The sequence below is a fragment of the Larus michahellis genome, chromosome 6 (assembly GCF_964199755.1).
Source record: "Larus michahellis chromosome 6, bLarMic1.1, whole genome shotgun sequence".
In the NCBI taxonomy this organism is placed as follows: domain Eukaryota; kingdom Metazoa; phylum Chordata; class Aves; order Charadriiformes; family Laridae; genus Larus; species Larus michahellis.
The window spans coordinates 58,419,393-58,563,571 of NC_133901.1; the positions used below are offsets into that span (position 1 = coordinate 58,419,393).

General features: G+C 43.3%; 1 protein-coding gene across 14 annotated transcripts; it reads right to left on the minus strand.

The window, feature by feature from the left end:
• Positions 1-1,388: 1,388 nt before the first annotated feature.
• Positions 1,389-120,067, minus strand: BTRC (beta-transducin repeat containing E3 ubiquitin protein ligase). 14 transcript variants are annotated; one of them, XM_074590110.1, is made up of 17 exons: positions 119,887-120,046; positions 107,204-107,290; positions 103,165-103,233; positions 91,769-91,876; positions 70,833-70,910; positions 58,112-58,201; positions 25,956-26,187; positions 21,059-21,245; positions 16,501-16,597; positions 15,469-15,606; positions 14,874-14,992; positions 12,274-12,523; positions 11,483-11,601; positions 7,182-7,292; positions 6,517-6,595; positions 2,764-2,957; positions 1,389-1,736 (listed from the first exon to the last, which is right to left on the minus strand). In XM_074590110.1, the coding sequence occupies exons 1-16, from the start codon at positions 119,932-119,934 to the stop codon at positions 2,796-2,798; spliced, it is 1,974 nt and encodes a 657-aa protein (XP_074446211.1). In that variant the 5' UTR covers positions 119,935-120,046; the 3' UTR covers positions 1,389-1,736; positions 2,764-2,795. The 14 variants fall into 14 exon arrangements, with proteins under 14 accessions (XP_074446211.1, XP_074446214.1, XP_074446212.1 ...); XM_074590113.1 differs by lacking the exon at positions 107,204-107,290; XM_074590111.1 differs by lacking the exon at positions 103,165-103,233.
• Between the last annotated feature and the right edge of the window lie 24,112 nt (positions 120,068-144,179).

Consider the following 144,179-nt stretch of genomic DNA (forward strand, 5'->3'; position numbering starts at 1 on the left):
TCCCATCTGCCAAGGTCCTAGTTTAGTGGGTTTTAACAAAAGCCTGTTTAAAACCCCTCCAGCCTGGAGACCAAGTGCCCTGATTTCCTACTGTGGGATTGGAGCAACGGCCCACTAAGGCAGTGGGGGGTTATTCAAGACCTAGAGTGGAAGATCTGGGCCCAAACCTGGAACGACCAGGGATCGCTTTACAGTCTTTCCTGATGCAAATGCAGGCCTGCTGCAATTCCTTCCAGCTCCGTAAAAATCACTGTTTTCCCCCAGACGTCTCTGTCTCGTTGAGAGACATGCAGAATTGTTTCTCATGTCCCTCCTCTTCAGGGCTATTTTTATTTTCTAAACAATGGCAATTTGCAAAAGCCTCAGCTAGGAAGCAAAGATCCAGCTCAGCTATCAGCAAAGGGACTAATCAGCCTGTGTCCCTAAACTGCAATGCAGCATGCACGTAGCACACCAAAGGCTCTCCCTCCGAAGGCTTTCTAGCCAGGCCAGACCCAGAAATGCTGCACAACTGGCCTGGAGCCACTGCTAACTGTACTGACTGTACTCATGGCCATACCCATTTTACCCATCTGCCCATCACCAGGGGACTGTGCCCTGGTGGTGCTCACGTGAGCAAAATCTTATTGTCATGGCCAGAGTGTTTGTGTAGTGTCTCCACTCTAGGGTGGCTCCACCTTGAGAGCTCCACAAGGTTTTTATCAGCTCCCTCTTCCAGCACCCAGCTACAGCCTCTCTGAAGGGAGAAGGAATGGAAAGAAAGGAGCAATGTCCAGCTTTCCTCCTCACCCCAGCCCCAAACTTCCTCCAATTTACAGAATGATTCGTAAGCCATGAGCAACACACTGTCTTCAGGGAGAACAGCAGAAGGAAGATGGTACAGACACTCCCTTTGCTACAGAAATACTGCCCTGGGCCAACATTTCAGCTGGGGTGGGGTTGGACGGGATCTCAGCCCCAGTCCATCATGCTTGGGACTTTGGCAGAAGAGAGTTTAACTTTTCATTGACTAGCATTCCCCAGCCAAGCAGATGTTAAGGGAGACTACAATACACATTCAGCTTCCAAAGGGTTAGTAGAGCAGGCAGGAGAGGAAAGAGATAGATTTGGCTCATAATAGTCAAATTTCAAGGGTCCTCTCTCCACAAAAAATAGGTCTGCAGTCAGAACAGCCAAAAGCCGCAGGGATGTGAGGGGTGGGGGGGCAGGCTGGTCTGGCTGTTATAAGCGTTTCTGTTGCTCTTCAGAGCTGAATGCTTTTTCAAAGGCCTAGCAATGGATATTGATTTCAGTCTGAGAGCAGCAGCCTCCTTCCCACCCACTCTGAAGTGACTCTCAGCAGGGTGCACTGTGGCTATAAGTCTTCTGCTTAACAGCAAAGCAACACATTCTGGCAACATCTTAAATATATTCATAGGACATCTGTGACTGGGTTTGGAGGGGAACCAAACAGGGTAAAGGGAAGAGGAGTGAACAGGAAGAGGGGGGACAAGGGAGGAAAGGGATGGGAAGGTTTAAAAATGTTAACTGTTCATGAAAGATAAAAGTAATCTTCTGATATAGCAGCACTTTAGCAGTCAGCCGCGCTGAGTAGACCCTGTCTGAGATCAACCGCATGCCAACTTTGTTCCAGAAACAAGTCTGAGAGCCTCTCTCTTCAGCAAGTATTGGTTACGTGGATAGTTCTTTTGTCCTGGCATTGGCAGATAATTTAAATACTGCAGCTTAAATGAGTCCTGGGAAGAAAAAAAGAGAACAAACCAAACAAACCCCATTCGTACTAAACCTTTTAGTGATTGAGAAGAACATCCTGATTGACCAGAGTGTTTGAGAAAATCAAGATGGCTGATCTGACAGCTCCGGAGCATCACTGTATATTTACCAATCAAACAGGATACAGGATGTCCCCATGATGGAGCATTGTCATGGGAAAAGGTCACTGTGGACACCCACCCTGCAGAAGCCTGTCAGCTTTTCTGCCATTTTTCTCAAGCTACTAACAGTAATGGTGCATGTACCCACCAAAGTGGGCAATCATGCTATCCCACTCCACTCATATACATTAAATCCACTCTACAACAGATCCAAATATACAAAACATTATGTCTTCCCCACACTGTGCTGGCCAAGACAAAAGGGTAAGGTGATGAGCAAACCAGCCAGGGTCTGACATGAACAATTTAACGCCCATGCTGTGCTAGAGAGAATGAGGGCTAGGCCCTATCAGTAAATGATTTTGCACGCTGATGCATCTCGATTTCATTTGCCTGGGCTTGTGCTTCAGTGTCTCCTCCCCTAGCCACACTATTCTCTTGAATCAGCTTGCTGCAGAGTGAGAAGAATGGTCACCACTTCACAGGGAAGGAATAAAGCCGATGCTTCTTGGCAAAACCCTCCTGCCTGGTGACAACTGCCCAGGGTCAGGCCATCTGCATCCCCTTGTTAGGCAGCAGCTGCTCTACTCGCTCTGCAGAAACCCTCTTCCTTCTGGACAGCAGTGATAGCTGATTTAATTATTGATGATGAGGGACAGAGGAGGAGGAGTTCTTCAGAGGAACTCAGAGGCACCCCATGCCACAAATCCTAAAATAAAGTCCCTATTCTAAGGTATCAAAACCATTCCTGTCTTTTTACAGGACACTGTAATTACTGTCAAACCAAGATGAGAAATATTGATAGACCCAGCTAATTATTCACACAGCATGCTCACATTACATCCAGTGCCCCCTTTGAGGCTCTTTTTAATTTTTTTTTATTTTTTACCTGTGCGAGTGTGAGGTACAGTGTAGTGTTATTTATCTTGAGATGTAGGTGTATGTTCTGGACGGGGAACGAGTGGATTCTGCTTGGGCAGCTGGGTCATTCAGAAAATCCCAGATGAGGATGGTGTCATCATGCGAGCTGCTGACGATCTGGAACTCGTCAAACTGAAGTCGAAAGACTCTTCCAGAATGCTCCTAAATGCAAGTGGGAGAGACAGCACGTTACTTCACAAACTTGCTGGCACCTGGGATGGAGCAGGGAAGATGAACTTGGGCTTGGATTCCAGTGTCACATTGTCAGTAAACCCCACATGACGTACTATGCATCACCATCACATCGCGTAAATGAAGCCCGCTGTCAGTGAAAAGGGTTTGCCATATCTCAGTACTTGGCTCGCAGGAAGTTTACATTACAGTCATCCCATTACTCCTTAATCCCAATATTGGACACGCACTCTGCAGAACAAACCTCGCTCCCTCCTCCACACAATTCAGTCTATTGAGGCTGATACCGTCTTCTTTGTTCCATGGTGAAATTCTCTCCCAAAATCACAGCATTTTCAGATGCAGTAGGTTACAAGGGAAAGATGAGAACTTTGCATTCAAGACTTGGCACCATTGCCACCGTTGAAGAGGAACGAGCTTAATACTGGAGGACACTAAGGAGCCTGTTGTAAAGTCCAGTGACACAGTAATAATTCCTCTTAAGCAGTTCTAAAAATATGAACTAGAAAGGGCATTCTTTATAGGCAGTTTGCATTCTGCTTTGAGGCTGAGTGGAAATGGCACGACGATTTGGCAAGAGTTCAGACTGTAATTAACAGGCGGTAATGGCAAGATGCTGGATATCACAGAGCAAATCCACTATGCTTTCCCTTTTGTGTTGCTTATTCTTTTTGGGTGCTTATACTACTGCAAGAGTGAGCAGTGGCCTCCTCCGTCAGAAAGGAACAGAAACCATGCAAGTAGAGTGAGCCCTATCTCTTCTATTAATACATATTTCTCTTTAATGCTCACATGTTGTAAGGGGCCTAGGGACAGGAAAAAGCCCATGCTTTAAAATATTTTAGTACTGAAAATACAGGTTTCTCAAATATTTAGACAAAAGAAAATTGTTAACTACTAAATGAGAAGCCTCTGTCTTACGGCACAGGGCTACAAAAATACAGCTCGGTTTGCAAAGCACAACAGCTGCTTTAAAGTGATACTGTGCATTTTAAAATTAAAATTAACTGAAAACACACACACACAGAAGTCAGATTCTATTTTTCAGATAAATTTTTTAAAAGGCGCAGTAATTGGAACCTTTCTGATCTTCTAACCGTAACTCAAATTTGTCTTAAGAACACCTTATGGGTTTCTCTCTTCCCACCTGTTCCAAAGAGTAATGTTTTTCCAGAGTCTGTGTTGTAGCAGTGAAGTAAGTGAAGGGGCAGAGTAAGTGAATGGGGCACCTCTGGAAGTGTTCAAGGCCAGGCTGGATGGGGCTTTGCGCAACCTGATGTAGTGGGAGGTGTCCCTGCCCATGGCAGGGGTGTTGGAAATAGATGATCTCTAGGGTCCCTTCCAACCCAAACCATTCTGTGATTCTATGAAGTTCTTGCTAAAAAAAAAAATCTCACTATGGCAGTCAGATTCACTGAGGGACTACTCACAGAGACACCAAGAACAGACAGAGAGGTACTTCCAAAGCCTGATTCCAAAACTCCTTTTTTTTTCTCCCAGTCACTGTAGGCTGAGGAAGGTTTCCCTTGAAGTTCCACACAGCACCTGCCCTTTGCTGTTGCAGTGGCAGTAAGCAGACTGCACACCCTAAGTTGAGGCCACAAGGACCTGAACCTTGCAAGGAAAGCTGAACTGCGTGCTGCTTCTGTGCCTGGAAAGCTTCTGTCAAATTCATGTGGCCACTGTTCCAGCTAACGGAAGACAAAACTGGAAGGGACCTGGCATGCAGCGAGCATTTGTTATCTGTGCACTTTCCTCCTACTGTTTGAAAATTGAACACGAGCAGCAGGAGACTCACGATGTTCATTGTGCAGCCAGGTTTAATTTTGGAGGCCGAGGGAAGGAAAAAAAAAAAACCCAAACCACGGGTAAGTGGGTATAAGGACGCCCTGTTGTCATAAACATGAAAAGTCCTAAAAGCACCACAACAGCCTCCTCTGCCCCCCCTCTTCTGGCCCCCTCCATCGCTATCAAACAGGGATTTATGAGTATCCATGTGTTGAGATTCCTACAGTGTTTCCATCCCACCGCTTCTGATTTATAATATAATTAGCTGGGGCACTTTGGCTGTCCACTGCTGGAAAATGCAGAGGAAATCACACCAGTTAAATTAAGCCTACAGGTTACTAGGCACACATTTCTCTCAGGTTGGAGCAGGAACACTGCTAATACCAAGCTGAAGTCTTAGACTCTCAGGATATGTGCTCATGAGCACAGAGTTGTGCCGTAGTTTGCAACTGGGTGGCTGATGACAAAGGTTTTTTTCTGGATTTTAGCCATGAAACTATTTGCAGTTCTATTTGGCTAACAAGAAGGTTTTTCAACATAGTACCTGCAGGCATCCAAGGCTCTCACAGACTCTTACGCTGCAGCTTATGGTCCAAATACGTGATTGGAAAAGAGTTAGCATGGCTTAATGATCGACTGCCTGTCAGCTGAGTCGCAGTAACCCTCACAGCCTGCACCAAATGGGAAGTAAACTACTTCAGCGAAATCTACAGCAACAGCAGCAATTCAGGTGGTCGATGAGCGTGCAGAAGGTCAGCTAGCACAGCTCAGCTGGTGAGAGGTAACCACGCTTTTAGAGAATCAGACAGCCTCAGCATGGGCTTGGTTTAGAGCACAGACTACAGTCAACACGCCGCAGCAGGAAAAGGTCTAACATACACCAACTCCAACACTACTCAAACATTTCTCATCTAAAAAATAAATAAATTTAGTACTTCTTCAATGGCAATTTGGTACTAGACTGAAATCTTCCTTTACCCCCAGGGCAAGTGCTGTCAGAGCAGCAACAGTGCAAGTTCTTTGGGGTGAATGTGATGGAGGAATGCTTCCAGGAACCATCCCACGACCTTGGCTGTACTGCCATTTTTCTCACAACTTTCTCACATTATTATAAGACCAGTGCAGAGCCACTATTAAGCATGACTGTGAATGTTGTTAACGCTCACACAATGACATTTTAACCACGCCATCATCAGACCTGCACTAAATACCAATGGACAGCATGAAAGTAGTAATTGCTGTTTAAGGACAAGGCAATTTTACTGTCTGTTCCAGTCCTTACCTGCTTTTTCCTTAAACACACAAAAGCCAGCTGAAAGCAATCCCGAGGGTGTTTTTGTTCTTGTTCCTCGAATTTGGAATGTACTAATTTTCTTTAAGAAATTTCATGACAACAATTCAGACAACTTATTACTACATCATCAGGTACACACAGGTTAATGTAAACCCACTGGCACATGGATTCCAAGGACAAGTCTTAAAAATTGATTTAGTTATTAACTTCAAATCACAGAACAAAACTGTTAAAAAGTAAGCAAAAACTCCACAGGTTCTAACTTTTAATGCTTTACAGCTTGCAACATTAAGGAAAAAGTTGGACACCCAAGGAAACCAGACCTCTAGAAAGGATTTCTAGATCCTGTAGACTGGGGCTAAGCTGACTTGAGTTTTCATGGCTCAAGATAGCCCCGATCAAGCACACTTTTCTGTCCCCTACACCACCCCTACCGAAAGCTCTTACCACAAGGGTTCGCAAGCAGAGGGTCCCTGCTGGAGCACGAGGGTCTAAAGCAGCCACAAGATCCCATACTTTAATTTTCCTGGTAGTGAAAAAATAGACAAACACCACGGCTCTGTTAAAGCGAAAAGAGTGCTCACAGAAAAAATTAACTGTTAGTACAGCTTAGCTAATACACCAGTTCAAGGAAAATTACAGCAACCCTGCTCTTGAGACCTGGTTCTTGCACTTCCCCTTGGTAAAGCTTACAGAGCTTAATGGGAAAAAAAATGATGTCGACGAAGTAAAACATACAAAAAGCAGGTGGTAATAACTAACAGAAACACGTGGGAGTGCAGACGCCCAGTCTGCAATGGCAAACGGTCCAGAAGACGTAACCACAGATGGGAAAGATTGTTCTTACTAGTGGTTCAGCTAGGAGAGGTTTCAGGTTGAGTCGGTCAGATATTCTTATAAGCTAAAGAACTGGACCACATACATCAAATCACACTGACTTATTTCAAAGGATGAGAAAAAGGTATACATCGTAGCGTGGGCCTGATTTACTGGCCATGCAAAGGTCCTCTTGGTATGACAGACAAGGAGTCTAATATTTATAAGGAAGATACAGCAAAGTGGGATGTGAGACACTGAGACAGACAAGGTATTGTCTGCACTGACAGCCTCACCCATCATATGCTCCACTGACTATCCTCTTGTTATCAAAGCGTATGCATCTCACCAACTCTTCATGGCCTTCCAGTACTCGTAAACATGCCCCACACTCGATATCCCACAGCCTGCAAAAGAGCATAAAGAAGCATTGAGAATTTTTGAACATCTGACCGTTGCAACGAAACATTTGGTTTTTGCTTGCAGTTAATAGAAACTTGGAAATAAAGATTACGATGAAAAGATACAAAACAAACTACATTCACCACTTCTTTTCTCGCTGTTAAGCGGATGCATGCTTTTCAACATGACCCTGGTATGTTACAGTATCACATGGGAAATAAGTCAGAGATCCAAACACTGTAAGACCAGTTGTGTCTAGTTATCTACTGCTCCGGTAACGCAGGATACCTCCCAGTTATCTTCCCAGTGAGCCTCCTAACTTTATTTTACTGAAGTTGATTTTTCATAAAAGTATCCTGCCTTGATTTTAAGACATTAAGAGAGGGAGAAATACCAATCCCCTTGGCAGCTTGTTCCAAAGGGTATGATCGCCTTTACAGAGCATGCGCCCCTTTCTGTACCCCCACACACCTATTTCTGATTTGGAGACGACCATCAGGCAAATTAAGACATCAACACAAGGTACAAGAATTAACAAGCCCTTTTTATTTGACATTTCTCCCACTGAAGGTATGTTTATGCTGTAATCTAGGCACCTTATGCATAAGCTAAAAAGGGCACTCTATGTTTATTATTTTGTAATGCATTTCTTTCTTGCTCTCAAATAATTCCTGTAGCTCTCTGATAACTGTTTCTAATAATACAATGTTTTAAAAAAGTTCTGGCACCAAAAACCGGTACACAGTATCTTATCCCAGTAAGAGACCCAGCAATGCGTTATTCTCTCAACTGTAAATATCCCACAGTTTTGGGCTTTGTGAAGGATTTTTAGCATGGAGAATAAATTAAAATACATAATTTTTTACACTTACACACTACCTTGAAAAATATTTAAGAAACGCTCGAAACAGTTATGAAGTAAGTCTATTTGCTTTCCATACTTTTGTCAGCTCTTTGACATGACTTCCAATCACCATGAATAACGAAGGTTTATTTGCCTGCAAGAACTGAAATTCTTTGACGTGTTCCACCTCTGGCTGAGACAGGCTCTGCTCATACAGGAATCTTTTCACAGCAGTATCTGCTGTGGCTCCCTGACACACAGCTGAAAGAATGCAGCCACGAGTGTTCTTAAATACTCATTCAATTAGCGTTCAGGATGACATGAACTTCCCAGTAGTGAGAAATATGGGCGGTTCGTGGAATTTCTCTGGGTGACACATCTCGAAGCAGCACAGCTGCCGAGGGGTCAGGTCAGTTTTCCTTAAGAGATGGATAAAGAAAGAGATAAATTGTCCCCACACATTTTACTCTTGAGGTCCCCCAGGCAACAGGGCAAACCCAGTGGATGTGTGTCCAAGGTTGGTGGATAATGATTGCAGCTGTCCTACCACGACAAGCTGCTCTCGCTTTGGACAACAGAGGAACAAACAACTCTTCCGTTACTGTAGAACTGGGAAAGGATTCATCTATGCACACATTTGAGGCCAATGAGGAGCACAAGGTGATTGTTCAACCCATGAAGTTGATCTTTCAGGAATCTGTGAAGATCCCAATAGTTTCCACGAGCACCGGCACACCAGTCAAGGTCAGAGCAAGCAACTCCATGGCAAAGGTCAGCCAAAGGCAGTCTGGCTGGTCAGACAGCATAAAGTCTCTCAAGGACTGTAAAGAGGATGGACAGTGCCAGAAATGAACTAGTGCAGAAAGGTCTGAAGAGCAATCTTGTGCCAGGAACTTTCATGCCATGTGTTTCCATTCCTTGCCATCAATCCTAAGACTGCCAGCAGCTCTGGGAGGCTGCATCACACTAATTCAGGTCTGTATTTTCAGGTCCAGTTTCAGGTTTTACCTGAATCTGAATGGGATTAGAAGAGATTCTAGGGCCTTCATGTATAAAAGGGATAACTGCTATGTAAGAGCAGAATCTTGCCAAGGGTATGTCCCAGATTTGACAGCCTTTTCGAATTTCTACTTCTTTAAATAGTCAAAGGACCAAATAGTAAGAGAACTACTCTGAAGGCTTGAGAACGAACTAAAGAAAATCACTATGAAGTGTACGCAGTCACAACCGCTACCACTCTTCATTCCTACAGCTTTGGTAGAACTTCTGGAAGTAAAGGGAGATCTGCAATTATCTCAGTCTTTAATTCACTTGAAGTCCTGGCAGAGCTGGAAGATGTGCAGAAAGCAGGTGAGCCTGAATCCGCATCTCCTAGAGACAACGCTGTCGCCTGAACAGTTCAGTATCAGATGCCCGTGTGTGAACACACTGGAGGTTGAATGCAAATCAACAGCTCATTTAAAAACTAACCCAAGATGATATAGTCTGATTCTATTTTCTTGCTCCAAATTCTGGGTTTTCCCCTCCCCTCTTTTCTATACCATGCTTGCCTGTAGCAATTAAGAACTTCAGCCACAGAGGATAAAATACTGAAGTGATTGGATTAAACTTGATGGACCAGTTTCTACCAGATAGAAATAGGCACAATGATAACGATGCCTATGTAGCTGTGTCCTCTCGCCCTGGTGAAATTTCTGACCTAAAACAAAGCTAAAATAATTTTTATACATGGAGTCTCCCTATAGAAGAAAGATATTGATTACTCAGCTACTTCACATGTCCTTACATTTGCAGTTGCAAAACTAGACATCAGAGTCATCTTTTGGAAAAAAGTTTCCCTGCAGCTGAGGAATGCTGAACTTCAAATTCTGCATCAGGAGGCAGCCTCTACTAAAGGCCAACACACAATGTCTGGCATTTTACAGTGGATTAAAATCAAACATACAAAGCACCATGCCACCCATAAGGATGACTTAGTAACCTGCCCTTTCTTAATCACCCTTCCACTGACTTGTGCCCTCTGCTAATGGCTGGAAGAAAACAATGTGACCAGGTACGTCTTGTGCCTTGCCCACACAGCTGCCAAACTTGACTTCCATTAAGATTCACTGCCAAGATTCCTGAAATTCTAGCACAATTTATCTGTCAACTAGGGATTTTGTCCAATGTAAGCATAAAAGTAACTGTATTCCTCTTTAGCGTTATCACTATCTTGACATTTATTTTTATTAGCATTGCAAGTAGTATTTTAGATCCTTCCCTAACTGCTGTAATATTTAACTATTTCTTACTCTAATTCTGAGACCAAATTTCATAGTACAATTGCAGAGGGTTATTTTTCTCTATTTGAAGTGCAGGAGTTCTCACCATGTGTAAGTGCTGCTCCTCTTACACAATGCCCGTAATACTTTTTGCCCTGATTAGGAGAGAGAGAGTTCCAGCTCTCCTGGTCATGGTCTCAGACAGCCCTATACTAAAACCTGGCACAATGACCTGGTGATGTCAACCAAAGGACCGCCATTTTCCTACGGAATGCAAAGCTGGGAGAGGCAGCATGTTGCAAGCAAAGTTCACAGGCAAACAGTCGCACGAATCATTCTCACTGATACTGACACGCGAAGTGAAGGGTTTCTGCTTACGCTGTCCAGCTTTCATCAGGAGGCAGGCAATTATTTAAAGCAATGACAAAGAGCAAAGGGAGATTACCCTTACTGCTGCTTGCACGACAGAGACATTTCACTATGTCATGAACACTACTATTCAAGCCCGCTCCACACACCCGAGATTAGTGCGACATCCCTCTGCCAGCAGCTGCAGGATGTAGGGAGAAATCCTGGCTCCTGATACAAGGAGTTAAATCTCAGATTGCAACCAGGGCAGCTGGAGGAGTGCAAAAAGCAGCAAACTGAACTTCATGCTCTAAACCAGCTGTTCCAAACTTAACCAGGTGCCAAGTACCACAAGAAGAGCTTGGCGAGAGCCCAGGAGGATTTCTGCAGAGGATTAAATGCCTCTTACTGCAAATCTGACCCCTTTAACTAGACACATAGCCCAATTAAAATATCACAAGAGGACATCATAGAAAGTGGTACTTGCCAGCTCTTTCATACACCAGAATTGTCACAGCAATGCAACTTGTTGATTAGTATGGGACTCCTGAGATATAGAGGATGAAAGACAACACAGTAAAACAGACTTCTAATATCTCTTTCCAGTAGTTCTCAGTGTTCTATACCAAAGAAAGCATATTTCAAGGACGACAAGGGTACAGAGCACTTCAGTTGCCTAACCTCTGCGCATCCCAGGGAATCGGAGACAACGTGCTTGCACAGAACTCTGATAGTCTCTCACCTGATAGTATTATCTGAAGAGCCGCTCACTACTAGCCTGTCTCTGTACTGCAGACATGCAATGCCTCGTTTGTGGCCATTTAAGGTGCGCACAAATTCGCAGGTACTAGTGTTCCATACCTGTGACAGGAAGGGGGGAGGGAACCACACAGAGACAAAATTATTAAGAAGAGACTAATAAAAGCTGGTATCTGTATGATATAAAGGTGCATCCAGAATGCTCTTAATTGAAGATGCTATCATTAAGACTGGGAAAGTTACCCCTTGATGACTTGTGACTACAGTCTGCAACTGTTAGCAGCTTGGGTCACGGTACACAGATTTTTGCCACACCATATGAGCATTAGCTTCCAATATCAGGCTTTAGCACTCTTGGGCTATGATTTAGTCTACACAAGATCTTGATTTTCCTCAGTTTTAATGCTGCAAATTGGGATCATAGCAGTAGCACTTAAGTGACTCCTATCCACTCACCTTCACTTCTGCCCCCATGCTGCCCTCTGACAACTGTTTGAGTGACTGATGCTGAAACTGATCACGGGAGCGGTCAAGTCGAAAAAGAACACATTAAAAAAAAGTCCTTTTTCAACTACATCTGTACCTGGATCTGATTTGCCATAGAGGTCTGTAAATAAGTTGTGCAAGCTCAACAGAGGAGGAACAAGTGGAAATGAGCAGCCGGAAGAACTTCTAAAGGAAGATCTGTGTGATAACTGACAAGAACCATCTTCCCTGTCTGGTCACTGCTCTTGGTTATTAAATAGCCCAGCACTGCAAATAAAAACACCTCACCTTTATAGTTCTGTCACCTGATGCTGATACAATGTACTTGTCATCAAAGTCCACTACGTTGACGGCAGCTCGGTGCCCTACTAGCACCCTCCTCAGGGTGATGTCTGTTGGTGAAGCCATGTCCCACACGGCAATGGAACGGTCTTTGGAACATGTCACCATCATGCCGTTATTGAAGCGTAGGTGCAGTACTGCTTCGCAGTGGTGAATCAGCGTATTCAGCATCTCGCCCGCATTCACGTCCCACACCCTAAAGATTCACATTTCAAACCAGAGAGAAGAGAGTTAGAAAACTGTACAGTGGATTTTCTGCAGAGCAAGAGAGGGATGGGGAGGGGTAATTGACTCTCTAGCAATATTAGAGAATCAACCACCACAAGTTATATCTACATCTATTAAATAGTTCATTAAAAGATGTATTATATAAACCTGTTGGTTATGCATACATCGAGACAGTCCAGCAGCCAAAAACCCTGCAATGCAGTTAACACCATAAAAATAACCCATCCAGGAAAAAAGCGTTCTTTAATTAAGGGCATTTAGTGCTGAGGAAAGGTATGAGATTGATAGCCTTAAAGACTGATGTTTCCTGGTTCTGTCAGCCTACCACACACTCCATTTCCAGTCAATGAGTACTTAATCATGACCTGTGGAGAAGCAACTTCAGTGACGGGTTAAATTTTTGACCCCTCTCACAGGACTATCAACTCAAAGCAGAAGCAGAAGACAAGATAATGCTTTTCAAACAAATATAAGTAATTGTCACAAGTTGCACCAGGAATTGCATTTACCCTGCAGCGCATCCGGTACACAGCCACATCCCAGGAATGTGCTGAATACCCAAATTAAGACAGAGCATTTATGTCAATTTAATGTTAGTGGAACCAACTGCTTCAGCTGAAAGATAATTTAAGATGGAAGTTAGACAAAGGCTTCATACAGAACTTCTAGGACTTGAAATGAAGATTTTAAGGCTTAAAAATGTTTCTTTTGGGCTATTCTGTTGGCAAACTTCTTTTACTCTCCACAAAGAGATTTCTTTTCACACTATCACATTTGTGTCCCAGATACAGTATGTGACAGCAGAAAATGGCTGTATCATCAGGCACATCAGGCGTTGCAGAAGTTAAAATCTTCCTCCGCCAATAAGGTGCGCAGTAAGAAAAGGCACGATGTGAGAAAGACTTCTAATGTCTTATTTTCTAACTTATGGAGGCTGAAGTGCAGCAACTTATAGACTATAAATGAGAAAGACAACTACATTCCAATTACAAAATGCAAAGGAGGAAAATTCACAGACTAAAGACCTGAGCCATTAACATAGGAGCAGTTTGCAGACAGGGTTGCCAAACTGAACCGGAGCTGGAGACCTACTGACTTCTTTGGACAAGTGCATCCCTGAGATCTCAGAAGCATTAAGAGCCCATCTGTACTGTCTATTGGATGAAGCCCCTCTTCCTGAGGAGACCCAAGGATAAAAGTGATGCATCCTATGTGCCTCTGGGGTCTGCACAAACATTTATAGATACAGTGGGAAACAAAGTATTTCTGGGCAAGTAGCCAGTCTGCAATTTGGCCTGCCTGGCCTGATATGGATATGGATAGCGCTTGTTACAGAAATCAGCCTCTCTTCTGCGACCTGTTTAGCACAGTGCAGTTCCCACGCTGTCTCCAGGCAGGTGGTGTTGCCGAAATTCTGGATTCTTAATAATGGTAGGACCCCAAAATCTAGCAGTAATACAAGACTGCATGCAACACACATCAGGAACTAAATTTAATGGTTATTAGCTTAACAGTGGTAGTTTACATGCAAGCACGGTGATAACCATGAGGAGCTTGCAGCCATAGGAACGCATGCTAATAGCTTCAGAAAAGGCCACTGACACAGCCTTTTGTTGCCTGTAACTTCACTGCGCGGGCATTGTTTGTACTCTGACAAGAAGAGAATACATAACAACATGGAGAAGACAGACTTGCTCCTTCACATCCAAGTTCATATTGCAATTCACTAACTGATATGTGCCTGTATTTACACTGCAGGTCTGAGATCCCGTAATATGTCTAGTGGACATCACATCTGCACAACATGCACCACAAGTGCTGACTTGAGGTGTCCAGCCTTTTGCTGGAGATTGGAAGGAAAGCAAGGTTAGAAAGACTGAATGAAAAGAAACATCATGCTGAAATTTAATTAAAAGCCACGGGAGATCGTGTCATACATCTTTTGTTAAAATTAAGTGACACTGGATGACTAAACCTTCAAACTTGCTTTAAAAACTTCAACCGACTTTTAAAAAGTTATTCTGAGAGAATTTAAAACATTATCAGGGAGTATCAAAACATGCAAAACCTTGGTGAAATGCCAGATGGCCTTCCTAAGTCATCTTGACCTTGACTGGCCTTTGCTTAGATTCTCATTTCTCCTTGACAGCCATTTGTACGGACATCTGATAAACAAGGACAGTACACTCCTGAACAAATATGCTGAACTACTTCATGGAACCGAATGAACAGCACACATTTAAGAAAAGATCATTTCAGTAGCTTGCAAGGCTAAAATCTCAGAGGCCAAGAGAAAGCTCCAAATCATATGCACGCACCTGACTGTTGAGTCCGAAGATCCAGTAATGATCACCCGTTCATCGTACTGGAGGCACAGGACAGAACCCGTGTGTCCAGTGAGAATTCGCTTGCATTCCAATGTATTCTTATCCCAGATCTACGATAGCAAACATTCAAAACCAGACAGCTCAGCAAGGTTTTCATCTTTCAGCACCTACTGGTTTGACTGGTCTGTTTTTTACTACAACACATCATCCATAGTGCAGTTAGAACATCTTTAGTGGCATCTGTAGTCTTCTACAGGCTCTTTGGTGCAATACATTAACATCTTTGATATTACTGGCTTTACTATGAACTTCGGTTTTACTCTTCTCCTCAGGGTACAGGGCACAGTAATTACACAGCCTGTAATTACTGATGGACAAAAACCTCTGCTAGCGAAGTCTGTCTGTAAGAAAACAGGGTCTCTCTTGCCAGATAAGAGAGGTATTCATGTTGTGCAGGTGTGAGATGGGAGAAGGAGCAGGCTAGGTTACTAACAAGAGACTGAGTAGGTGTCACTGAAATTAGGACGCTATTATTTATGGCATAGACATTGCATGCCTTCAGTATGCCATTTTTGAGCATTCTCACCTTAATAGTATTGTCTCGTAGGCCACTTACTATCTTCTGATCATCATACTGTAAACAATAAACCCCTTTGCTTGTCTCGCTTCGGCAGTGGATCCTCTGTAAACTGTGCCTTCCACACCGCCAGTTTGACTCTATTGTCTTGACGAGAGATAGGAGACAAAAAAGAAGTAAAAATAAAGCATGGAACTATCTCCCCCCTTTTTTGCTTATTTGAGAAGACAGCAGGTACTTTTCTTCACACTTTTTCCTGCAATCAGGACCAGACAATGACACACCAGCTTTCTAGTAGACTAGAAGACGTAACACACGTAATAAAATCAATTAAATGGACCAAAACCTGGCAAACATATCATGGCTAAACTCGTTTGTGTTATCTGGAATGGTGAGAGAGAAGTGACTTAAAAGCTTTTTTCTATCTCCAACCTTTTAACCCCCTGTGACTCAAGAACTAAACAACTGAAGAGAAAGTCTCAGTTGAGCTCTAGCTAAGTGCTTATACAAATCTGTCGCAACAGTGCCTGAGCACCGCTTTTGCCATTAGGAAGCTACCAGAACATGGCGTTTGCCTCATACTAGATACAAAGCAGCCATGCTCAGTTGCTTCTTGTTTCCCTGGGTCTTAGGATTGCAGTCTTTAGAATGCACTTTCTCCCTGGCTCAGGTCCTGGTATCTCCCCGTAACATTTTAATAGGTCTCATCTGCCCTGAGTGGAGCAAAGTACTGTGGAACAGAGAAAATGGAAGATGGTAAGGTGCTGCTGTGACATCTGACGTGCAAGGCGTTAGACGGCATCTGCAAACATCTCATTCAACAATCCAGCTCATCCTCTCTCTTCTAAAGGAGCAGCGAAGCCTGGAACTTTATTTAACTATCCCAGATCTACAAACTCCAGACAAACACAGACACACCAGATTTAACAAAATATTTCACTCGAACAAAATATTCTCAGAATTTCAGCATGATGAATAAATCAGGGAGATTAAAAAAAACCAAACCATCAAACACCACCACATCTGGAAGCTGTTTCTTACCTCTATGTCCTGTATAATTTTGGGGTAAAGTGCTCTGTAGAAGGAGTTGGGTGGTGCAGTCCCATCAGGAGGTTTATTTTTAAATAGATATTGTCCCCTGGAAGACAAAGAACACTTCCACTGAACACAAATCACGTTTCAGCATTTTGGAGAACGCTCCTCCTGGCATTTTACAAATGGGTAACCACTGTTGAAAAGCACAGATAGATTCATAGTCAAACCTCATTTACTCAGTAACACGGGGTGGTTTCTTGTTTGTTTGCCCTGCAACATGTCAATGTTGCATTTTGACACCGAAATACTCATGAAAAATCTGTGCCTAGTCACTTAGGGAAGGGAAATATATTACCTATCATGGACATGAGCCCATTCAACTCAATAGGAGGTGAGAATTGCTCATGCCCACAACACACATACCCATATCAGAGGTCACCTTTCAAATAAAGTGTACAAAGAAAATGAAAGAAGACAAGGAATCCTCAAACTCACTATGCATTCAAGGTTAGCTTTCATCTGCATTAGCAGGAACAATTTCAGTTTTGGTACATGGACATTTTACTGCTACTACTATATTTTGGTAAGCAACACTTCATCTGTAGTGCCTCCCTCATTTCAACACTGATTCGGAATACTCATATCCCAAGCTAGATTTTTGCTCCAAAAAAAAAATCCGTAAATGGCAATCACTACCTGCTGTGTAAAAAACTTTAATTCCTCATCCTGAAGTTAAGAAGCCACCAAACACGGTGTGGAAGCTAGTAAACCCCACCATGGGCGTACTAACTGCTGTTCTGCCTGGCAACATGCCTCACAAAATGGAGAGAGGCACAAATGCCTCCGAGTGTAATCCTGGCATCAGAGGCACAGAGTTTATATTGGGCCAGCTCTCCACTTCTCCCTCCCTTGCTCCATTATGGCATAATTAATTGTTCAATACTTCCTAGCACATTTCTTTCTTGTCCTTTCCATACAGTATACCTTGAAACTCATTTGAGAGACTGTACATTAGCTGCCCTGATATACTTGAACTAGGGAAATCAGAACAACGTACCAAAATTTTTAGGTTATAAGGCGGTAGCAAACTACAGGACTAAAGAACAAAACAACAAATGCTCAAGAAAGGAATTTTTGATAATTCTTTAAATAAAGTACTTTAAGTGCGACACGAGAGAAAGGTGCTTTCTACTTTGGACAGAGCAATCATCTGAGTCTTCAAATACAATGACCAGCAGCCACTCGTACGGGGACAAACATACGTGAGGAACAGACACACGGATGCAGGCAAACCGCTAACTAGATGGTTGCCTATTTACTGTGATCCAGTCTGCAAGTGCACACAAGAAAATGAAAATTATTGTCCCAGGGAGACAAAAACCGCTTTGGAGATACAAATAATACCTAGGACACATCCTGGAAGACTTGGGGTAGGTAGCCTATGTGCCTGAAAAGCTGTCAGTTGTTTGCAACTTTACCAGCTGACCTAATTCAAGGTCTTGTTGCTACCTATAAGCCCTGCCTTGCTGCATGTAGAGTCAGTTGTTTACAATTCAGCTTCAGGATTGCTTGGAATTTCCACAGCTCCCAGTGGCTGTTGTGCTGTGGCTCTGGGATAAAAGGAACTATTGTTTGCAGGTTTTGATGACTGGCCAATTCAATCAAGTATTCAGATGGACACAAACATGCCCAGATTTTGGGCTTCTGTTTTATATTTCTCTAAATCTGCGTAACCCTTACTGTTGCCCGACAAGCTGTCAGTGAAGGCTACCATGCTGCGGAACTGGGTGTTTCTGCTGTAAACCACGAGCTGCAAATGCTGAAATCAGGCAGCCCATGTGCAAAGCGAGGAGCTGTAAGCAAATAACACCAGTCATCTCTCTCTCATTCTGAACTGTCCAGCTAGTCACCTCCTTGTGCCATGCACAGCGCTGGGCCTGATTATTAAGCTATAAAGCTCTATATGGCAGAGATGAAATTACACGGGATATTTCTTGTCTGCCTCTCTTAACCACCCCACCGTGCCTGGAGTGGTATCTCCTAGAGCTAATCAGAGGGCAATCGGAAAGACCGGGCATAACTTGCTCCTGTTGTATCAAAATGACCTCCAGGACACAGTGTAAACCTGAAGAAGAGGTGCAGTAACAGGGGGTGCCTATCCTTTGAGGCGAGAAGCAGGATTTTGCAACTGGTTTTCAGCAATGTCATGTGTCTGTATGACTAGTGATCAGTGCTAATGTTATTTCCAAAATCTGGAGGGAGCAACTGAAGAACCATCAGCTATGATCTCTGACAAGGTGTAGAGAATGGCTAAAGTTCCACAGAACAGGGAAAAGACAAACGTAGCTCTTGCACTGAAAAAAAAGGGAAGAAGGTAGACCCAAGGGAACGGTGGACCATCCAACTCAACTTTGACAGCTTTGACAGCTTGGCAGTGTTCTAGAGCACACCATCAATCAGATGAGCGCCTAGAAGATGACAAGGTCACAAACAACAGGCAACAATGACCAATCCAGAATACACTATGTTAAACTGACCCAATTTCTTCTCACAGGCTACTCTCGCGACTTAGTTAGAGAAGTACGATCTTGGAAAAGCTTAAGGGTGGACACAGAAATGACTGGAAAGCACAGTTTACTGATGGTGCACTGTCAAACAGTCAACTAGGATCTCGCATGGAGTCTATCCTACATGTGTCATTATTGAGCATTTTCATTAATGACAGAATGGAACAGGGAGTGCATTTATTACCTGGCCAATGATACTAAAGGTAGGAGAAGCTACAAGCACTTTGGACAACATGATTAAACTCGTAATGTTCCTGACAAAATGGAGAAATACCGAGCAATAAATAGAATCTAATTTGATATGGACAAGTGCCAAGTTCACCACTTAGTAACAACACAAGCATGCATGATGAGAAATAATGGCTAAGCAGAACTTCCACAGAAAGAATAACTAGAAGTTTTCTAACAGTATTGTACCGTGGTTTAAAAAAAGCGCATGTTCTATCGGAAAGCATAAAATGGAGCGTCCTCTATATGGCATGCAAAGCAATGCTTCCCACACCACCCAACTCTGATGATGCCTCAGAAGAAGTAAGACACCCAGCTGATTACACCATCCTCCAAGAACGGAGTAGTGTAACCAGGGAGGATCTAAACAAAGAAAACCACGAATGACAAGACGACAAGGAAACACAGGATTATGGTTAGTTAGTGCATCCAATATGTAGGAAACACGATCATCTTCCAACATGCAAAAGATTACTGCAAAAAGGAGAATGAGCAACTGTCCTGTGTGTCTGTGTAGGCTAAACATAACGTGCCGAACTGTACCTAGGAAGACAGACTAGATTTTAGGAATATCTTTCTAACATTAAAGTTAGTGAAACAGTGGAATTGCTTGCCCAGGCATGGCCCGGGGAATCTTCATCAGTGAAGGTTTTTAAGAACGAGTTAGACAAACATCTGGCATGACTTAAGAGAAAACTGGCTCTGCCTTTGGGAAACAGGAGGGACTAAACCTCTCAAGGTTCTCTTTGGAACTTACTGTGACCTCAACAATACAGAGTGAAAACAGAAGCCCTGGAAAGAACAAGGCACTAAAATGGATGCAAAAGTTACCACTGTCATGCTTGTGTTTATTTTACACTTTTTATAAACATCACACTGTTGGAAGCAGATCAACATAGTATTTATTTTTAAAGGACGTTTCATAATCCTTATTTACTATCCTTTACTTCCTGAGACAAACAGTATAACAAAATTAACCTTAAATTGGACTCTTTGTTTGCAACTCTGTATCTTTTTCTTTTTAATAGCAACCAAAATGCCTGAGCTGTCACTTTTATCTTGTTTATGAAATATTCATACCCAGCTTCCTTTCTGCCAACATCCTAGGGACACCCTTGGAAGAGAAAATTATGTATTAAAGGACATACCCCTGAGAGGGAAAGTTCTAATGAAATGTTAACAGAGCAGCTTCAAACTTGAGTGAGACCCACATTGTAGTAAGGCTATTCCAGATGATTATTAACTAATCTATCTGCATTTCTAAAGTCCCCTATTCTCCGTGGTACCTACCCTCAGCTTCCAGTTTGAAAATTAAACAGATATCTAATAGTGAAAATCTGCTGAGGAAAACAAACAGACCTATCAGGAAACAACTAATTCATAGCACATGCTGCCCCACTGCCACCCCTAAAAAAGCTCTTCTGCTCCGAACTGCTGACTAGTTTAGTGTTCCCCTGGGGCATACACAGCTTCTTAATTTGAACTGAATGACAGCTGGGCGTAAAAATCTCAGTCTGTGCATCTCACTTGTCACAGTGGTATAAGAGCGTGATCAGATGAGGAAGGTGAGGAAAAAGCCCCCACGTTGCCTGCATAGACAAATGATACCCTAACTCCCCAGCCTCTGACTTTTGATTTAAGCAACTGTTAGGTTTGGAACCAGCATGATGTTTCGGGGTGCTAAATAACCCTCTTCAAACACGGTTTGGAACACACAGCACCTACTGTCCTGAACGGGGGCAAAAGAGGTGAAGATGCAGTTTCCTCACCATCCTCTCCTCTCTGACAAGCCCCTCCACAGGGAGTCTGTCCTGACCATTCTCTCGATGAGCTTCTTCCACAGCATGCCGTCCGACGTCACCCGGTACCACTCCTTGCACACCAGCTCAGCAGCACACAACGATTTGGCATCCAGGTATGACAGAATGTTCTCAGCAATGTGATCCAATCCCCGAGCTGGGGGAGGAAAAAAAAAGAAAAAAAGGATTATTTGCTGGGGAGACAAGGAGTTTAAAACAACTCCCCTTGATAGCACAAAGATACCCTCTCTTTCCATCTACTCTTCTGCATGCAGAGCTGGACCAAATGCACAGAAGAGCATTTGCGGCGAAGTTCAGGAGTGAACAGCGTTCTCCAACTTCCTTTGGATATAACACAACAAGTCATTAAAAATAATAAAGAATCCAAGAAGTCATTCCAATCTATTTCGATGGGTTTTAGCACTAGGGGGATATTCTATGGATGGCATTTCCAACTCAGCGACGCAGCCCCCAAAATCTCTCTATATTAGGACCATTTCTCATCTCACTGCTACAGCTGTTCTCATGTTCCAACGGCTCAAAAGCTGTTTTTGCTAAAGCAGTAGCTTTTAAACGTAATGAAGAAAAAAATATATATTCCCAATGTGTGCCCTGAAGGGTAGTGGTACCTTTAGACATGGGGGAGGGAAAGATATGCAGATGCACAGGGAAAGTGGAGAGGGAAGGAGAGGCTGTGTAAGAAGAAAGTGAAGCAGGTTTGCTAGTTTCATTTATTTTAGTGGGTGGAGGAAAAATATGCACCCAAATGGTACAATTTGCAAATATTTTTTGGTGTGAATACCAGGACTGGCTTTGTTTCAACATGGCTGGAGTACAACGTAAAGCAATTGTCTGGTTAGCACCGAGCAGCCCCATGTAAAGGCTGCGTAGCTGGGGGCCAGGGAAGGTTATGCTACGTTTCTTAACTGGATGGAGGTATCCAGTAAAAATGTGCTCTTACCCACTCAAATTTAATCACCAGCAAGACTTCAGGAAAATAAGATGCCTTTTAAATGAGATATTGCACAAATACAGGTTCTGTTGGAGGCTGTTTAATTCACAAGTGAGACACACCATCGAGAGATTATCTCACTTCACCGGTCAAATTTCAGAGCCTTTGTGAAAGTTGTAGTTTAGACCCCATCATCCCTCAGGCATAACTTTCAAACCAACCAAAAAGGAAGCGTGGCAGATTGGCATTTCATGCATCTTCCCTCTGGTTCACATTTGGGACAGAGTTAAATATGTCTTTTCTTGCTTTTAAAACAACAGCCTCAAAGACCAGGTCTTGCTTGTGACAGGGTGAAAAAAAAAAAGTAGCAACAGCATTTTTACAGTCACATGTCCATACTTCTGCAAACCCAAACTGGGCGCAGTCAGCTGATTCTGATCAGAGTTCATCAGATACAAAAGGCCCAACCTTTGTTTTTGTTAACCGAAAGATCTCAAAATTATCTCCCAATGCATGAAAACGAGAAAAGTCAGCAGGCCGCCTCTCGCTTCTTTCAGACATCCTAAATTTCTAATACACTTTAGGTGAGACATTCTGCCCAACGTTTTATGCTGCCATTCATACACAGAAAAAGCACCTGAATGATACCATGCACAACCACAGAGTGCAGAAAGAGGCCTGACATTTCTTATCTTTATAGATGCAAAATTAGATGTCAACCTGCAAAATAAAAGCATCAGCAGCCTTTATTATGTATTTAATCTGAAAAGATATACACAGACACTACAAAAAATTCTTTAAAGAAAGAAAAAAAAAGAGCGTTTGTAAATTTAGATTGACTCCACAGCAATGTGTGGGAAGAGAGATACAATGTTTTAGTGAAAGTGAACTAGAATTTGCAGGAATTCCGCAATTTGGTAGGGCAGACATGGACATGGTGTCCCGCTGCTTCCTCACCTTGACACCTGCAGCCCTGAGCTCTCTCCACAGGGTGGAAATAGCATATTTGTTTTCCCAGACTGTGTTGCTTCCAGTGGGCCCAAAGACATTTACAGACCCACCAGAACATTTACAAATGCCTGTATCCCTACTGGTGGCTTTATGTAACCAGCATGACAACAGCGAATTCTTTTATATGGGGAAGAGACTGGTGGCTTTAAGAAGCAGGGCTACGCTGCATAAAGGGGGCACAGCAATCTTCGCCCCCAAGTCTGCCTCTGATCCACCTGCCCTTTCTGGATCATCAGTAGCTGCACTTTAGATCTTGCTGCAACGAGGTGTTATACCTACTTTTACAACTGTAAGCCATCCTCTGCCATTGATTCTACACCCTTCGCAGAGAAGGAATAACTAATGTTTTGGACTCTTCTTCTCACACTTACGATAAGCGGAAGGGCAGAGCTATTTTATCCTGGCTGCAAACTCAATTTTATTATTACGTTTCTTAGGAACAGCACAACTCAGAGACATATGTCTTACAAAGCATCGCTTCTCTAAAAAAAAGAAATCTCTGCTTACAAAAGTTTTTGCTAAATCGATGTGAAACACGATTAGCCCTTCAGTCCTCCATACCAACAAGAATGTTTCAGTTATTTCACACATGAAACCCTTTTAAAAATGACTTTCCCCATAAAAAATGTTAAACAGCTTGGAAATGGTAAGCAGAGCCCTTATTTTTCAGAAACAGAACAAAGTTTGTTAAGTACACAGTTAAGCTGCATTTTTCAAAAAGCCTTAATTCTGTCCAAAGTACTGGGAAAAATATTCTGAGCTAATTTTACTCTACGTTAGTAAAGTGTGCTCATGATCTAAAACTACCTTTAATTCTGGTCATTCTTTGGGACAGTGCTAGGAGGACAGAGATAAGATGCCTCATGATTTTGAAGTAGCTTTATTGTTTATTTACTCGAGGGGGAGAGCAGGAGAGAGGATGAAGGAGTAAAAAGGAAACCAGAATACCGAACACTTGAGAATTTCAGAAAGCTAAAAAATACAAAGAGTTTAGGGTTTTTTTGATTATGTGACTTCATTTGAAATTTTAGGTTCTTTCCTAGGCAGTTTCTTACCTTGCCCTTACCCATTCTGCTCATTAGAAACCTGCCTATACTCAGGACATCCTGCACAGACTACAGAGCCTGCGCCAGTGCAATTCCTTGCCATTAATTTTCTCCCTTAGAGCTATATTCACTAGGACATCAGCACTTTGCAAATATGCAAATTGATGCACATACATTATTTAAGCACACAGTTCCCACAACTATTCAAATACTCAGATACGATTCCTATCTGTTCTGCATTCCAAGAAAGTAAAATTAGCTGCTTCCTGGGTAACTGAAAAAAACACTTAACAAATACGGTATGGCTAGGAAATTCTGAGTGCCTCTGAAAATATTTATATCATTTGTCAAAATTTTCAGAAAAAGGCCTGTAGGATAAAATTAAGCAAGTGCAAATGAGAAGTGTTAGTTTGGTTTGATGGAGATTTGTGGAAAAATTTGTGTATGTAACTATATGTATACTTCCACTTTAAAAGCAGGGAAACCAATGCACTTGCAAAATAACTCTCTGCTTTTCTGAAACAGAACAGCTCCACAAGTTATAATGCTGCTCTAAGTACACGAGATTATTGCCACTGGACTACTAAAAACTAACATAAAGCAGGTACTTAGCATAACTAAGATTTTTTTTTAATGCTACAACAGCCATTTGATTACTGGGCACAATGAGCTTAAAAATCCAGTGAGTCTACGTATTTAACTTCATAGCAAAACTCCTGCAGTGCCTTTATGCTTTGTACAATTCGCAGTTAAACGTGCTTTTTTCCATCTTTAAACCCTAGAACTTAAATTTCATGTTGAGAAATCCCTTCTGAAGAATGATCAAATGACTGGATCGAACAAATTGTCAGGGTTCAGCACTTCTCCAAAGGCATCAACAGAACAAGTGTTTGGCAAGAAACTCCTCCCTTCAACTAGTTATTTAGAGACAACACCTGGCGCATTTCTTGCTCAGGTCCATCTGAAACTAAGGAACTACATCATGGGAATGCTAATCTATTAATTGTCTATCTATTTATCCACAGAGGTATGATCTACCGGTCTGAAAAAAAGACCGAAGAGCCAGGAATTTCTGTCTGGTTCTGAAACTCTATTGCTGTATATATTTGATCTCCCACTGCCTCAGTTTTCCCATCTGTAAGACCGGGCCAACACAAAACTGCACGTACACTACTTTATGTGTGCCTTCTGTGAGATGCACCAAGCGCCACATCTCAGAACAGCTGGGACAATATTCTCAATGGAAAGCACTACAGAGGCGCAAAAAATAGTACATTTCCATCCTTTAATCTTATGTCCTCCATTCCCTATTAGCAATAAACACATAATCAAAGTGATGGCTTCAGGAAGGTATTTTACTAGGAAAGAGAGAAAAAAAATCTAACTAAGAAAAGGGGAAACCTCAGATGAGCAACCAAAAAGAGTAGTAGTTTTAATTTTAAAAATATTCGTTATTCATGCATTGTTCTGGGCATTATGAGTACAACTACCTGCCCTGTGGCTTGCGATGATTGTCCTTACAATACATATATGAGCTTTCATTTACTCCTAACCAAACCATGCTGGTATTAGATAGAATCATAGAATTGCCTAGGTTGGAAGGGACCTTTCAGCTCACCTAGTCTAACCATCAACCTAACTCTGACAAAAAGTTAGTTAGATCATGCCTTGAGAGACAGTAGGAATACACAATAAAATATTACTACATTTCAAACTAGTATAGAGCTTTTCTTTCAAAAGGTATCCTCTGTTTCGCAAACTAACTCTGGAATAGACCTCTCCAGCAGGGTAGGCGAGAGCAGAATAGTTTCCTGAAAGCCAAGATGGAGCAGCAAGCTCCCTCTGCCTGCAGAAATACCTGGCAGTGCAGTGATGAAGTCCCGCTGTAACATGGGTTTGAGGTATGAGTTTATATGTCCGTGCTGGTAGTGACACATCTGGGAGATGAGGTGCTCCACAAACTCCACCTGGTCAGACTCGGACCACTGTTCAAAATACTTGACGCAGAGTTCCTTCTCCTTCTCATAGCTCGCAGACAGCTTTCTTTGCTTGGGCACAATCATACTGGAAGTGCCATTGGCAAGTTTTGTCTGTAAACAGGAAGGAAAGAAAAACTCAAATCATCCATATGGAAAGAAGCTCACGTTTCTATGATTTTTTGTGGGGAAAAAAGCAGAAGGAAAAAGCACTCTGATACATAAAGTCGGCTGAGGCCATGTATCCCATTTGGTGGCGTCACCTGGAGCGCAGCCACCACAAGCCGTAACCCCTGCAGGACAACACACTGGCTCATGCCAGAGCTGCACACAAAGGACTCTGGTTAGGTGGGAAACCATAAGTGGCAACTTAACCCAAACACAATTTTATTTACATCTTGCAGACAGTAAAATGCATTTGGATTCCTACCCTACAGTTACCAGTTACTTCAATGCACCAACAGAAAACTGCATTTGTATTCTGTTTTTTTTTTTTTTCTAAAGAAAGGACTGCTGATAAAATTCATAGGAAATACATTAAATGGATGAGAAAAAAATTGATAGTACTTCTTTTGAGTATAAAATTGTACCTTGAGAGCAAAGGCAGCTAAAACACACCCTGATATTTGGTATGTCCTTTTTTTCACAGAGTAAGAGATTTTCAACTTTCTGAGCACTGTTAGTATCTTGTCAGAAGGACTCAGCTCAAAGAAGAGTTTCAGGGACAAAACAAAACACTGACATTTCAATTTACTACTTGATAGCAAGATATAATTTCTGCTTTCTAAACAATTTAACTGGAAAAATAGTGCACATTTTGCATGGCAAGGATATATTTTGTCCAAGTAAGATTAACTGTTTGCTGGGAAATTATTTTCTTTCCCCGTAGTGGTCAAAGAGTTTGTATTAAATGCTGAAAACGTGATTTTTTCTCTTCCACTGCAATGGTTTAACATCAGACAGCAGACAACAGAAACAAACCGCACATATCAAAATATATAAAACACTGATGTAGGGATGCCACATTTCTTTTCTACGATGATAATTCCACGCATCAACCTCACCAAGAAACCTTATTGACTTTAAGTGAAAAAACTAGTACCTAAATCTCTCTGCAAAGATATCTAATGATCTAAAAGAAATCCACGGATTAACTGATTTTACAGGAAAAGAAAAAACAACAAAAAAGTATTTTTTCAGCAAGTGCCAGAACAGTGAATTATTTAGACACCACAAAATCTGGTTACCAAAACTGTGTTTAGAATGCAGGAATTCCTCATTTCTCAGGAGTAAACAACTCCTGTATTTCAATACACTCCGCAACCCTAAGAGCAATCCAGAGTCTGAAACACCAAAAAGCTTGTAATGTGAAAATTTACTCAAGTTATCACCACTTACATTTAACTTTCTAAAGAAAATCCACCTAAATACTCTTTTCAGCATTTCCAGCAGAGCTGGACAGAGTGCAGAAAAAGACAGTAATTAGCTGTCATTTTTAGCAAGTGGTTTCTCCTATTTCTGAATCATGGTTTGACTTCAGTTTCTTTGAGAAGACAGAACATGGAGATCACACCATCAGTGCTCAATTCTGCAGCCCAGGGTTTTCAACCTTACTTTTAACCCCAGTCCTCCCTGTGAATTTCTGTGTGTGTCCAGTAGGATCGCGCAAGACAAGAGCTATGACTGAGCTACACTATTTCATTCGGTCACCACATGGAGAGCACTGACCGCAGGTGAATCACAGACCCAGTTACTGGGCAGAGGGAAAGAAATACTCTCTCTTGGGCCAACTTTTTATACAGAGAAATCTCTAAAGGGACTGTGCACTTGAAATCCTAGGTGTGAAAGGCTGGAGTTATTCTAGCAAAGTCCACAGTAGGCAACAGCCTGGCAAAAAGTGATTACCAACGGACTGCACTGAACATCGGTCTTAAGGGATTCTGGTCATTCTTCCTGCAGTTAAGCTGCCTGCAAAACAGACCCCCCTGTAAAAATGCTGGGCTAAGACAGCGGAGAGATGCTGTATTCTACAAGCTTGATCTCATTTCATTTCTCATTTTGTTTCCTGTGCTTTTTCTCTACAAAGCATTTTTAAAAAACCTTTACTTCTGCCTTTTAATTTGAGAGATTGTGAAGTCTGACTAATATGCTGAGCTGGAGCGGAGCCGACAGCTGACGTGCAAAGACCACAAAAAGGGCAACTCCTTTCACGGGGTGCCACCGTGTTCCAGCCCTTCCTTGCCTCCTGAGCACCCTTCTCCCAGCAGCCTTCAGCCCCCCAATTACCTCTAAAACACGGGCTGGGGGTATCAAACAGAAGCTGCAACATCTGCAAAACCAAGTAATGGCTTATGTGTGTTCAAACAGATGGCTTAGATGGGACAGAGCAACCCATTTTGCCTGGATCCCAATTGAATACAGGTCTCTTGGGTGGGAATAATGAGTAAATTAAAAAGTTCATTGACCAACACTCGTAACAGCTCTGGAAGGCAAACTCCAGGTTTATATAGTGGGTCTGCTAAGAAAAGCACTATACGTATTCCAGTGTTTATGTCCAGATTAGCAGACAGGGGAACACTGTATTGTTTATATACTTGGGCTGCATTCTGACAATGTCAACTTGAGACCTGGTTTGCACTCTTGCCTGCTCTGGTCTCCCATCAAAAGGAGCGAGGACAAGCCCAGAGGTAGCCATGGTGTGCCCAGCAGGTCCTGTGGTCTATGCAAGCAGGGGACCACGAGGACAGGGCAAGCCGCAAAGACACCAGTTCTGCAGAGTAGAGACAGATGAATTCACAGGGCTTCCAAATCACTCAATCACAATACATGCTCACATGCCTCCCCCAGATTGTCTGTAGGTACAGTTTAGAACAAAATCCCAGAATTTCAATTTGAAGATTCCTAAAAATCCACTGGGGGTTCAGTGAAAAAGGCCTGTTATTAAAAAAAGCCAACAACAAAACAACAACATCAAGCATCCGTATTATTAAAGTGTTGGGGGGGAGGGTGGTTACTATCAGTAAGAGAATCGATTTGGCTTCCTGAGAAACCCTGATGACTCAACCCCTCTGATCAACTGCCTCAAGTTCACTACAAAACATCTCAGAACAATATCGGCAAGTATTTCCTGGAGCACATAATCATCTACAACCTCTTCCCTCGCTCTCCTGGTACAATAACCAGGCCTCACCTGAAAAAGAAAGAATTGTCCCACATGCCATTCATAATGCCAGGGTAAATATCCATCCAAATGCACTGTATATGGTCATGCTTTGTATAAGCTTCACTTCCAAAAGTGGCAAAGAAGAATAAGCGCTGGTGTCCTGGTTTGAGGTAGAAGAGAACCAACTTTCTGTTCACTAATTTTACTTCTTAGCTAGGCCTCTAACTCTCTGAAATTAACAGCATGTTGTGCCGAAAATGGTTCGTTCTCAGAGTGATAAGACCAATGTTTACAGTTTGTGCCAAGGAACAGTAGGCAGAGAGGCTCTTGCTTATACTTATTGCTATAACAACCAAGGTCAGCTAATTTCGTTATTTGACACGTTGGAGGGTCGGAAACAGAAAAGCGTAGAGGGGTCCCACCTGCGGGGAGGAGCAGACAGGACAGGTGACCCAAAATAGACCAAGCGGGGTATTCCATCCCATCTGCCCCATGCTCAGTAAAAAAGCTGAGGGATCAAAGGGTCAGGCTCTTTTTTCTTCAATGGCTGATGTCCGAGGAGGACCCTGTCTGTTCATCTGCCTTTGATCCCAATCCATGTGTTCCTGACTCCAGTTCTGGAATCCAGTTCCCACTTACTGCTGAGTCCGGTCTGGGACTTTCCCAGTACCTGCCGGTGATGTCATCCTGGGAGCTTAATACAGTTTTGTATATACTGTACCTATTTCATTATTTTCCTTTTTATTTTATTATTAATATTTCATTAAAGTAGTTTAGTTTCTTCTAAACTCGTAAATCTCTTTATCTCTCCTCCTCCTCTCTGTGTATGAGAGGTTGGGGAGAGAATCTGTTGCCGGCCATTGGCCAATTTGGCCAAACCCACGACAACTGGTAGTCCAGCACCTGGGAGGAAGCTTGAGTGTACCAGAGCAAACTACTAATTCGGAACAGATAAAGCTTAAAGATAAAGTGTCCTCCTACAAGGGTGTGCCTGAGCTAGTAAGCTGTGCCAGGAAACCCAGGGGATTGAGTGCCTCGGGTTGGTACTAGCTCAGGGATCTACGTACTATGCTCCATTGCAGCCCATAATTACAAGACCATTTCTTCAAATGGCTACATTTAACACAAAGCACATTTGTATGCCCAGTGAAGTAGAAGAGGACTAATATATGAAAAGACTTTAATCTAAATAATGGCTTGCAACTATAGGAAGGTGCAATATTTCAACACAGATAAATAAAGCCCGGATAATTCTACTGCTCTGCATATAAGACTAAGCAGCCATGGTATATCACAGCTGTAACCCACGTATGACAACCAAGGTTACTTTTGTTTTTGTTCAGTACAGGGGACCAAGAGCCTCCTAAAGCACAGAAAGATCAAACACAAGCACACTTCTCTGATTCTAGTATAGGTATAGTGTTTCCCCACCCGTATGAGTGGTCACAACTTTTATATATTTTTTTAAAAAAACCACCACGTCCTTTAACCATTGAAAAGGACTTTGTTAAGGCACTTCCACAGGGTGGATGAATTCAGATTATGGTCAGAAGGCATCTCTTAGAGTCAAAGAAAAACAGAAGCCATCTCCTAGAATATCGAGAATGGCTTAAATGATCCCAGCAAGGTTTGGAACCTTTTGAACCTTCAAGATATCTTCATGTTGGAGCTCTGAAAAGCCTGAGAGCTTAGACCACCAGTGCAAATTTCTCGGAGTTTCTCTCTAGACAAAAGGAAGGGACTTCCCTTTGACATTCCAGTACCCACAGGTCATCGACAGCTTCTCCCCTCCTTCCCAGACTCACTGGGACTATGGGCTCTGCCACACAGAGATGTCTTCTACTGCTTATCTCCGAGCGCAGCATTTCACCTCCAATGGCTCGCACCGCCGGCCATGGTGAAGTCACTGATCTAGACAGAGCCACCTTAACAGGAATTTTGGATGGGTCTTAGTGAAAGGGAGGAAAAAAGAGGACATAATGTTTAATTATAAGAAATGATTGAAATAGGCACAGACATACCCCGGGTGCCTCTGCACTGCAGCAAGCTCTAAACTTGTTATCGTTAATGGTTTAAATTTCACTGTGCTAATCATTTCAGGACACAAGCCTTTCTTGATAATCTAATGAATTATTCCAACATCCTTCAGCAAAAAAAATCCTCCATGACAGCACTAATTACAAGACGTTTTCCCAGTGCTTATGTAAAATATGACAGAGCAGCAGCTTAGGGAATTGCAGAAAACTGCTTCTAATTTCCACTGAGAAACTGACAAACACCTCTCTTTCATCTCTCCCAGCTCTCAAGTAAGATTTAACTTTCTCATTTAGTTAATTACCGAGTGAGGATCATCATTTTCCCGGATCGGAGCGGCACAGAGCCTTTATCGTGTTAACTTGTGAACTTGATCGATGGCTGCTGCTAAAACTTAATAACTTCACCCCCTGGCAAATTGTAAGATAAATATAATAGGAGAAACTCTGACAGTAAAAACCTGCCAGAAATGAGCGCTGTGTTTATGTTTCTTTGCAGGCAGCAAAAAAACAACCGACAGCTTATTACTGGGTGCGTGTTACTTATATTTAAAAGACTCCAGGCAGTTAACTTTCTGCGTACTGTTCAAACTTTACTCACAAGATAAAAGACACCGGGGGAAAAAAAACCAAGCAATGGGATGACAAAGAAAAGAACCATGGAGGTGTAGGTCCAGAGTGCGAGGGGGGGAGACAGGAACTTCACAGTAAGAGCAAAGCCACACTTGCCTCTGTATCCTGAATATTCTTCCAGATTTAAAAATACCCACAACAGTGAAGCCAGACATGAAACTAGATTCAGCAGAGACGCAATGCTCAGGAATTTTGGCGCATGTTAGAAGCTGTGTGGGAAAAGCAGAGGGATTAAAAAGTAACAGTGTGGCAACGAGATGATTCGGGTTGATGCCCGTAAAGCTGCTCTTAGCCAGAGAACCCCAGCACGGCTGGCTTTTCCAAAGCTACTTGTGTGGCCATGAAACTGCTTGCTACTGCCCATGATGAAGCACCACTCGATACCACTCCAATGTAGCAATGGAACAAAAATGGTAAAATGGAGCTGAGAATGTATGCCGGACCTCCATACTAAGGGGCAGAGCTAGTATTTGACAATCCTGTTGAAATAGGGCTGTTTGCGTGGCCTAAAGGCAGTAACAGCATAATTAAGAGGGTACAGGTTCAATTTCTATAGCTGGCTTCTTCCTTTCTAGGCTTGTAATTATCAAATGCTGCAGAACCAATTCCCAGCCTGACAAGGCTAAGCAAAGAGGGAAGAAGTCCTCTGCAGCTTCTTATTGGCAATTTCCTATTAAAGAGCTCCTTTGCGTTGACAACTGAGGGGTGGCGAGGGGGTGTCTCACCATAAAGAGCAGGATCTCATGAGCTATAGCACCTGAAAGACATGAGAAGGGTAGTTGGCTCCTCGTTTTTCTCCTTTGCAGGATGAACCTGCTTTTCCAGTGTTTGACTTGACAGCAAAGCTACAATGCTAGGTCATTAAACAACTCACTCCATTTACTTTTATTTTAAAAGCTCAGTTTAGAATCTACCCATTTCTGTCCGCCTCCATCTCACATAACAGTCTCTGTGAGGTTAACCATGGGTTTAGCACATATATGGACTTACTCGCTCACTACTGAATTAGTTTCCACGCTGCAAAGCTCAGTGAAACATTCTGAAAAACGAACGTAACCCAGAACTAGATGATCATCAATCACATCTGAGCATCAAAAAGAAAGCACCATGAAAGAAACCACAGCATCTTTACTATTTATTTTCGAGAGAAAATTCAAAGTACACGCTCACACTGAAATTAACAGTCCCCTAGATACCCAAGGAACTGGCAATTTTGCCTGTCTGGGGCTTTTAGCTGCTTGTCCGCATCTGGTTTCTAATCACACTGCAGAAAAACTTTGATAAGAAAGGATACATCTAGATGAAAGATCACTGGAATTATGCTGGACACAGCAGCCCAACCTGCTGCGCTTTCTGAAATCCTGGGGGCCCAATAGTTCTCAGAGGTACCATTTAAGTACCTATGATACGGTGTCAGCCTGGAGGGCACCTGGCTAAGGATATTACCTCAGACACAGAAGAAAAGGAGAAGGCTGTTTTGGTTTAGGGACAGAGAAAGCTGCAGACACCAGAGAAGTAACACGCTGAGTCTCTCCAGGGACTGGGGAGGCAGGACGGAGCCACGGGCACTTGCACACCGGCTATACAAAGCACAGCAATAATACCTTGCTGGAGAAGCTGCTCCCCTCCCACACTGCTACACAGTAAACAGCAACCGGGAGAGGAGATTAAAAAACTATTCTTTTAAGCTAATACTTAATGTTTCAGGCAGGCTAATAAAGTTTAATTGTCTGGAATCTCGTAGCTCTTACTGTAAACTTTCCTTTGATATAGGTCTCCCATCTACATTTTAAGTGTTGGCAAAAACCTCCAAAATAAAATTTCTCTGATGCCAGCAACGGATGTGAATTGGGAGTCCCTCTCCTCCTCCTCCCTTATCTGCAAGTTGTCTTTGCAAATAACAAGCACTGATGAGAAATCTGCTTGCATCAGCACAGCACTGGCATATGTTACTTTCCCAAACTACGATCCCTGACCAAATGCGTATCTAGATATACGGGGGGGGAGGGCAGACACCACCACTCTTAAAGAGAGAGATTTCAGAGCACACCTTTTATTAGCTGTAAAGTGATCACACACAAATTTCAAAGCAGATCCTCCAGTAACCACAAATCACTTCCAGTGGAACTCATCAAAGGAAATGCTTTCTTCCTTGGCATGGCTACCAGAACCAGAGTTGAACTGCTGGGACCATTACATGTTATTACTGTTAATGGAGGGAAGGAATATGCACATTATCAACTTGGAGAACCTGTCTACTAAAGTCATCGGGTAATGGCCAGTAGCAGCAAAGGGCTCATTTATGGTAGGGAAAGGCATAAGCTATGCTCCAAGCGGCAGTTTCATAGTTTTCTGGAACAGTTGCTTCTGTTTTTAAAACACACAAGCATGATATACTGCCTGAGTGAAGTTACTCTTTATGGGTGTTATTGTTGATTTTCTTTTTGCCCTGAGTATTCCCTTAACTCCAAGAGAAAAGCAGCCAGGAACAGGTAGGTGGACCCCAGTGACTCAGAACATGGCTGAACAATGAAGACTATACCACTGGGAGCAACACACAAGTAGAGGGGGAGAATAACCCAAAAGACCTGTTATCTGCACTCAATAACACCACTGAGATTTTCAAAATGCCATGGTTCTGTCTATGTAAAGCTTTTATCATCACAAACCACAAGCCCTCCAAGGCAGCTTACCTAGTATTGTTTTCCATGACTTTTCTCATTGGAGAGGCATTTTTCTACCAACAACAAAGAGGGCACAAGCGCATCAAACTACCTGGCCAAGGCAAAGTGAGTGATTCCAAACGGAAGTCATGAATATACATGCTAGATATCATGTACCATTTCCCAGCTACAGGAGCACTACATATTTCCAGGTGTGCCGGAGAGATGCAATGAACAAAAAAGCAGCAGCGTTCCGAAGAACCTCAAGATTCACACATGCGCATTGCTCCCACTGCAAACGTACTTCTTAGATCTGCTGGCAGAGTTGGCTACATGAGCACTCACTCCCTAACCTACTTCAGTCAAAATAAGCTTGTTAGCAAAGACCTGCTATTTAAACTGTCTAAGCTAAAACACCTCATCTTAACTGAAAGCAGGTTTGCAGTTTTGCTGACAGATCCTGGAGGGCAGCAACCTGCAGCAGCCAGACGAAGGCTTAGTGGTATTCTTTTCTACCAGCACAGCTAGATCTGGAAGAGGACATCTCATCAGCTCACACTGACTGACACCAATACTACTGCTGTTAGCGGCCATCACAGAGGCAGCTGTAAGAGGAAAACTCCATTAAATACTCTTGCACAGCGTCACGTCAAAGCTGGTCTTGACAGATTTGCTTTGTAGCCTCCCATAACCCCTACAAGAGAATCCCATAACTCTCACCCTCTAATCTTCTTGAGATGAGCTGTTCCGCTAACCTTGCAGTCAAATGTTACCTTGCTGGCAAACTGAGGTGATTCCCACCAAGGACCATCAAGTTTGCCAGGGAAACTGTATGTGTTTGGCCGGAGAAGACTGGGGGCTATCTACTAGTCTTCCATTACCTCAAGGGAAGTCACAGAGGAAAGTGAGATAGTCTTTTCAGAAGTACATAACAATAAGAAGAGAGGCAACAGGCACAAACTGTAGCAAGCAAAACTCTGGACATTAAGAGGGAGATTTTCAAAACAAGTAGACAAGGTCCCAAGCAAAATGAGCTGACTGTGAAGGTAATCCTGCACAGAATAGGCAGTTGGACTTCCAGTCCAACTCCAAAGGTCCATCCTAACTTAAAGTTTTCTATGAATTTGTATCTTAAGTTGTGTTGGTCCATTCTTTCATTGGTACCTGGCAAGAGATTCACGATCTGAGGAACAGACTCCAAAAATACAAGCTAAGGACATTCTCTAATGAATTTTCTATCATCAGAATTTGTGTCAGGGTGGGTTAGGCCAGACATCATTGATATGCGAAAGTACACATATCAACAACAAAAGAAAGGCAAGAAATAGTACCTTCTGCAACAACAGGCAACCAGCTCTGACCATAACAGTGCTTCAGGAAGGCACGTTCAGCTTCACAGCTGACCAGACCTTCTCCCTGCCAGCTGACACTCAAATCGCACAGCCCAGAAGCACAGACCACAGACTATCGCACTAGGGATTCCTCCTTGACTCACTGCTCAGCTGCCAATAATATTTAAGAAAAACCCCTCAAACTAAAGGAGGGAGGGAGCCTTCCAGTATTCCACTCCCTATGGTAGACTCAATCAAAGTGGAATTGTTTGAATAGATCATATAAGCAATATGAAAACCCCAGTAAATTGTGGCAGAACAGGACTGCTAGCCTCACTTGGTCCTTCAACATACTGTATTTTCCACATAATGTTCTTTCACTCAAAGGCATGATTCCACTATTCCTCTTAATGGGATTAATAAGCAGTGAAAATAGTTATCAACCTACCTGCATTCCCTTTCTAGAAATACAGGCTAAGTTTTTGGGTTTTTTTCTTCTTTTCATCCCACTTCTGAGAGTTACTTTTCTGTCATATCAAGAACATAATCAGTGCGGAGCATATCTTGTGAGAAACTTCTTCCATCCTCATGCAATGATGCATCTCATTGTAAATTTAACTAACAACCACCAACCCTTTCTTTAACTTCTATTATAATAACTGGCTAAACATCTAAAAACCAACTACATGCTTTTCCTTCCAACAGTTTTAAATATATTCTCTTTTAAATATCATTAGGTCTTCCACTGTGAGAACTGTCTTCCTTTGTGAAAGGAATACTGTACCTTTCACTTGTTTCCTGTATTTTCGGTCGGCTTGCAACAGCCTGTGTTAAGTCTAGTATTAGTATACTCAAAAACACACTATTTGCATCTTCTCATCTAGGAAAAGCAATTTGGGATCATGCCTGGAAAAAACATATGCAACCTTCTGATACAAAATAAAACTAAACATCAAGAGAATTCACCGCTTCCTACCACAGACCAAACTAGGCAGATGCACCACTCACAGCCTGTTCCTTTGATGGAGGGGTTAGAGCTCCCTCTAGCACTCTCCAAACAGAAGAGCCAGAGATGCTACGCTGTGACTATCTGGTCTCACCCAAAGCAGTCTGCATAGGTTCGTTTGTAATTTTTATTTGATTTACTTTTTGCTGTCACGTGAATAATTATGAATACATCCACTAGTTTATCTGAAATTCAAGAGAAACAAGCGTCTGGAGAAATTCCTTCTATAACCTATTACAAATACTCGGATTGCTATAATTAACTGATCTCTATTTTAAAATGTAATTTAGGACCAGCTGAAGGATTATCATGTCAGCTGTGTGTAGAGTGTGAAATGTAGCAAGAAATTAAATGGAAAAAGTTGTTGAAAATTTTCAATTTTCACAGCATAAAAAAGTCTGGCTAACTCACCCTCCCTTGCAGCTGACAAACATCCCAATGCAGCTGACAGGTCGCCTGCAGCTGTGAATTACATGTTTCTATTTCAGCATTAAATATTGAGTAACGCCGCTTAAGTAAAACTCAAAAGGTGTAACCCTGCTGAGTTATGCACAATGCTGAAAGACAGAGAAACATCTCATGACAGAAAGAGTGTCAGCCCTTTTTAATCATAGGTTATTACTTATTAATTCTTGATAAACTAAAAGCTGGCAGTACAATGTAAAAATGGGAAAGGAAAGTGGGCGCCAAGTCTTTTGAGTTTTACTCCTAACCCTCCCACAGCTTTCTGGTGCTGCCACAGGCAAGTCACTCCATTTCACGAGTCTTATTGGTTTAATGGGTGTATCCTAACACACTTCGCTCAGAGGTAAAGCACAACTTAACGCTCGGAATGTCTTTGGAGGCCTCTGCACGAAAGGTGCTCAGTAAGGGCAATGTCACCACACTCTACACAAGTGCAAACTTCCCCTCACGTGCCAGTAAAAAAATTTGTCACTTAAAACCTAAAAACACCAGACCTGTTAGAAAGGGCATGGCCTCAACTTCACCAATTAGAAAAAATGCAGCTGTGCTAATTGTTTCAGCATCCTTCCAAAGCAGGATCTAAAGACGAGTGCTTTAAGAAAAAAATTTACCTTGAGTTTTCTCAAACTGAGCCACCGCATCTGGATACCACTCCTAAAATCAATACAAACGTGGAAACAACTCACACCCCCTTGAAGGTAAGCACCCCAGGGAGGGTGTGCTTTAGTTAAGTTCCTTCATTCATCACCGCAATTTCAGTATGTAACCACCAGGGGACTTTGAACATTGCTTGGGTTTAGAAGTTTGCAATTTTAATATTAGTATGTGACAGAGCTGAAGAAATACAATAGGATGTGTTAGGCTAGCCATGGCTACGTTTTCGCTTCCCTGATAAGTCCAGTAAGAAAGACTAGAAGTAACCAGACCCGAGGAGATGACAGAAGCACCTGACCAAAACTTCCCAGCATCGCCTGCCGGTGTCCCTCAGGCCCGGCCGACAGCTGTCCTTGCCATTCTGGGCCCGAACTCTGTACACAGTCCTGCTGCTGCACCCAAATCCCGACACACAGACCTTCCCTCCCGCGGTACAGATGGCACCCAAGGCCGTGTCTTTTATCCCCTTAAGAGGACTTGGAGAAAAGCGCTGGCAACAACTTCTCTCTCCCCACACCTCTCGCATGTGGCAGGAGAGGATTACAGTCCGATATCTGACCTGTCCAGCGGGAGGGAAAGGACATCTGAAGCGAAAGCAAGACCTCTGCAGTTGCAGATCTGTTAGTGATGCTGGCAGCCCTCAGCTGCGTGCCTCTCCGGGCTGAGGCTGCAAGTGCACCTCTCCTCCCCCATATCTCCACATAGCTGGGACTTGGATCCAAATCGGAGACAGGTAAAAAAGAGGTTGCGCCGACCGAGCTGCAGTAAGACGTGGCATCAGCAGCACTTCCCCACATACGCAAGCCCAAGTACTGAAACTTTCGAGATCTCTGATCACTTCTGTATATTAGAAGCAATATATCTCCCATCTTCATTTAGGAAGCAGTTTGCAGCCGTTGTTTTTGTGCCTTTGTTACTTCCAGACTGCGTAACTTAATGAGGTCCTTGGTGCTATCTTAGGAGAGAAAGGGAGGGAGCAGCTAGTGCCAGATGAAGCCTTTCTCATGCAAACACATCACGTACTCCAAGTGCTAGCTTCATTTCTGGGTGCAGTGGGAGACTCTGAATTGTAAGGTAGATGTTCTGTGCATGTACACCTTGGGAGAAGCAGGTACCATGCAGTGGTGGTTAACTGGGACTAAAGAACTCAATAATGACCCCGCTCTGAGCAAGGTTGGACCTCCTGAGGCATCTTTCAACCTAAGCGACTCTGTGTTAGGAACACATAGTCAAAGCTCATCTACGTTTCCCAGGCTTTTGAAGAGAAAAGCAATTCAGATTTTCACTGAAGCCAAGTTATAGTTGTCTGATGTCGATGTATTTCATTTATCATAAGCAAAATCTGAAATTATTTTTAAAAGATGCTGTATAGAGAATTATTTTTTTAAAGGCTTTCCAACTCTGGGCTTCACAAGCCTTTGCTATTGTATCATTCATTCTTTGTAGCAACCAAATACCAAATTCTTAAAGACTTCTGCTCTCTGGCTTTTTAAGAGCATGCAGTATTCAAGGGACCTATCTGGATATACAGTCTCTTGACTTTCAATTCCATCCCTCCAACTATTTAAAATTTTTCAAAAACTGTTGGTTTTGTTATGACACATATGTTCTCTAAGAACTGCAGCTGATTCTCTCCACACGTTATTAAATTCTAAACTTATCTTCACTTATGACCTGAACCAACTGCAATGCCTAATCATTGGCAGTCTTCTAAATCAAATCTCAAAATACTCCCATTACAACCCACCTCAGACCTGTCCGGGATTACAAATTATGATCCAGAACAGGGCTGACAGATCTAAATTAACATGGCAGCAGAACAACTCTGTAGTTCACACAATTTTGTAAAATCCAGTGACTTGAAAGAAAACAACACAAGCACATAATTGGCATTAATTAAGCAACATTTTTATTACCTACAATCAAAGGCTTATAAGGAAGGTTTACTTGTCAGAAAGAGGGCTTTCTTTGCTGAGAAATTGCAAGTCTTACTTAATTAACAATCTAATTTTTTTTGTAGTGTAGTTGTTAACTTAAGTATTTTTCACTTTTATTTTCTTCTAAATGAATGATAGTCTAAGCCCAAAAGCTATTGTTTAAATTGACAGAAGTGGGGTCAGAAAAAACAACACTGAAGTATTTTAATTATCATGTATTTTAACTAAGTTCTCAGTTTGTGGTCACTGTTACAAGGGTTTCATTTTTTGTTGAGAAGCAACAGGAGGATCTCAGACTTTATGGATATGAGAAGACAGTTAAAACTGACAGTGCACACAATTCGGACAGACCTATCATATTTCACAAATTCAGGGCACCATGAAGGCAAGTTTGCCTGTTGGACACAGGACCCAAACAGCCAGGCTACACACAGCAACCTTTTCATCTCCAAATTTCAAACTACTCTATGAGCTGAGTAGGTAAGCACTGCTTGCCTGTCAAGATTCACTATTACAGTAAAATAAGTAATTGCAGCTACTTTGAATACTATTTTCAGGTCTGTGAGAGCAACCACCTGGTTGCTCATTTTTAATTTTCCTCGACAATAAGGTCCAGCAGTGTATACAGTGAGTATTGCTGCCTGTCTCCACGCTGCAGCCTCAACTAAGCCGTCAGTCACACACACCGAGGGACTGCCTGCCTTGCTGAAGTTATCTTGGATATGAGCTTCCACAAGCAGACTAATTCAAATCTATTTTTGTAAATTACAGAGTGTGTTAAATATACATGAAGGAAAATATGGAGCAGTTTCTTTCACTGCACAACATGAGTTATTTCCCATTCTAGGTTCCCTCCGAGAAAACTCTATATTTTAAAATCAGCCAATTAGTGGCAGTGACTACTGGTAAAACTTAATCCAGTCAAGCAGTAGTATTCGCTGAGTACTGCAAAGGGCAGAACAACGTTCCGAGAGAATGAAAGGACCAGGATACCTGACAATAACAAGGAGGAGCATGCAGTCATTTGCCCAAGCTTCCTTTTCCTTTCAGAAGAAATGCAGGTTGTGTCACTGCCTTAATACGACAGTTAAACCATAAGCTTCGCATCAGGCAGAATAATTAGATCTTCGCATGCACCTAAGACTGTGTGTTAATAGCTGCAGTACAGATTAGGGCGGTCATTTGACAATTTCTGTGTAAAAGAGAGCTGTAAGAGAGAGCAATCAGAAAAGTAAACATAAATAAATTCGTCCTAGAAAACAAACTCCTCAAACATCTTCCCCATTTCTCTTCCCTCATTTCTTAAATTAAGCCACTCCCCAAGGACCATTCAATTTATCCTAATAAAACAAAGTGGATATGACTAGTCTCTCAAAACATAGGGGGATAAACACCAAAAATGAAAAAAAGAACTATTAAAAGAAAAGGAAGAAACAAGCCAAGGAACCAGTGGTACAGTCTCTCCATGAATAAGCTAGCTTGGAAACTCATAGAGGACCTCCAGTCGTTGGAACAATCGGGTTCTGGAATCATCTTCCCATGGAAACAGAATGGAAAAAAGACCTCAGACCAACATTTAACTGGTTGCAAGATGAAACTCAGTTAAGTTCACTAAAAGGACAAAGTAGTATCTGCAAGAGCAAGAGGCTGGAACCAGTGACCTGCGAGGTCCCAGGAGGTACAATGATACATACAAGGCAATGTCCTGTTCTGCAAGAAGACATTCATCACCTCATAGCTCATAGTATACCTGTGAGGGCACAGATGCAAACCTGTTGACTGGTAACTGAGCAAACTGACTTTCAGTGACTAGAGAACATCGATGGAACTTTGTATATCTTTTCAATATACAAAGGTAGGGCTTCAATCTTCTATCATGGATGGCAGAAGACTGCTTCACACAGAAAGAGAGATATCAATTTTCAGTCTGGCATGTGCCCAATGAGCTTGAGCATATCTGATTTATGAAGTATACAACCTACACCTTTCTACTAGGTGTTGAACTGCTGAATTACACATGACACACAGGAACGCTATTTATTCTGGTATGGGTTTATCCATCTGTCTCAGCTCCAGGAGACTCACAGGTAACTTCAGACTGACCTGAGGCTATATTCACTGTGTCTGTAGTTGGTTCAACAGGATACCGCTCATGGTCTCCAATGCATTTATAACAAATGCATTACACGGGAACAGAGATATAATATCTCTTTTCATACCTTCATTGCCTCCAGGTAAACTCTCATAGGATCTAGGGCAAACCTTTAAGCTGTTCATTCATGTGATGTTTGGATGTTAGATGAAGATCAGATTTGGTTGTTAGCAATGCAAGTGACCTTAAAAGTCCCTGGTATGGAGGCACTTTTGCTGGAGGAGTTACCTTCAAGTCACTTACCACTGACTGGGAAGATTAGGCTGTAACCTGCTGTGCAGTCAGCTGTTGTGACTATGATCTCTACTGTCTCCAGGGACAATTGTCTATTGTCTCCAAAATTAGAAGAAAAGACACATGGCTGATGTTAACATCGTTGCCGTCTTCTACCTTTGACCAGTTATCTGGGTGTAGGTTGCAATGGGTATCTGCCAGTCTTGGTTCCGCCAAGAACAAAAACTCAAGACAGGTACCATCTGGAGCCCCGTATGACTCCAAATCGATTCTTACCACCAGCAAGATCAAAACGTTCCTGCCAGTTGATGGTGATCTACTTCCGAGAGACAGAATGATGAAGGTAAGTGTCTGACCTCCAGACAGACTATTTGTCTTGAGCCACTTGAGTCCTCGCATAAGATGAAGAGTTCTTTAGTTGAGTATCAGGAAAATTTAAAGGTAAATATGTCTCCACCTGAGGACAGGATTTGAAGCCTGTTGATCTGGTCTTTCATATTAGAAGGGATTCTACATGTCAGCACTTGATCCAAAGAACTTACTACGGCGACAAATGGTCAGAAATGAAGGTAAAGAAAATTACATATTCGGAAGTAAACTGAGGGTAAGACACCAAGTTCTCCAATGAGAATTGGTTTATTCTATTAAACACTGTTGTAGGAGATGAGACTGCAGACTCAACAGCGCTGCTCCTATTTCCCAATTGGTAACTTCTCTATGCAACCTATAAATTCACATTTCACCCCGCCTTCCTGGGAACTACAAGATATATTTTAGGCACTAGTACTTTAATACATGTATTGATTTCATTAGTACAGCTAAGGTTTTATAATCTCTCTAAAGAAAAATTACATTCTGAAATAGTTTATAAATAACTGTTTAGCTATTAAAACCTTAATAAGTAAACTTACAAAATGATTTGTCTTTAAATAAATGTTCTCCTTGTGTTTTTGTATTATTCACAGAAAGTTTAATGTACTTACATTTTATAGATCAGATACCACACTGCATTACTTGAGAAACAAAGCTACCATGCATCACATGTTGTCTCATACTGTGTATATGAAAAGGGGACAAATAAAATCACGTAAAAACTTTGAATCTTCCAAACTTTAAAGTATTTCACCTATAAAAAGATACTACAGTAATTTTTAAGCGAGGAAGGATTTCTGGGGAATAGTAATATTGATTACACAGCTGGAAAAACCATACAAAACCTCTAGCTATATGGGACTTTTTCAAACACAAAAGAAGTCTTCTAAGTTAAACTGAGTCTCAAAATTGTGACCCAGTTTAACACAGTTTGGTTTGTTTGGTTGTTTTTTTTTAAAAAGAGAGAAATTTTAAGGAAAATCTTGCTGGAATTCTGTCAACAGCTAGCAGACAGTTTGGTAGCCCTCATAAAGCAAAGAAAGAAATGGATAATTGGAATAAGTAAAATATAGATAGTTTACCTAGAGGTAGGAAAATTCTAAGACATAATACAAACAGGCTTGGTTTTGGCTTCACCAGCCGCATTCAGTAAGGTTTTTGGTGTGCTGGACAAAGCATATATATTCTAGGAAGGGCACAGTTATAGGATCCATGGAGTCCACCATTCTGCTTGGGGCCATTACAGGGAAAACGCTTTGGGAACTTCTGTTACTTAAACACAGTCTGGTGTGTGCTGGGTTTTGCCTGAGCGTTTCTTTCTAGCAACGTGTTTTTTGAGGTTGTGGGAGCTCTTTGAAAGCTACAGGGCAGACTGAGAGAGAGGGAGGCGTTCTGGGAAAATTTCTTCCTGTATAGACTCTAGTTACTTAATGATTTTCTTTATTAGATCCAAACTAGGCTGGCTTGTCCACACGACTCGCCCTGCAGCAGTATGCCCTGTTGCAGTTTGTGCAGGGATTGTGGGTAGCTTACTCAAAGCTGCCTCTCTACAGAGGAGTCCTGGCTGGGTGAGGTTCTCTTTAGATCGCAGAAGCCGATATGGCTGTATCCTCCTCAGAGCACATACAACACTGTCTAAGAACCTGGCTGGACATCAAAGCCTTTGTGGCAGCCTCAGGTCATCACTAGCTTTACAGAAGTAGGTATGTCGCTCTATGGGGTTCCCTTTTATGTCGGTCCTGATGTTCAGAAAGTTCCATTCATACAAGGAGTATTTTAGAGAGAGTTTGATGAAGAGGTGACAGCTATTGAACTTGTGATGAAGATCGGTGGGAGTCCAGAAAGCAAGCGCATACCTCTGTGAATGGAAAGAAGAACTTGCAGTTGAAGCAGAAGACTAGACTGTCAGTAGAGCTAGAGGACAACTTTTACTCCTGGTTCTCCTCAGGTTTTGGTCTGAGCCTGGCTAAGATGCTCCTTTTCTCCTGAGATACCCTGCAGCTCATTTGCAGGGTGTTGTGGAGTTACGTTATCGTTCCCTAAGCCAACTGAGCCTCAGGGAGAAGACACTAGGTAGTAACACCATGCACACAGCTCTCATCCTGAAAGATGGTCGAGAAAAAATTCAGGGTGATCAGGCAAAAAAGGTGAAGCAAAACACCCCAGAGAATGAATTCTCCCCCAGCTTGCTGGGGAGTGAACATCCCCCAGTCTCAAAGCAGTTCTCAAACTCAAGAGGCCAGAACAGGGACAGCTGCATGTGGGGGCGGGAAGAGAGAGGCAGGAAAACTGCACTGCAAAAACGCAAAATATAGAAAATTGAATGTGAAAAATACGTGAAACATTTTAAATTAACAGAAAATAGGATCCAACAAACAACCAAGAACTTCCAACACTGATAAAACTACCCAGTTGCAAAACCCAACCAGGAGCTAGAACAAAATTATTTTATTAGGTTAAAACCAATTAAGATTAGCTGTATGTTCATTTTAACATGTATGTAAACATTAACAATCCTTAGGCTGCCTATTAATTCGCATGTGGCATATTTACACTATTTATGATATTATGCCCCATGCTGGGACATCCCATTACAGAGTCACGGTAGTGGCTCCATACTTATGGTGAATTCTGCAACTCGTCGCCTCTTTCCTGTTATTCTCTTGCAGAAAGATTACTTTGGGGCAAGAATTTACCATTTGGTTTCAGCCCACAAGGGAATCTCTTTGGGAACTGACAAACTGATTTAAGCAGCTGTGGAATAATTTACTGGGTTTTGTGTTTTATTAAAGGAGAACAAAAGGCTTTGAGAGCTTTTGGTGTTCTATGCAACAACAAGAATGTTTGGCTTAGAAAGCGCCTACTTTTTCTCAGACTTTCCCCTTGCCTCCCATAAGGATCATATTTGATTGCAAATTTGACTGCAACCATTGGTAAGTGCATCTTTCCCAAGATAACATGTCGAATGCAGCCTTTTAAAAACACAGACAGACCTGGGGAGAGAGAAGATGCCAGAGGAACGCAGCCCAAATCAACATTACATGTATATAAACAAAAATAATGCTTAAGTACAAAACATGCTTCAACTGATACCACGTTTCCAGATCCCCAAATGCCTAATAAGGAAATGTTAAGCAACATTATCCCATTTTACAGATAGAAGAACTGAGACGGAAAAGCAGAATATGACAAAGACAAAAGATGTGACAAAATCTGGAGCCATAATTCCTAATCAAATATTCCTCCTGTGAGGCCTCAGTGCTTACTATAAATAAACTATTTCCTCCCAACATTTCAGTTGTAAAAGTAACTTTCGAACTTTTCCACACAAAAGGGATGCTGTGAGTCCAGCCCTGGCCCCGAGAAACACTGGAAGGATTAATTAAGGTTTGCGAAGCACTCAAACTACAGGGGAAACCCCCAGGAGGAAGTCTGGGTTTCCATATTCTGACCAAGCCTTGAAAGGCACGCAATAAATACAGCCCGGGGCAGAGAGCAAACAACACGAATAAAATAAAATATTGAACAGCTGTTCGTTAAGTGAATACTGTTCATCCCACACACCAAACTTTATTTCTGCCTCAGGCTGCAGGGAGTGGGGGGGAATCATTCTGAGGCCCCAATAAAATTTTACTTCAAAGGTTTAAATAGTAGCTAAATTACAAAAAACCGAACTGTTTCTTACAAGGGAAAATACTAGACAACCTTAGCAGGCAGAACTGCAAATCTTATTAATGATTATATGAGAAATACAACTGGTTTAGACGGTACAAAAGGTCTGTGACTGATCAGCTTAACTTTTTTTGCAGAGATGTGATGTCTTACAAGCTATAAAACTGTGTGGGTATCACAACTATTCACTTTTAAAAGAGGGGGAGGGAAGAGGATACATCACTGTTACAAAGAAAGGTCAAAATCCACAGTAAGCAAAGATGGTGAGATCTGCCAAGAACAAGAAACCCAAAAAACCCTGACCTTGCCCGCACAAGCCTCGCTTTTTAGCTCACCTATTTACCGCCACCCACCCAAAAGTAAGCAATGCAAAGGTGATGGCGGGGGGGTGGGGGTGGGAGCTCACAGCGAAGCCACAGGAACAGCCTGTACAGTTTGCTGGGTGCAGGGCGCTGATTTTTGGCTCCTCTCGCAAACTGGTAAGATTTTACTTGCTTGTCGGTATCAGAAAGCAGGGTACCTAGCAGTAAAGCGAGCCTGCGTCCCAATTAGAGAAATGAAAGTAAAGCAGCGCGGGCACCGTGCGCAGAATGACGGAGCCTCGCTCTTCAACTGTTACAACTTCTTTGGAAATTAATGGGGAAGGAGAAAAGTAATGCCCGAAAAACACAATGCAGAGAGCAAGGAAGGAAGAACAGGAACCATGTTAATTAGAAGTAGCTGGACTCCCCTGCACTGCAAACATTAATGCTATTTCATAATATTTCTTATTTTCCTTCCCAGAAATAACACCCTAATATCACTCTTTTTCCCACACTATGTTTTTCCCATTACAAAAATACCAATTTTCCCAAGACTGGTATTCAGATCTATCAGTCATTAATTCCTGTGTCTATTTTTAGAACATACTTGAGAAAACCGCGATTTTATCAAACCTCTAGGAAAAAAAAAATAAAAATCAAGTCAACCTTTTTAGCAATTACAGCAGCCAAATCTTTCAAATTATAATTTCCTGTTGATAAGTGACTAAACTGAAAAATGTCGGTGCAAAAAAACCCAACCTATCGACAAAAAAAAAAATCAACAAAAAGGAGCATTAGGAAATCAACGCAGTATTTGATCTCCCCTCTTTTTTTGCTGCTGAAAGCCACATGGCATGCATAGTATTTTTAACCGAGGAGTCTCATTTCAAATATATGCCGAGGAATCTTATTTCAAACATACACTAAATAAGGAGGGGAGTAATAAAACAGGCAGTCCCTTACTCTAATTTTATCCGTCTCCCTCCTCTTCTTTCCTTGATGCAGTGAAACTTTAAATCCAACACCAAACCCTGTCCGTCTCTCTCTCTCTCTTTTTTTTTTTTTGTAAACAGTGATCAACATTTTCCTAAATGACCCCCGAAAGGACCTACTTCGAAACTACTCATTAGTAACAGCCACGTTTGCAATATTAACCTGGATGCGGCTGTTTATTAAGATCTTTTAAAGGGTTTAGAATGAAGACACACTGCCGGTGTACAGGGAGCACAGAAGGGGTAATTTAAAACCCATGTTTTTCCTCCCCCTCGCTGAAAACATGCCCAGCATTGTGCAGCTGTGCTGCCAGCTTCATCACTCCCTCCATCTCCACTCTTGCTAATTAAAAGGTTGATCACAGAACAATGCTCTTCTCATTAATTTCGGCTTTCTGATTGGGCAGGATTCCCGCTCGCTCCGCCTGATCTTTTCCACACTGCTGAAGTTAATGTGACAGGAGCCCGAAGATGGATTACCCGCTGCCATATTGCCCATCACCTCCAATCAGCAGCTATCTGGGTAAACTGATTGTTCTAATTTGCTCTCATTATTTTTACAATATCAGGAGAAAATAACGCACACCGCTCACTGTCAAAGCCGTGAAAATCAGCCATTAGTTAAATCCAGACACTGAGTGGCTTTATTAGAAGCGCTGCAGTTTATTGATGCAGCATCAGTAAACTAAGATAATACCTGCCCTCTTTAAACACACTTTTTGGGGCATATTTATGTTGAAAGAAAATATTTATTAGGATACTTTTGGCCACGCTCGCCGTCTCAGCCTGTTATCTTGATACGCTGGCAGACAACGAAGATTAAGAACAATAGAGGCTTGACTTCCACATAAAGAAGGGCAAAATATGCAGCATTATCCTCACGGCAGCCTGCCTGCGCATCTCTGCTTCTATTTTACAGTTTAAATAAAAATCATCTCAGAACTAATGGCAGGTGAATATGTAAATACACCCCAAAATCGCACAAAATACAGTACTACCGTAAAGGCAAACACCGTACAGACATAATTGTGTGAGCTGTATGTGCAAGGTCAAGCATTTAGTTTTGGGTTTATTTATTTTTTTTTTGCTAAGTAAAGAAGCCTGCATAGCCCAGCATCAAAACACGGGGACTGAGAGCAGGAGCTCCAAAGGATACGGGAAACTGTTTTGTACGGCTGGGAACTATTTTTTCCCCCTACGAAAAGGCATTGTGCTGCTACAACTTGGGAATGAGTCAGAACAGAAATGTCACTCCACGCTGAAGCCTCACAGAATCCCATAGCTAAGAAATGAATAAAGTATTGCTAGCGGTATGAAGTCGGGCATTTTTACACCGCAGCTGTGGTAAGAACGACACTGAAAATCCTAGACAGTTTCTATGCTGTATATAAAGGGACCGACGCTGTTTTGCCTGCTGCCTATCTGCATCTTAGCAAAGGGAAATGCTAAATAGAGGGATTAACAGAAATATGATATCTTAAATCTTGCTAAACATAAACCTCAAACTGGTGTCTACGATGCTGTAACTTGCAATGTGCTCTAAGACTGACAGGCAGAGCGCAGCAGACTGATTTTACTTTTAAATAATATCTAAATTAGATTAGTTCTTTGTGTAGATCTGCATGAACCAGGGGGGACATTCATCATTGTGCCAAAAAAGTTAAATTCACTGGGGTACGCTCAAAGTGAATGGTTCTAGACCTACGTTTTATCTCTCAGACACATCATCAAGATGCTGTGCCAATACGCATGAAGCCAGCTAGGAGCTGCAAGAAAGACAACGGGAGAGTAACTGGATACCAGAAAAGGTTTATTTTTCCCTTTGTAGATTATGAATTGCTTGGGACAGGATCCGTGGCTTCTCTATCTTGTAAGCACAGAGCATCCCTTTCAACACTTGAGCTTCTTTTTTAATATTTAATGGCTTAAATACAAGGAAGGGTATCCTCCTCCCTCCCCCTCCAAAACAGATGTAATTCTAGTTCCCCCTCCTCCCCCTGCTGTAATTTAAAATGCCACGATTTTCGTTACTGCTTTTTAGTATTTTTAAATCCTCATCAGCTAGAGCCTTGTGTTTGGGGCTTGATTTTTCCCTCCCTCCTAGAAAAGCCTCCTCCCAGCTTTGTTTGCTATCTCTTTTGACCCTTGCTAATGGTTTTCTCTTGGAGGGGCGTGCCATGCTTTTCTCCTTAAAATTCCTGCACTGAAAGACTGCACCACACCACACTCCACAAAACGTGCTGATGGCACAAATTACAAGCCCCCAGCCGAACACTCCAGCCCCCACCATTCGGGCAGATTTATGTGGGCTCTTGCCGACGTTATTACAAGTCAGAGTTTATTGGGAAATTGTTACATTATGCGGAGTGTCTAACAAATTGCTTATGCTGCTATAATTGGATTACAACAGCCGCTTGCTCCCACCGGTAAGATTAGGCAAGTAGGACTCCTGCCGATCTCTGAGCGTTAGCAGTAATTTTATTTGCCTTGCCTCTCTCTTTCCTAACAACATGCCTCTTTCCCTGCCAGCTGTCTGCTGAAAAGGCACAGGCTTGTTCCTTGGCCCTAACAATGCAATTACAGCCCTGCAGATCGCACTGTTTGTGCATTAAGTACAGAGCCAAAACGAGGCGAATTGATCGTTTGACTTTTGGAGGAGCCGTGTGATCCCTGCGTGCGGGAGATCCGCCACGCACCAGCGCCCGCCGCCGCAGCGCCCGCCCCGCCACCGACTTGCTCCACGCCGTTTCCCCTCCCCTGCCCACTCCCCCCCGAACGGCAAAGACGGCGGAGCCTACCCCCAATGGTAACCCCCATCCGTCTACGAAAAAATGGGCTCCTTTTTAGCAGCTCTCTTGCTAGGCTAAACTCCGAACTCGCTCTGCCTTCTGAAACGTGATGCTTGCCCACGCCAATGGCTTCCCTGCAGCGGGCTCCACTATGAAACGATTATTCCAGCGTTTCACGCAAGCTTTAGCGCAAGAATTGAATGTATTTTTCACACAACTTTGTCAATTCTTGCATTTGAAGAACACCGAAAACATATCTAATTAATGTCACGTTAATGGCATCTGTATTCTCCACCATCTGAGGGTGCTGCCACTGCAGGTGACTACTTAAGAAGCGATGCTTCTCTTCGTGTTTGCCACCATTTACCACTAAAGCCACCAATGATTTGGATTCCAAACTGTTTCACATTTCCAGCACAAAAGATCCCAAAGTACTTTATAAGTGCAGGTCCAGTTCGCTTCATAACTCTCATCCTGGTGAACACTCCTGACAGGCTCAACGTGACGGGACTTGAATGAAGACCTCAGGCTGTAATTCTTTATGCAGAGTATCAATCACCAAACCAGCAAACACTTGGGGTGCAACTACAGCATGTGACACTACACACAACACAGGTGCAGGGGAATTTGATTAAGGATGCCAGGTCAAGTTCGAAATTTTAAAAGACTCTTCTATTACACGTTCACTGCCTGTATACTGAGAGGATCTCAGGATGATTCAATTTAGAAGGGACCTCGGGAGTTCTCCAGGCCAACCTTCTGCTCAAAGCAGGGTGCGTTACACGGTCAGACCATGTAGTTCAGGGCTTCATCTAGTGTGGCCTTGAAAACCTCCAAGGATGGAGGCTGCAGAGCCTCCACATGCAACCTGTTCCAGTTGACTGTCATCACCATGAAAGTTTTTCCTTAAAACCAGTCAAACCTGAGAAGGAGTTTCTAAGATCTGTGTGGGAGCCCTTCCAGTATTTACTGATCTCAACTTCACGGGTAACACAACTTGCTCTCTCAAGATTCCAAACCCAGGGCTCCAAAAAGTAGAAACATCTCCATCGAGTTGACCAAACTTTGGAAATGATTCTTCATATCCAGATTTTGCATAACACCTGACTGACCATCCTTACTGTAGAGCTTTGAGAACTGATCTCCCAAATACACTTAGAGACCCTCAGCTATAAAGCAATTTATGAGTTAACTATTATATTACTATTTCTTCAAAGTCTCTTTGCATTTAAAAAAAACACCAAGTGTAATTCTTTCTTAATTTGTGGCTTCACTGACATGCAAAGTAATTTTGGGTGGTAAGAGAAGCAGAAATGACAACCACTCCACAGTGTTTGCGTAACTGAAGACTAAAGAAGCCTGTTTACATGTAGTTTAACACTCAAAAGAAACTCTGAACAGCTGAAATGCCTTATAAATAGCTCAGACCCAGAGGAAGTGCAAACGTCTGCATTGTGAATTGTAGATCTTAATTACAGACAATGGCTGGTACAGCAAGTAGCACAGAAAAAAAAAAAGTGAAACAGTTGCACTGTTCATGGTTGGCAATAATTCTTCAGGAAAATATTTACTATCAATCAGTTATGAGAAAAGGGACTCTGCGCTCATAAAACAGCACGTTGCTTCTCATACCAGGACCATTTTGCTTCAGCATAATCTGAATTTAAACAGCTTGTTTCCTGCGGATATAATTTTGGAAATAAATAAAACAAGTCTATCAAAATCTGGAGAATGTGTATGGTGGGGTGGGGGGAGCAGGAATATCACATTTCTTTGTCAGTCATTTGCGAAGAGGTTATTAGACCGAGGGGAAGCTAAAGCATAAAGACTATCTTGACCTAAATAAAAAATAAAAAATGAGAAATCACAATTAAGATAAAAGTAGACATATGACTAAGAAAGGAAGATCATCATTAGGTGCAAGCTTTTAGATAAAACTCCAATGCTGTTTTCTACTTGTGCTATCTAAATACTGATAATTCACAGTTTCAAAGCACCTTTTGAACATTAAGTAATCCCAGCAATGTCCCTGCAATACCCACCATTCACACAACCCTCTTTTTACAGAGAGAATACCTACAACAGAAGGCTAAAAGGACATGCTTAAATCTCTATTAGCCAGTGGCTGAGGCAGCATTTATCCAGTCTGCAATGGCCTCAAAAACTGTCGTCCCAGAGAAAGGTATATCCAAGCCACAAAAAGGGACACGGCTACCGAGGGGTTTGGAGCTGGAAGCATGTCCACTGACAGCCCCTCTGCATCATCACACAGAAGCTTAATACTAAAAATTAAGGTATGGAGGAACATACTTTCTCATTAAAACAGCGGAATGAGTATCAGAAACCGAATGTAGCTAGTCAAATAATATTTGTTGATGATTAACTTGCTCTTATTTCAATCTCAAGGACTGGAAAGGCTTCAAAAACACTGGAAAACTACACATTATCTGAAGATATACCGACCCAGTGGTGTATCACAGCAGAACTCTGAGTTGGTTGTGCTGTTCATGCAAAGTAAATGCAGGGACACTCTCAGGAAAGAGGAGCCATCAATCTGTGACATAAAGGGACTTGAGAGTACAAGAGGGACGCTCTTCAGATCAATTTGTCCTACTGCCAACTGGAACATTCAGCCTGGAACCCTAAATGTTTGTTTATTAAAGAGTACTCGTGGCTTCTCCTTTGAATTCATATAAAAATTCTGAGCTCAATGTTACTGTTGTGCAGACTATTTTTATTCTAAAAATTCAGAAGTAGCGATGCAGAAAGAACTGACAAAGGAAGGGAGATTTCAATTACCAGCTACTTCCACCATTCCTTGCTTTAGCTGAATCATCCTTGATTGTAAAATGTGTAGCTATAGCTAAATAACAATATGCATCTTTGAAAGAAAATTTCACATAGCATACTTGAAGTGCCAAGCCCTGTTCTGTGTTGCCAGAACTGAGCCGAACACAGCTCTGTCCCCCTGTCCGCTACAAACAGCTTGCCAAGCGGGCAGAACATCACTGCATGCTTAAGCTGGACTTTTCATTCACGGGTCAAAAAAAGCATCACACAGTTAAATTTTCACATCTCTGCAAGGAGAGTATTATTCAGTTCCCTTAATGAAGATGAATAAGAAAAGCCATCACGTCTGCAGACAACAAAATGACGGCGTTAAAGGGTATAAACCCTTTCTAGATTCCTAGTTCAAAACTGCAATCATTGCAGCATGCACTTTTAAAAGTGTGATGAACAGCAATCAAACATTCCCTAGAAGACAAAACATGCTTAAAAAAGACCCTGAGAAGTCCCTTGGTTTGGCGGTACCATAAAAAGCAGGACCAATTATCACATGTAGGTAGCAAAGAGTAGCCTGAAAACAGAAGTCTAATTTTTCAAGGGTGCTGTGCTTGACAGTATTTTCCTTCCTCCAATTTCACTTATCCCAGATAAAGAAAGAGGCAGAGAACCCCTCCCAGCTGCTGCTGCTGAGTTCAGAACTAAGAAGAAACCCAGGGATGCTGTATGCCGTTTAGAAGGTGTCTCTGTGCTGTCTCTGGCAGGTATGCCATAGGGTGCCTATCTCTGGTACATGTAGGAAAGAATTCAGCGTGCAAAATGAAACTGAGAACGCTTCTTTATGTAGCAGACACAGACGAACTAGAACTGACTGCAGGAGTTAATAAACAGTAAAGACCTATCTAATGAATACAGGAAATGGGTACTGACTGTAAACTCTGCGAGATCAGCTGTGCACCAGTCTCTTGCTGGGAAAGAAAAAGGCACTTTGAATCAGAGGGATATTTCCATGATCCAGGGAAGTGCAAAATCTAACGGACTCCAAGTGAACAGCTAAACTCAAACCTAATGCAGCCCACATGATGAAAGGGTGAAAAGGTAAGACCTCTGTTTGAAAACAGGAATATATATAATCCATCCAAGCAAAGGCTCAGCCAAGGTGACTGGAGACACATCAGAGCATCCCCTACTGCACAGCAAGTAGAAAGTATGAAGGTCACCACAGAAAGTAAACGGTCCCGGATGCAGAACAGAAGAGAAACTTGTTTGCACACCCAGGAGCATCACAAGAATCCTAGTGACATACCAGATGCCAGGGGATTTTTAACTGTGCCCCTCTCTAATTGAGGATGAAGCACACACCAACACCATTATCTGGCCTGAAGATACTGGCTTACAAAATATGGAACAAACAATAGGAACAGATGCTCATTTGGCCAGATTTCAATAAGCCTCATTAAAACCAAACACCCTGTCCTGGGAGCTCAGGTTCATGCTACATTTCTACCTTATTTAAGCACCTAGCACCAATTCCTGACAAAGCTGTCCACTTGTGGTCGCACACCAGTAGAATCGTAAAAAGAAATCCTCTCACAGACATTTTTTGGTTTCTACAAACAAGAGGATTTTATGTGTGTATGTTTATAAAAACATAATTAGGGATTGCATTTCCTTTTTAAAGACATCAGGTTAAATATACATCAGACCTGTTGATCACTCAAATGCAATTGGCCAAAGGATGCCAAAAGGTTAATGGAGAAACTCCTGAGGATGGAAGAGAAGCAATGTTACAGATCACGCAGGTGACATCTGTGCATCACGATATATAATTTTTAATTCAAGATCCCGTCTCCCTAGTCAAAACATTAAATTCTTGAAACAATTTCTACTGCTCCTTATTTGCTTCTACCCAAATATACCCAAGTCCTATCAATGGAGTTTCAGAGGGCAAATACCAGAAAAGCACTACTAAGAACAAAATACAAAGATTCATCAGAATGTGATATTATAGTTTTGTTTTTAAATGCCTGAATAAAACTAGATAACCCATAGGTTTGCAAAAGCCACGGAGCACCTGGCTGCACAGTGAACATAACATTGTATTCAAGACCAGGCAGACAAGGTTTCCTAACTAACACACACTTCCATGAGTGGTGAAAAAGACAGTAGCCCTATCCTACCCTCCATACTTGAAAATGCATATATGTTTATTATAAACCTCTTTTCCCTCCATTTTAGAAAGAATGCCAGTTGCTAGGTTGGTAAGTTACACCTGACTGTCCTGTATGGAAGCATTCCTTCACAAGAAAGCTTGATGGATGGACAGTGCTTCAGTCTGAAAAAAGGTATCTCAATATTGATGTGTGTGGCCTCAAGGGAAGCTGCATGTCATTCTTTGAACAAACTTTTGAAACATCAAGCACATGATCAGCAAATGGCATTAATACAGTCTTAAAAGAGCACAATTTTCTTTTTTGCAAGTAGGTGCAGAATCAGAAATTCCAGTTTTGGAAAAAACATCGCCCCTTGCTGACTGACTGACACTTCTGACAAGCTTGTGACAATGCTGACTGTGGCCCCCAGTTAGGGCTAATACCGCACTGCAGAATCAGAAAAAATAAATCATGATTTCCAAAGTAATCCTTTTTTGTCCTTCAACGCCAGTTTAAAAAAAATTGAAACCCCTTTTCCAAAAGTGCTACAGATAAAGAAACCCACAGTTATACTTTCCAGTCTTCACCCTCCTAACAAAACATTTTAAAGTCCAAGGCTGTATCCTGCATCAATCATGGAGGATAAAACTTGCCATGTGCATAAAGCTAGGTGAAGGCCTCTGAACTCCTTAAATCCCATTTAAGCCCTTCACCTAGGGAATATTTAACAGTTGTGCCATTTGCCTATGCCATCACTGAGCCATCCGAATTTAGCTAACTGGATTTATAAATGCTTCAACACTTCTGGAATTTGAAAGACAAGCTTTCTTAGAACCTATTTCATTTTGGTTTGTAGCTGGAAAGGCAAAGGAACGGAGTACAATAGCCAGGCGAGCTAGTAAAGGAGGAATTATATCCCTAGAAAAGTCCTTATGTTTTTGTATACGTGTATGTGTGTGTGTGTATGCATGTATATACGGTTTTTTTCATATATATATGTGTGATGGCAGATTGTCTTATAGCATATATACATATATATTGTCCTATGGCATACAGAGACTCAATACTTTAAAATACGTGCTTTTTCATCTGAGGGTGATGGTTCAAATTCATCCTCAATAACATGAAACAAGTCTTGCTGTTCCTGCCTTGAGCCCTACCCACACCTCTTACCAGGATCCCACTGAAACACAGTTTTAGGAGAGTTTATTATTCGGGGCATTAGGATGTTAAAGTTATGTCATTGCAGTTAAAAGAGGCATCACATAAATTAGCTTTATGCGTTTATTAGTTCCTGCACATCCTTGCTCCTTAGTAAGATGACCAGGTCAGACAAAATGCTATAAAGCAAGATGGGGCTGAATGGCTTTACTCCAGCTAGCTTGCTGTGAGCTGCTTCATGGCATCAGAATGATGCGGTACGCCAATATGATTCAGTAAGAGTTGTTCTGGTGCTTTTCTCAAAGGGTTTCACCTACTTTGTATTGTAAAGTGCCTTAGTGTGCGATACCAGTTGTCGTAAGCTAACAACGGAGGTGTTGGTATTAAATATTAGCACTTTGTACCAAGATCGGTAGCTTCCCTCAGAAGTGCTTCTCCACTGGAAGGTAACCTGGCATGCCGAGCAGAGTTTACGAGTGCTAAGCTACCTGCGAGCACCATGACAAACTTTTACGATGGCCAGTTCCCTGGCAGGAAACAAAAGTAATGGGACATCCAAATTTCAACAGCAAAATCCTAGAAAAGATTTAGTCAGGAAATTATCTTTAAAGGTCAATACAAAAATGGGCCCCAAAGGGACAAGGCACCTTTAACAACCATTCAAAATATGGGGAAAAAAAGGACTTCGAGAAGATCAAGGAATAAATAACCGAAAGAGAAAACAGGCTTTTGAGTGGCCAGGTTTGTGGTGACAGAGGAGCAACAAAATGCCAGCTGGTTTCGGTAACAGATGGCTGCGTGCACTGATCTGTCCTGCATGCCCATTCTGAACTTCCTCTCAGTGGAAATACGAAGCTCGCACAAGGCTAAACGCATCCTTCGCGCAGCCTTTCTCTACATGCTGCATCACAGTTCAAATGTTTTCCATTCACAAGCAGCCCTACGTGTATGTCATTTTACTCTAGTTACGCTGAATTTTAAGAAAAGAGGGTGGCTAATGGCACCTCATCTTTTCCGATCGCATTTACTACAATTCTCAAGGATTTACTTTTCTCTGATGGGCTAATATATCCATTTTCTCACCATATCTCCCCTCCTCCCTTTCCCTTAAATACATCCTTCACTGTATTTTAATTGAAAGGTCCTTGTTTTTGCACCTTCCCTCTGGTAGCTAAGAAAGGGAACCATGATACAAAGAGCTCTCATGCAGTATTTTTAGCATATATCTAGACATTTATCATTTGAAGTGGCCACAGCTAATTACATGGCAGGTATAGGTCATCCCACTGGAAAAGCCTATTACTTGTATAACAGAATGAACCCTTCAATCCTAGATAGCTCAGGACTCAAGTAAATTCATTTCCAACATGGAAAAACCGCAAGTCTGAAAACTACACTGAAGGACAGAAAAACCTGCCCAAAATACTGGCTTTCTGTTTAAATATTTTTTTCTAACTGCAATTTTTAACAAGAACTTTTTTTTGATTAACAATGAACAATCTGCTAAAAAACCCTCAAAACCAAAGCCGTTCTCTTACTTACTTTGGCCACACAATTTTCAGTCTTCATAGCAGTGCTTCCTAGACATACTGTTTCCTGGTTTAAGCACAGTCTGGCACAGCTGTTGTAGGTCTGCAGAAAGATTAAAATGGTTATGAATAGAAGAACACGATTTTCTTCCAGGCACCACATTTTTGGCACAGGGACTCACAACAACTCTACTACATTTCCTTTTTCCTAAAGTGTAAACGTTTCGAACCAAAATAAACTAGTTTACAGCAAAAGCCTATGTTGAGGGCATGCATGTCCTCTGAGAAGCTACGTACAATTTTATAGTTCTGAGATACAAAGGGAAAAAAAGAAGATTTTTCTCCTCTTTTCCTTTTCCTTTGAAAAAGGAAAAACAAAATCTCATCTCGGTTGTTTGGTCTTTCACAAAACGCTGCGTAACTGACCAACTAAAGCAAGGTGATTTCTCCATATTAGTTATCACAGTGTATGTCAAATGTTAATAAACATCCCCTCTCTTAATCAGGTAAAAATACATGGGGACAGTATGAAGGTTATAATCAAAAGGGAGCAAATGCAGACCACATCTCACTTGTTGCATTAAATCTTCCTAATTTCGGAAAGCTTTTTCTTTTAAAGTAGAATGTCCTTTTTCTTTAACTCATATGCTGTCCTGCCCAGGGGACCCTCAGCGGGGGCCGCAGACTTTGGAGTCTTTGCAGAACACATTATTCACACTCTCTCCCTTTTTTAAGGGCAGCATATGAACAGTACTTACGAAGCGTGTTTAAAATTATACTTTGGTTGATTTGGCTGTTTAAACTAAGATGCCTGAAGAACTCAGGAGTTTCTTAATGGAGGCTCCCCCCCCTACTTTCAACACCTTTTTAATTACTACTTGATTAAGCTCACATTTTCTAGTAGTAGAAAGAGTATAGTCGCACCTAACAGCTCCAGTATTGGATTAAAACCCCAGTGCCTGTCGCCATTTACAGAAAACTGCTCCCAAGCAAAAGTGGCAGCCCAAAAGCAAGCACAAACTTGCTTTGTTGCAAGAGAAGTAAGTGGACCGCAGAGAAGATGTTGCTACCTCAAATAGTTGTGTGGGGAAAACCCAAGAAGCATGTTGAAAGAGAATGAAATTAAACTTGCTACTAAGACATTTCCAAGAGCACTAAGTAAAACATACTAACATTCATGATATTTTTAAGATTGCCTTAAGGGGAGGACGCACAAAGATTCGTAGTGAACTGCCCGTCAGTTCTCTCCCTGTAATATTTGCTGGCAATCTCTGAAGATCCTTCTTTCAGGGCTTGTTATAGATTTCTATTTGCTTGATTTGAAACTAATTCAACCCCAAACCTGCCAATAGGTTACAAAACCTGCGGGCACCGCTGGCAAGCTACAGGCTCCTAAACCTCTCCCCCTGTTCCAGAGCTTCATCATCACAGCCAGATGCCCTCAGCGCCAGGCACCAGCAAATCATCTCCCCTTTTTGCCCCCCTGCCACAGGCCTGACCCTGCAAAAGATGCAGCCAGTAGTAACACACAAACCAGCAGAGGAACATATTGCAAAGGACGTCCGAGGCGAAAATGCAGAGATTAAAAAGGAGTCATGCTGAGCGATAGGAGATACACCCACAAAGCCAGTGCTCCTGACAGTCTCCAGCTCAGGAGGATAGTAAGCATCAACCGATGGAAACTGAGTGTTCACAATCAGTTTATAACATTATTCAGCTAAGCTCTTATGTTCCTTATTAAACGCTCCTTATTGCCCACCACGGGAAATCAGTATACTGGCTCAGGTGGATCTGTACTGGCTCAGCACAGTACAGACACTCTTGGAGAAATTCAGGGAATCACAGTCCTTTCCACCTTACTTCTTTACAAGACCCCCTTTAAAGTTCACCATGAAACAGAAACAAAAAGGAGCACAGAAGCCCCATCCTCTCCATTGCTTCAGCAGTTCACGTTTTCTTTCTCATTGAGCTCTCTAACCAGAAAACAATCAGTGACAGACAGGAATGCAGAATATCCTGGCTCCAGCAGATCTCCTTACAAGTCGTAACATCGATATCTGCTGCGACTAGCAGCCAGCTAGCAACTTCTGACTCTGGATCCAGAAGGAGAAATTGAAAAATTCAAACACACAAATCCTTTCAAAGTGCCGTGCAATGAACAGAGTGCATCTTTCAACAGGGGAGGTTCAGATTCAAACTGGGATTAGGCCATGAGCAAACAGAAGTCTGATGGACTCAACTTAGCCTCTTGCAAATATTTGCCAACATCATAAACCCATCACTCTGGTATGCACAGAACTTTCCGCTCAGAAGAAAGATCAGAATGGCATAAACTATTATAAATTGTGGCTTAGATGTAAGCGGCCCAACTGGTGGACAGAAAGTTGACACCATCTGCTTTGCACTGATGTTCAGACAATACCACGCAAACTTAATTTTATAAGCATCATGTTAGTTAAATTCAACCAGATTCTCAAGGTGAAAAAGCATGAAGAGTTGATAAGATTCTTTGTTCAGTATGTACATTTGTGTAATTTAACCCATTTATCATAAATCTGTGATTTCTTTCATTTGCAATTTAATTCCTAGAATTGCAGTAGCAGTATTTCTGCACAACTTATCTGCTACATACGGTAAATTTTATGAGGAGCCCTGACTCACGGAAAGCTACTACTAACTTGACTTTGAAGATGAAAAGCTCAGCCACAAAAACATTTACTAAAAGCAACTAAGGAAGCCTGCGGCTCCATGAACTGAACCATGAACTGAACTCGGATCTTGTCAGGCTTTTTTCTCCCAAGACAGGTATGCGCAAACCTTGGTAGCAAGCCAGCTTTTTAAAAGCCGTGCTTACAACAGGCTTCCTCTCACATTTACAAGTGGGAAAGAGCAGACAATCCAAATACACAATATGAAACACTAAATGCTAAATCTCAAAATCCTAGAACTTTCTGAGAAGGAAGCATGCTCACTATGTCACTGTTCAAAAGTTGTGTGCATGTCAATTATTCGAATCTACTGCTTAATTTTTATTATTTTCATACACACATTACATCTCAGTGTGAACAGCATCAATAACTTGTTCATCAAATCCCACAATACCAGGACTAGTGACACTTGATGGAACTGCTATAGTATAAATTTAAAGCAGATAAAATGAAACACTTCTTCACTGAGAAGGCAGTGAACTTCTGGAGCTTGCTGCCCCAGGACACTGTGGAGAAAAACAACATCAGCAAGAGGAAAAAGGGGTTAAACAAACTCATGGAGAGCAGGTCCATAGAGAACTCGGCTGAGATATCCCCTGGACATCCCTAGCGCAACAGCAGGAGATGCTGCAGGAGCAGGAGGGGAACGGAGCACAGAGAGCGTGGCCAGACCCATTTGCTCTCATTCAACAGCATCTTCCACTGACAGTGCTGGAGTCGGCACTGGATGAGCAGACTCTGGGTCTGACCGACCTGGACATTCCCGTGCTATTAATACCTCTCTGCCCTTTGACAACTTGCCAACCATACTTAAATTCCTCCTTCTCAAGCTTTTCAGCCACACAAAGGAGACAAGAACATACTTTTACTGTGAGAATCAACTTTTACACATTAATTCTATTACGTTAAGATCTATGTAAGTGCCAAATTACCAGACGACCATGTAGTCCTTCAGCAGCTCTTTGTTTCTCAATAGAAGTAGTGGGGATTAAAGAAAACTGAAAGGAGTGTGTATAATAGGTTCAAACCATCAGGATGTAGATTTAAGATTAAAACATAGTCATCTTCAGTTCAACATCCATTACTATGTTTGCAAAGTGACAAAGTTCTTCTGTTCTTATTTTCACATTCTCACAGAAGAATGCATTATTAGCCTTGTGGGATGAATAAAAAGGGTAAAGAAGATTCATGTGCATGTTCTACAATATGTTTTAAAAGGTTTCAAGCAAAAAGGCAGATGTAAGCCTAGTTCTCCCTTAAAGTCCAGGGGAAAAAAAAAGAGGTAATGTCACTATACTTAATAGGTCTCAATGGAAACGTATTGATGATGTTGCAAAGAAGCTGCACCTGGCTTGCGAAGTCAAGTCACAAGAAGCTGGGAGAACGTATTGTGAAGGTAGCACTATACAGCTGCCCTCTTCTGAAGTTCCTCTGTAGGCAGCAGTTACTGGCTATTGTGAGACATATGGTTACTGCTGGACATGGATTTTATCTGATATTGTTATATTTGTGTTCGTACGCTAAGAGTTACTAGTGAAAAGACCTAACTGAAAGCAGACTGACTGTCATATCATCAAGTAATAACGCAGAGCCCTACACTTTAGGTGAAACATTTGATGGTGTCTCTCTCATGCTACACCGCAACATCAGAGAACCTCCTTTCATTCATTCCAATGCCTGTGGGAACACTGATTAACCTAGAAGAGAACCAAGAAAATCAAAACCAGAACCAAGCCTCAGAAAAGCAAACTTCGCACGCTCACCTTTAAAGCTCGATCCTTTTACAAATTTCATCTAATTTGCACCAAAACTGTTCAAGTTCCTCCTCACCTTTCATCAAGGTAAGAGGTTTCTTCGCCAAGGAAAAGCAGACTGAAATGGTAGCCTGGTTCAACGCCACAGGCAGATAGCTTTGCGTTGGAGTGCTTTAATATGTTTTTATATTGCATATAAAGCATGCAAACATAAACCAGTTTGTTGAAAACTACCTTCTTTGTGGAAGCTGGCTGTAATTCTGAACAAGTTTTCAATTTTCGCACTGCTGCTAGGGTAAAACATTTTAAAGAGTTTAATTTTTACAGTGGCTTCAATGACACGAGATTATCTAACAAAGTAATGGTTAATCAATAGAGGGTTTAGTTGTCAGGTGAAACATATAACACAGTAAAAGGGATTGATTGCAAGGCTCCTCCTTATTTACTGGGAGGTATATATTTAAAATGACACAAACTTGTTACCAAGCTGCATTCCTGTAACCTTGCAAAAGCTGTTTGAGAACAGTGTTAAGCAGCCCTATAGCAAAACAAGCTCTAATGAAAAAAAAAAAAAAAGAAAACCCAAACAAAAAAACCACTACAAATATATGGCAGCACCAAATCATGTCAGAAGCAGGGGAACCACAAAGCTGTATTCACTCTCAGCCAAAGGCTTAAAATGCCACAGAGACGCTAGACTATGGTTCACTAAAGATAGAGCTGTATCTGATCTCATTCCGTAAGTATCTTTGGTTACATTTTTCTTTTTAAAGAAAGTGCGATGCTGCTCTTTGACATAAACACATAAACATTTCCACTCTTGCCGGTGCAGCTCCGGACAAACACTGAATGCCAACCTGAAGCCTCGAACCCCAGGCAGAACTAACTCCAAGTGTGTGTGTTTGTGTGTGTGCGCAGCCTTTCCGCCAACTGAAATCCATTTCTTTGGCCATTTATTCCGAGAATCCCCAGTCCCTGAACAAAACTCCACTTTTTAATAGAAGCTGCAACCCAGGAGTTCAATAAGATTTCCCCCCCCAATAGTTAATAATTACATGATTTATCAGAGAAAGATAACACTAATAAAAACACAGCAAAAAGACAAAACCCATACCCTCCCTTCAAGTCATTTTCAAGGATAAGGTTATTAAACTGTTCTTTTTGAACAAGGGCTTTTGTAGCTAAGCACAAATTGCCAAACGGTTAGAAAAAAGTTATTAGGCTCAGAAGAATTCAGCAGAAGTGGGAAGTTATATAAACAAATCACTCCAGCAGATTTGGAAAGATCGCTTTCATCTTACTTAGAGTCTTAGGAGACTTGCATTAATTACCCTTTAAAGGTCTTTCACATGGACTATTTAAAATAAATGCAATTTATTTATTTATTTCAAATGAGGTGCTTCTTCTGAAAGAATTAAGTAATCTCAACAAATTTAAAAACGTTTTTATAAACAGGTAATTAAAAAGAAGACTAGAATTAAGTCAAGCTGTAAAACATTACCCAGGATTCGCCGCGATTATATCCTTAAGATGAAATTTTTGTTATCCCCAGCCCAGCCTTGGGAAGGCTAGTCTCCATGGAAAGTCGTAAGACAAAATAAAGACTAGCCAAACAAAAAACTAGATCATTTACAGGATTTTCCCTAAAGCACAGTTTGTCATATTGCAATTACACCTTGCCGACTGCGAAAGCCAGAGTCCTTAATATTGCCACTAGAGGGAAGACGTGTCTCAACACATGGCAATGGTAGTTGGGGAGTGGGTTTTCTTGAGCAATTACCATAACAAAGCTCCCTTGGCTGTGTGTACCTTCTAATTACTCAGTACAATTAAAATGACTTACCTAAAACAAACAGCAAAAAAAAGAGGCCCCTAAAACAAAAAACCCCAAGACAATACAAACAAAAAGCCTTACTCCAATCTGCCTATTATCTGAAATTACATTAAAGCTGAAGATCTTTTTTCCTCATCCATCAAATGCACAGGGGAGGAAACAAAAAAAGGAGTATGCCACAATGCCCAAACACCACGGGGTTGTTCAGCGACGTAAAAGCATTAAAACAAACAAAAACAAAGAGCAAGGAGAACTAGATCTCTTGTTAAAGAAAAGGCGGGGGGGGGTGGGGGGAGAGAGAGAAAAAGGAAATGTCGTGGTATTTAGCCATCTGGTAGCTGCTTGAAAACAAATTGTCCTCAAAAGAGCAGAAATACAGTATGTCTTCTCTCAGTTCACTGGCTTATGAATCAAGACTTTCCCCCCCCCCCTTTTTTTTTAAATACAGGCATTGTAACGTTATACTTCTGTGCTGCTGCTTTCACTTCCCTCTTGTCCCACAGTGCAAAGATAACCATGGTCATCCCAATCAGATCTGGTTATTCCAACTTGGATGCATTATTCGCAGTCTTTCGGGATACATCTTGTTGGGCCCATTGTTCAAAATCCCTCAGGATATTTTTTTTTTTTTTCCCTGACAGCTACTTGCTGATTTTTACACCCTTAAATCTTTCATTTTATAAGGCACGTCATTAAGGGAAGATGGCAGCCAAGTGATTTTTCTTTCCATTGACAATTCGTGACATTTTTCCAGCAGCGTGCAAGGTGTTGAAAACCTGGCAGCTGTTACCTCCCGGGATGAAGATCCTTTTTTATCCTCCCTTGACAGTTTAACTCAATGGGTCAGCACCTTTAAAGACTGCAAAGTACCACTGAAGTGGATGGAGGCTTGAATTACTGCTCCCTCCCTAATCAATGTAAACCCTCACTGCAGGTGAAACTCTTCATCTATAGAGGTGCATGGGGGAGGAAAATGTAATGCCCTGAGCCAGATGGTTTTCATCTTGTTTTTTAAAGAAGAAAGGAACAAGCTAACAAGGGGACAGCTACTTTGTTAGCTTCTTGGCCTCTCTCATGGCTTTGGATCCCCAGGGTTCCAGCCACACAAGAGAAAGAATACAGAAAAACATAAACACTTAAAGAAATATAACTAGGGGGCTGGCAACACGCTGCTTTCAAAGAGTTGAGAGCCCTGTTCAGCGCTTTATTTATCACTGCCCACGTTCTTCGGATGGTAAGTGGACATGGACACAAAGGGCAGGGGGGAGCAGACAACACTTGCAATTTACTCAATTACAGAGGAATGCAGAAATGTGGCCGGGTGACAGATTCCTATTAGCACTAATGCTGAAAGAGCCCAGTGGCCTTTCCGCCACAAGGCAGCGTTCCCATTGTAACTTAGACTCCGGCACAACCCGCCTCGGCTAGTTTTTTTAACACGCACTAAGTGTCACAGAGGAATGGAAATGACTTTTTTGTTGTTGTGGTTTGAGAATAAAGAAAAAAAAAATTAAACAGGAAGAATAATCTTAAAAGTAAGACTAAGGATGTACTTCTGGCAATTTCAGGAGGCTTTTCAGCCAGCAACTCCTTACTAGCAAGCGTTAATAGCGTAAAAGAAGAGCTAACCAGGATAACTTTATAGACCAGGTATGTCCTGCCTTGACCAGCTCTCCAACAGAAGCCAAATTTGAACTGCAGCATCTTCCCTGGAGGGAGGAAGGAAAAGAGGGAGGGAGCTGAAGGACCCTCACCCCTCCTCACCATGTAACCTTCCCCACCAGGCGAAAAGAGGGCTTCAACTTTGCATGGCAGAAATACTTTTGCGGAGGAGAAATACGCCTGGAGAGGAGCCCTAAGCAGCGGGACGAGGCTACCACCTGCAAGTAAACAGTTGACGGTTGCTACTTTTTGTCTTTCCTTTCCTCCACCTTCTTTAACCACTTTCTGCTTCTTATGGTTTGCTTGTGTATTGGCTTTAAACTCTTAAGATCAGACTGTGCCTATTTTAACCTTGCAATAGCACCAACATCATGTTTTAGGTGCTACATGCAATTTAACAAAATGATCTCAAATCCGTAAGAATGAACTGAGGTAATATTCTGTGCCAAAATGTTGAGAGGGAAAATTCTTGAAAATGCTAAAGGGCCTGTTTGAATGGGGTAACAGAAAGGGATTTTTTTCCCCCGGACTTCCATCTGGAAGCTTACAGAAAGACAGCAGAGTCCGACGTGAGGTTTGCAGGAGGCACAGTGCGGCAGCCTCGCTGCTGCCAGCATTTCCCCACAAGGCACCTTCACCCACAGCCAAACCACAGCAGCAAAAGGCACTTCATTATCGCTGCACCGAAGAGAAGGGAGGGAAGGGTTTTAAACAACCTGCATTGTGCCCGTCTTCTTTAAAAACCAGTGGGGTAATCAAGTTCAGGGCAGCCCCGGACAGCTGCCCTGTGACCTATTCATGTTGACCCCCACTATTCATCACTTTCCTTCGGACTATAAGGGCAAGCTCCCGGGGAGTGACCACCACAATAGACAGATACGAGCCAACAATAATACGGTTCCTGCAAAAAAACCAGATGGCACTGCAATAAATTTACAAATCTGCATTCATGGCTCTGTTAAAAACACCCAGAAGCTAAAAGGCTGGAGGGGCCCCCAGAGAGCTTCCCCTTCCCCGTTTCTAAAGGCCGGCTCTCTCCCCAAGTCTATTGAGCTCATGTTCTTCATAAATGAAGAATGGAGACATAGCCCTTAAAATAACAAATGCCTGACCTAATCAATCTAGTGTTTGGGTCTAACGCTAAATGATAGGCACTGAAAACTAATTATGTTTTTTGGCAAGGAAGTTGAATTAAAATGGAAACACACAGGTTAAAAAGGCACTGAAGCATTTGCGAGTCCCTTTGAAAGGGCAGCGCACACACACACACACACACGCTCACACGCAGGGCTTGAAACAGGAACCTGATTCAATAACTCATGCATTTATTTTTAAAATGAATCAGATTAGTCCCATGTGTGACCTGCCGGTCCATCTGTATGAGCTGGACTTAATGGGCACTCTTCTCACGCTTACTTCAGTTTGAAGTATGAGAGAGATAAATTTAGTTTAATTTTCAACAGATCAAGCTATCCATTTTCCAAATGGACCATCTGGATCAGCCTATTAAAATTAATTTATAACTTTGCAGTGTGAAAATTCGTTTGTTAGCTTAAATAAAGTTGCCAAAAACTTTTGCCACTTGTCATTGTTTTTTCTAGTCTGTTTTCATACTCCGATTTTCAGTTTACCCCTTCAAAATTTAATTTTGTCAGATCAAGCACTCAACAAGAACTGAACGTTTGCATCCTTCAAAATCTGTCACAGCTTAGATCCTTTCACTGCTCCAGCTAACAGTGTCAAGTTCATTGCCTTTTTGTTTCCTTTCCCAGTGCTAATCTCCACATCCCTTCTGCATTGCTGCCCCTTGTGCACCTAAGAGTGGCCGTGCCTCCCACCTCCAGCACACCAAGGACACAGCTCCACTTGTTGAGACATCTGAGGCAACCTTTTCCAGGCACCATTTTAATCAACAGAAGAATTTATTTCTCCTTGTAAGAAGTCCATAGCACTAAGCAATGGGGGTCTTCAGCCCTGCTTACAACTTCAGATGCTTAAGCACCCATTACACTGTCTTATTACCTCCACCTTCTAGCATGCCTATTCCACAAACCCACCTGAGAAAACGTACACGGCTACAGCTTCATACCAACACCACAAACAAGGCACGAAAAGGTAATGCATCTTTACTTAAACTTGTCAGCAGCTGAACAAATCAAGACATCATACTGCACTTGAAGTGGTCTGATGCATCTCATTAATTTTCTAAAACTAAGCAAAAAGTACTAAATATGTGGACACCGTCACTGGAAAGACCATTTAAGTAAACAGGCTTCTCTTCTATCCACATACGTACATCCAATTCCTCTGTGCATGTAGGTCCATGTTCTCCAATAATGAAATTTTAACAGCGGTGTCTTAAGGGAGGGACAGAAAATATGAAACTCTACACCCAATATTTACGAAGTTAGCATCTTTCCACTATGATGGAAAGCACTTTTTGTGAATTACTGCTTTCACAGCATTTGCAGCTCAGATCTTTGGTTTTACAAAATATGGATAGATGTAAGACAGGGTAGCCACTCTGCCTACCTTCCGGTAGGAGATGCAGATCTTTCCGATAAGTATTGCTTTACTCATTGATTATCAGTACACAGGCACATGGTTGCATATGTGTCTGATTTCTGCGCCTGGAGTTGGAAGACTCTTCTGCTTCTTGTCCATCACTAATAGAGAAGAGGAGCAATCTGAGCTTCCAAAATGCTCAGAGGGCTTTATTTATGCCTACATAAAGAAGGAAAATTCCTTCTACAGCAGGCACAAAATCATGGTCAACCACCTCCTATGATCTAGACAAGAAGGCACTTGCTTTAAGACTAAGACTACATCTTGAACTTGTCCACGAACACTGCTCTTAACACAAAAGACCCCAGATAGCAATCGGAACACCCAAGGGGTTTGACCTGCATCTGTCACTGTAAAGACTGGGCACAAAGATGGAGACCAATGCAACATCTCAACAGTATCCTGAAACACAGCTAACCACCTTTGACATAAACAACATCCATGTGAATTACTTCCAATATGAAATATTTGGACAGCACAAATGGTTTTTTAGGTGTATTCTTGATATCTAGGCACCTTGGTTACGATGAATTATGGGCCTGTAGGAAAGACAGCTTTCCCTGGACACTAAGAATACTTCTGCAGATTGAAATATAACAGAAGGGAAACCCAACTCAAGAAACTGTACCTTCTTATCTGCATAATACTGTCTGTGAATACTTGCCTCCTCCTCAATCAACAATCATGAGGAAGGACTCAGTGAGATAAGAAGGCACGCAAAACAGGTAACTCAAGCTCTTTTTGACTTAACACCTCTTACTATGAACATTTTCTTGGAGAAGAGACATACACCTTTTCTTGTTGAACCTGAAGGCTTGCCATCACTAAGATAACTCTAAAATGAAAAAAAACAGTTTTCTGTTATGCTGGCGACACTGTTGGCTATCCTGGGGATTGAGAGTAGGGACCTAGAAGCTTTGCCCTCTTCCTCTTGTTCTCATTGGTTGTTGCTGAATGCCGGAAACGTTTTAATTTTGGTGTAACATATTTAATCAATTCTACAAGGTAATCTTTCTCAGCAATATCTGGGACCTCACTCATTAATCCCAGCATATTGCCTCTTGTCTAAAAGACTTACATGGACTACATCTATTAGTTGGACCTGTCTTAGCCACACATAGTTCTTCACGTGACACCTAGTCCCACAAAAATCAAACACACCTATCACAATACATTATTTAAAAACTAACCAAACACCACCACCCCCCAAAACCCAACAACTCTGAGCACAAGTACACTACATCAAAAAGATGTTTCTTCCTTTACTATGGTTCTGACCCACAATTTCTCTTGCAAATAGCAGCAACGGGGCAGTGTATTACCACCCTATTCCTCTCCTGAGACTCCTGCTCCTGTAGCTGAGATGCAGAAGGAAATGTGCCAATTCCTCAGCTGTTGCAATGTAGGGCCTGGGGTATTCACTTAAGTCACGTTCATCAACGGTTTTACTCTGATATACCAGGCAGCAAAGTTGCGCAGCTGAGGCACAGACATATTTTTGCTTCTGCTGCTTGAAGGTTGCAGTGGGGAGAAAGACCAAGGTGTTATGTGAAAAAGGATTTGAAATCACTTCATGCAACTTAAATACCCCAGAAATCACAACTCAGACCCTCATTGTTGGCCATGGGGATTAAAAAAAGCTACTACTTTCAATTGGTAAGAAATTTGCTTTACTATATATAAAAGACAAAGAGATTACGTCTTATCAGACCACCCTTTTTCCTTTCTACCCATTAGTAATTTATATGAGTGTAGAAGAAACAAGAACAGGTCATTTTTCAGGTTATGAACCTGGACATCACCTCCAAGAAAATTTACCTTCAAGGGCAATGAAAAGCTTAATTGTTGTAGAACACTTTGAGATCCTTGATCTGAAGCAAGGCAAAATATACTACAAATAAGACCGGAACAATTACAGAAGAAAGGGCCGAAGAGGTCTTGATGAACACCAAACAGAGAAAGGTAAAACTAGACAGTCACAACTGACTGCACCACACAGGCGGAGAGATTTCTTTAGAAAGAGTCATCAAACTCTCCAGAAAGCTAAATATATGTGTCTGATTTTCCTGGATACAGTGTGACTTGCTCAGACTTCAAAGGAGAAAAGAAAGGATTTCCATGAGCACAAGTCAGACTCCAGCTTCCAGAAGCATTTAAGGATTCAAATAGCTAGAAAGTTTTATTGCATTTTTAAAGAGACTGATCACATACCTGTCTAAGTGAATTCTTCTCAGGAATGATCTTCCTAGGGGGCTCATCATTATTACAGTCTTCTCTCTCAGAGGAATTCTGTGAAAGAAAGTAAGCTTTAATTCAGTTCTTAGCCCTAATATCACTCTGCGAGGAGAAAAGAAACAGAATATTTCTACTACACAGGCTGTAGTATTTCACGCATACATATACCGGAGGCTAACTTGTACTTTTAAGCCAAACAGCTTGTTATGGCAGAGAAAGAATTTCTCCTCCTCAACACAACAACGCACCACTGTGCATGTATCTACTGAAGAAGCCTGTACTTTGAGGATTTATTCCAAAACTACCAATAATGGCCACTTTGAAAAGCCGAAATGGTGGTTGGATCAGCATGGCAACACCAGTGCTCCTGAACACCCCAGAATAACTACCTAAAACAGTGGAACCTGTTGGAAACAAAAGTTTGTTAAGGGGTGCAACTGTTGTTCTCCGTGCCCCTGTGCTTTTAATCTGCCTAACAATTATTAATTGCACTGAGCCTGCTTGGCTGCCAGAAATCACAGAGAAATTATGATAGAGATAAATTCTGGTGAAAGAGGTTGTCAGGAGAACCCTTCAAAAAAAAAATATTAATAATTGTGTAGGTAGCATATGATATCATGGCTGTGTTTTTCACTCCTGCCCCCTGACGCTACGTACACATACGTTTTCTAGAAAGGCTGATGCTCCAAAACTTAAGCTGCCACCTCCAAAAAAGAGCATCAATAAGACAAGAGATGGTGGACAGGAAGAAATACAAGGGCTTTTCCAGCATGAGTAAGAAAGACCACCAGGAGACTTTTGTCCTGTTAACCTCATGATTAAAACCAATTATTACCTGCTTTAAGGTAAAGACAGGCTATAGTTTATTTCAGGGCATGCACAGTCTGTACCAAACGTTTGGTTAAAAACTGCTGGGTACGTGGGGGAATCCTGTCCTCGCTGCCAAAGTCAGCTACTCTGGAAGACAGTGTTCCTTCGCACGGGTTCAGCCACTGTGTTGACAGAGTAATGACAGCCAGCTTTGGGGGAATCCCACACACACATCTAAAATCAGTTTGATCACCACAGTACTCATAGCCTTAGGCCACATTCCCACACATTCCGTAGTGAGCAACTAAACAGGTTTTAGAGAGATACAGAAAAAAAGCTTAGGGAGAGCTCTGCCAGGAAAAGAGCGGTTTTCCAGTGACTTGCAGACAAGCTCAGGAGTGTGTATATTAAGGCAGAAGTTTGCATTCTGCACCTCTCCCGCCTCGTCCCCCAAATAACCTGTCCTTCACTGAGCACGGCTCTGCCCGGCTTCTCGCAGAGCCAGCTTCCAGCCTGACACCTCAGGAGACAGAAGTGGCATCTGTTGGCAGAGGAGGAGCTGGACCCTGCGAACAGCCAGCGTGGCAAAGCAGGGCTAGCAGAGAGCAAGCGGGCTGCGGGAAGCCATCAGAAGAGAAGTGTGCTCTTGTGCCCGCTGCAGCGCTGCGTGACCGGACACCGTCAGGTCTGCTGGGCTGGTGAAGGGGAAGAAAAGGTACAGCCAGGAGGTAGGGCAAGGGTAGGGAGCTGTTTGCTGAGAAATGGCAGATTAGGAAAAAGGGAGAAAAACAAACAAACAAAAAACCCCCTCAAACCCCAACCAAAAGACCCCACTTGGGATGTCATAAAATGGCTGGGAGGATTCTGTGTAAATCAAGGCTTGCAGGCCAACTAGTGATTTTTGAGGGTTTTTTTTTTTAAACAAGATACAGAACCCACAAGGTGCCATGACATCTGGGATGCTGTAACCAGGGTTTTATAATGGAAATCAATCCTAAACAGGCCTGATAAATCGCTGTAAGAGGCCAGCTTTTAAAAGTTTTCATATGAGGACTCAGCCAGGACCAAGTTATTACATTAAACCCAGCTTAGGAAGGACCGTGATCGTAAAAACATACGAGCTAGAATCACATATCTCCAAAAAGGAAGGTCAGGCATTAAAGCTGCTCTCTTCTGCTCATGAAATACAGTTTAGTAAGTGGTTAACTCAAGTAAGGATTTTAATTTTTGTGCTTTGGAGAAAAAGAGCAAGTGCTAGAGGCGAATTTGAGGTGAGTTACTATACATTACCAAGAAATGCCTTTTGTTGGAGGAAAGGTGAGGCTGTTGTTTACTATTTCTGGCTGCTTTGTCAACAGTCACCCCCTTCCCCACAATAAGTGCCAAAACGATTTCTCCTTCCAAATAGTCTTTCTACGACAATGAAATCTTGCATCCTTCTCACATTTTAAAGCCATTAAGGATCCTCCCTCAAAAAACATCAAAAAAGGAGGAAAATCAGAGCTGCTGGTGAACTGTCAGCCCTTATTTTGCAATCCCCAGTTACCGCAAAGCATCAACTTTTCTACTTTTTCTTTAAGCTGAGCATCTAATTTTAAGAGCAAGCAGAGGACCGTTTTGCATTCATTATCTTTATAGGTGGCAAGGCTAAGAGGTTGGCTGAACAAAGACCAGACAAAGACTGCCAAGTGCATATGGTGGTTCACAGCTTGGCGTCTCACCATTCTACAGCACCAACACAGCAGCTCCAATAGCAGACTATTAAAGAGGAGCGCTGCTCATGCACTTTTGTCGGCAAGTAAGTTACGCTTGGTGAAGACAGAATGACTGGAAAGCATTACACTTAAGAAAAAGCACAGATGTTTATAACTCCCGCTCATTTCTCAGGAATAGGAAACCCATCAATCCAGGTGCAGGTACAAGACCCTGCATATTTCAGGACTAACTGTAGCTGCATGGAAGTGAATTTCACTTGATAGGCCAACACTCAGCCATGGCCATGGGAAGAGCATAACGTAATCGACTGAAACGGTACATCTATATATTTCTCCTTGCTGAACAAGGTGGGAGGAGGGATAAACACGTGCGAGGTCAGAATAAGGTTTGCTTCAGCAGGACTTCAGCGATGCTCTCAGCCGCAAGAGAGGCAGACAAAGGGAGGAACCGCTCCGAGCACCCTCTCGTGGTTACTGAAACGCATGTCTCGGGCACAGACCTGGAAAGAAGCATTTGGTATCCAGACAGCAAGTTGGGTGTACTCACTGGGAATATTAAAGACCTGCAGCGACTGTACTTGATACGTAGCAGAGGAACGATGGAATTTGTTAGGCTGAAAGAAGTGAAGGAAACCAGTGCATGCAGAAAGCTGAAAAGCCATACAAAATCCCTTCCATCAGGGAAAAATTTCAAATCCTGCAGGCAAGTCTTCCTTCATAGAGTAAAGCCAGACTTGCCAAAAGCGTTTGCACCTCCGTGCAGGGGTCTTTCCTTTTGAACAAGTACAAGCAAGATAAGATAAGAAGGGCTGAAGTCTCCAAAGCACAAATTGATCAATCTTGTTGAGATAAATACTGCCTCCCACCCCCATAGACAGGTAAAATAATTTTTATATTTGCCCAAGGTCACACAATGACAGTGGAAGCGTTGGGAGGAGAAGCTGGAAAACACAAAGCTCACAGTTCTTGTAACCTTCACAATTTCTCTCTAGCAGGAGGTTCCTGTAAAGGAGCTCTGCCCTCCATAGCTCATTTTTCCTAAAATGGATGCGGTCTGTAATGAGACTCTTTTAAATCTGATTTGCATTTAAAACTTCAGCCTGTAATTAACAGAATATAACTCCATGGCAGGTTGTCTTAAAGACCACTACGAAATTATTACTATTTAACTCTCCCCATGAAGCCTCCTCCACCACTAAACACAACATGCTAAAATGCATACAAAATCCCTAGACTGAAGCGTTTGACGGGAGACGACACGCAGTATTTTGTGTACACAGCCCAGCAAAACACTGCTGGGAACGAGATATAATACACAGAGAAATGCACTCCCAGGGACTACCAATTGGGCAGAGCTACCTTTAGTACCGCCTTACTCGTCGTGGTGGAAATCAAACCCCTGCCAAGTGGGGGAGGCTTTCTTTGGTGCTGTTCGGCCCTGCACTAATTATAAAACAGCACAGACGCAGCCTTTTTCCGAGTGTGGGGAGGTGGGGGATGAGTGTGTGTCTATGCGAAGAGCACAACTATTTTTTATGCTTTCAAATTCTTAATCCTGTTTGGAGCTGTCAGTGGGGGTTAATGGAAGCCTTGGATAGGAGAATTCCAATCTGGTTGGCAGATGGATAGGTTGGTTATAGCTGCATAACTATGTCTTGCCTGCAGGCACAATTCAGAACACTGTTAAAGCAATATAAAGTCTCTGTCAAGCTGAACCATTTGGATCAGTAGCAAGGAGAAATAATAATAAAAAAAGGAGTTCATTTCTGGGCCTTGCGCATTTATGCTAGTATGCAGAAACTGATTAATTGTCATCGTGTGCTGGTCTGCTATACCTCGGATTTCTACTTCTGGAGTAGATTTTGCATGCTAATATAATCATTCTCCCTCTTGAGACATTAGCAAATAATCAAATGAAAAACAGGATCATAATTTACTGAGATTCGGGCAATTCTCTATGCAAATTTGACTTGTTATTGCTGCTGCCTCGTTAATCTGAATGCCTTTGACAAACTCCTTTGATTTATGAACTCATGACAACTCCAATGTGTATATATTTTGCTAGATTGACATTATCATTAAGAGTGGGTGGACTGAGCTCACATGAATGGCTGATTTTATTCGCTGGTGTCTGCTGCTCAACAGCTGAGCATCTCCTTCTCACAAAGCCCCTGAGCGCCAGGCTCTTCCCATCTACCCATCCATTCATCATCTCGATGTTAATTGGCCCAGGCTTTAAGCAAATTTTCAACACGATTTAAAGGCACGATGACACTGATTACTGACCCTCTGCCATACGGTGCCTATTGATTAACCTGACAGAGATGATGAGCTTGAGGGAAACTAGGTGTATGCGGACCTTGGGGGCGGGGGGGGGGGGGGGGGGGCGGAATAAAAAAATATTGTTTATGCAGGCAAAACACTTGTCATTATCCCAAAGGCCAGAATTTGTGCTGCTCTGGCCCTTAAAACACACTATTGCTTTAAACACCTGCATCCAATACAGAAAATGCTTGCTTGCTGTGGAAAAATGATTACAAATTTGATGTCATGTGCAGTCTGTATTTTAATCGAGTTCCCTGATAAATAGACCCCCTCAAGCCAATCAAGTCTCGCTCTAGCCATTGCGTGCGTACACATCAGCTCGAACAGAAGCCGGGGCAGGGTGTGTTTTTAGTGGTATCAGCAGATCCAACCGCATGTAGGAAATCTACTTGGGTATTTCAGGTCTCTAAGCAAATAATACAGTGGGAACACAGTGTCCAAACAGTTACAGTAGAGTAAATGTTTCAAGGGCAAACTGGAAGCCAGACATAGCTGTCTTGGTATTTCTGTTGCCACATTAAAATAGATGCTATAGCACACACCAGTGAAGCACCACATTTCCCCTTTTCCAGTGCAAACTGTTGATACGACCTGACCCTCAAGCTCCTGGGTGCATCGGGTGAACACGGCATTTTATCAGAGCTTGAAAATAACTGACAACCTCTTGAAGTGTCCCCACACTGCACTTGGTCCTCCTCACCAAGGACAGAGGGGTACTGTCTCAGCCAACAGGGAGCCACTGAATAAAGTAGGTACATCAGCATTCTGCCTGCAGACTGGCGCTATGGGAAAGGAAAAGGCAGCAGAAGGTCTGTCTAACCCCCGCCCAGCCCCAGGTTAAGTCTGTCAGTCAAAGCACACTGTTCTTCTTTCCCAATTCAGGCCAGCAGCCTGCCAGCAATCCTGATGTTTCTCTTGTTTAGGAGCGGGGGGAGATCTGGGAGGGAGAGGGGTGCTGCCCCAAGATGCTACGAAGTTAGTTGCCTTCTAGTTTGCATCGATTTCTTGCAGAAAACAGGACAAGGAATCATTGGGTAAAGATATGTAGAAATTAGCTGCAATTACCTGATGCCCATGTCAGCCAGAGTGGACTGAAAGGGGGAGGGGGATGGAGGGAGGACAGAACGAGAGAGAGAGAGATGTGTGGAAATAAGTGCCAGTCTAAGACTGGAGGCACACATAAGCCTTACGTTCCCTTTCCAATAACCTTTGTAAGTGATAGATGAGTCCAAGCCCATTGTTATCGTTAAGGGACTGTCAGCATCCTGATTTTATAAATGCTGTCTGTCAGTTTATAAATATCTCAGCCATTTCAAACAGTGCTAGGATGAATCCTGGCATAGCCAATGTCAGCCTGAAAGCAGTATTACCGTTAAAAAAAATATGAGTCTAACATCCACTAAAAACATTTAAGGATAGCATCTCCTTTTTTCTCCTATTGCAAAGCTCGAAATGTCCAAATTCATGCTTATTTGGCTAGTCACTACAATATATAAAAGCAGTCCTTAACATCAGTAATGTTCTTTGAGAAAAACAAGTATGAAAGCTGCAAGTTTGAGGGCAATTCTCTGCCTGTTCAGTAGATAAAACAAAAATGACAGCTGTAACACACAGGGAGATCCACAGCAATGAAAATGCAGAGATAAGCATCAGACCCCATTCCTCTTTGGCATTTGCTGCTCTGAACATTCACCGAGATTAGATCCTTTTAGAGAACACCATAAATTGCAATGTGTAGGCACAAGGGGGTGACTTCAGCCCGGAATGAAGGCACAGACAAGTTTCCCAGCTCTTACAAGTTTAAAGTTAAACGGTACTTTTGCAAGGGGTTTATGGCGAAGCGTGAGAGTGACGGAAGGAGAGGGCAGAGAAACTGCAACCTGCCCTGCAGCAACTGATACTGGAAAAGAAAAGGGAATAAGTTAAACTTGCCTTCCAGTTCTCTGTCTGCTTTGCAGACTGGTATGCACATGTGTATCCTGATTATATGTCTATTATCCTGTTAGCTGCACAGAATCCTGGGGTTTTTTCCTCCAATATGTTTATGAACTCCCCGTGATAGGGACTTCTCCATCCTCACCCCAACCGTTTGTCTGGTGTCTAAAGAAATAAAGTTCAGATTCGTGCCCAAGCAGCTCGGGTACCTACTGTAAGCTAGATTCCTAAAACTGAAGCTCTGACAGCAGTGAAAAGTCCAACAGTGCCCCTCCAACCAGACAATTCACATGCATGTTCACAGAAGTCCCAGTTTGGTCTGCATCTAGGTTAACGCCACCGCCGATAACAAAAGTTGCAACAACCTTTTTTGCAGTTGAAAACCAGGACAAGGTTCTGGTTTTTTACATCTCTAGAATGGATCCTTCGCATTTTATCTCATTTTTCATTCAAATCAATAATTAGAAAAACACACATTTTCAAAGCAATGAGACTTAATAATGGAACTTCATGACATAAGGAAGAGTTTCTTATCAAGTTATTTAACTTGTTAACTATTGGTTGGTTATAAAGGATAAGTTAAGGCTGTGGGGAGTCTTAGCATTACTAGAAGAACAGTAAATTCAGTTTAATGTTAAAATACCAAAAGCCAGCACAAATACCAAAGATGTGATGAACAGACACATTTTGAAGAGCATGAATCTAGTTGTAGTTAAAAAATAAACAGAAACCCAGGTGCTGAGAACAAGCCATTTAGGGAAATTTTAAAAAGCTAGCTTCACTTCCTACACATTTCTCAAATGAGAGTGAGAGAGACAGAGGAAGAGAGAGAGAGAGAGAGAAAAAAAAAATATGGCTAATGAGAACAGTCTTTCCACGTTCCCCGGGAAGCAGCCCTGCTTAACATTTCTGTTCTGTGAATTTAAGAGAGTCAGCAGTGGTAAATTTGTTTTTAATATTCAAGCTTTCAAGCCTTGCAAGCTAGTTGGCCAATGGCCCTTTCTATTCCAATGTTTGTTGGTGCCTTATTTATACAAGCATTACATCCGGAGAGCCTTTGAATATAATTTCACGTGGATTAAGGGAAGAACATTTGCTTCTGCTAATCAGGACATCTGGTTATTTTTGTAACTCACAGACATCTGCATTAGGCAGTTCGACTTCCCCATTCCTCATAACAAGGTTAGAGCTTAAGAAGCCTCAAGGACCTCTAGTTGGATTTTATTATTTGCATTTTTTCACAGCCAGGTCTGTTTCAGAATTTCTTTTCCTAAATAGCACAAATCGATCAGCACCTTCCCAGGTATACATATGCTGTTGTAGCTAGCACTTTCTATGCGTGATTTTATAGCGTACATCTTGTACTCCAAGATTTTATAGTAGTTCAAAGCTACCTACATCTTTTTAAGGAACAGAAAGCACATATTCCCAAAAAGCATGGATAAAAACATCCAATTAACCTTATGATACACACAATATGGGTACACTTCCAAACATCCAACCAGGCCACTTACATAATACTAGTGTCAGGACTTGTTCTGACTCTTGTTATCACCGTGCTTTGGTTTGTCTCTTACAAGCGGCTTATCCTGCATATCTGCTCCCTACACCGAACAGAATAGTATTCTTTCCTTTCTATTCTTCAGGACAACCTTAAAGATTTCTCCAATCTTTTAAATTCATGCTCAAATTCTTCTTTACAGAGTTTCAGCTGAGGTTCAATTTCTCTGCCGTACTGCCAAATTGTGCCCCACATACTTCAGGAAGAAGGATTCCACGTGCAACAGAAGCCCTTTAGAGAAGACCTGAAACAATCAAGGCTTGGCTCTCACTACTTTGTTGCTTTCATTTTGCTACATTCCTTTCACCAACAAATTCATTTTCAGTCATCCCAGGGTTTTAAAGTACTAAACTTTGAAATTATACACTCTCACTCTCGGGTTGCAGGATTCTTCCCTCCCCCACTTCAGAGCTTTTATCAGTGCTTTTGTATGCTGGAACATGGTGTTTTCTTCATTTTCCCCGGCTATGTGGTAAGGGGCAGGGATGGGGGAAAAGCACAAAGTCGGCTTTTACAGGCTCTGAACATAAGCCAACATCCAAAAAAGATGTCAAAAACATATTTCTAGTACTAACAAGACTTAGCAAGAGCCAACAGATCCAGGGAGAGTTTTTAAAAACTTTTTATTTATTAAAATTCTCTAGATACAGATTAACTTTCTTTGTACAATATTTATTACGGTTTCATCTGCATAGGAGCTGCAAGTGCTCTGCAAAATGGGTTGTAAAATTGGCTAGTTTTGCTCTAGATTTCAAGTGTTTCTTGAAGCATTATTTTCTACCTTTTTATAACTACTTCCCTCAAAGGACCAATGCTGTTTCACTGGTCTCACTATAAAACCCCTTCCCCTCCCATCCCTGGTCATCGCCTACGCTTATTATTTTGATTATTTTTTTTTTCCCAAAAACTTCTCATTCTGAGCTTTCCTGTCGAGCAGACAAAAAGACCTCCACTTCTCATCACACTCCTTCCTTAGGGCTTTCTCACTCCCAAACATCTAATTCAACCACACTGTCCTCATCTCACTGTGCTGTTTTATGCTTTTCTTATTGTTTTTTCCTTCTATTTTTCATTGCAGGGAAGGGGAACAGGAGATACGAAACAAAGGTATGAAGCAGAAGTTAAGTTGTCTGCCCAAAGTCAAAATGACAGCATAGGGCAACAAATCCCAAATTCTGTGTCACACACTGCGTTAACTGCTTAGGGCACAGTTCCTCCCCAAAATAGTGGATGAAAGCAGCTCGCTCACTTAAAAGAAATGGCTACCCGGTGATCTCACTGCAGCGTTAGACTGACGTGAACTCACAGCATACTGTCTGCACCCATATCTTTCTTTACACCTTAGACAACGTGAACCAGGTGACCCCGCAGCCAAAGTGACTTGGTTTTCAATCTAGAAAGTACAGGTTCAAAGTACCTACAGAGTCACCAAGGAGCAGTTCAGGTGACATAGCTCTACCTCCACAACATGCCTCACAGCAGTAATTTGCCCATACAGGCAGGCCTTGGAGCTTTTTCCACCTTCCAAAGCTACGTTCATGATAGGAACCATCATCCACCACTGGACTATGCGGCAAATTTAGTTAATTTCCAATATGTGGTGTGTTTACTTCCACACGGTGCTGTTGAAAAATCTCATTGCTGATATAAAAACAAAACAGTGCGAGTCTAAACATGTCCCAACCTTCCATCACATCAAGCAAAAAAAAAATACTACATTCTTCTAATAAAAGAATGGAAAATTACAGATCAGGCACCGCACCTTATAACATTTGGCTAGCAAGCATCGTGGCCTTTTAACAGCTACCGCCCAAGAAACAAAACCCCTGAGTTCTCCTGATTTGGCTATACCAAATTTGAATGTGGTAACACAACAGCCCCTCCTATAACATTTCAATTTAAAAGCTCACTTTTAGGTTCTGCTATTACAAAATAATTCCAGCTCCGAAACAACATTTACTTGAACCAGAGCAGTATTATTGCAAATCTCATTCTGTTGGGTAAGGAAGAAGAGTTGGACCTGCTCTGGAGACCATCAAACGGGGTGGGTAGTCAAGCAATCAAAGAAGGAAAAATAAAGGTGTATATAGTATCTCGCTTTCAGATACCTTGGGGCTAGCAAACATTTTGTTCCTACAGGAAATTATACAGCTCTAGATCGCTGCCTATTGAGATGCACTATTCGCTGCTTTTTGCTACAACATGAATGGCTTATTAAACCTACAACATATCTGTTTTAGTTAACTTCTTGGTGGAGAGGGGCCAGGAAAACAAAATGTACTTAAATGCTGATTTTTTTTTTTCCAGGCTGAATGCCTTTCATCCAATAAGACATTCAAAGCAGTGACCCAGCAAATGGATTGAAAAAGCAATCTTCCGTCTCAGTGCCACATTATCATTCCTATTCAGTATTCTCGGTGAGATATCTCAATCAGCTGGATGTGTGTGTAAGTGACAGCGCAGCCCATTGCTGGGTTAATTAAACATTTGACTTTAACACCCTCCCCGTCATTAAGCAAATAAAAACAGATAATTCAAACTGCACTTCATCCATGGGGTACACAACATACATGTCAAAATTAAGAGAGTCCAAGGCCCTCAGGGAGTTCTGCTCGGGGAGGTAATCAGTTTAAATCTTATCTGGTTTATCAATTATTCTATTGATTAAAGCAGGGTGATTATACAAAACTCCCTCTTGCCACATGGGATACATGTCAGCAGAGCAGGACAACACAGGGAGGCTCAAAAACGATTTAAAGAAAATACAGACAGATGAATAACAGTCTATTAGTACATGCCAGCAATCCATAGATGGAAACCCCAATTCTTCCTTTTAAGCAAGTGAATTAAAGTCCTTCCAAATTAGAGTGCCAATGTTGTTACCTCATCTGCTTTAAAATCAGATCTATACGTTGAAAGGGCAACATTTCTTCGTTTTAAGCAGATGATTTCTTGCCCGGTATTTAAAACATGATTTATCAATACTGGTCTTGGAACACAACAAAGACACCAAACACAAGAAATCCCAGACTTTTTAAAAAGGCATTATACTTATTTATCAATGACTCTCAAAAAGTGGACGAAAAGAGTATTCTCAGTACTTGGACTCTCCCACATGACATAGCCATAAGTAGAACATTGTATTTTAACGATTAAAGTGTGACAGCTCATCTCGGACATAAAAAAGGTTGTGTTTTGGAGTTTTGGAGATGTTTTTTGTTTTGCAGCCCTATAAAGCGAGACATCGGCAGCTGCAGGAGCTGCCACAGCCACATTCTCCTGATTTTCACAAGCCCTCACACAAAATCCCACTGCAGCAATCCTTACTCCAACTTCTCTCTTGCATACAGCCACAGTACACAAAGCAATTCCAGTTACTTCTCAGTTTTTGTTTACAGGTGAAGAAAGGTCCAAAGGACCTCTGTCTCTTCCAAGGTCTGTTTGTGTCCGGAGTTTGTGAGCACAGTCCCACCTCCACTATCTTCCCAGTAATGTTTTGTTTCAAGTTTTACTGTCATATTCTAAACTGGATCCTAAACTGGCCTGTACAATACCTTGCCTTACACATACAAACGACAGACCTTTTAAAAAAAAATGAAACACTGCGGTCTAGGAAAAAAGAACGATTGAAATTTATTTATAAAAGTTCCCTCAAAGCAAATAATTAGCAGCAGAAGAAAGATCAGCCTTAAACCAGGTTCTTCCCCCCACCCCGTAACATCTCCTACAATCTGCAGGAGTAGACCAGTAGCACAAACTATTTATCAGTCATCTCATCGCATCTCAATTTTTAACCAGGACAGAGGGTACGAACCACAGTGCTCAACACGACGATGAGCCGGAGCCCCCCCAGTGCCCCACTGGCCAGTGCCGCTGGACTTACAGTCACAGAAATGTTAAGAAACAAGGAGAGCTAAAAAGCAGGCCTGAGGTATGTTCTTGCCCTTCACCTTCAGGAAGGGATTATATATATGCCACTCCATATTGGCACTGCATGTGCATCCAACCATACTTCAGCCTCTTCCTCCTAGATCTCTTTCCTTCTTTGGAATCAAACTAGAAACCTGCATTAGCATGCTGTATTTTACTCTCACCACTAGAAATACTGAGGGTGCTATTTGTAATTGTATTCTTTTAAGAGGTTTGTTCTCTGCAGCTGTTTTCTGCTTGCAGTGTATTTTGTGTAATCAGCACATCATCATAAATACATTGGCTGTTCCCCCGAGGGAAGCTGTCACTGTTTAATTTACAGAACAACCTGGCCAATGTGAATTCTAACACTACAGCACTATGGCAAGAAGTTACCACACTTGGAAAAACAGGTTTCTATGAATTTTTATATCAAGAGCTGGTCCCAGGACAATTTAGGTTCTAGAAATAGATTGTTTTTAAAAGCACTTTATACACTGGATGGAACAGATTCTTTCCCACTTACAGCTTCTTAAGGCAGCACCAATCCCAGACAATTTTAAAGGTGCCGACCCCAATCCCCCCCAAAATGACCATCTTCATTTCTGACTTTTAGCAAAAGAAGGCACTGTATGTAGAGGTCTTATGCTACATATTTCTTTTATATATATATATATATAAAAGATATATATATATATATTTTAAATGAAGAACAACCCAAAACATCAATGTGTTAGTTGTCTTCATTTCAACAAGGGAGAGTACTCCGTTGCAAGGTCAAATGTTATTACCTACATCAAATGGTTGCTGCACAGTTTATTACTCTGAAGATGCGATAGAAGAACAAGGCATATTCCTGAAAGAGTGAAAACGTATGCAGCTTTACTGGCTGAATGAAGAGTCGCTTCCTTTGTTTGCTGGATATATGGTCGTATTCTAAGAGAATAAATCATACGGATTTTTGCAGAAAGTTGGCAAAAGGTGGATGGTTGATCTTGCTATATACAGACAAAATTTAGAAAATTCCATAATGGTACAAAATCATAACGGCAATCATTTAAGAACTAAAAATGAACCCCAAATAAACATTTGGGCATGAACAATGAGTTACTTGGATATTTCATTAGCAATGGGTACTAGAAGCAGTCTAGCTGACTACTTGGAAAGGGAGCCAAGGAGGCAGACAACCTGATTTTGGTTTTTTTATACAGATATAGGTGTGTGTACATATATATTAAAAATAAAAATGCTTAAGAGAAACAACTACAAATATAAACAAATTTAATGGATAAATTTGTTTGGGAATTCTCCTCCAAAAGCAACACAAAACTATTTCATACATTAAAAAAAAAATATCTGCTTTCCATTTTGGGGGGCAGCAGTTTGTTAAACAAATTTCAGTGAAACTGAAAATTCCCAAGTTCCGTGTATAGCAGCACTTCGGTAATTCTCGGCGGTAATTAGAAGCCCTGTTTAACATCACCAGACACAGGGCAAGTATACAAACATAATAAAAAAGAATCATGCACATCACAGTGTATTGTTTATGTATTTTGACAAGCATAGTTTAATTTTACTTAGTTTGCAAGGCATTCTAGTAAATTATTTTCATCTATTTGAAGAGTAACAAAATCTAAGGAACAATCATTGAAGCAAAATAAATACCATCTTATCTTCAATATAATTTATCAGAATGATCTACCAAAGCTGAGTGGAAATGGCTGAAATTTTATGGAAAACTGAGTCATCTTGTCATCTATAGATGAAAGAATACAGGAAAGAGAATATGTGACCATTTTTATGCACCATATAAGTAGTAGCCAACAGAAAGCAGAAGAAATAAAAAGAACCTCACCCGACACAGTGTAGCAAAGTATCTCTTCAAGCCATGAATTTTAAGATTTAGCAACTCCATTTCTACACTAAGTGTTTGGGTTTGTCCCCCTGAAATTTGCACATGGCCACATAAATACTTGATTTCAAAGAAGAACTATTTCATTTTGTTCTCCCTATACATGCGTGCCTTTAAAGTTATTCAGAACTACTTCTGCATGTTCTATTTCCCAAGAGCCACTGATTTCTGACTAACACTGGCTTAATTGCCAGATGATGAAGTACTTCACAACTTCTCCAAATTTATGGTAAAAAACCATATTTTACATTTTTAAATTAAAATTATTAGTCCGTGGGCTATTAGCTCTTTGCCAGTTCCAAAGGAATAGGTAAAGTTGATCTTGTGCAACTGGCTCCCTCCAAAGCGCTGCCAGCGGACCCGGCAAATTCTGAAGGATAACGGAGCCCAGCCGTTTTGCAGGGGAACACGCTGGTGCGAAACGCTCGGAAACGTTTCCAATCGCTGCGAGGGGACTGCAGCAGGGTAACACTCACTGCCTCCTTTCCACATATAAAGCGAGAAAGATTAAGATCAGACCTTGGGAGAGCATGGAATAGTCACTAAAATATTATGTAAAAAAAAAATTAAAAAAATAAAATTATTAACAACCCCCCCCCCCCAACACATTAAGTGACATGAAAAAGCCGGTTTGTTACAGCTGTGGCAAGGCCCGGACCCCCCGGAGCCCCCCCCCGCCCCTGCAGTACCGGCGGGGGCCGTGAGAGCGCAGCACAGCCCGCGGGATGGCCGGGCCCCCCCCGCCGCCCCCCGCACACATGCGCGCTGCCGCCTGCGCGCACACCCACCGCCTGATTCTAATTCAATTAGTGCAGCCGGCAACTCCAGAAAAGAGTAATTCAATTAGTGCATTGTGGAGCTCTACAATACCTCCAAGCAGATGTTCGCAATCCTGAGGAACCGCAGCTAGCTTTAAAAATACCTGTACGCCGTCAGTGTGGCGCTGGCATATGCCATTTGTCACCACGGCTTTATACACCTTTCTGACTTCTAACAGGGGAGAAAAGAACAACTCGGATGAGGTTTTGTTTCATTTTTTAAACTCCTCAGCCAAACTAATGCCGGTGTGCTAAAGACCCTGCCCTCTCCATCCCGGGAAGAGCACATTTCATAGTAACGAGATCATTAACACAGAAGGTGAAGGAGGGGAGGCTTTTTAGCTACAACGCAGTTTAAATTAATTGTCATGCTGGGCATACTGGGGTGCTATTTCTCAGTGACAGGTACTGTCACACTTCTTGATGCTCAGACTGACAAACTACTAAAAGCATGTGCAACTTTTGACAATCAATACACGTGGAGAATAAATGCCGATTTCTAATTACTAAGTTGCAATGTACTGCCAAAAAACCCCAAACCGTCTCCACTGACCCGCGGAGCGGGATTTCTTTGCCATCTGAAAGGAGAGAAGCGTCTCTTGTCGTTGCTGCTGTCTGAGAGCTGAGATCTTGCAGCACAACCCAGGGGCGTCACAGTTTGGTGGCCTTCCCAGCATAGGTTACGCCACCAGCCAGACAAGGCCATTAGATTTAAAAGGGGATAAACCCTAAATATGTTTAACAAAGCTGTTCTGCAGTCACCGGGCTTTGACTTTATTTATGAAAAAACCCCAGTTAGGATAACCCTCTTGGTCCTCCTACAGTGGAGCTCCCAAAAGTCCGAACCGCAGATGGGGGCTGGAGTCAAGGGCAAAAAATCATTCAATTAATTTGGCTTCCTTTCTGCTCCTTCTCATATCCCCTCTCACGTCTTTATAATTGCTCCTGCCGGGTGGTAAGACGAGGAGGAACAGGAGAAACTGCTGCCGACCACCTCCAACAAGAAACTTTGCTTAAAAAACCAGGTGTCACATTGTGGCAGTTCAATATTTCATAGCCAATACAAGGAATGTGCAACAACACTGCAACTTTAAATCTTTGCCTCCCCGCGTCAGTCTCTCTCCTCTCATTGTAATGCCAAAGGGAACAGCAATCAGAGTGGAGATGTTCAACGTGATAGAGGTCAGGACACCGGTGGATCAACGTACCAGAAACACGACCTTGTTTATTTTTTTCCCCAGTATTATTGTTTACAGGGTGCTTTGCTCATGTACCTTGTGGTTCTTAGCTAAAAGATGAAATTACAGCCCAGGATGAAGCGCCCAGGCACACATCCAATTTGTGTTTCCATCTCAGAAAACAAAAAGCTTCTGAGGCCCTCGGGCTGCCATTCAAACTTGGAGAGGCTGACATTTTTAACAGCGTGAACCAGAGACTGGCAGAGGGAATGATCTAATGCATTTCTGACTTGTCAATCAAAGATCTCACCTCTGCTGTCTTGTAAACAGTTGGGGGCCACCTAACTACATTCATAACCAGGGGAGAGCCTGCCGCCAGCCGGGGGGGGTGCTGGAGCCACATGCTCTGGCTATTAGTCACCAAAACGATGGTTCCGTTCTCCAGGCTCACCGCAAACAGCCCGCCGGCAGATTTCACGGGGCCGCTGGGAGAGGGCAAGGGGGGAATACAAAGCAGGCTCGGTCCAGGGCAGCCACGTCTCCAAGCTGATGGACTCTATTGACTGGCCACCCCATCTCTCCCCCAGTTAGAGCCAGAACCACGCACAGCAGCAAACGTTCACTCCAAAGCAAAACAATTTCCTTCAAATGCTTTTCTCACAAATGCGTTGCTGAGCACGCACAGCTTGCCCACTCCGACTTCAGCTTTAGCCTCCTGTACAACCATAAATAATGTACTACTACTCACATTTGCACCATATTTCTCAGCAATAAAATGTCAACTTTTAAGACAGAAATGCATGAATAGGCTGAAGGAAATTTAAAGAGACAACTGTTTCTAACAATTTACTGATAAGGCTTCTTTAACAAATATTCCACTTCCTAACAAGAAAATATAAACATTAAAAAAAAACAGATGTAAGAATCAATTGAGAAATGAGTTTGTGTCTTCTGTGTGGGCGTAACAGACTTCCATCACTGCAGACCATTTACTTCTTTCACACTCTCACCTTTCTCCAGAGCGATCTCAGCCCGCAGAAAGGGGCGGTTGTACATCACATTCATGGTGCATCTCTGCCAGCGCGCTCCCGTTTGCTCCCATTTGCATTGCACAGTTTGGCCGTGCTCTCCTCAACCAGGACAGAGCTTTCTGCCAAGACCAAGGAAAACACACCTCGCTTCTGGCAAAACCAAGCAGAAGGTAGTTCCCTTCATCTGACAAGCCCTGATGTGCGGTTCTTTATGTTCAAGACCTCCACTTCAGGTAAAGCAAAATGTGAATTTCTGGGATTCCAGAGAAACGCTTCAAGATGCTGCGACCCCTGCCACAAAAGTTAATCATCCTCTTTGACTACTAGAGCCTGTTACAGAAATAGTTTCAGATCTGGCAAACTAAAGCTGAGAAGACAACTCTTCGCTTTTTCACTGGTGCCCACAGACAATGAAGTAAAAGCATGACTCTTGTCAGAAAACGTTTACATTCTAAACTGGAGCTGGTATTTGTGAGGGGTGTCGATTAGGTAAAAAGGAAGAGCTGAGCTCTGTGATCGCCCTGATACACAACCTTTGGCAGGACTTTTAAACTGCTCCCTAAGTCTCCTCATTTATACAGTAGCTTACAGAAACAAATTCAAGGAAATACTATCCTATTCTGCAAACCCGGAAGGATTAATACAATCGTTTCCTTGGCATATTTGGCGGCTGTAATTGTAAATCAGAATTTTCAGAGAACTGCGACTATTAAAAGCGACATAAACTGAGCCTTGTGAGACGCATGGAAAATATTTTAAGAGGGAAAGTAATTATCTTCAAATGAAAAATGTCATGAAAAGAGACACCTGTTGGCACATCTGGAAACTTCCAAAGCATGGATTTCTAGGAAAAAGAATATGCTCTGCATAACTTTGTTTTTTTATTATTATTAAGAGAATTTACATGCAACGTAGTTTTCAGTTGCTTTGCAGAATAACAGTACAGCGTCTTGGATGACAAATTTTACTGAAAATGGAAGGGCTGGCCTTTTTCTCTTGTTAAAATATCATTTTTGACTCCCTCCCACAGTGCCTTATAGGAGTTCATGTTCCAGTTTGCTGCCATCTTCCACCATGATCTCTATAAAATTCAGTTACACAACAGACTGTCAGCTGCAAAGCCCTTTGAGATAAAAGATGTTAAGAAGAACTGTTTCTAGCTCCTTATTCTCCCATTCCCGGGTTTAGCCTTAAAACCTTTCCCACTGTGGGAGGAATGCCAAACAGAGCTGAGGAACCAGAAGATCCTGTTTTCACACAAGTGTCTCCGATAACTTCATTTTTCTTCTTTGTGTGTTTTTATTATCTGACATATTACCAGAATCCTCTCAAAATCGACTATCTGCCAATGTTTCCCATGAGAAGTCAGCAGGGCTTTAACGGAGCTGTTCAAAAAGAGCCTCTTTCCACATTTCTGTCTGAGCATCTGAAGGTAAGCATGTAAATAACTAGACAAATTCAGCAGTGACTAAGTAGCCTTCCAGATGGCATCTTCTCTTTTGCCACAAGCAAAGAACATTGATATGCTTCTCCAGTTACTTCAAGCTTGCTACGGAAAAAAGAAAATAACTTAATATGAGAAAATTTGCTGGGCTACAAGAAAGTCTTTAATGCTTTCCTGAAGATTTGATACCAAAAAAAAGCATTAAAGAACAATGAAATACTGCAACATCACAGCTTCAAGCGGGCTACAAACCGTTCCCATGTAGACTTCTGCACTGGAAAATGCAGAAGCCATGCCTCAGAGAGGGGAGTTTTCTTCAAACCATGCAAGTTAATGGGGATCAAAGCCCATTGAAAAAAAAAAAAAACCAGACTGAAATACGGATGACTCATTGCTGCAGAAGCTGCTGATGGCAATTTAGTTTCTCTCTTAATTGGCACTAAACATGTTCAACACAGGAGTCGGAGTGCTGTGAAGAGTACCAGTGTACCATTTCAGATGGCAAGTGGGGCAGACTTCCCCAGTTCCCACAGCCACTAAATACACATGGAAACATCTCCCAGAATCTGCAGGAACGCAAATGTCAAAGTCCTACTACTCTCCCAAGAAGGCAGTACGCAGTGAATCGTTGTGCAGCTGACTCATTTGACCCCAAATATCAACACGCTGCATTAGCAGAGAAGTTATTATTCACATCTATCATTAGCAAGAACATCTTGAGCTAAAAGAGGCTAATTTCCCTTCCCCTTTGTAATATATGCTTATTCAGTGTAATCAAAAATAATCCAAGTAGAAAGGAGGCCCAATTTGAGTTTATAAATCGCTTTCCATATACTGCTAAGGTTCTCTAAAACCTGAGCTTAAAGAGATCTGAGATTTATTCAACAGCAGAAAGCCCAAAAATGAGGCCCATCCGATTTAGTCAAATTATGCAAATCAGGACTAGAAGTAGGAGTCTGAATTCTGCCTGTTGTCTCCAGAGTCCTCTTAGACTAATAAAAAGTCGTCTTCCCCCTCCCCCACGGAAAGCTCTGCTAAAAGCTTGCTTCAGCAAAGGAGGCCTGGCAGGACACCTTCCAGAGTCCATCAGTGCTACTGCTGGGTCAGCAAAAAGAGCTGCAGCAAAATGATGCAAGACGCTTAAGCCTCCCCTGAGCCTGCAAGGATTATTTCCACAGTGCTCTCCTGGCCCTGGGAGCAAGAAGACAAATTCCAAATAATTTTTGCATGCTGCGTGCTTTAGAGGCAGGTAATGAGCTTTCACCAAAATGATTGAAAATTTCAGAAAGATTCTAGCTTATTCATTATGTCTGGTTTTGCAAGATGCTGGTGAATAAAACTCTCTGCCATAGATTAGGTCCACAGCAGCGTAATCCAGCAGCATAAACCTTGAAGTAACCATTCCTGATACCACAAACTCCAATGAATATGCAATCTACAGAGATATTCCTGAGGTGCCTCAGTCACTGCAGTTCACAGAGAACATCTCAGAGTATCCAACATGAACGTAACATCTCTGCAGTCCAGCCTCTGCTGCTCTCCTGGTTATAGCCACGTCATCGTAAAATGCTTGCAATGATCTCGAGAGCCCTGTCTAGGTTTCTAGATGCTCAGCCAATAGCTGCCTCACTCTCTACCCACAGGCATTGTAGAGATTCACTGGTCACCCAGAGCTTCTGAACAAACCTGTCTGGCAGAAAGCTGCCTTGAATCTAAGACATTCAGAGACCAAAGAAAAAACAGGTTTCCTTTATTTGACTTTTGATTGACAGCTTACTTGTACAATAATTTTCTGTAGTCAAGATGTCCAGACTACTGCTAACAAACCTGAAGTAAACAAATGCTGGCATCAATTATCACTATGGCAATGAACCCACCCCCTCAGTCCTCTAAGTGGCATACAGAAAATTTAGATAGGAGGGGAATTACTGCATGAATAGCCAGATTGGAGACTGTGTGATGGATACTGCTTGCCAAATATAATTAAGTGATATATTTTTAACACAATCGAAAGCCAATGGAAAAGATGATGGTACCAAGCCAATTTAGACAAAATAATTATACTACATCGAGGTAATGGAAATGCCCCCAGTACTGAGCTGCCCTGAATCTACACAGGATGGGTTTAAATACCAGAGGAGATGTGAATGACATAGGAGAGGCATACAGTATGAGGCAGAATAAATGGAGGGAAAGCAAGCAAGGAAGTAAAGAAGGAGATGCACACGTACACAGATGGAGAGAAAAGGAGGAGGGGGGAGAGACAGAAAGTACCTGGAAAGCTGGGAGTGCGCCAGTCCCTGGGTTATACAGGCATCGCAGCGAGGGCATGCTGTCCGCCAGGCTGGAGCAGCCCAGCCACAGAGATCTGGGCATAGAGCACTGCAGAGAAAGGACAACTATGAGATGGGACTGTATGAGACAGGATGGCACAGATTACAGGAACTTTCAAGGCTTAGCCAAATGGCATCAACACAACTGCACCTCTCCTTAAAGACTGAGACATCTTTCAGAGAACACAAACTGCTGATGTGTCTATTCCCTGGGAGAAGCTTTACAGATGTCATAGTAGCAAGAAAAAGGCACTACGGATCAAGAAAGTAACTTTTTCAACAATTTTCTACACCAATGTGTGAGTCTTTTTCCAGTTACAAAAAGTTTCTTTCCAATTAATCAGACCTCTTCTCCATGCACAGCCACACTCCAACCACAACACAAAGCAAGCAATTTTGCAAGGGAAGCAGAAAAGGAAATGAGAACTTCAAGTGTAACAGTGGCAGGGAAAGAAAAGGTTTTGTATGTTTGTTTTTTGTCTGTAAAGGGGATAAAAGGAAAAACTTGCAATCCAAGGTGAATAGGAACTTGGTGACACTTTAAAGGAGTTTCATGTTTCTGCTTGCCTTGTTATTCGTTAAATACAATCCAATTATTATAATAAATTGATTCTGTTCCTCCAAACACAAATACAAAAAAAGGAGCCAAAGCAGCCAATGAAGGAAAATACTAGCCATTTTGATAGTTAAAGCCATTACCCCCTGAAATATAAGAGTTGCTTGTTCATTTTACACCACTACTATTAAATTTAGGGATGCATTATGATAGCAATTGCTTTTACCAGCCACGGAGTTTTTGATGCCATAAGCACTGCTGCATTTGTCTAATTACTGGCAAGGCAGGAAAAACCAACTATATTTCAAATTGGCAGACAGCTATGAAAACCATAGGATGTGAAAGACATTAGAGATTTCAAACCCTCATAACTCTTCTTTTTTTTGCAATTCTTCCCCCCCATCCTTCTTTTTGTAAAGGGGGGATGGGAGGAAATCTGAGTGGAAAGGGCAGCTGGAATGGGTATGAAATGACAGCTGCCTTTTGAGTCACCGTTTCTTGCCACTCTTAAGAGGGCTGGAAAGCCTCGCACAGTCTTGCTCTAAATTAGTATGTAGGAGCAACGTAACCCATCCTTGAATGAGCAGAAAGGTGATCACCAACATCCATAATCTGGTACTGTGCAGACAGCCACAGAGAGATTAACCCTGTCTATCACCACGTTCTTTGCTGTACTTTGTTGCCATTTACACTGCAGTTCCAGAAATAGTATTAAAAGACTGCTGAAGAACATAACCTCTACAAATGGGATTACTAGAAGTTTATGATACCTTAAAACAAATTCCTCCCCTCATTTCCATTTAAAAAAAAAAAAAAACCTCTTCTCTTTACAAAGATACTGAAACTCGAGAACTTGAGTACTTTTTAATATTACACATCACATGAATTTGTGGATAATGCCCCTCTTGAAGACCAAAAAAATTACAGCCATGGTCTTATAACAAGCAACAAAAATCTGAGCCATACTTCCTTGTCTGCCACCCTAACCTCCCAGAAACTCCCACATACAAAAACCTTCCAAATGCCAGCAATCCTTCCTTTGTAATGTAATATGTATCACTCCAGCTATTAAAAGCTGTTGTGACAATCAGCCTTAAAATATATATATATGAAATAGACATCTATGTTTCAGCATTTCCATGATTAAATAATACATTTATTTAACTCAAAGTTCTTGATCACTGTTCAAGAATGTAACAGTAATAAGGGAGACTGACTACAACATGGTATCTCTGATGATGCAGAGCAAATTCACTAGGTCATTATCAGCTGATTACCGTTACCTATCCTAGGATTCATAACAGAAGACAAAATAAATATGAGGTGATTATGTTATTATTTTTGTTTTGCAGACTTATCAAAGTCTTGCCCCAGCCATTTATTCCCCCTTCTCGGGCTTTCCCATCCCTCGTGCTGACTCAAGTTTTCACGCTGCAATAATGAAGAACTGATTGCCATTAAAATTAGACTGACAAGAGAAAAGAGGTTACTTTAAATATTTGTACTGACCAAAGCATGGAAAGACACAGAGGCAGGAAAAATGACAACCAGTCTGTCAGTGGAAAGGCAAGCTTAAATTGCATCAAAATTTACGTGAGATTATGGCTCAAGTGAAAGTCACTACAAGCTGTAGGTACAGCCCCCATTGTGCCAGGGCACTTGCAAGGTAATGAAATGTCTTCCTCTAAAGTTGCCGTGATAACAAAGGAAAGCATTGGAAGGCTATTCTGCAGAACTCCCTGCACCTACAGAGGGTACTGTTACTCACCCATGCACTCTCACTGCTTAGTATTATTCCAGAGTTAGGAAGCATGCAGTAAAAAATTACCAACACCTTACATGACTTCTGAATCTGCTCTAGTATATAACAAAATTTATATTACCAATAACAGTTCTGTTACCTATTTTAAAAAAAAAAAATAAGTGTGAAGTTGTACACAGTGTGGGAGAAAATGTCATTCCTGTACTTGCCTTTTACCTATTGAAGGAAGCAGAGACGCTAAATTACTGTTGGTGACTGAAAGAGGCTTATTCACAAGCATGAACAAAAGGCCCCAGGTGCTTCAATAGAAACAGCTTGTGTGTAAATCAGATGAGTGACCCAACAGAACAACTTCATTTACAGCCTGATCTCTGAAAAATCTCAACAGCCTCGATCCCCCTCCACTGAGCAAGCCACGCGTCAAACACTCACTTTTGTACTGTCAGCTCCACAAACAAGGGACTGGCCTCAGTGTTCGCTGCTTGAAAGCTGACTGACAAAATCCTCTCCTGAACTCAAGTCAATCTACATCGATTCTTCAAAACAAAGATACAGAGGCACAGCGTTTGGACTACAGCCAAATGGGAACGCTGATATTGCTTGCTAAGTACTGGGCCAGGATGCGGCAGCCTCTCTACCTTCCTGACTCCCAATTGCATTAATCGTTTCGATGTCTGCACAACTTTCGGACCCAGAGACGCAAAGCTTTTCATTTATAAAAGCTAAATATCTTTAATACACACTGAGTGGCATAAGACAGGGAATTATTTGACAATAAACACAATTTCTTTTTCCAACTGATTTTTAAGTCCCATTCCCTGAACTCCGAGATACATTCTCCCACTAAGGAAATACAAGGAATACAGTTTCAAACAAGACCAGCATCCTCCTCCTGACAGAGGCTGGTACCAGCTGCTCCACTGGTGATTAAAAAGGGCTTGTCTTATTTTGAATTAAAATAGGCTAGAAGCATTCACAGTCACTGCTGAGCTGAGTGGGCAGTAACCGTGAGCTGAAGGGAAGCCGTATTTTAACCTATTCAATTATTATTGTAACTATACCGCAAGAACATTTTTGACTACATCAGATGTTCTGCCTCTAATAGCCTACCCTCTCTTCCAATTATTTGATGTCCTAAAGACAAATCTCAATACACACTCAATGGCTAAATTTTTGCCAGTGTTAAAAATTGGTTATTTACTTTATCTGCTATTGCATTACAAGATTATACATTACCATTTCAGACTTTTTTTTTTTTTATCAAATTTGTTCTCTTCTAGTCCTTCAGCAAATACAATATACTAGGGGTAACTAACGCAGTTTTAGTAAATTGTGTTACAGGTCAGAAATATATCACCTTGTCCTGTAAAACTAACTGGCTCTACATGGAGAAAAAAAAAAACAGAACTTCTTGGACTACTACAATTTACAACTATAGTGCACAGGTGTGAAAACACAAGCTCACCACACTGAACTCACTGTAAAACAAGAAAAACAAGAAAAAATAACCAAACAACAGTTTAAGGATATTTTCTTTATAAACACTTTGGAGAAATTAGTTAGACAGTAGTACAGAATTACTATCTTTAACTGTGGTGCATTTTAACGTAATAAAGTGTAATAACCTATTATCCCTGCCTGAAGCCTGCACTCAATCTTATGATAATATGCGTGCCTAAAATGCCTTTGATTTACAGGTAACCTAACATATTTTTGCCCATCTTCACAAGTTAGTGGCAAAGCCAAAAAAGGAAACTCAATTTTTTCCAAAGGCCGTTTTTTGGTCAACTGTACAATACTCATTTTAGCTGCTAACCGCATCTATTTCAACCCTTTCCTAGTTCTGAATTATTTCCCTTCTAGTACAGCGTCCAGTGCTTTATGCAGTTGAACTCTAAAGATAAACCAGTAACAATTTCCCCTTCTCTTGGGAAGTGGGAATTAAGATCCTGTTCACCCAATATTTTCATTATGGAGCATAAATAGAATACGACACGTGTCAACAAGATCTGAAGAGATAAAAACTGAGAGAAAGGGGCCTTTTTCTGGTTGGTCCCGCTGATCATAAGCCAAGGAACTGGATAAGGCTGTACAAAGAAAAACAGAAACAGAAGTTGTAACTATTAAAAAAACATGGACAAGAGGGGGAAAAGAAGTGCTAGAAATTCTACCACCCAAACGGGAACAGATAAAACATAAGGGATGCTCTGAAGGGTATTAAAACTATACACACCAGACTTGAGCTTGATATGAGGAGACAGATCTTTTCCGACCTCTTTTTTTCCTCACTTAAGAAAGCGAGTATGGGATGGCTGGCAAGTACAATCCTCCCTGAAAGTCTCTTTGGCAGTACTGTTCCCTGCATGCTCTCTAAAAACTAATTCTCAGGAAATGTGCCTTCAGAATTTTGGTCCTTTACAACGCTTTATCAAACACATGCTCAGATGTTACTAGGATTCCTAATACCCACAATTATTTTTATAATATAATACAAGAAATGTGAGAAGAAACCCCAATGCTTTTCAATCCCACTTATACTTTTTTTTGGCCCTATATTTAACTAAGCCAATGCCAAAAATATAAACACACATCACTTTCGCATTGTGTGGAGCCTGCACTATTCCGTCACCACAGAATGCAATACGTTGTATGAAACATATCAGATAAGGCAGCTGCTATTTACATTACAAATGCTGGTCTCATGAAACTTAATAACAATTCCAGAAATTTACTTCTGCCTAAAAAGTGATTTTGGTTCCTTTCTTTGATCCACTTTTCATCCTTTCAACCTCCCGCATATACATAAAAATGAAAACGTGTCTCCTATTTTTCCCTCTACTGTCCAGAGAGGTGTTCTGTTTGATTAAATATACATGATACAGGTATAAAAAAAGAAAATAAATTCCCAGTGCACCTTGTGTACTCTCACAATTAAAAAACCTGTCATACATATTTCATTTTTTAGCTTGGGTAGCACTTGATCATATAGGCTTCTTGCCTGAGAAAAAAGTTTATGATACAACTTAAAAAAAAAACTGCAAAAAACGGAATGAGAATATTCTTTTTTTTTTTTTTTAGTAGTATTTTTGTGGGGCTTTGTTTTTTTTTCTTTTCTTCCCCCCCATCCCAACAGTGGATACACAAGGCATACTATATACATAATTACATGAGAGAGCCACCCAGCTTTCAAAGGAGTCATTCTAGTGAATTGTGTAAATAATATGCCTTTAGAAACCCTAACATATGAATACAGATTTACCAGTTATGGAGCAGTTATATACCTGAGAGACAAGAATACCCATTTTAAAAAAAAAAAGAAATCCTGCCTAATTATGAACTTACCAAAGAGACTAGCATGGCTCAGAGCAAATTAATACTTTTATAACTTTCTCCAAAAGTTTTTTGGCTGTTTTCATTTGAAAATAAGAAAAATGTTAAAAACTGTAAGTCTTAATTAAGCCAAAAACAATGGCCAAAACCCATACAGTTAGAGTTTACACGTCCTTACAACCCAGACCACTGTTCCCTGCACTTAAAGCAAGATAATTCTGACTTTCCTTGTCACTGGCAGTTTTTCTTGAAAGTCTTTCCATGGTAAGAAGATAGATTTAAAAAATAAAGAGGCAATACGGTACTCCTCAGAGTGTGACCATGGGAAGGATCTCCCAGGGTTCAACGAGCCCACAAACTGTCAGGTTGTCCCCCTGGCATATATTGCACCAGAATCATGAAGGGCAACACGCAGCTGCCATCATAACCAATGCTTCTCTCAGCATTTATTGCGCTCATTTTTGTCACATTTCCACAAGCATATTTGGGGACGATTAAAAGTGGTTTGTGTTCCTGTTTTACTATAACAAAAGTAATTGAGCTATCGTATTAAAGACCCGCAGAGCATTTTCACAAACTGCAAATCAAGCAACCCAATACCACTTATGGAAAGCTGAGAATATGTTCCTGGGACAACCGTAGGATCTATCTTCAAAACAATTACATCTCGCAAATCAGAGGCTGAAACATGCTACCAGGGTTCAATTATAACACCCTTCCTAGATTCCAAACATAGGAAATACCGTACCTCATACCGTGGTACAGATCACTGACTTCAGCACAGCAGTTTTCCCCTTCACCCTATGGCTCAGGGGGTTACCGCATTCTGCAAGTTTTGCTGTGCACACACAGCTCAAACCGCTGTAAACAATTCCTTTTCCTTCAGCCTCCAACTTTTCATGTAATTGCTCAGTAAGTTTTCCTTACTGTACACGATATGCAAACGCTAATCTTCTGGTAACTCCCTAGCTTACAGTAACCTTTTACAAGACATTCCAGTTCACTAGGTACTCTTAAACAAAGATAAGGGACATAGAAAAGAGTTTACATATTCAGATTATCCAAATAATTTCTTACCTGAGTGGGATCCAGGAGGATCAAATCACAGCTCTTAGGTAAATGTTTGTGAAGTTTATTTTCCCCAAGAGCGGTTACCGAAGGGATTCCAGATCAACAGAAGTTACACGCCCCAGAAAGGGGCCAACTTCCCATCTATAGGGGAAGATCCTCATTTGCCAAGTGCTTGAGGGAACTTGTGCAGATCGTATCTGAACTAGACAATACTGATGTTTTCATAAGTTATATCTCTTTAATCCATGAAGCTGATAAGTCTAAACCAGTGTACCCGCAGAGCTTTAAATTCAGATGCCATACCCTTCTTTAAGGGGTATAACATGCAGAGACTTGTGTGCGCTTCTTTAAACACACACCAAAGATGGTGGTGTTAAAAGCAAGCCCTACCCAAACTTACTAAAAGCAATCTCACCAAAGTCTAAAGCACAAAACTATCTGAAGGCTTAAAATGGAGATCTTACAAGACCAAGAGCATTAGGCTCTTTTGTAAGTGACAAAACGTAGTTAAAATCTTACTATGCCGTAAGAGAGAAATCTAATTTTTTGACATAGGCATCCTGCATGAATTTGGGCAGAGTAACATGGCATCTCAGTTCTGCATCCACACAGCAAGGACAACAGAACTACCCTGCCTGAGAGAGGTGCCAGAGACCGAGGGTGTCCTTAATTATGAAGTTCTGATATATAAACCCCAAAAACTGAAACAACAGCAAGCCAAGAAGAGAACAGTGAATCATCACCTTTATAATAAAAAGCAGGAAGAGCAATATACCAACTGTCTAACCATATTGAACCTGAACAACCACGAGGCTTTAAGAAAACACCCAACCCTACCAGAAATGGGTTGAAACCTCTTCAGCTTGGGACACTTCTATGACTTCAGTCAGTCTAGATTTCCATCACACAAACTACAGAGAACAAACCTACATTGGTGGAAAGATAAAATGGAGGCTTCACTAGATTTTCCCTCATTTCTAGTTTCATTTAATTCCATAAAATCTCTCAGGATTATTGTTATGTTATGCACCTACCACACAGAAGTGTTTCAAGGATAACTGATATGTCTGCATAGCACTTTGCATTCTTAAAGTACTATATAACTGCCAAGTATTAATAACAAACCGCAGAAAGAAAGCTTATTTCTACTTTCCACCCAAGGAATTAGTATCTGAATTGTAAAAAGCATATGAATCCACTGAAAATAGAATATATGTTTTAAAATTTAAGGAGGATATGCTAAATGACAAAATTACAAAACCAAAATATTTCCAGAATCATTGCATCTTTCTCCTAGGAAAGTGCAATTCTAGTGGAAGAATCCTGTTTTCACTACAATCCTGGTTTTTACACTCTCTTTTCCAGCTGACTTGACTGAAGTGCAGACCATTAATATCTGAAGTGCCTTGTTTTGATTATACTGGCCTTTGCTGGTACCAATCTAGTTAAGGTAGCACCAGGAATTTCCAGCATAAAACATATTTACAGGTTTATAACTTGGCTCTAAAAATTCTACTCCAAAAGACAGTGGGAGGCAGAAAGGCTCAGATGAGTGCATTATATTATGTATCCTATGTGATGCATACTCGCTCACAATAGTATGCGAAGGGGAGGGATTAACTTTAACGCTGAATTACCCTGTTTCACAAGCCGCCTAAAATGATACTTTTAACTTCCCTGTTTCTGTAATCAAAATAATGTTTTGTAAGTGTTTCAGCTAATTAAGAGCTTAATTTGCCCAATTACACAGCTTGGCTTAAATCATAGAAGATGATCAATATAATATAGGAATTGGAATGTCATGTCTATTGATCATATTTATACACAAACATTCTCCCCCCTTCCTCCCCTCAGAAGTCAATCGCAGCTTGTCTTCAAAGGGTCAACCCCCAGGTGATGGGATGCTGCGGACTGCCAGCAGCACAACGCTGCCACTCAAAGAAAAGGCTTAAATGAAGATCAAGGCTGAATAAATTAACTGTAGGCGTTTGCCTTTTTGTGAAAGAGAAACTCCCAGGAAAGAGCTAGAGTACAGACAGCTTTGCAGGTTACTTCAAATGCTATTCTTAAAGCAACATGTATTTCTGGCCTTTGGTATTGTATTTCCCTTAGCCCACATAGGAACACAATACAGCTCTCCACTGCCGCACAGCAACATTAAATATAAAAACCTGCCATTAAAGGCCAGAGGGTAATGGCATCAGTGTGGGCGACCCATGCTCAGGTAGTGTTCAACTATTATCTCCAGTTTAAGTAGGCTGAAAATACGCAAATCCAGCCAGCACTGTTTTTAGATAAAATTGTCAGTTTTATGGATATTTATAGTATGTGTCCAGTCTTGCAGAACTCCATCTTCCTCCACCTCATCTGTAATATAAACTGCTTTTAGCCCACATTAATACAATGTGTTACTGGGATACTTTTCACATTTTGTATAAGTCAGGCAGCAGATCAATACCCAGCTATGCTGAGGCGGGGGAAAAAAAAAAAATCATTACGTTAGGATCCTGTTAAAAACACAGACACCAGGAGGATGAACCTGATGCACAGGCACTATTCCATCTGGATGCACATGTAGATTACTACTTATAAATACATCAGAAGTGGCTTTCTTTCCAATATATGGCTTTAAAGAATCCTACAGATAGGACCTTTGGTATATATCCTACATCAAATCAGTCTTGCCTCAAAAAAATTTAACTTCTCTGGCTCTCATGAGAGCTCTTTCTTTTGATCAAAAGTTTCCACCCTCTGTATCAACTCCCTTACCCATATACTTCCTGTGGTGAAATCACAGCACTGAAATTGAAACAGCAAAGCTATTTCCATGACAGCATCTGCTGGTGACACAAGCTCAGGTTTATAACTTTTCCTTGGATCAAGGAGGAGTAAGAGGATTTAAGATAAAGACTTTAGCAGCAATAACAGTAAACTAAAAATCAAAAGGAAAGCAGCCACACAGAAAAATATTTTTTAAAAAGTGTAAGTTCTTCTATTATTTGAGATTGCCTAACGTGAAAGTCTCCTTGGAAAATTCACTGAGCATTTGGGGTTCCCCCCTCCAGTATTTTTCATAGACAAAAAAGCATATACCCCACCTGCATCAGAGCACTGGCAACATAACATAGCAAGAACAGATGCAGGTCTGGTTGCCTCAGAAGTAAAACAGACCAGCCAGACAATCCTCTTCCTATTGTTCTCCCAACCCCACCACATAAGAAATAGAAACTGATACCATGCCCCATAGGTCAACAAACTTGAGCTCTATGAGACGATAATTGCAGAGTTGAGATTCCTCTGAGACACCTTGCCTCCAGCTCAGCAAAGTTTAAATCAAGAAAACATCAGCTTCAATGTCCCAGAGCTGACCTTCACTAGTGTGGACTTGAAGAGAGAGAGGAAAAAATGGTCTCGGGGAGAAGCTCCAAAGCACACTTCACCTTTGCAACGCATCACTCATCCAAAGAAATGGTTTGCAAATATAATTCAGGACTCGATGTCCATCATCTTAGAGGTGTTCAAGCTCTTCTCAGTTTCACAGAAGTCAATGGAAGCTGACAGCAGTAAGCAACTTGCACAAACAAGTTACTACTTACTACTTGTAAGATACTGAGAGAAGACTGGAGAGAATCAAAGCCATCATGTTAGTACCTGCAATGAAACTCGTGTGTTTTAAGGGGTTTTGCTGCTGTAGTTTTTAATTCTCTCCCACTCTGCTCAAGTGACTTGGCTCTTTGTTTCTGTTGGGCTCACGGTACCATAGATCCCTTCACCACCATGTTTCATCATTTCACAACTCCAGTTGCCACGACAACAGGATGCAGCTTATCTGTGCTGTTTCCATATTTCCAGTTTTTGTTGCCATAACAACACAATCATTCTGGCTTTCTACAAAAACAGCAACTTTAAGCCATGTATTCTCAAGGATGCAGGATTCATTGTACGTGTATCTTCATGAGAGAAGAGATTTGTACAGGCAATTTGTAAATTAAGCTATTTTTTCTGAAGGGAGATTTTTCACTCACAAAAGTGAAAAGCTGACAGCAATTGCCAGAGGCAGACTGCTGAGACATCTAAAGCCTGGCCTTTAATAATAGCCAGAGTAATATAGCACTAGGCCACTTCCGAGTGGGGACTCCCCACAGTGTCAGACTGTGTCAAACTGCACAATTGTTATGTGATGTGAGTAAGTGTCCATACTTGTTTCACCCAGGCAGATCTGAATTAGACGCTAGATGCAATTCTCCAGAGTTTTAACCCAGTGGCCTCCCCATTATTACCAGCACCACCGCCATGCAGCTTTGTGTTTGAAGGCCCATTTTAATTCTGTAATTCAAGCTGTTGTTGCAGATTTCTTTTCAGACACTGACCCTTTTCGCTTTCAGGTGACTGCATTTTGAACTTTTATTTACAGGAAGTGCACATTCATAAGACTGGTGAGAAAATGTTATACAAACACAGCATGCATAAACACAAAACAGTGATGGCTATGAGGGGTATCAGCTAACATGGCACTGTAACTTCATTACACCCTCATTTATGTACTTCACTAATGAGACAAGCACAGGTGTCCAACACGGTCCCTCACATGAGATGAATAACAATAATACAGTCCAACCTGCTTTAGCCATGCTTGGTATCCAGAAGATATAAGTTGGAATCCATCTTTTGGCATGTGTATTCGGGGCTAGGAGAGAATAGACATAAAGAGAGACCTCCTTTTACACTGGGACCTAGCTAACCTAAGTCTAAATTCTGGAGCATTTTAAACAATGCAGACTTTTTTTTTTTTTAAGCCACATATGAAGGTTTAGTCCCCAGGTTAGTTCTTGTTTACTCCTCTGATATCAGCTGCTTTAAGAACACTCTTCTAATAAAGCCAACACAATTTTTATGGTCTCCATCATTTTATATTTCAACTCAGTATACATAGGTATTTCTTTAAGATTTCCACACAAATGCAGTTGGATAAGCATAGCCTCTGTGGTGGGTGCAGTAGCAGAGACTAATGGTCATTATTGCTTTTGCCACTACATAAAGCTAAATGGTGTCAAAACAGCAGCAGTCAAGCTATGAGAGTGTTTTTACAGTCACCATCCTCAACATGGTCAGACCAGACATTGGACAACATGAAAACCCCTGAAGAGGTGCAGCCTTAATACCAAGGTAACAGGAAGCTTTGCTCACACACAGCCTTAAATTATGCCTCAAACTGATAGACAAATAGAATCTCCTCCCCATTTATTGTTTTCATGCTTTATCGGGTCGAGGAAAAGGCAAGATACTCAATTGCTCTGGAAGCACAAAACATATATAAGCTAGAAAAAAGTATGGAACAAAAAAATGAAACAATGCCTGCCATGACATTCATTTGCAGTTCAACGATATTCTCACAATCAAATGGATTCAACTGTTGTCCCCCCCCCTCCAAAAACATACGAAAAAGAGATGCTTAGAAATTAAAATTACATCTAAGGAACAGAATGAGACAGGACATCCACAGACACTGCTTCCAGAGATCTTTCTTACTCCTGGAAACTACTTCACAATCCCTTTCTTAATTCACTGTACCACCAAACCAGCACATGCGTGCCCCTATCACTCCTGGAAGGCTGGAAAAACCTTTCTCATTTTCAGAATGGCTCTATTCAAGGTGAGTTTACCCCCATTTGTTCTTGTGTCAGCACAATATTTAGTTTGTACAAACTGTGTCCACCTTGGTACTTGTAACACTAAAAAAGACAATTGGTTGGAGAGGAAAAACGTGTCACCACTGAATGACGAACCTTCACAGCTATGGTGGGGCAGTAGTCCAGCCTTGGAATTTGAAACTAAAACGAGTCCTAGAACAGACTAAAATCTTGCCTCTAAAGAAAAGTACACATGCAAGATTTCACAATATACTTTGAACATTATCTCTCCAGTTCAAATTGAAATCCTCCTAAATCTTTCAAAGCAGTAGCAAGATTATGCCCTGGTGTCCTAGACAGTAATCTCAGTTAAACATGAATTATAATAACCACCATTGTGCTGATAAATTAAAGTCAAGTATATCTGGTTACTGCATTCACCTGCTGAGTTTGGACTTGCAATGCTTAACACATTAACAAACTATGTTTTTAGGGGACTCCTCACACAGCTAGAAGCATCATGCTCCAAGACCTAATCCTTACTTCAGCATTAACCTCACGGGTGGTTGGTCTCTCTACTACTGTAAAACGAGGACAATACTCATTTAACCCACCTCACAGGTTTGCTGAGAGGAACTGCTGACGTTTCTACATGCCTTGAAAATGGAAGAAACTATATGAAGTCCTACGTATCGAGCAAGAACGCTATAGAAACCCACGTTTTACTTCTGGCTCAAGTGTTTGGGCTGCTTTTTCAAAGTATCCCAGCTCAGTATACTTCTCAAGAAAAAAAGAGCCTTCATAAACAAGCAGAAATAACGAACTTTTGAAATCAGCATCGGGAGTAAAGAGACGTGAATATCAGTCTCTGATCTGCCCAGGTTCACACAACAAATCTGTGAAAAATGACTTCATTTCTTTCTGTTTCTGTCACTTAACCTACAAATTAAAGGATCACAGTGAAGCTTTCTCTTAGGACCAGCAGGCTGCTTAACATTTGTAATGCCCATCAGTCCAGAGTAGTTTGAGTAATTGATTTAAGGCACTGATTTAAACCATTTAATTTGAAGACCCTGGTCCTGCAAATACATAAGGATATTACTAGATCTATTGCCATCAACAGGATTACTCTCATGCAAAAGTCTCTCCAGTATCAAAGATAACACTGTATTTCTACTTAGACAACTCTTAGCAGCACAAGTTCTTTGTGACTTCAAAATAAAGTTCCTCGAGTATTAGCAATAAAAGTAATCAGGACTTCCAGCAGATTAGCAACTACTGTAAATTTGATTTATTTTTCAATGCTGACAAGTTAAATATACAAATAGTAGAAACGAAGACCCATCACCCATCCCTCAGCACCATACTTGCAAAATCCCCTCAGCGAAGTATGTCTCCTCTACATTTGATAAGCTTACTCTCATCTAAGAGGTAAATACACTATACAGAAGAGATGCAAATTTTATCAGTACAAGGTATGTCATTACCCTCATACTGCTGCTCATACCATTAAAGTGGGATATTTGCACAAGCGAGCCCTCATTCATATCAAATTCAAGCACTGATAGAAAAGCGTAACTTAATTAAAATCTCTGTAGCTCTCGTTTACCAGCATTTAATGCACACAGACCCACCACTGTCTGAACTTTTACAACCAACCTCCTAAATTTTAAATTTCCGTGGTTCTCTGAGGCATATAGTAAGTGACCCCCAGGAATGTTTCCTTCAGCAAAGACAAGCAATTAAATAAGTACATCTGGTTAAAACTTTTCAAATTTCAGTGTCTGAATGACAACAGACATGCAACTGCAAAATTAATGAAGAACTCCTCATACATGCTTGGTAACTTAAAAAAAAAAAAAAAATAAAAAATTGCCCCTCTTCCCCCAGCCTTTAAAAGATTTGGGACACAGACAACTGCCTTGTTTGAAAGCTGTATTATTTTATCAATCATTACTAAAATATTCCACGATTATGATCCATTCAAGGCAATTCCATCAGCAATACAATTAATTGCCCAGCAAGATCTACTCATTTTTGTATTTTCATGAGCACACACCGTTTATGCTCATCGTTCAATATCATTCGTAAGTGCAGTATTTATTTTCTCTTAGCATCTGCTCCAGCATTTTCTGTGACTAGAAGTCAGACTGGTAATTTTCCTCTCTCTTCCAACAGCCACCTCAAAAAGTAACTCTGAAAGCACTCTGTCTGTTAACTTCTATCACGCTATTTTGTGAATATTTCACATTTTTATCTAGGTGAGTGATTAACTTGTAATACAACCCTAACAACTTCCTTTTCCAAGACATCCACGTTTATTATTGAAGACTTGCTTTAAAAATGAGCCTTCCATCACTGCAGATGGCTAATAACCATCAGCGACTTATTCACAGTTCTGAAATGCAATTTTACCCGGTATGAAATGCCTACTTTCTTTTTAGTCTTTTGGTGGCCACAGAACTTATATATTACCCATATATTAAATTATATCATTATATATATCGTAACTGTCTATAAACCCATGAGCCAGAATAGCTTACTTTGCTCATCTCTTTTTCTGCAACCCGACTTTTTTCCTTTAGTAATCTACTCTTCCGATTTTTAATCCATTTGATTTCTGCAGTCCCTAGCAAGGCCTAGAACAACAGAATGATTTCTGAGAACAAGTCAGTAATTTAAAATTCAGTGGTACCCCTCTTCCCTTCCCTACAAAGGCTGATTTTTAGAGGACGTTTAATTACAGGCCTGAGTTCCTATTTTCTAAGCCTAAACACAACCCCTGAAGGCTTACAATATTTGAGTCACAGCTGGAGCTGTGGTTACTATACAGTTTAAATATCAGCCTCTTTACTGTGCAATTTGTTTTGAAAATCAAATCAGATGCCGTGTCATAAACAAGTGCTAATTAAGTACTGAGCGGAAATTGGGCTTTTTTGTGCAAGAAGGGTTCTTAAATATCTGCATCTTCACTTCCATAAGAAAGGATAAATATGTCAAGAGTGATAATTATAAAAGGAAACCTACTATGGTACTTGCAAGGCAGTACTGCTGCTTCTCCATTTCATCTGCTTCCATGTAAGAAGGAAGGGGGGGCAGGGGGAAAGTTGAGACCTGTATGAAATATATATACACTAAGGATCTTATGAATCTGATCATATAACCCATAATGCTTCCTTTTCCCTCAGAGAGGGCATTCACTCTGGGTTTCCATCACATACGATTTAAACACGCAAGCTAAACCCATCTCTCTCTGTCACTGCAAGGCAACAGTGAAGCTACTTACATTTTCATTCCTTTTAAGTTATGATCTACACACAGTATTTATTTGACGATAACATTGCATTCATTAGATATAACAACTTGTTTGATAAATATCAAGTAAAGAACAGGAATAATGCATTTTAATAAGCTGAAGGTTGCCTCTGAGTAACAATATTCATGACTCCATTAACTAACAGGCTCTCGGCTACAAAGGCAGAATTAGATCTGTCAGTCACTGACCCGGGAGGGCTTGGCCAGTTGCACTGAAGACTGTCCAGTTGAGATGACTTCCACAGCAAAGGAAAATATCCCCTGTGGCCTAGAACTTGTCAATGAGTTTGTATGCATTACAGCAATAAACTGAATTCCCACTACAAAATATACAAATTCATGGTCCCCAACAGATACCTTACTCCCCTGTCAAAAGCAGTACTCAAAATAAAGCACAGTCAGATCTGTGGACTCCAATTCAACAAAACCAAAGACAAGATTTCAAAATCTTTCATTATTATCAAGAGAGAAAACCATGAGGGCTCCGATTTCAAGACCATAATCTGACAATATTTAAGCGTGCTCTTTGTAAAATTTGGTAGAAGGAATGAAAGAGCGCTGAGTTGGTTGACCGTCCGATTTCAAGAGTTTGATCCAAACTCCTTCAGAAGGACATGTCACTCTTGAACAGTAGGCTCTGACTCTGCCTGCAAACTTAACGAATTCACCACACGCGATGAACATGGCTACATTAGTGAATTTGTTTGGATTATGTTGACCAGGATCTGCTCCAAAACAACTCCTACTGGAGAACGTTTATTGATACTCCTTGACAGATAAAAAGGCACAATTTTTTATACACTGCAAGAGCAGCAGCTACCAGGAAAACTACTTTTGTAACATGAAACACCTGGATACCTTCTTAAGGGCTCAGAAGAATACTAAGCTGCAGTATTCAAGACCAAACGGAGACCTGTGACAGCACCCCATTAATCTCTGGACAAAGTAACAGCAAGCTCTGTGAACATGCCTACTATAGCAGTGCAAAGAGATCCTCTTCGTGCCCATAAGTAAAAACATGCTCGATTTCACAACCACTTGACATTTTAAGTCGGAAATTCAAGTCCTATATTCAGCCTCCTTCAAGACTGCAAGATCTGCGGTGAAGAAAAGAGAAGCTATATTTCACATGCTACTGTCTGAACTTGTGCCATGTAAGTATCCAACATGAACAGCAGCATCCCCAGTGCAAGCATTATGTATAAAACAGAAAGCTGGAAGCTTGTCTAGAGATCAATAAAACGAAGCTGATGCCTTTTAAGTATCTTGTCTTGTCCAGAGAAGAGTCAGAAACCACACCTGGATTCTCATTTTTCACTGAGACTCAGAGCATCAAGAAATAGAAAATTCTGTACTTGACAAAAAAAAAATGACAGCCAAGGTGAACAAAATTAACAAGTCTGGAAAACTACGATCTCCATAATCAGTAAAATCAGAAAAAGTGCTAACTTTCACCTTCCTCATCTCCTGCTGGGTTTTAGGTAGCATACGAAAAAGCATGCTGAAGAGATGGGCTAGAGGTCTGTGGCAAGTATCCTGGAAGGAAATCTGCAGTTCACACATTAAGCAGAAAAATTTGCTAGAGGAATATTGGGGTTTTTTTCCTAAAGAAATGGACATGCTTTCAAGAGCAGACTCCTGCACTCAACCATCACGTTTTCTGTTTAGCTAGCGAGCTCTCGTCTTCTGAGCAGACTCCAGCACTCAAGCCAAGCATTCTCCTGGTCAATAAAACAACCAAAAAACTTCCTATTTGCAGAATGGCCATTCTATCCCAATTCATTTTCCTCCCAAAGCGCTGTGCTACAATTACAATGTGCGACCTACTCACCCATCATAAGTAACTTGGAATTCGTAACTAATTGCCCTAAGTACTTACTGAGATATATTAAATTTCCTTTACTGATCTAAATACCCTGTTCTGATTTCAGCTCTATGACAGTTCCCAACTCCGTGAGACTGGCACAAGATGCAAATGCTCCTTTGCTTGGCTTAACCAGAGGAGACTCCTCCTTACAACAAGAGGTTCCAAAGAAGCCTGCTGTCTTGGAGGACTATGATGCAAGAATGAAGCCATGGCAACAGAAGCAGCTGAAGATACCCAAGGGGCAGCCTGTGGCAGCATCTAAGAAGACTAACCAGAATGAGCCTAGAATGTTGCAGAACTGACCGGCCAACCGTCAAAACCCAAAAGAGCCCAAAACACCAACAAACAGTATGTCCTGGCTCCCAAGAAAGGCAAACTACTGAGATTGAGCACTAATAGCTATTGCCAAAACGAAGCAGTCACCATATGAGGCCTAAGTAAATCTACTCCCAATTTAGAACAAATTAGAATTAGTGCTAGACTAACCCAATCTTCTTCTTTAAGAAGATCACTGAAGTCCAGACAAATTAGAAGTAGTTAAGCATTTGATAGATGACTTGTAGGAAGTTACTAGTTAAAATGGAGAGGATTAGGATTAATACCAGAGTTATAAGGAGGATAAGAAACTAAAAAGGGTAGAGGATCACAGGTTATTTTGAAAAAGGAACCATCAAGCTGTACAGATATTGATCCTTGTTGAAATCCACTATTAATCTTGAAAGTAATGTTAAAATATTCTCACTAATGGCTAAAACCCCCAAGAATTACTAATGTGCTAATGAAATTGTCTGAAGACAAAGAGACATCATAAATACATAGAACACAGCATCGTGAAGACCTGGGTAACAGAACCAACAACAGATGTAATTAAATTAAAAAGTAACATTATTTCCATTATAAAGTAGGGACTCAGTAACTGAGAAGAGGCAAAGAGGTCCTGGGATATGTCACTCATTAGCTAAGGATGGTTCATTAATAAGATGCAGCCATGAAGATGGCAAATACTACTACAGGATATCGTACCAAGTGAAAAATTCCCAGAAGAGAAAAAATAGTATTACTGCTTTTGTGCAAGGAAAAAATAAAACTTTTCCTGGAACATTCTGTATAGCTCTGGTCACTCATGTTCCAGGTAGATTAATCAAATTCTGCAGCTATTTAAAAAGGTCTGCTAAGGTGGTCAAGGGTTATAGGAAATGTCTTATGACAGAAAGAAGAAAAAAAAAAACAAACAAACAAAAAAAAAAACAACCCAAAAACTTGTTTAGCCTGACCAGATCCAGCTCAGAGGAGAATATGATTGCTCTCCACAAATATATGCAGATGAACACAAGGGAGCAAGAAGAGCTGTTTAAGCTCAAGGACAACATTGGCAGAAGAACAAATGAGAATGAATTAGCCATGAATGAAGTTAAGCTAGAAAATAAGAATGAGGATTCTAGCTTTCAAAGTAGTCAAATTTGGCATAGCAAAGAAAATTCTACTCACGTAAGAACTGCTTTGAGTAGCTTGCAAAAGGGACTAGACAGTAGTCTAGGGACTGCCAATAGCAGACTTGAACCCATGCTCCACAAAACCTGTTCCAATCCCATATGGAGATGTTTCCTCTCACTGATGGGCTCTGACTGTTTTGCCTCTGCATAAAGTCTTATTTTAAGATCAGTGACATAAAGACATATAGGAACATCTTCTTGTCAGTAAAAAAAAAAACAACTTTCAGGACATTTATGCTTGTTTATAAACAACAGCTGTGACAAAGTACAAGAGCAAAACACTTCACTGGAGTCATCCCAGTCAAAAGGAGAAAAAAAAAAAGGAAAAAAAAAAAAGTTACAAAAAGAAATTTAACAAGGAATGTATATTTTTGGTTTTTTTAAACCTATTAGCAACAGAAAACACCTTGTGTTATATTTAAAGAGGGTGTTAACACTGTCAACATCTGTTGAGATGCTTCCAGGACCCATCTTCTAAAACAAGATCGATCCATCATTTCTTGAGACTACACCCACTTCTCACTGTTCTAATTTGCAGGAGATGAATGATAGCTGGCTGCATTTCTCAATCCCGTTGAGAGTTTTGGCATTTAAGAATGAAGGGCACTGAGCAGACCCAATGAACTACCCCCCTGGAGAATCGCCAGCATCTTCCTAACAGACAGAATTAGGCCAACTATCCATAAACTAAAAGCAACTCCCACATAAACACTGCGCCATTCTGCAACGCTCTCACAATAAATAACAAATGATGTGTGTAGAGGGAGAGTGACTACATTGTATGATGGACTTTCATGCTAGACTGTTCTTCTCTGAAACAACTAGAGACTGTTTTGGTTGCTATACGGGCAAGCCTGGAAATGTTAAAGTTTTCTTTTCCAGGCAGAATGCAGTCTTGCTCTGCTTCATTTCCAAGCAAAGACAGCCATCATCTTTCTCCCAAGTATTTAATCCATCCTCCTGTATTTGAAAAACAAAACAAAACTCACAATCTGTAAGAATAACGTATGTCCTTAGCTGTAAATATCAAGAGAGAGGACTCCTACAAACAAACAGAGAGACTCCACATGTAGGCATGAAGCCAGCTGATGGGAAAACCACACCAGAGTTCTACACTGGCTGGTATGTCCCAAACTCTCTTTCTACAACCTTCTTCAGACCTGTTTTGCTCCAGGTGCTTCTGAAGAAGATCGGCCATCTAGACTACACTTAAGTTAGAAGTACGCTTATTACAGTTTTGCTAACATACCACTGCATTTAAGAACAACTTCTTCATTCCTTCACAGCACGTCCCTGCAACTTTTCCCTTCTTACCATGGGATGAGGGAAATTAAACCGGCACTAAGGCACTTTGCCTCTGCTAGTCCAAACTGGTTACTCCAGTGGATTCTGCCAAGAGCTTGCACAGCTCCTGCTCACAGACTGTAAACACTTCTGTCCTTCCCTCAAGAAGACTGGAAAGACCCCTTGCCGAGCTTTCCCATTCTTCCTCATTCTCTCCTTCCTGCTGCTCTCATCAAGATGAATGCACAGACCCTGTTTCAACAGTGAGGGGAGGAAACATTAAATCAGTTGTTTCTCAATTCTTAGTTACAGAGGAGCACTAGAAGCAGCTAGAGAATGCAAAATTTTGATCAATCCTTTGTTTCCGAGCAAAAATCACTGTGGAAAAGTGAAACAGTTTAACACTGAAAGTCTTCGTTGCCGTTTCTCAAACTTCTGCCATCACAGCTAAAAAAAATCTGGCTGTGCACACAGAGCTACAAGCAGGCCGAGCACCCGTTGGTAAATGGAACCACAGAACTTGCAGATGAAAGAGCAAAAATGAATTTTAATGCAGTTTTTAGAAATACTTGTCATTGTTTCAGCATTGCCATTTAGTGAATGGGACCGATTTCTCTCTCAGTAGGGGATGATATTTTAATGATGTAACAATGTACTTCCCAGAAGAAAGACAAGCCTCATGAGGCAGATTAAAACTAAGAATATTCAGATCCCATTAAAAACAGACAGTTGCAAGCCATTTTTAAAATTAATTTTGTTTAATGATAAAATGTGTTATCTTAACAGGTGGCTAGCCAATTGTAAAATTAACCAAAACATGGTCAGAAGCACAAGGCTAGCTATTAGAAGAACTGGTTTCTATTTATTCTGTCTTCAATTATCAGTGTACCGTATGACCCTACACAAATTCCTCCAGTCCATGACCCCGGGCAAATTTCTGAGCTTCAGCTTTCTCTTTCTGCAAAGCAGGGGTAATATTTGTCCAACACCAGAGTTCCTCAAGACCTCAGATAAAGAGACATTGGAAAGTACTGTTGTTTATTAAGCAGGGCATATTTAATGCAACTCCCAGGATGTTTACTTTCAACAGTTTCTGCAGAATCAAGAAGTTTTTCTCAGCACTAATCAGCATCCTGTCAAAGAAATAGCTTTATGTTTGATTGCTTATTAATTGTATTTTGAACACTTGCTATTTAGCTGCAGCCACTGGACTCTGCTATGCTACAACTCATTTTCAGTTTCCACAGCTAAACACACACCGTATTCAGTCCTTCTGTGCAAAATGACTTAATAGATAAATAATACATCTTGATGAGCAACTCCCAAATTGTAGGAAGGAGGAAATGAGGAAGACTCAAGGAAATATGATGGAATATTAGAAACACTAGCTAAATTTGCCACTGAGAATGGCTAAATATTACATAAATCTCGCCAGGTTAGAGATGACACAAAGAAAGCAGACAAGGAAGTGAGAAAACATCCTATTCCATCTACATTGTTGAATTTAGCATGAAATTTTTATACAACAAAATCAAGTTGCTCGACTTACTGGTTTCGCTGGTCTTACATGTGATCTGATCATTTATACCCTAAATACCAACGCAGTGATCACTGAGAAAATTAATATAATGAGAAATGCATCTATACAGATGAAAAAAGTCAGTGGAATCCCTTCACTCAATTCTTAATAAAAATTCATCATTTACAAGTATAAATGACTCTCCTTGTAATAGAAAATAACTACTTTTCCTTAACAAGTTTTATGATACAAACAAACTACCATCACAGTAAAATCCAAAGAAAACAAAACAGCAGATGAACACATTCACTCAACATGTGCACCCAGTCAACATTCGTACGTCAGGAAATACTTTCCGATCCCCACTTTAAATGGTTTTAGAGTCTGAAGTGAATTTTAAATGAGACCAGATCATGAAGTTTTCTCTGCCATTTAACTTCTAGTCTCAAGTCATTCTTTCCCCTAATTCAGTAGCTGCTGAAACATTGAAAATAAACAAAACAATGTCATTTTATATTTTCATCTCATTTACGGCCCAGAGATCAGAGCGTTGTTGGCCACTGGAAATGCTCCAAAGATCACCATTTCATTTTTTCTTCATTAGGCACCTCTTAAAGAGGCGATATCCAAACACTGCACGTTCCTACCTCACCTCTAGAGATAAGACAAAGCTACAGAATAATTTTATTCTCTTCCTCTGAAATCTCCATTTCTTCTTTCCATATCAAACCACTACAGAATATTGAGAATGTCAAGGCCCCTGTGCCTGTCTTGTATCTTCCAAGGATTATTTAGGAAACCTTTTGCCTAACCAAAATTTGTGGTTAGAACAGTCTGCTTTATCTTACTAATGAGAATGATAATTTAGTACCATATACTCATGAGGAATTATAGCTCTGCTGACTGGCAAATAATTTGCCAAGGCAGATTAGTTTAGCTGCATAAAATAAATATCCACCTGCACATACTAGCACTAATCAGGGCGTGAAATTAAACTTTTTATTCAGTGGGAAATAACTGCTGCAAGGCGGCGATTTAGTCTGGGAAGCAAATATTAAGGTCAGCCTATTCTCTCTGATGTTTATAGTATATATTACAGTGCGGAGAGCACGGTGCAACAAATTCTGCTTTTTAAGTCTATGAAACTAAATACTTCAGTGATGCGATAGCAAATTTGCCATTTGCTTTTCTAATTGCATACATTTAATGGAGCAAAGTGGCTGAAATGAAACATTACCAGAGAAGTGAGGGTGAAGTTACTGAAGTACCAAAGGCCTGCACCAAGCACAGAAAAAACTACAACACAAAGTTTGGGGCAGAAGAAAATAAATCAACATTTTCTTTACAATATACTAGTCCCAACAAATCCTCAAACTAAGAGGATGTTATTTCAGTTCTGTTGGAAAAAATTACTAAGCATGTTTAATATTGAAGCAGGATTTGCAACTCTGCATTTAGGGGGCAACTCTCTGCTATCACAGCTGTTTTACAAAAAAATATTGCTTTCAGGCCACTCTTGCTTTGGATACCCAGGGCTCTCTACCACAACGACCACAATTCAAATATGTTATTAAAAAGACTATAAGGTTCTCAAAACAGAGTTTTATAATAATAACTAACCAGTCCTAGGTCTTAAAAATCCCAGTCCTACTGACACCATAAATCATACAGGTTCAGTGCAAACAGAACCTCTTTTAAAGCACCAGCTTTTGTCCATCTATTCCATATATATACACACACACACACACAAATAGAAGAAAAAAAGAAAAAAAGAAAAGAGATTCCAAGTCTATTACCCTTCTGGTCTCCTATTACACTGACTATGCCTGCTAGTTATGCAGAAGCTCTTACAACCACGAGAAAAATTAAAGAACTTCAGGTGTTTCTCTCATACAGAAAAAAAGAGAAAAAGCCAGAAACAACAACAACAACCAAAAAACCCACAGACGCATCTTAAAAGACAACCAAAAAGGCTTTGGTTGTCCTGTGAAATTGGAAGGCCATCAGGACCTCCTAGAACCATGTCAGTCAGAAATAAAACAAAAATGGTAATTTGGGGGTGAAACTGAAAAAAGGCGCTCATGAAGAATGCTAGCATCAACATCTTCCTATTTACAAGCCAGGAAATTAAATGAAGTACTGCAAATTGATTCATTCAGAAAAACTGAGAAAGTGAAACTTCATTAAATATCAAGCTATTGCCTCCCAAACTGGTCAGGTACAGCTCCAAGAACTGCTAATTAAACACAACTGAAGTTGTCACTAGTCCATTCAAGAAAACAGATGTTGCTTCATAGAGCTTTGATATTTTTCTTAAATACCTTTCAAAATGAGGAACAAAAAATATGAACTCTTATTGAAAGGGCTTTATTGTATTTTTATAGCATATTACATACCTTGTAACAATCATTCTGTTAAGTGTGAATGTCAGTTTTATTTTCTGTCCCTTTTTTCCTGGCTATTTACAAGCTTTGTAAGAATCGTTCCTTAATTAAGTCTAAACATAGTTTTATATAAATGGATTCCTGGAATTAAAAACGTTCAGACTTAAGAAATGATTGTTACAGAGACTGTAACAGGCCGTAAAAAAGAATGCCACTTTAAACAAAGATTTCTCATTTTAATTAAAAAGATAATCATCAGAACATTCGTACACTTAACAGAACCATTTGAAGCTACTTTGAAAAAATATCTACTATTCTATGCAGGCATATGTAGTTTACTTTATATGACATTTAATCAAAGTCTCAGTTGAGCCTATCGCACTCATACTTTAAATACTGTATCTACAGTTTTAAACACTTTATTCAAATATGAAAGTTACTTATTGAGCACCTCATTTCTAGTACTTTTGTAAATGATTATGACAACAGAAATCCCACATTCTTGAAGGCATAAAACCAGAGCTCTGTCAGGCAAGGGGTTTTTGGGAGGGGGGTTTGTATGTTGGTTGTTTGGGGTTTTTTTAAGCCAATGGGTTCACATCCACCTCTCCTTCTAGCTTGTGCATCAGTCTCTTACACACCATACTTTATGAAGAGTGTAGTTTTACCTGTAGTATTGTAGAGACATGAAAGGGGGCTGAGGTGAACTGAGACACATTCCACTCTGGTTAAAATCCTTGGTGTCGCTGCAGAACACTGGACTATATAATTTACAAGATCATATTTTAAATCTATGAACTGTCTTTCATTCAAAAAAAGCTCTGGAAGATGACATGTAGAATACATGATAGAAAACACTCATTCACCAGCCAGAAGAGTCTTTCCTGGCCAGCAGTTGCTTAGTATTACATAATGCTAATACACAGCAATTGAGTATCAGAAATAATTTAGGCCTTCTTAAAATACAGAGGTAAACTGAGTAGGCAAACGAAGTTAAATAAATTACTTAATCCTTAAAGTATTAGAGTATACGTATCATAGCTGACCACGGATAACTAGGAAACTGGTAGCAGAGATTAGCCAAATGTAACGCTGCTTCATTGGCAAGTAATCAAGCCCATACCAGGCAGTATGAAGGCAGCCTTCTCTTACTCCCATCGAAAAGCTGCATAGACATGAGCACACAGAAAAAAAAAAACAAACACAGATACTTTAAAGGAAGATAATTTCATTTATAGCATTAGCCTTGGATGAAGTCTCCCCGTGACATTTTTCTATTGAGTTAGACACAAAAGTGAAAAACAAATCGCCAGGTCCGCCTTTCCGACACCTTGTGACTCAAGAGAGCTGCGCAAAGTCAATGCCAAAAATTAGATACTGATGTTTTTACTTGGAAAAACTATTATTTTCTAGAGAAGCACAAAACCACTACCACCTACAGGGCCGCTTTTCAGCGTGAAATGAAACCTACCACAAATCCATATCAAAAACAAAAGTACTAAAAGCAGGAGAGATAACAGGTCTCATGAATTTCAGTATTCACCTACAATGGCACTTGGGAAACTCTCAGGGAAAACCGATAATTAAGAGCAAAGCCCACCTCAACCCAAACTGAGAGCCCACCTAACAAGGAAGGTGTATGTGAAGCATATCACACACTTGGATGAACAAGATAAATACACTGTGAATGATTCAGCATTAGTTGAGAGGATGCACGAGCTGATCTACTACCTCTATGTAGATAATTGTACCAACGCCATTACTGCAGTACCTAAGCGCTTTCTGGGTGCTAGAAGGCAGAAACAAGACACTTCCTAGGAGGGCCATGCTGCTCCTTGCAACTGATACCTCACGTATCAAAACAAACTACCTCTGCCACACCTCCACGAACACCAAAAGACCCCACCAAGCCTGACAAAAACTTTACTTCATCAGCAAAATTAAAGTAAGAGTCATGTTCTAGATGGGCGTGCGCTAAAGCAAAAGCCTGAGATGCGTCAAACAAAAGCTTTTCTCGCTCGCAACCTGCAAGCAAAAATACCCTAAAAAGTTCAGAGGGGACAGAGGGAAGCCACATCTTTCACTGCACTTTTTACAAGCATTTTGCATACAAGAGGCATTTTAATAAAACATTGAGGAACTCGGTTTAGCTTTTAGTTCTCAGCGCAGCCTGATCCTGATAATTCCTCCCTTTATCTGGTGCTCTTAACAGAGGCATCTCCTGTAAGAGCAGCTCTCTCTCACGCTCAGGTCTCTAAGTGTCAGGGAGCTTTATTGTTCGAGTGGCACACAGCCAGCTGCAAGAAGGACAGGGATTCCCCCCAGTCCCAGGCTCAACCTTATTGAAGATCTCAAACGCCTGGACTAAGCCCTTGGATGGGAATCTTAGCAGAGGGGGTGAAAAAAAGCAGCATAAAAGAAGTCAGTGTAGTATGTTCACAATGCTGTTTGGCAGGAGACAAAAATGTCTCGGCAGAAACTTTTCAGGATATGAAACTCACTATCTAGAGGCAGGTTGTAATTAGCAAGCTTGGCCAAACACAAGTGCAACAGGAACTGGGACACTCCTTCGGCCAATCACACACCAAAGAGGGTAGTTTATTATTACTAATTGCTACCTTGCCTTTTTAGGTATCCATAGCATTTTCCCACTTCACTGAGCTGAGACTATAAATCTGACAAACTTGGAGACCACTAGCAAAGGGGTCAAAAAGTCTCAAGAGAAACAAGTTCTACAAGATTCAAAAACAGAAGCCAAATGAGTGTTTTGAAGCTCAATTAAAAATTAAAATTTGCAACTAGCGTTTCCTCAATTTCATTTTGGGCATATGTTCTGACAGCTTAATAGAATTGCTTCTTCTTGATGAGCTTAGATTTAATTCTGTACCACTGGAAGCACTAATCCAAAACAAACTTTTAGCAAACATTGCCAGCCATTTAAATTATATCCTTAGGGAAAGAACAGTTTGGGGCACCCGAAATTTACATTCAATTCAGTTGGCACCAGTTTGTTTTCATTTCTAAATCTTATGTTTCTGGCCAAAACACTTAGAAATACCAACAAACGAAGACAGAGAGAATGAAACTACAGTTTAAGTGCATCGTGCCTCACATCTAAGTAAACTAGCCACATTTGAAGAGCATCTTGGATGCAAGAACCCCCCCGAGGCTGTTTTCCACACCAAAGGCCAACTCGCAAACCTAAACAATGCAAGTGCTCTTCACATTCACTATCGGTGATATGCTGCTGCTGCAGCAGCAGGTGAAAGATTTAAGCCTCAGTATTTACAGCTCTCATGGCAGAATGGAAGGAAAAAATAAAATAAGACTGCAGAGAGATGGTGCGCAGTACAGAAGGGTAGTCTAAGGTGGATAAACAGGGAGAAAAACCCAAGAATTATGCGCGCCAGCCCTCCCGCTGCCTCTGGGCCCCTCTGCCAGCTCCTGCCACACTCGAGCTGAACTTCTCCCACTCCCAGGTGGCACCTGCAGCCCCCTACCCCCCCTCTAGCACAATTATACTTTTCCATGGATTCTGGGGTCTTACGCACTTCCCAGAGCTCTCCCCCCCCCGCCCAGGCAGTCCCCTCCCCGCACCCCACGGCGCCTCTGGGCCCCATCACCGCCCACCCCTAGGCCGAGCCCCCCCCGGCCCACCATACCCGAGAGGCCCAGCCACCCCCACGGTCCCCTTCCCCATTGCCCCCAGCCCCATTTCGCCCCCAGCCCCATTTCGCCCCCTTCCCCAGCCCCTCCTCATCCCTCGCCCCTCCCCCCGGCTGCCCCTACACACACACAGACAGACACACACACAGACACGCGCGCCCACCGCCGCCGCGGCCCCTCACCATGAACTTGAGGGCCTTCTCCTGCAGCACGGCCTCGGCCGGGTCCATAGTCCTGCGCCGAGGCCAGGGCCGGGGCCGGGGCCGCCCCTCCTCTCAGTGCCAGGCCGCAGCCAGCGCAGACAGGAACCTGCGCTGCCCCGCGTCGCCCCCCCCCCCCCCCGCCACCGCTCCACCTCGCCCCGCTGCCCGCAGAGCGCATGCGCCGCCCGCAGGCCCACGGGAAATGGAGTCCCCGGCCGCCCCGCCGGTAAGGGTGCGAGCGGCGAGACGGAACTACAGGGCCCGAAAGGCCTTGCGGCCGGGGGCACGCCGGGAGCCGGCTGGCGCATGCGCCGTCCGCGGGAGAGGGGGCTGACGGGAGCTGTAGTACGGTGGGGCCGTGGCGGTGCGACTTGCGGGCAGGGGCTGGGGAGGGAGGCAGGCGGGGGGAAGCCTCTCTCCACAGGGACCATGTGGGCCGATTCCAGCCCTAGACCTCCCCCTGGGGAGGGGGAAGGCTGGCAACCTAAGCCGTAGCCCTGCGCTGTCTGCCGTTAGCAGCTCGTGCGTGGCTAATGGCGGGGCGCAGGGGTGGCTGGCAGCAGGGCCCCCTCTCCCGCGGCCCGGGGCGCCCGCGACAGCTCGGCTGCTCCCTCGTTTTACTTGTGCGCTGCCGGTTTTCAAGTCAAATGTTGCTGGTACGCTGTCTAAAATTAACTCCATGCGCTTGGCCGTACCCCTGCATGCGCAGAACAAGTACCAAAAATACCATCTGGTGACTTCCGTAGGGAGAGAAAGCCACTCCGAAGGGGCCATTGCTGCTCCTCGGCAGGGGATGTGGCACGGGGAAACCTGTGTCACTGGAATGCGTCAAGCTGACTTGCATTATTCTTAAGGGATGCTTGTTCAAATCGGTCCCGTAAAGAAGGCTCCTCACATAAACAGCCTCCCGTGGTGCTTCGGTGCCCTTACGCTCAGCTTTTTTTTCCTAATAATGATGCTAAATCAATTTTCCCTGAAAATCTGGCCAAGTTCTCCTTGTTGTACCAAGCAGCAAACAACAACGACAAAAAAGAATTGATCAGCATCCCTTTAATAGCAGCTGTACATAAACTGGAAGGTATTTGCCATATCCCCCTCTTTAATCTTCTCTGTTGCACACCAAACAAGACCAGCTCCCTCTTTCGCAGCCATCGCTTCTAATCCACTTGGTTTTGTTAATTTTGTCTAATCTCTCTCCAATTTTCCTACATTTTTTTACAGTGTGCGCAAAAGCTGAAGCCACCTCGCATAGAGCAGCAGAGAGGAATTACCTGCTGTGTCTTCAGTACTAATTATAAGAGCCTGCTAAGTTTTCCTTTCTCCATAGCAAACATGACACTGATTCTTACGCAGTTTGTCATCCAGTAAAATGTTCAGTTTCTTTTCCTTGCTGCATTTATATGTTTGACTCAGCATCTTAAGCGAGTTACCCTGAATTTCTTCCTCTTTAGATGCAAAGGAGCCAGCCACAAACATCAGCACTTGCTTGCTGACATGAGGCTTAACTTAAACCCATTCTTTTTGTTCCTGTGTTTGACCTATAAAGTGAAGCTTCAAGTCTCAGGTATGAAACCAGCGTCTTCTGTGCTGGTTCCCTCATTTTCTCTAAACACCTCATCTCCCCCAGATTTTTAAACGAGATAATCAGAGAGAAAACGATGTAGAGCATATGCCCATTACTGGATTCCTTGCAGGGACATATGACCTGGGTGGCGCCTCCTGACCCACTGCCAGGAGTGTGTCCTCCAGCCAATGACCCAGCAGAGGTGACGGGGAATGTCAGCCCATGCAGGGTGTGATGCTGGGTTGAGCAACACTCCCAGAGCGGTGGCTTGAGAGAAGGGGGCAGGGATAACCCTATGTCCTCCCTCTACAATCCCGAGGCATAGAAATCTTCCAAAGAAAGCTTTCAGGTCACCAGGACATGGGTTGCTATTCTTGGACTGGCCCAGCCACGCTCTTGGTCATCACACTTTAAGCCCAGACTCTTAGCAGTGAAACGCCTGAAATGCTTGGCTGTTATGGGGCTGGGCATTTTCCAGACTGCTGACAGCACTGAAAACGCTTACCACAATTATATAAATAACAGTAATTATAATAAGGGAGTCCTCTAATTACAAAGGGACAGCTCCTGTAACAGTACTGCAGGCAACCAGGGGCCGCCGGCGCTTGGGGCACGGCTCTCCTGCGTCTCCTCCCTCCAGGCATCCTGCAGTTGGCTGGGATGTAAATGGATCCTCTTCACAGCAGCGTGACGGGCTCAAGGCTTTGATTGCACAGTTTATTTGTCAATAATATCTGATGCTGGCCTAATTGTAGGAAAATTGAAAAGTGTAATGCTTCAGCACTAGACACCAGTGTCCCAAAGCCCTCTAGGCCGATTGATCTGTCTGGACTGTAACTTATAGGGGATTAATGTCTCTGGGTCATAAAAAGCATGAACAAAGTGGAGCCACAACTGATGAGTGTTTAGGTGCTGGACTTAACCTTGGTGGAAGAAGAGAGTGGCTCAGTTATTCTGCTATTCTGCCATTGGGACCGCACGATGCAGGACAACTGCAGAGGGACAGGGCAAGAGTCTCCACCACAGCACAGAGAGACTGAGGAGAGGCAGCACTCGACCTGGCAGCTCTGGGCACGGAGGTAACACCTCACCACATGAACTTCGTCTGGATTCCTGTGGCTGCAGCCCAGTCTTGTGGCCTCTTCCCACTGTGAGACACTCGCTGCAGCTGGACAGACGGCTCTGTGCCCACCAGCTTGCTGTGTCTGCTACAGCCCAGAGCAGGAGAACGGTCAGCACACCGAGCTGTGACACCCAACAGATCCCTGCTGCAGCCCTGTGTGATCAGGGTGTCACATCACACAGCAGGAGGAGAGGCATCGGAGAGGTCTGCGGTGCGTAAGGCAGAGGGAAGCACACTTCAGGTTCAGCAGATTTACAGCCAATTAAATAATGATTTGTTTGGATGCCAGGAACCAAGAACCAGACATGTGTGGTCACTGCTGTCTCTGACACAGTAGAGCTGCCCTGACCATCTCCTCTTACTTTCCCCTTGAAACAGCAACCATATACCCCCCCTCCCTGCCCTCCGCAGCCTCGCTGCAGAGCATGTTGCACGAAGCAAGCCATACAGCGCACAGGGAGCTCACCATCCTTCCAGATGAAGGATGCTACCTAACGGTAAAGATATTACTGTGATTATTTTTGCAATAGCATATTGCTCTGTGCATTCTGGACTCTGCGGACCACATCCACGCCTGGTGTAACGCCATGTTAATTTGCTGTGGCAATCATTAATTGGGTAAGGAACAGCTGGTGCTTTGCTTTAAGTGAAGCTGATTGGGTCAGTAAGTAACTGTTTGGTTAAGCGATCTACAGCAGGTAGAGCCCTACCTCTCCCTGTGCTCCAGGGGGGTTTCACTTCTTGTCCCAGTGACCCTTGGAGGAAGCAGCAAGATTTGGCCATGAAACATTAGGGAGCTTTAATCAGTGCGATTCCTTTGGGCATTATTGCCTGAATTTTAATATTTTGAATAATAAAGGATGATTTTAAATTAAATTTGTGGGCTCGCCATCTGTGTGTGCTTGGCCTTGTTTTCCTCTGCTTTGGCAGTCCCTTGACTTCATTCTTTCCAAGTTGCAGCAAAAAGGAAGGGAAGAGAAAACAAGGGGAGAGCACCGGTAGAGGAACCTTTTGTTCTTCCCTTTGTCCTGCAAGATCTTGGCAGCAGCAGCAGCAGCGTTTATTGCAGATGTGCTTCACAGTGCTGAGCACACAGACAACGATTTGATAGCAGGAGAGCTTGTGAGGGGGAGACGGGGACCCCTGCACCCAGAAGTGTCCCAGTGGTTCGGCTCAGCCTCTGCACCCCAGCTCGTCCGTGACAGCGGTGTTCTTCGCACAAAGCGCTGGTACCTCAGCTGAAGGGGCTTGGTGTGCAGTGGCCTGGGGGATCTGGGAGCAGGATGGCTCCCTGCAGCCTGTGGGCGGAGGGGCTTTTTTAGGACAAAGGGACATTGCCACTCAGTCATACAAGAGCAAAAGAAGAGAGTCTATGACCATGTAGTATGAATTATGTTCGCTATATGGCTGGAGCAGGACAGTACCCATTACCTGGTACTAAGGAGATGTGCAAGGCTGCACACGTGGAGGGGATGAGCAGAGAGAAAGAGTCTTGTCTGCAGAGAAACCAGACAATCAGGCTGTGGATTGACATTGTAGGTTGAGCTGAATTTATCCCTTGTGCTGCTGAAAAGGGGAGCTGCATCCCCTCTCCTGTCTCTGCCAGCCACATGCTCCCTCCTCTCACCTTGTGCCAGCTCTGACGCTTGTTTGCTAGCACGGTGAACTGTTTCAATTCACTATAGTGGCAGAAAAATTATAATCAGGAAATACAAACTAAACACTTCTGTGTGGACGAGTCAAACTGGCTTTTCTTGTGATCAGACGAATGTCAGAGCTACTGGGAGGGTGGGTGGAAATTGCACTCCAGGGCAGGGGAGGGTAGGATGAGACTGGTCCATCTCAGCAACGTGAAGGTACTAATTCAGCAGATACCAGGTTAAAAACCTCTTGTCTTCACACTGTCAGGGTCTCTTGACCCTCCTGGGGGTTGAGAGCCCTCTCCCTGCATGGGCAGCATCATGGCTGCCACTGGAGGCTGTGGATGGCCAAGGCAGAGAGTAGGGGGATGACTCGGGAAGGCCACATCCTGGGAGTTTGGGATCCTCAACGGGGAATCCTGAGCTCATTTCCCAATTTCTCATCTTACCACTGGGGCTGCATGGTGCTGGTCCACCCCTGGGTTCCCTTGGTCTCTGGGAAGCAGGAGATGCTGAAGTCCTGTTCCCAGTCCTCTACGTAGACTCTGTAGAGAGTCTGGCTCTCTACAGAGAAATCTGGCTTGATCCAGCTTGAAAATCTGGCTTAAAAGAAATACGGGTGAAAGTGATGTTCTTGAGCAGGGGCTATAGCCCTTGTCAGCAGCCTTCCCAGTTTCCCCCACAACATTGCCAGAGGCCCCAGCGTTGAGCACTGGGCTGCCCTGCGGGGCTGTGCACATACAGAAACACACACCCCCACACGCAGCCAGCCGGGTCCCCCCAGCACAGATCTGGAAGCGCTTCTTCACCCTCAAAAGCAGCTCCTTCGCTCGCTGAGGCCTGGCGAGGTCCCCACACCCGCCACGCTTCTGGGAAGTGTCTTCTGGTGTTTGCAGTACCTTCCGTCAGCCTGTCCTTGAGACGGCAGCGATGATGAATTCATTGGTCCTTCGGCAAACGCAAGAGCCCCGGAGGAGCATCGCCAGGGGCTCAGCGTTGCTGCCTGGAGGGTGGCAAAGGGGGAAGAAAGATTTCTTCTTATGAGGATGAAAAACAAACCCAAACCATCAAACCTGACCCGACAGAACAAAAACAACCCCAACAAGTACCTCGTAGTCAGAAAAGCCTTTTAAAGCCTCATGAATATTTAGCTTGTCCTCATGTAAAATATATGACTTTGTGTAAGGATCAGGCAAAGGAGGTGCATGATTTTTTTCTGATTTATGGGCCCAGCAACGGATTATTCATAGCAGAGCAGCTGTGTGGAAAGATTCATCCACTGCAAAATGTGATTGTACATCAGGCAGTGTGAGGGAACAGAGCTATGACTAATGGCTACTTTACATATAAATGAGAAGGTTTGCGCTAGGAACTGTAAAAAAAATACAATCGTTCAGCTGACGGGCCCGGCCTCTTTATCGCAAGTGCTGCACAGGGGCCGGGGAAAGACAGGAACAAGCCTGCCTGAAGGCGCTGCCTTCCCTCACATCCTCCAACATGCAATAAATAAGGCAACAGCAGTCAAGGCTTCCAAGGGCCAAATTTGTTGCTGGTGTCAATCTGCAGGCTACAATGGGGGAAGGCAGATGTGGCTTCTCCCGGCTTGGATGCTTCTGGAAGTCTGTGCTGGCTGGGATGGGGTGGACCCTGCTTCGAGCATCATGCTCAAAAGCAGAGGGGCAGCGTGAGCCAGGGTGCTCGGCACAGCCCCAGCGTAAGCCCTTTGCTTCCCCTCCCCGCTGCGATCACAGCCTCCCCCGCGCTCACTCTCCTTGCCGAGACGGGTTGTCTAGACATTGCAGATGTGGACAGATGTTGGGGCTGTAATTTATAACAATGGCCTCCAGAAGGCAATTCCAATTTGTTTCGCTAAAGCTTTAAGTTACAGGCAGCAAGATCTCCTGTAAATACTCTTGACTTACATAGTAAGTACATAAGAGAGTTTGCCTGGTGAACGCCCGCTTGCTGCAGCGATTATAGCCTTCCCCATGCTTCAGAGGGACGTTACAATTCATAGGTCCAAAAGCAATTGCCCTCTGCAATGGACCCAATGAGTCCAGAGTGACCCGAGTTCCAGGTGCTGACACACATGCAGTTCTCCAGCACCATTCACCTGCTCAGGGGAGGAGGTTGGGATCCCGCCTGCAGAGCCGACCCCCATGCGCGGTCTTCCTCATGGGGCATATTCCTGCCATTCAGTGCCTGAAGGACAACTCAGAAAAGGAAAATTTCCCAGCCCTTTAAAAGGTTCTCTAGAGGGAAACCTCTCCTGAAAGCAAAAAGACCCTCAAATGAGAGGTTTTCCTCTAGGGAAGTCTTTTAAACCCAAAGGGAAATGGAGTACACAGCCTTGCCTCTGCCCAGGCTCCTACCAGCCCAGAGTAGGTATCACAAGGCACTCTCCCTCCATCAGACACCACCCAATATCCCAAACACTCTCTTCTTTCTGCTCTAACCCTCCTGTGAAAGACAACCATGGTCCTAGATTTGCAAACCTGGGGCAGATACCACCACAAGTGAAGAACATACCAACAGCAGTAAGCTGGTAGCCATGGGAGGAGAAGAGAGCACCAGGAAGGTTGCAGTCATGACCAATGAGTCTGTGCACTTCTGCGGTTAAAAGCCAGCCAGCCAGGCGTACTTCTGACAATGGAGAGAGTATTTCTCCAGCGCCATTTCTTAGGACCTACAGTTCTTTCGCTTGTCCTCAACCTAGAGCTTGGGTTTTCTTGCAGAATCTGAAGGGAAAGAATAAGACCCCTTAGCAATTATTTGCTCCTGCAATTATGTCTGTGCAGGTTGTCCCTAAATTGAGCAGCACAGACTTTTTCACTGCTTCTTAAGGACATGGGGCATTAAAGTGCTCTGCAGCGACTATATTGGTACGTAGGTGCGTGAGTTCCTGGGGTGGCATGTGCTGAACTAGAAGCCACTCCAGCAGTCCCTGATCAATTACAAAAGCTGGTGCTAACATGCAGCAGGCAAACAGGCCTCAGAGATTCCACCTTGTAGCAGATTCCATCACGCTAGGTGCAGTACAAAGCAGATCACTGTCCAGAGAACTAGAAAACTCATTCATTTCTGTCTACATAGATTTCCACCTGTGCAAGGCTGTTCATCCCATTCACCTCTGTGGCTTGGCCATTGTACTAGTGAGAACTTGTAGAAAAGCTCCACACGGATAAGACCACAAGAAAGCAGAGACGTGAGGTTTCATCTCACATTCATCAGAGGTGAAGGTCACATCTGGAGACTGGGGTATAACATATGGCTGAAATCCCACCTTCAAGAGTCCCAGCACAGGGCATCAACCATGAGGAAGTTTTATATATATATAACTTTTCATATATATATATATATGTATATGAAGACCAAAAATCATCCAGTGTGTTACACACAAAGCACGACAAGGTTAGGAAGAGCTGTGCCTTGGAAATTCCCAGTTCTCGTCTCAGAGGTGAAAGCTGGAGCACAGCCAGCCACTATGGCAATTTCACTCGTGAAACAAAGTTGTGGAGAAACAAGACTTTGCAAAGCCTAAGAGCCACACAGTGCTTCAATTAAAGCACGTTCCTGTGAGGTTTGGTTGGGATTAGAGATGTGCTCCCTTTGGATTTGCAGCTGGAAGTCTGCAGCCCTGTGCCACCCTGGGGGAGTCTGAAAGAGAAACCCACTGGTCTCCCAGAGGGGCGGGAACAGAGACCAAAGCAGCACAACTGCACTTGGTAAAATTTCTGTCACTTTTGTTCCAGAGTTCGCAATTAAAGCAATGGGAAGCAGCAGTTTTCAGGTTTTCAGCCAAATTAAAAAGTCTTCCTTTCCCTAGCCCCCAAAAGTTTAATCTCAGATTTAATGAAACATTTAATTTGAAGCAATATATCTTAATTTGTGGGGAAGCAATTTTTTGAATTAAAGTAAATAAAGTAATAAATTATTTATTGTTCTTTAATTTGGAATTTTTCAGCAGAGCAATCAGCTGAATTCGAGGTGACAAAAATGTTTGAGCCTCCATTTACCCTCATCAGCAAAGAGAATATTTTATGCCCCTTTCAACTTGGTGTGGGACAGGAGAAGGTCTTGCAGGAGAAGGTTTTCTAGGAGGGGATTGGGCTTTTGGCACTCAGCTCGTTTTGCAGCCACAAAGGCACATTTCCATATTGCTTTGCCTGCCTGCAAGTATCAGTGCTGTGGAGGCACAAAGGTGCTGCAGCTCTATCTGCAGGCAATGTCCAGCCCAGCTCAAGTTGGGCAGATGGTTTCATCCATGGGAATCCGACTTGGAGAGTTCCCTGTGCCCTGAAGAACGATGTGGGGATTGGGATCCAAAAGTGGATTCGCACCCTGTTTGCTTTAAAATGGGAAAGCAGAGCAGGCCTCTCAAATTTAGGTTACTCTCCCCAAAAATATCCCAGTTGCAAATTACATACCTGATACCTGAACCCATCCAGCCGCTGTTAGCCCCAGCCTGGAGCTGTGCTGTCCCTGCCCAGGGGATAACCCAGCAGATTCTCATGGAAAGGTTCTGGGTCAGCACAGCACCCATGTCTCACTCACACACTCTGCGTCCCGAACCAGGTTCCAAAGTGAAATGCAGACCCAAATACTGCCTTTTCCCAGCCACTTCAGAGCTGCATCCCTCCTGATCCAGAATTTCCAGAATCCATGTGGGACTTTACCTACTGATGGAGTAAGAAGCCAGGGTTGAGGTGCACGGGTGACCCCAAGGAAGCGAACAAGCCAGACCCTGCAGCTTGCCCAGCAGACAAGGGGATGAGGTGGCCTTGGGATCAGCCAGCCCCATGGGCATGGAGCCTGGGGACAGCACTGCTGTTTCCAGGGGGCTGGACTGGACGGCTCCCTCCCCTGCTTGCTCAAGCACTTCCAATTAAACCCGGTGGAATTCAATCTCTTACTCTTAATAAACTTCCCCGTTTCCTTGCCAACTCCCCTCCGGACACCAAGACGCTATTACTCCAAACACAACAGGAAAGGGCTATTTTTTTCTGCAAACTTTCTGACTGAAGAGGCAAGCACGATCCCCCCTAGCAGGATCCGAGCCATTAGGATCCATGAAAATTAACTGCAAATAAACATTTGGGGGGGGGGGGGGGCCGGGAGGGAATGGGGCTGCTGAGCCACAGCAGAAGGGTTATGCCCACACGCACGTGCCTCCCAAGACAGGCAAACACCCATGGTTGCCAACCAGTGTGCACCTACACATGGGACCCAACATGGAAATTGGGAACTCGTGTTCTGCTGTGAGCACATGGATCTCCAGGGATGCTGCCCCTTATTTCCACACCACCACAGGTCCCTTCTCACACGTCCCAGGCATGCAATTCTGGTGGCGGGGAAGATCTAACAACCCCTTGCCTGTCGCTGGCACCATTCAGTACAGTGCGAACACGCAAGGGAGCTGTACGGCCCCCCTCCTCCAGCCTGGAGTCCTCGTCCCCACGTACTGCATCTCCATTGCACAGACCCAGAAGATTAATGCAGCCATCTCCCCTTTCCCAAAGCCCTGGTCGCAGCTTTGCAAGGCAGGAGCCTCCTTCTCCGCTCTCCTCTCCCTGACAGATGCCTCAGAGCCTGGGGCCGCAGTTAAGGTGACAAGATTCAGCAATTCTTTATGAACATTTCATTCCTGCTCGCTACACGACGTAAATTAGATGGTGTGTTACATTCGGGCAAGAAGCACGATATGTCACTGTGGCGCCGGCCCATTGGATGGAGAGGCTAATCCTGCCGTGAATTTCATTACTGCTTTTATGCCATCGGAATTAGCTCGGTGACAGCGAGCCTGATTGTCTTTCACTAGGGGTTTGTCAGGGCGCGGGAAGGCTTCTTCCCTGATGGGAGCACTACAGAGTGACCCTGCTCCGTGGCCGGGGCAGGGAGGGAGCAGCGTCCAGCTCACAGGGAGCTCTGATATTCCTCCTCCCCAGTGCTGGGATAAATAAGATTGAAGGAGCCCCTCGCATGGGTGGTTGGCCAGGATGGTGGTACTCCCCCCGCTCCCTGTAACAGGACAGCGGTGTATACCCGCCTCTTGACTTTACATGCACATAAGCAGTTATCCTGGGGATGCTCTTCTTGGACACTGGATTCCGCCCTTCTCCCAGCACACACCACGCCAGGTACCAGCGCTCGAAAGCCTGAAGCCTGAGAGCCATGGACACAGGCTGTGATCCATGCTGCAGATGGGCCAAAGTCAGTCCTCGTCTCAGTGTCTATGTTTGGGGGTTTCATGTCCTTGGCCAGTGCAAGAGGAGACGAAGGAGATGCACAGAGCCATATTCCCATCACTGCCCACAGGCTCCTTCTGCACTGATACTCAGGCTTGGTTTGACCAAGCTGCCCCTGAAGCATCATCATGTAGCATACCAGAAGTTTGGGTGACTCAGAGCAGGTGTTGCCTTTAGTGAGTGAAGCTGGATGAGTTGAACCCATCCTGTGTCTATCCCTACATCTCTCCTGTTATAGAGGTACTGATAATCAGGGAGCAATGCCAGGAACACACAAAAACTTCACAAACGGCCAGCACAAAGGTGAGATTGCTGAGAGGTCAGACACCAAAGGGGTGGCCCCAAGCAAGAAGTGGCAGAGAGAAATCTGGGAACACCTGGACACCCCAAGTGAAACACAAATGTGAGGCTGACTGCGTGCACGTGCTGTGCCCATTTACCAAGTTACTCTGTCTCTGGTAAAGCAAGGAGTCTCACAAACATGCCCTAAGCTGTCCCCTGATGCCACCTCCAGACCCAACCATCAGGAGTCCCCTGAACCTGGCCGCCGCATTTCATAGACACCATGGCTTTGCTTCTCCAAACCTAAACCTAGCTTCTGGAAAGCCTTTCTCCCTCAGGCTCTGTGCTGTGGCCACGACAGCCACAGCTCGCTCCTCTCCATTTTTATGTCCTCTCCCATCCCCTCTGCCCACCCCTGGCTTGCACCCCCACCAAGTTCCCTTGGCTACCACTGTCCCAAGTTTAGGTGTCCCCATCCACTTAACCAGCAAACACACACGTACAAATTCACGTCTGCCCACGTCTTACTGAAGCACTTGACTTTTCTCCTGGTGCCTCCCAGCACTGCTGCCATTTACAGGGTTTAAAATGTCAGTGTGATACCCTCCAGGGGTCCAGAGGATTGAGCTGCAAAACACTTGAAGGTTGCAGATGACGTTAGTGATGGCTGCCAGCCTGATCCAATCAGTTCTGCACCCTAGCACAGGTTCAGAAACAAAATTGCAGGAGCAGGGATGGAAAGACAAATTGATCATCACTGCCTATCGTCCCAGTGCATCCCCAAAGCTTACACTGTGTGGTTCTGCATGGGTCCGGCCTCCAACCCTCCAGTGCTGGGTGCGGCCCCTCGAAAATGCACAGAAGGCTTTAAAGCCAAAGCACCAGCAGGAAAAAATGATCATGACATTCCTGGGAGGAAGGTCTAGGTATACTGCAGCTCCTGGAGCTCTCCGTACCACCAAACAGACCCCTCTGCACTCCTTCCAGCTGCCCCAGTGTATTGTCCTGTGGCAGCTTCAGGTGATCCAGCGCTCAAAGCACCAGTGCAGACCCTTCCCCCAGGGGCTACAGGAGCCGTCCTGCGCTAGGTGCTGCACAAACACCACGTGGGGAAAAAGCCCTCCTTCCCCCAAGCAGGAAAGCTCTTATCTATAGCTGGCAAAGGACCATATTGCACCTACCGGGAGTCGAATCCACCTGTCTGGGGTGTTACCAAAGGCCAAGTTAAATTTGAAGCCCATCCCTAAGGGAGCATCTGAGAGCAGTAATGGTCCAACTGTACAGCACAGTCTGGAAATCTGGGGAGAGCCAGTGATACCAATAACTGGAGCTCTGCTCTGGGCTCTTGGTCCCCCTCCTCCAGCTCTCAGGACAACATGGATGCACAGTCTTAATGCGCATCTATTAGTCAAAGCGCTCTCCCCTTAGGTAAGCACTTTGGGAAGCTTGCCTAGTCCCTCGAAGTAATACGCCATTAGTCTTTCACTCTAAATCTAATTAGGGGGAGGAGGAGGAGGAATGGGAGGGGATGGGGAAGAGGGGGAGGAAGTTAACAAACCAATTTGGGATGATGGACTGCATAAGAGGTTTGTCAAAGACAGGAAAAAGAATAAAAGCAGTCAAATCTCAGATGTTTGCAGGACAAGTGCATGAGAGGTACACAAGGAACAAGGTGTGGGAGAAAAGGGCTCCTGAGCTCTCCCCCAAGGAAGGGGCAGGATGCAGCCTTTCCCGTGCCCTTTGGGGTGGGGAAGCAGGTGGCACTCGGAGCTTGGATGGGGATAGCACCCCATTGGCAGCAGTTCTGAGGGTCTGCTTTGTTGGTTTCAACTGGGATGAAAAGAAAGCAAAATAAATTAAAATGAGGAGAGAAACCGATATTGTATCCATAGCCTTCTTGCCAGAGATTTCCTCTTCTCCACCACCAAGTCAGATACAAGTGTGCCCACAAAGACCAGGGCCTGGGCAGGGGAGCGCGGTGCCCGGAGGAAACCAGAATGGCTTTGTGGCCTGTGGAAAGGTGGCACTTGAACCCCAGAGGCGAGAGAGGGCTCTTTTTCTGGGGATCACTGGGGTCCAGGCATCACCATCAGAGCAATGTCAGTCACTGCTTTTCCCAGCCTGGGAGTCCTCCCCAAACCTGGAAGTACCTAAACCTGGAAGAGACTCACCTGTGATGGGGGACAGGCTCTAGGCAGGTCCAGCAGGGACAAATCACTGGAGAAAGCAACTGTTTGGGCACCCACAACACATGACCCTCCCTCAGTCCAGCTCTGTTACCCTCCCCCTCCCAGAGTGCCCCAGGGATAGCAGCGAAGGCAGGAAAGCTGGGTCACATCCCGCACCCAGCCCAAGACCCGAGCCAGCCCCACCAGCACTCTGACCATCACTTTGCTCCCCTCCAAACCTCTCCTCTTCCGTTGTGCCAGTCCCCAGGGTTTTGGGCAGAGCCTGTTTCCGCAGAGGCAGGTATCCCAGCAGCTGACAGCAGTCTCGGCTGTATTTGCCCCCAGATGCGAAGAAGCCTTGGACAGATCATTCATCGTGCAGCCCAATGCAGCTGAGACAAGGCCAGGAGCTGTGCAGAGCAAAAATAAAATAGTCACCGGGACTCCCCATATCATATATATATCAGCCAGCAATGGCTCCATCGGGAACAAAGGTATTCAAGCATTGGAAAGAGAGTGCTTAGCAGTAAAATAGGTCCTGGAAGCCCTCGGGCACTATTTACTAGGGAATGAATCTACCTTGGTGACTGATTGCAGCCTTTTAACCTGGATAAATCAGATGACAGATAAGAGCGTCTCCCAGGTAGCCCTGCCTGCAGGTGCCTCCGTTACAACCCCATCTATTTCAGCCTGCCCTGTCACCCACCAGGGGACATGTCCCCTGCTGTGTGGGGCAAGCCCTGTGGGGGGATCAGTGGGCAGATGTGCCTGCTAGTTTTTGGAGCACCTCTGCTCTTTATGGCAGGGAAGGCGAGGGAGACACAGTCAGCTCAAGAAGAGGCAGAGGAAGCTGCAAGGCTCAGGGTTCAGCCCTGCCTGGCTCTGAAACACTACAGCATCCTACATCCCAGTATTAGAGCACTGCTGGGGGGTGGGGAAAGGACAAGTGATGGCCCCCAGCACAGACTTCTGGGGTACACCAGCCCAGCACGCTTTTCTCATCCACAGACATGATTTTCCAGGCTGTTTGCAGCAGAGCCCCTTGCAGTCTCTGAATCAGCTCATCTCACACCTGAGAGACAGTGGAGATAGAGCCACCCCCAAAGCCACCCAGACTGCAGGAACAGCCACCAGCTGGGGAAGAAGCTTGATTTATATGAGGACGCTTACAAGCCGTGAGCGCTCGCAGGCAGGAGTGAGCAGGCAGCCTGTCCCAGTCTTTCATTTTGAGCAATGCCCTGTCTGCCCCCCCATGGTACATCCTAACCAGGAGGGTTCAGTGCCAGCTTTTGCTGCAAGAGTCTGTAATATGCAGCTTCCCTGCTCATCCTGTCCCAGAGACAGGCTGCAGGGACAGAGACTCCCATTTCCCTGCATGGCTCTCCAGCAAAGCAGTCGGGAGCTGTGGCAATGCTGCACAGCACCTCTGTAAGCGTAGCAACCCCTGGCTTTCAGGCTGAGGGTGCTCAGGGCTGGCTTTGCGTGCACCCATCCTGCCAGGTCAGCCACTGCCCAGCCCAGTGCAGTAAAGTACTGGCACAAGTTAGCAGCAGAATCAGCCCTGCGTAGTCTGTCACCCCTAATGCACAGCAAGAGACCTGTAGCAGAAGCACAAATTAGGATGTCACTGCTCCTTTCTGTTTTCCTGACTGTTTTTCCCCTTTGGGCATTCAAAACTTGCAAGCAAGCAAGACAACTCCCTTGATGTCCACAATTTCAGCCACAACATCCACATCTGCTGTCTGCAAACTCTAGTCACCACCTTGCCCCACTTCTGGTCCTAATTCCTTTTATTGCTGCTTCAGACACCCTTTACAGGACCCCAGCAACTCAACACTCACCCTGCAGCCCTCCTGACACAGCAAGGAGCACTAGTCAGGAACATGGGCATTTTAGCAACCACTCGAGCAATTAGTGCTTGATGCATCCCTTTACCTTGGGGAAAGGAGAGCCAGTCCCTTCCACACTGCAGCTTGCCCAAAGGCACCTTTCTGGAACAGAGCAGGCAGCAGCAGGACCATGCCTCCTTCCCTTTCCCACTTTATAGATTTTAGGGAGAAAACAAGAGGCACAAACAGGTGTTCTTGTACCTTACAACCCAATCCTGTGCTCTGCCAGCGCGGCTCCCACCCAGGGCCAGCTGCTGATGTTCAAGAGAGTTAATTACCCACCGGGAGACAACAACCCTAACCAAAGAACTGTGTGGGGAGGAGTTAAAGGAATAGTGTTTGGCTCTAATATGGAGCCTGGAGTTAGAGAACCTCACAGTGCTCTAAGTCACCACTGTCCCCAAACAAGAGACTTCTACTGAAAACTTTGGTAGCAGAAAACAAGCAGGGGAAGGATGCGAGTGAATTGAGCTTTGGCTTTGCATGTTGGATCAGCATGGCCTGGAAGGGGCAAAACTGCTCCTGGTTTTCTGTGCCTTGGGATGGCAGTTTCTGGACGGAGAATGGGAAACAAAGTCAAACCAACGCAACTCATTGAAGTTCCCATGTATAGGAGTTCTCCCCTCCGCCCCATCGTTGTGCCAGCTGGGTGCCAGCTCTGGCCAGAGGCATGCAGAGCAGGCACGGGATGTTTGCTGGGGCTGCAGCAGAGCAGGGTGTGTAGTACTGGGCACAGTGGTGGCCGAGTTACACCAGAACATACATAGTGCTGCTCAGTCTGCTGGAAATCACCAAGATCAGGCAGGAGCCCTTTCTGGATGGTTTAAGCTCATCAGGCTGCAGCTCTGGAGGTGCTGAAATGAGCAGGAACCCCTGGTCAGAGTTATTCCCTAAAAGGCTGCAGAGGGGCTTCTCCTCTGCAATAGCCCTCAATGACACAGGCAGTACTGGGACACAGAGGAGGATGGGTCTCATCCAGCAACTTGCTTTTCAGAGGGAAAATCCAAGTAACTCCCTGAGACAGCCCTGCTCCATGTAGTGGGTTGGATCAGGGACCCGATCTCCCTGGGAATGACTCTTTTTTTTTTTTTTTGGTGATAGGGTTGTTTTCAGCTGGATTGCTTCCATGATCTGGCTTCCGTGCATCCTCGGGGACAGCAGACCTGAAGGGGGTTAGACAAACAGCTTGGCTGAGCGGCAGGGGTGAGCTGCTGAGGGTGCCCTGGGGCAGGATTAATCCCAGCTTGACACATTTCCCACACACCAGAGCCTCTGAGCAGAGATGGAGGTGCTCCAGGGAGCCGAGCAGGCACTGGGGTCTTCGCGGACTAAGACCCCCCCCTTTCACCCAGCCACACAAGCCGCAGCGTGTCTTTGCCCTGCTCCAGGTGCATGACACAGATGGGGCAAGAAGCCAGCTACTGCCCATCCGTCCAGCCAGGTCTGTCTGTCTGTCCAGCCAGGTTCCACGTATTCAGGAGAGTAAAAGAGACTAAGGCATGCGTGTGAGGACTAGAGAGCACCGGGGATCCACCCAGAGCCTGACCTCCTCCCTCCATCAGAGATCGCACCCTGGAAGCCATATTCAGCCATCATTAGTATGCAAAGACTGTGATCCGAGAGAGGGGGAGAGAGAAAGAGAGAGGGAGGGAGGAGGGAGAGAGAGAAGGGGGGGAGAGAGAGAGAAAAAGCCAGTTGTTTTATTCATGGCTGGTGATATTATAGACTGAGTGAAAATCACATTATCGTAATGGGAAAGTTAGAGTTGCCGTGATGATGCCCTGAAGCTTGTGTGCTGATTGGGGTGTGATTGCTATCTGTATTTATATGTAGAAAGCAAAGTTCACTGCCAGTTCAAGATGGTGGAGTCTGCTTCTTCATGCTACATAATTCTTCAGTAGGGAGAAACTAAGAGCAGCCGGGGCGGCTGAGCAGGCGTGGGGGGCTCCTGGAGCGCAGGGCCCCAGGCAGAGATGGTGCGTGCTGCCCGCCGGGTCCCGGCACAGCGCGGACTGCTGCCGTGCCATGAGCGGGGTGGGGGGCAGCGGGTGTGAGCACCGGGTGTGTTTGTGTGTGTCAGTCTCACAGCCCTGGTGGTTGGTGGTGCCGGGAGAAAATGAGCCATGGTTCCAGTTTTTGGGGGTACAGCGTGATGGCGGGTGCAGAGCAGTGAGAGGAGGGGAGTGATGCTAAAGTCGCGGTGCTGATTGAAGTGGGCTGCCCAGGGCCTTGGGGACATAAGTTAGTGATGTCTGCTGGTGTTTTCTGTGAGATGGAGAGTCAGTGTGACAACCTGCGGGCCCTGCATGTCCCATCCATCATCCAACTTTCCCCCTCAGCCCCCAAAGACTTCTTGGAAGGAAGATCAGCCTTGCACCTTCTGGCTCCAAACTCCAGCCTCTGCCGCCACACCTGGGAGGGTGCTGGGTTTCTGTGCAGAAGCAGGTAGTGGGGACGCAGGTAAATCCTTATGGCATAAATTCACCCACAGAAATGGATGATGCTCAAGGAACTCTTAAACCTCCAAGCACCCTTCTCTCCTGCCAGCCCTGGCACTGATGTCTGGCTGCTGCAGGCCCTGTTCCCCATCCTGCCCCAGGCACCTCGGAAAGCCTGTGAGTCCAAGAGCACGCTCCAGTCCAGGAGCTGCTATCCCTCACACAGCAGTACTTCGGAAACATCCTCCCATGGAAGAAGGACATGCTGTGGTCACTGGCTCCCCCAGGCACTCGTTCAGAGGAGATCCAGAGGTGGAAAGTCGCTGAATTGCTTGGGACTCAAGCAAGTGCCCTGATGCTGCAGCACAAGGGGGCTTCCATTCACCAGTCTGGGTTTTTAGATCCCAAAGTGACACACATTAAAAAAACAGACCATTAACTGTGCATCTGTCAGCACTAACGCTGAGGTTATACCAGCATCCGGGCGTCCCTGCCACCTCCTCCCAAGGACACACCTTCTAGCAGGCTCCTGCATTTGCAGAAATGTGTTGGCCTCCAATGGGGGAATTAACCTCCTTTTTCTGATGTCCGTTTGGGAGAATAGCAAAAATTCAAGTTTGAGGGAAACAGAGGGCTAGTTATTAAACCACAGAAGGGGAAAATAAAAATAGCCAGTGTTGCAGAGGGAAAGTGAGGCAGATGTTGGAGAAGGGGGAAAGAGCAGAACAGACTAAATCCCCTCCTTGCTTTACTGAGTTTCATTAGGGTTAGCCACTAACTGTGCTCCAGTTGTACTGGAGACCCTTCTCCGTAGTCAGCTCAGCCACGTGCCTCCCATTTTGCTGTCATGTTTCCCTTTTAACCCTCCCATAAGGTCCTGCAGTGCTGTGGTGGGAATTTCTTGTGCATCTCCAGACTCTTCACCCTTTGGTGTGAGGTACAGTCGTTTGCAAATACACCTGGGGTGTATGAAATAGTTTTCTGAGGTGATGCTCACACCTGCGTTTTGCACCGATGCAAGTAAGGGCACAAGGTGCAGGGACCAAAGCAGCATCCCCCGGATCTTTTTTCACAGCTGGGGGCGAGACACAACCTGGGAAGAGACAGGCAGAGGCTGGACTGTCCCCAGCCTGTGCGGAGACCTGCAGCAGAGCAGAGGGACTCAGGGATGCAGTGTGCTCCACAGGAACTGCTCAGCCCCAAGGTCAGAGGGAAGGACAAGTTTCCCTTTCCAGGCAGAGCTCAGCCTTGGCCCTTCCAAGGACACGTGGTGGCAGAGCCAGCTCCTGGGTGCCAAACCCCCTGTGCCCTCAGCACACCAGATGGATGCTCATGTTCCCGAAAGAGTGGCCATTACCTCGTCTGCCTCCCTCCCGCTGGGGGAGTCAAATGTGGCTCCAAACTGTGCCATGCTGCAGAGCAGAGACTGCCTCTGACCCCACCTGTCCCCTTCACCAGCCGGCACAGCGCGGCTGCCAGCCAGGACGCCCTGTGTATTGGACACGGGGTAGGCTGGGACCGAAGGACAATGAGCTGGGATGCGCAGGAGACAGAAAGGGGCTGCCTGGATACGCTCAGAAATGGGAGAGTGTGAAGGCTGCTGGTTGGGCTTTAAGACAGGGGAAGAGGTGGCAGCAGGGCACCGTGAAGCTGGGGACAGGAAGAGCAGAGGCAGAATGAAGGTCAGGCCGTGGGCACAGCCAGCTGGGGAGCATCCCCAGTGGGAAATGCAGCTCGGGGGACCTTGTGACTGCCCGTGCTGTCAGCAAGTGGGAACTGCTAAATAGCTGCTCATGAGCTGCAGCATCAGGCCCCCGTGCCCTGGCTCCCCATCCGTGGGCTGGCAGTCCTGCTGGCCGTGAGAGTCTCCAGGCTGACTCCTCTCCCTCTCCCCAGCCGCAGGGGAAGCTGTGCCAGGGACACAAGGGCAGAGGGGCTGCTCCGAGCTGTCTATGCCATGCAGGCTCTGCCATGGCCAACAGCTGGGGATGACGGCCCACCCGCCTCCTTCCCCAGGAGCCTGTGTGCAGGCATTTGGCTGAGTGCATGTACAGACATGGGACACACACAGTCACTGCACACACGCAGGGTGAACAAGCACACGCACGTGCATGCAAAAGGAAGGAGCCCAAGCTCCAAAACCCTCATTTTCCAGCCCTGACTTCCCCTGGTGCTTAAGACACAGCACCCCTGCTCATCTCTCTTGCTGGTGCATGCAAACAAATAAAGAAAACAGCATCTCACAGACCTCAGCAAACACCTACATGAAATTCAAGGTTTTCCCCTGCCAAACACCCGCGTAGGGTTCTGACACACACAGCAACACCCTGTTGTCCCAACACACCCACGTGGGATCATCACAGTGTGCTCCGGCTGCTGCACAGACACCTCAGCCCAAACCTACGCGGGGTTTGCTCTGTGTACAGAGACATCACCCACGCGCCCAGGCGCCGCAGACCCACGTGTGAACCGGGTAGTGTGGGCATGGCAGACGCAGGCTGTGCACCCTGTGGGGATCAAAGAGGTGTAAACGTCTAGATATTCCCATGTGCACTTGGGTGTACGCACACATACACAGACACACAGACATTTTGTTGCCACAGATGCCCCAGCCAGGATGCCTGTGGCTCCCCTCTTCCCATGATGCTGCCTCTGCCTCCCTTATCCGTTTTTCACAGTTTAACCAGAATCAGCAACTTCTGTCACCTGCTGCTACCTGGCGCATCCCTTCCTGTGCTGGCTAAATCTGTTTGAACCCACAGATGTGTGATTAAACACGGCGAGCGTTAGTGGCGAAGCACCGCTGCGCGCTCCCCGTATGGCTGATGAGCGTGCAGCTGGAGCAGAGCTCCCTGGGGTACTCTGCTGCTCGCTCAACACGCGCCAGGTCGGGGGGAGGAAGGTGTCGACATGGTGAGGAGGGTATTTAAGCATTAAGCCATTTCTTTTCCCTACAAGGATCCTGAAACTGCAGCATTTCCTGCCTGGATATGTCTGTCTGAGTCTCTGATGGGGAGACTGGGAAAACTTCCCCTTCTAGGAGAGCAGAAGCAGACAGGGAAGGGGTGAATGTGAAGGGACAGGAGAAAACTGTACAAAATAGCAGAGGGATCTGCCATGTCTTCTCTCAGCCTTGAAACACAGAATTCAAGGGGCTTCCAGGGCAACTGAACAGCAGAGCACACAGGGGTGACACAAGGAGCTTGACTCTGTACCTCACTGCTATGTGATGATGCCAATACCAGACAAAAAGAAAGTACCAGACTATACATTTCTGAAGGGGATGGAAAACTTGCAGGCTCCAGTATGTCGACCACCCTCTATCTCCTCTCAGCATGTTTTCCCTGGATCCAGAGGAATTCCCTGGCTTATGTAGCCTATCGCCCAGGAGCAGCCAGGCTGGCTCCAATGTGACCTGTGCTGCAGGGGAAAGAGAGATGCAATGGGAAAGGTGCCTTGATCCAAAACATTAGAAAAATCTGTTAGCGACTTGCCCAAACAGAGCAAATCATGAGCTCAGATCAGAGCAGGGCACCTGGGTCCCTTTTCCAAGCCCATCAGTGTGAAGCGTTTTGGACCAGATTTAAGAGGCATCAAGAGGCATCTGAGGATAGACCCCAGCAAAGGGGCAGAGAGGTTTCACATTTGCCTCAAATAAATAACTCGGGTTTCTTGCAAGGCTGGTCTGAGGTGTAGAAGCACAGGGACACACTTGGCTAATATGATAAATACCTTCTCTTGCAGCACAGGACTGATCTGCTGTCTCCTCACTGGCCCCTGCCACAGTCTCCACCACCAGACCTTACCCAGCTTCTCCACCCTCCCAAACCAGACACGGTATCAGGGCAGACTCCCAGTGCCTTAGGGACAGGACAACCACCTGGGCCAGGATGCTGTCTGCCTTATTCCTGATGGGAGCAACATTTGGCTTCCCTTCAGCATGCCAGCCACTGTCACCTGCAGTGGTTCCAGCGGTGCAATGGGAGACTACAGACCTACCACTTTGGAGCGCGCTCTCCTGCCATTTTCCTGCTGAAACCCCAGGGTTTGCCCTGGAGAGGGGAGACAGCTGGAAAAACGCTGCCAGGGCTGAGGAGCAGCATGGGACAGAGCAGCCTGCCAGGCTGAGGAGCCAGCAGAGCCACTCACCTCCAAGGGACGTGGAGTCTGGGTCTTGCTGCCTCTCATTACCTCTCCCAGCTTCTCCTTTCCCCAGGGGACCACTTCAAGGCACCCATGCACAGCATGAGCCCCCCTGCTCCCAGCACTGCAGCTGCCGACCTTCCCTCTTGCCCATGTCCTGCAAACACCCCTTATTTCTCCTGTTCTCACCTCTCCCCACCGGGTATCTCCCATCAGCCTGCATCTAACCCCTACCTCTGCTTCCCTCTCTGCTCTGTTAGCTCCAGGTCTTGCTGGCCTCACCACCACCCTCCTTGCTTTCCCATGTCCTGATTTAATGGGGAGAAGATTGGGTGCGATGCTCCTGTCTGAGCAGGCCCCATGCCATGGAAATGCTGGGGTGGCTGTTCTGCTATGTGCAAATGGTTAATGCATAAAGGGCAACCAGAAAGCCTGTACGACCACGAAGCATCATTCTTGGGGAATTAGTACCGATACAAATTGACATTGTGCTCTGCAGCTGGTTTCCTCTGTGCAATGTCTTGTGCCAACAATTACTGCAGGCAGGAAGAGGAAGATAAACGGATGAATGGGTGGTTCACGGAAGATCCATGGATGGAGGGATGGATGAAGGGCAGCCCAGATGGATGGTGGGTCCAGTCAAGGTTCCGCTGTAAATTCCCAAATTCCTCATATTAATTTACTTTCCCATCTGCTGTAGTGAAACTAAACACCCCAAACTTTTCCTTATTCCACAGTTTTCCCACTTTCTGACAACAATCTGATGCCATTCTAGTGGTGCCTTGCTTGACAATCCCTTTCTGCATGGCATAAAGTGCTGTAGGAAAGTAGCCAGGATTAACATCCTTCCTGCAAGTGCATTGATGGTCCTGAGTCTGTATTTTCCCCCGTCCCATCTGTGACACTGCATAGGCTGATCAGCCACTAAGTCCTTTGTGCTGATCTTCTGCACCCTGAAATAGGCATGAACATAGAAGGACTTGGGGAAACAGAGAAGGTTGCTAGTCCCTGTCTCCCTCAAACACTGTGATTCTCACACTGTCAAAACAGGCTGGAGAGCTCTGGGGTGTGAAGCTAATTTTCCTTCGCTGGTCTGCAGCGTGGCTGGAGTTACCCAGGGACACAGATCATGGGCACAAGGCAGCAGCAATCCCTCGCTTTACTAGATTTCAACCCCTTGGCTCTCCACATCTCACATCTGCTGCTCACGGCGGGAGCCAAGCTGGTGAGAGGGCACGCAGAGATCCTGGAAGGGTGGTACTTTGCATGCCACGAGTGGTTTTGGGGCAAGCAACAAGGTGTTATTTGGACAGAGTCAGCGGAGTCATAGCCTTATTTTCCTCATGAGATGAGAGACAACAGAGCCGGTAATGCCGATGACTTAGCAGGGAAGGGCAAAGGATAACCCTGCTCATGAGCTCTGCACGTCTGCAGCAAATGCTGGTGAAGCTGGGTGACATTTTTGACAAAACATTTCTTAAAGGAAATCAAGTCCTTCTGCAGAAACTTTTCACTTCAGTAGAATCCCCCTTGTTATTTATTTGTAATTCTGCAAAGCTCTCGTGTCCAATTCGGGTCTCAGCAAGGGAAAATAAGCAAAAAATGGCAACCAGGGGTTTGTTTTGATTTTTGGAAAGCCCAGCACATCTAACAAAATCTGGCTTTGAAAGCTGATTTTGGGAGAGAGGGGGGATGGGTTTCTTCCAGCCGCTCATCCGTAGGAAAAAAAGAAGGAGAAATAGTGAAGCCATCGGCAGTTGCACACAAACTCAGAGAGGCAGAAGGAAAATGTCAATGCCATGTCGTAGCTCTAGCTGGTACAAGACAGCTCTTAGACAGAGATGTGAAAGGGCTGTTTGGGATCATGTACCCTCTGTTCCATAAATTACGGGTGAGTTGAGAGGGGGTAGAGCAAAGCTGGGCTGGTCGGTGGTTTTGGGAGGAGGTTCCAGCTGGTTCCTATTTCATCCGAAGTGGGTCACCTGTCCTCTCCTGTTCTCTCTGGCTTCCAACCTTGGCTTCCTCTAGTGAAAGTGTTTTGGGGGTGGTGGGCACCTCTCCATGGCACTTTGGTGCTGCTCCAAACCAATTTTGATCTCGCCTCTTTGCTTTTCTGAGCCCATCTGTCCCAGGAGCCATTCGCGGGGTGGGCAGAGACCAGGGGATGGAGCCGGCTGCCCCCCTTGCCCTGCACCACTCGGGGTCCCACGGTGCTGAGGCCTCGCAAGCCAAACAAGTGCTGGCACGGTGCGGCCGGGCAGCTCGTCCTGTGGGCTGTAAATCATGCCTGCACATTCCTCCAGTGGCATCTCGCTCAGGACACGTTCCTCCCCAAAAAAGTACAGCAAGCCTGTACCCCCCCCCCCCGGCCTCCCCACTCCTGCCCAGCCAAGCACCAGCAGCCCCCACCCCAGGGACTGACACTCAGCCCCTACTTGTAATTTTTGAGCATGAAGAAGCATTAAATTGTAATCCACCTCCTTGGCAGTCTTTCTCCTTCCCTCCTTCTTCTCCTCCATCCCCAGTCCCCTCATCCCATAAATCTTAATTGTGTCTGTGACTTGGGTTTTCGTTTCCTCTCTCTCTTGCTCTCTTTCTGTCTTGCTCTTTCTTTTTTCTACAATGCTAATCATGTTTAGGCCTGGTCCCAGCTGTTACCACAAGGAGAGGTCCTTGCCAGCCCCCTCTCCCCGCCCCCAACCCAGATGCATGTCACTTTTGGATAAATCCAACCAATTTGAGGAATTCTTTGATTGTCCAGCGGTGGAGACACCGAGGAA

What these genes read in the sequence shown, in the direction of transcription:
- BTRC (XM_074590110.1), bottom strand. Translation starts at nt 119,934, where the DNA reads ATGGACCCGGCCGAGGCCGTGCTGCAGGAGAAGGCCCTCAAGTTCATG. An exon ending in GCGCACTCCCAGCTTTCCAG is followed by an intron (nt 70,911 to 91,768) that starts GTACTTTCTGTC and finishes TTTCTTTCACAG; the next exon opens with AATTCCTCTGAGAGAGAAGA. An exon ending in CTTCATCACTGCACTGCCAG is followed by an intron (nt 21,246 to 25,955) that starts GTATTTCTGCAG and finishes TTCCTCCCCCAG; the next exon opens with CTCGGGGATTGGATCACATT.